General features: G+C 44.6%; 9 protein-coding genes across 20 annotated transcripts; 3 read left to right on the top strand and 6 right to left on the bottom strand.

Annotated features, from left to right (window-relative positions):
* Positions 1-8,282: 8,282 nt before the first annotated feature.
* On the bottom strand, positions 8,283-10,767 carry LOC106564360 (H-2 class II histocompatibility antigen, A-Q alpha chain). 2 transcript variants are annotated; one of them, XM_014130418.2, is made up of 4 exons: positions 10,618-10,767; positions 10,006-10,245; positions 9,288-9,569; positions 8,283-9,193 (listed from the first exon to the last, which is right to left on the bottom strand). In XM_014130418.2, exons 1-4 carry the CDS (start codon positions 10,676-10,678, stop codon positions 9,069-9,071), a joined length of 708 nt encoding a protein of 235 aa, XP_013985893.1. In that variant the 5' UTR covers positions 10,679-10,767; the 3' UTR covers positions 8,283-9,068. The 2 variants fall into 2 exon arrangements, with proteins under 2 accessions (XP_013985893.1, XP_045546861.1); XM_045690905.1 differs by having other exon boundaries at positions 9,288-9,467.
* Positions 10,768-25,502: 14,735 nt separating this feature from the next.
* Positions 25,503-42,854, top strand: LOC106564355 (peroxisome proliferator-activated receptor gamma coactivator-related protein 1). Its single transcript, XM_014130414.2, has 13 exons — positions 25,503-25,632; positions 29,564-29,668; positions 30,304-30,456; positions 30,702-30,809; positions 33,661-35,638; positions 36,276-36,329; positions 36,578-36,661; positions 36,942-37,788; positions 39,091-39,309; positions 39,496-39,568; positions 40,194-40,315; positions 41,595-41,746; positions 42,204-42,854. The coding sequence occupies exons 1-13, from the start codon at positions 25,552-25,554 to the stop codon at positions 42,305-42,307; spliced, it is 4,080 nt and encodes a 1,359-aa protein (XP_013985889.2). The 5' UTR covers positions 25,503-25,551; the 3' UTR covers positions 42,308-42,854.
* Positions 42,855-43,246: 392 nt separating this feature from the next.
* LOC106564358 (protein O-GlcNAcase) lies at positions 43,247-56,559 on the top strand. Of its 2 annotated transcripts, none has more exons than XM_045690901.1 (17): positions 43,247-43,675; positions 45,724-45,775; positions 45,916-46,013; positions 46,593-46,723; positions 46,921-47,092; positions 47,410-47,508; positions 47,688-47,827; positions 48,456-48,606; positions 48,885-48,992; positions 49,159-49,427; positions 50,205-50,379; positions 50,496-50,581; positions 51,044-51,136; positions 52,135-52,220; positions 52,607-52,727; positions 52,921-53,038; positions 56,037-56,559. In XM_045690901.1, the coding sequence occupies exons 1-17, from the start codon at positions 43,600-43,602 to the stop codon at positions 56,171-56,173; spliced, it is 2,112 nt and encodes a 703-aa protein (XP_045546857.1). In that variant the 5' UTR covers positions 43,247-43,599; the 3' UTR covers positions 56,174-56,559. The 2 variants fall into 2 exon arrangements, with proteins under 2 accessions (XP_045546857.1, XP_045546856.1); XM_045690900.1 differs by having other exon boundaries at positions 43,248-43,675; positions 48,882-48,992.
* Positions 56,560-77,472, bottom strand: LOC106564354 (soluble calcium-activated nucleotidase 1). Of its 3 annotated transcripts, XM_045690902.1 has the most exons (7): positions 77,252-77,472; positions 76,509-76,665; positions 68,368-68,843; positions 62,603-62,729; positions 58,340-58,480; positions 57,947-58,150; positions 56,560-57,704 (listed from the first exon to the last, which is right to left on the bottom strand). In XM_045690902.1, exons 2-7 carry the CDS (start codon positions 76,531-76,533, stop codon positions 57,334-57,336), a joined length of 1,344 nt encoding a protein of 447 aa, XP_045546858.1. In that variant the 5' UTR covers positions 76,534-76,665; positions 77,252-77,472; the 3' UTR covers positions 56,560-57,333. The 3 variants fall into 3 exon arrangements, with proteins under 3 accessions (XP_045546858.1, XP_045546859.1, XP_045546860.1); XM_045690903.1 differs by lacking the exon at positions 76,509-76,665 and having other exon boundaries at positions 77,252-77,424; XM_045690904.1 differs by lacking the exons at positions 76,509-76,665; positions 77,252-77,472 and adding an exon at positions 74,073-74,091.
* Positions 77,473-80,916: 3,444 nt separating this feature from the next.
* Positions 80,917-89,271, bottom strand: LOC106564332 (kynurenine formamidase-like). Its single transcript, XM_045692063.1, has 7 exons — positions 89,152-89,271; positions 88,327-88,417; positions 87,891-88,006; positions 87,419-87,729; positions 83,878-84,013; positions 83,471-83,578; positions 80,917-83,139 (listed from the first exon to the last, which is right to left on the bottom strand). The coding sequence occupies exons 1-7, from the start codon at positions 89,269-89,271 to the stop codon at positions 83,110-83,112; spliced, it is 912 nt and encodes a 303-aa protein (XP_045548019.1). The 3' UTR covers positions 80,917-83,109.
* LOC106564352 (thymidine kinase, cytosolic) lies at positions 89,246-93,410 on the top strand. Of its 2 annotated transcripts, XM_045690899.1 has the most exons (7): positions 89,895-90,097; positions 90,286-90,317; positions 90,718-90,822; positions 91,373-91,466; positions 91,918-92,007; positions 92,237-92,356; positions 92,735-93,410. In XM_045690899.1, the coding sequence occupies exons 1-7, from the start codon at positions 90,002-90,004 to the stop codon at positions 92,918-92,920; spliced, it is 723 nt and encodes a 240-aa protein (XP_045546855.1). In that variant the 5' UTR covers positions 89,895-90,001; the 3' UTR covers positions 92,921-93,410. The 2 variants fall into 2 exon arrangements, with proteins under 2 accessions (XP_013985887.2, XP_045546855.1); XM_014130412.2 differs by lacking the exons at positions 89,895-90,097; positions 90,286-90,317 and adding an exon at positions 89,246-89,340.
* A 717-nt stretch (positions 93,411-94,127) lies between these two features.
* LOC106564351 (synaptogyrin-2) lies at positions 94,128-109,246 on the bottom strand. The gene is made up of 5 exons (XM_014130411.2): positions 108,945-109,246; positions 99,670-99,802; positions 99,005-99,109; positions 98,587-98,723; positions 94,128-98,414 (listed from the first exon to the last, which is right to left on the bottom strand). The coding sequence occupies exons 1-5, from the start codon at positions 109,062-109,064 to the stop codon at positions 98,163-98,165; spliced, it is 747 nt and encodes a 248-aa protein (XP_013985886.1). The 5' UTR covers positions 109,065-109,246; the 3' UTR covers positions 94,128-98,162.
* A 1,459-nt stretch (positions 109,247-110,705) lies between these two features.
* LOC106564359 (Fc receptor-like protein 5) lies at positions 110,706-122,932 on the bottom strand. 6 transcript variants are annotated; one of them, XM_045690895.1, is made up of 12 exons: positions 122,596-122,932; positions 122,229-122,400; positions 121,282-121,457; positions 118,875-119,058; positions 118,533-118,639; positions 114,408-114,680; positions 113,634-113,930; positions 112,983-113,084; positions 112,375-112,405; positions 112,146-112,254; positions 111,864-111,929; positions 110,706-111,701 (listed from the first exon to the last, which is right to left on the bottom strand). In XM_045690895.1, exons 1-12 carry the CDS (start codon positions 122,702-122,704, stop codon positions 111,612-111,614), a joined length of 1,716 nt encoding a protein of 571 aa, XP_045546851.1. In that variant the 5' UTR covers positions 122,705-122,932; the 3' UTR covers positions 110,706-111,611. The 6 variants fall into 6 exon arrangements, with proteins under 6 accessions (XP_045546851.1, XP_045546854.1, XP_045546849.1 ...); XM_045690898.1 differs by having other exon boundaries at positions 113,634-113,936; positions 122,229-122,432; positions 122,596-122,927; XM_045690893.1 differs by having other exon boundaries at positions 113,634-113,936; positions 122,596-122,927.
* Positions 122,933-132,598: 9,666 nt separating this feature from the next.
* On the bottom strand, positions 132,599-138,001 carry LOC106595779 (Fc receptor-like protein 5). Of its 2 annotated transcripts, none has more exons than XM_045690891.1 (10): positions 137,760-138,001; positions 137,528-137,554; positions 136,897-137,178; positions 136,355-136,666; positions 135,785-136,057; positions 134,696-134,992; positions 134,350-134,460; positions 134,181-134,226; positions 133,739-133,807; positions 132,599-132,792 (listed from the first exon to the last, which is right to left on the bottom strand). In XM_045690891.1, exons 1-10 carry the CDS (start codon positions 137,797-137,799, stop codon positions 132,705-132,707), a joined length of 1,545 nt encoding a protein of 514 aa, XP_045546847.1. In that variant the 5' UTR covers positions 137,800-138,001; the 3' UTR covers positions 132,599-132,704. The 2 variants fall into 2 exon arrangements, with proteins under 2 accessions (XP_045546847.1, XP_045546848.1); XM_045690892.1 differs by having other exon boundaries at positions 133,684-133,807; positions 137,760-137,998.
* Between the last annotated feature and the right edge of the window lie 4,358 nt (positions 138,002-142,359).

Here is a 142,359-nt window from a genome sequence, read left to right as displayed (position 1 = left end):
GGTTACTACATGTGTTATTTCATAGTTTTGATGTCTTCACTATTATTCTACAATGTAGAAAATAGTAAAAAAATGAAAAATAATTGAATGAGTAGTGGTGTCCAAACTTTTGACTGGTACTGTATAGTGTACGTAGCCTAAGAAATTAGGTTAATGAAATCGATGACTTGCTAGTAACAGCTGACATGTGTAGTTAGCTAGTGATTATGTGACGATTGATTGTATTTTATAAGATAAGTTTAATGCTGGCTAGCAACTTACCTTGGCTCCTTGCAGCCACAAGATCCTTTTGACGCTGCACTCGCGTAACAGGTGGTCAGCCTGCAACGCAGTTTCCTCGTGGATTGCAATGTAATCGGCCATAATCGGCATCCAAAAAGGCAGATTACCGATTGTTATGAAAACTTGAAATCGGCCCTAATTAATCGGCCATGCCGACCTCTAGTACGTACGGTCATGTCAGGGTAGGTTCCTTGTTCCTTGTCAATCATTGGCTTATTGGTGAAATCAGCAGTCAGACACTATCTCCTTTAAGTAAATCAATTAAACCTTTATTAATGCAATTGCAGACAGAAGTTGACAATGGAAACACAGCATGTATGTTTCAGAGTAAGTTCCCACCAAAGGGCGCAGCTGATTTTATACATGTGATCATTCCCTAGTTGTATGATCACCTACGTCAATGAATGAAGGCAGAAATAAGCTGAGGTTACCTTATAAAGTACCCTAGTACAGTAGCTTCTCTGAATTCATTAGCATTGTCCACTGTCACACAAGATCAAAATGTCTAAACCAGACAGTGGTTACTTCTCTTTATCTAGTTTCGGTTTGACTGAGACCTAGCCTGCAAGCACACTCTTGCAACAGCCAGGGCTTAACCATAAAGACCAATATAGATGGCTTGTGCAACGCATAGTGGCAGAGTTTTAGACACATAGCAACAGTATCTATTAAAAGGCCTGCAGCAAAACATATGAATCTTAAGGTCCCTCCCTTAATAATGGGGAGGGTCTTTGGGACTACCCCCTACAGTCACTGTGGGGACGACGTCATCGATGCACTTATTGATGAAGCCAATGACTGATGTGGTGTACTCCTCAATGCCATCGGAGGAATCCCGGAACATATTCCATTCTGTGCTAGCAAAACCGTCCTGTAGCTTAGGATCTGTTTGCTCTGAGCAATTTTTTTATTGATCTAGTCACTGGTGCTTCCTGCTTTAACTTTTACTTGTAAGCAGGAATCAGGAGGATAGAATTGTGGTCAGATTTGCCGAAAGGAGTTCGAGGGAGAACTTTGTATGCGTCTCTGTGTATGGAGTATAGGTGGTCCAGTTATTTTTCCTCTGGTTGCACATTTAACATGCTGATAGAAATTTGGTAAAACGAATTTAAGTTTCCCTGCATTAAAGTCCCCTGCTACTAGGAGTGCCGCCTCTGGGTGAGAGTTTTCTTGCTGTCTTAGTGCCAGCCTCTGACTATGGTGGTATGTAAATCGTTACAAAGAATACAGGTGAAAACTGTCTCGGTAGGTAGTGTGGTCTACAGCTTATCATAAGATACCCTACCTCAGGCGAGCAATAGCTCGAGACGTCCTTAGATATCATGCACCAACTGTTGTTTACAAAAATACATAGTCCGCCGCCCCTTGTCTTACCAGACGCCGCTGTTCTATCCTGCCGGTACATCATATAACCAGCCAACTGTATGTTGATGTTGTCGTCGTTCAGCCACGACTCCGTGAAGCATAAGATGTTACAGTTTTTAATGTCCTGTTGGTAGTTTAATCTTCCGCGTAACTCGTCAATTTTATTGTCCAAAGATTGCACGTTTGCTAGCAGAATGCAGGGAAGTGGGGGTTTATTCGATCGCCTGTGAATTCTCAGAAGGCAGCCCGACCTTCGGCCCCTCTTTCTTCGCCTCCTCTTCAAGCAGATCACGGGGATCGGGGTCTGTTCCCGAGGAAGCAGTGTATCCTTCGTGTTGGCCTCGTCAGAGTCATGAAAGGAAAAAGAGGATTCTGATAATCCGTGGTGAGTAATCACAGTCCTGATGTCCAGAAGTTATTTTCGGTCATAAGAGACGGTAACGGCAACATTATGTACAAAATAAGTGAAAAAATAAGTTACAAATAAACGAACAACAAAACACAATCGCAAACACATCTTACTTACACCATAACATACAAGTGTATTGATACATAACATTAGTGATGGTCTCTTTTTGCATCTCCATCTCCTGACCTAGTCAGGCATTATAATTATGCTTTAAAATGTTGGTATTATTAGCTGAGACATAAACAATATCCAGATCTGTATGGAGCCTTGGTTATCCAAAATTAAGATAGTGTTTGTGTTTTTGATATTGGGAAAATAGTTGCAATTGGTGTTAGTTGCAATTAAGTTAGTTAGTTGCAGTTAAGATCAGCTGCGCAGGGGAATCTTTCTCATATTTTTATTTTATTTTTACCAAGTGATCAGATGACGATAATAGTGGTCAATTTTCATTACAACTATGTTGTCATTAAGCTGGACAAGTGTTTTTTTTTCACCATCAATGTTGCTGTCTTAGAGACTAGTTTATGTTACAATGTGGTCAGTGTTATGATGTGGCTCTGTTAAAATGGCTTGTTGTAATCTGCAAGTCATGTTTCTATTTTGTCTTTACAAGACTCATTTGGGCAACAATCATTTGAGATGTGAGCTTGTTTTAAAACAATGTGTGTAACAGTGTTAGCTGTGTTGCCACTGCAGAACATGGATGTCATGTATCAATGCACTTCTGGGATTGAGTAAACTAGCATGCATTAACTAGACTTTAGTTAGAGTACAGTGTACATTACTGTATTCTAATTTAATGTGCTTTATTGTGCTAACTGTACTGTACTATACAAATTAAAAGACAATTTCTGTATTTAGGACCCTAATCATATATATGCAATGTTATAGAAGGGTGAAGACACTTTTAAAAATATCACTAGGTTTTGAGTAACTTACCCGCAGCAGTAGTTGTCTTCCTGAGATGGAAATAGTTCAAAGGCTACAAAAACACACAAATACGTACTTTTACAAGCTGCAAAGTTCTCGTTATCATGGTGCAGGTCTGTAGATGTAGAAATAAACATTTTGTAATTCGAAACTTTATCCGCAATGATCTGTGGCGGTAAGTTTTGCAGTCTTGAGACAATATCTGACATGCATGTGCAAAGTTTCAAATTTCACCATTTTTGTTTGTACAACATCTACAGACCTGCACCATGATAACAAGATCTTTGCAGCTGTAAAATGACGTGTTTTTTTTTTAAATTTTACCCTAACTAGTCAAAAGTTTGGACACACCCACTCATTCAATGGTTTGTCTTTATTTGTACTTTTTTCTACATTGTAGAATAATAGTAAAGACATCAAAACTATGAGAACACATGGAATCATGCAGTAAACAAAGTGTTAAACAAATAAAAAAATACTATATATTTTAGATTCTTCAAAGTAGCCACCCTTTGTCTTTGGTTACTACATGATTCCATATGTGTTATTTCATAGTTTTGATGTCTTCACTATTATTATACAATGTAGAAAATAGTAAAAATAAAGAAAAACCCTTGAATGAGTAGGTGTGTCCAAACTTTTGACTGGTACTGTATATATATATCTTTTAACAAAATATTTTACCCTGAGCTTACCACTTAATTGGAGTGAACTAATGAACAACACCACTTCGGCTTCTACTTACTTTTACATACTATATACATTTTACAGAAACTATTTATTTTACTATTATTATTTATTTATTTTACTCCTATCCTCTCCCATTTATTTCTGAAGCCCATCTAATTTTATTTATATTTGCCATATTTATAACTGCGCTGTTTCACAAGTTCTGATTCTATATTCGTTTTACGGACACAGTATATCTTACATGAGTTATCTTGTTATTAGTTCCACCCTTCAGTTCTACTCAACCCCTCCCATTTCTCTTAAACACCATCCATATTGGAATTCTATTGGCCATATATTTTTCAGCTGTGCTGTGACGTTTCACAATAGTTCAGAACATTTCTATTCTCATAGTTTCGACAGATTGTAAATTAAAGAAACGTTTTTGCTAAAAGTATTATTATATTATTGATCGATTGACTATGACTTTTCAAATCACCCAGTAGTGCTCTCTTCAGAGATATCTCCAGGTAAATGTTGCAATTCTTCAGCCATTCCTGGACCGGTGACCAAAAACAAGCTACATATGGACAGTACCAAAACAAATGATCTAATGATTGTCTCTTCACAGCAAAATCTGCAGAGCTGGGATGGTTGTATCCCCAATATATAATATTTAAATATAAACTCAGCAAAAAAAGAAACGTCCTCTCACTGTCAGCTGCGCTGATTTTCAGCAAACTTAACGTGTAAATATTTGTATGAACATAAGATTCAACAACTGAGACATAAACTGAACAAATTCCACAGACGTGACCAACAGGAATGGAATAATGTGTCCCTGAACATAGGGGGTGTCAAAATCAAAAGTAACAGTCAGTATCTTATGTGGCCACCAGCTGCATTAAGTACTGCAGTGCATCTCCTTCTCATGAACTGCACCAGATTTGCCAGTTCTTGCTGTGAGATGTTACCCCACTCTTCCACCAAGGCACCTGCAAGTTCCGGGACATTTCTAGAGGGAATGGCCCTAGCCCTCACCCTCCGATCCAACAGGTCCCAAAGGTGCTCAATGGGATTGAGATCCGAGCTCGTCGCTGGCCATGCCAGAAAACTGATATTCCTGTCTTGCAGGAAATCATGCACAGAACGAGCAGTATGGCTGGTGGCATTGTCATGCTGGAAGGTCATGTCAGGATGAGCCTGCAGGAAGGGTACCACATGAGGGAGGAGGATGTCTTCCCTGTAATGCACAGCCTTGATATTGCCTGCAATGACAACAAGCTCAGTCTGATGATGCTGTGACACACCGCCCCAGACCATGACGGACCCTCCACCTCCAAATCGATCCCGCTCCAGAGTACAGACCTCGGTGTAACTCTCATTCCTTCGACGATAAACGCGAATCCGACCATCACCCCGGTGAGACAAAACAGCGACTCGTCAGTGAAGAGCACTTTTTGCCAGTCCTGTCTGGTCCAGCGATGGTGGGTTTGTGCCCATAGGCAACGTTGTTGCCGGTGATGTCTGGTGAGGACCTGCCTTACAACAGGCCTACAAGCCCTCAGTCCAGCCTCTCTCAGCCTATTGTGGACAGTCTGAGCACTGATGGAGGGATTGTGCATTCCTGGTGTAACTCGGGCAGTCGTTGTTGCCATCCTGTACCTGTCCCGCAGGTGTGATGTTCGGATGTACCGATCCTGTGCAGGTGTTGCTACACGTGGTCTGCCACTGCGAGGACGATCAGCTGTCCGTCCTGTAGCGCTGTCTTAAGCGTCTCACAGTACGGATATTGCAATTTATTGCCCTTGCCACATCTGCAGTCCTCATGCCTCCTTGCAGCATGCCTAAGGCACGTTCACGCAGATGAGCAGGGACCCTGGGCATCTTTCTTTTGGTGTTTTTCAGAGTCAGTAGAAAGGCCTCTTTAGTGTCCTAAGTTTTCATAACTGTGACCTTAATTGCCTACCGTCTGTAAGCTTTTAGTGTCTTAATGACCGTTCCACAGGTGCATGTTCATTAATTGTTTATGGTTCATAGAACAAGTATGGAGAACAGTGTTTAAACCCTTTACAATGAAGATCTGTGAAGTTATTTGGATTTTTACGAGTCATCTTTGAAAGACAGGGTCCTGAAAAAGGGTCGCCACTGATCCTAGGTAGGATACATTTCCTGTCCCTAACAAACTGAAACAATAGAGTAGGTTTTAGAGCTGCATACCCGGGGACTGGGAGGGAGCGCATTCTGCGACAGCACTGCATCATGAGTGCACATATAATGTATGTTACTATGATTTTGTTCTCTGATCAACTGTATTTTCTTTCGCTGTGTAAATTGATTGGATACATTCACTGCAATATGAAGCCTAACATTGAGCTTATAAATTCTTGGTTAATATGCATAGACTTCTAACTGGCTTTCTGTCTTCATTCTGTTGAGCAATTATGCACCTGACCTTTCCGGTGTCACGGCTATTCCTTTTAAACCTTGTGGTTTCCCAAGAAAAGCCAGACCACAAAAGCTTGGTGGACACTTATTTCAACTTATTTTCTTTAGCCTACTAATAGCCTTTTGGAGTAGAGATGCACTCTTGCTTTGCTTGCTAAATGTAAAATAGGCTACAGCATTAACGGTCGGGGAGTTGTAAAGGAGAAGCACATATTTCCCTACTCTTGACAAAATAGGCCTGCAAAATAGGCCTGCTAATGTACCTTTCTGGACTGTCGAGAATAGACAAACAGATCTAAAAAAACTACAGGCTAATGGCCTATACAGTTATTTAGGCATGAAACATAACAGGACGTGTGAGCAGCTTACATCACTGCAGTTTACAGCCTTATGGACAGTGATTGTGTATTGATTTGATAACAATAATACATTCCTCATCCCACTGTGGTGTTGTAGCCCAGGTATAAGAATGTTCTGGTCTAAAAACCTAGGCCTAGGCCTAACCAATAGTGGAGCTTTGCGTGCCCGGGGACTACAGACCGCAGCCTGGATGAACGCACTACAGATCTGCAATTTCATAACCTGTTCATTTATTTTTCTTCCACTTTGACAGGTAAATATTTAGCCTATAACCCTAATATTTTAGCTAATGAATGGCCTAATATCTAGCCAATATTTAGCTTTCTACTTCAGCTACACATCACTAGCCTCTCTTCCAGCTGTTCCCGTGTTCAACAGACTAAAGGCTATGCAAGCCTCTACGCAATAGGCCATTCCTCTTCTCCTGAAATTCCAGGACAAGCTATAGGCTACAAAATCTATAGAACATGTATTTTTATAGTAGGTCGAATAGCCTATTCGTGTGATCACTTTTGGCATGTTATGATAAGATTGCTGCTCTGATGCATTGTAAATAGTTGCACAGGTGTAACGCCCTGGCCATAGAGAGGGGTTTTTGTTCTTTATTTTGGTTAGGCCAGGGTGTTACTTTGGGTGGGCGTTCTATGTTCATTTTTCTATGTTTTTGTATTTCTTTGTTTTGGGCCGTATGTGGCTCCCAATCAGGCACAGCTGTAGTTCGTTGTTGCTGATTGGGAGTCACACATAAGTAGCCTGTTTTTCCTTTGGGTATTTGTGGGGGATTGTTTCTGTTTAGTGCTTCCGTTTCGTTGTTAGTACCTGACAGAACTGTCGGCTGTCATTTTGTTTATTTTGTCAAGTGTTCTCTTTTCAATTAAAATTGTAATGATGAACACATCCTCCGCTGCACCTTGGTCTAATTCTGACGACGGCCGTTACAACAGGACAGACAGAGATGAGCACATTGAAAAAGAATAACCAAAGGAATTGACAAGCATTGTGGAAATCACTTCAAACCACTTGAGCAACGAGGCAATGACATTTTGTAAAGATGCTCAGGCTAAACGGAGATTGACGTTGAATTGCTACATTTAAATACAAGTTACTATATTATTTTTCATTTGGCCTCCATGTACAGTGCCTTCGGAAAGTATTCAGACACCCTGACTTTTTCCACATTTTGTTAGGTTACAGCCTTATTCTAAAATTGATTAGATCGCTATTTTTGTTCTCATCAATCTACACACAATACCCCATAATGACAAAGCAAAAGCAGGTTTTCAGAAATTTTTGCAAATGTATAGAAAAATAAAAAAACATCACATTTACATAAGTAATCAGACCCTTTACTCAATACTTTGTTGAAGCACCGTTGGCAGCAGTTACAGCCTCAAGTCTTCTTGGGTATGACGCTACAAGTTTGGCACACCTGTATTTGGGGAGTTTTTCCCCATTCTTCTCTGCAGATTCTCTCAAGCTCTGTCAGGTTGGATGGGGAGCGTTGCTACACAGCTATTTTCAGGTCTCTCCAGAGATGTTAGATCGGGTTCAAGTTCGGGCTCATATAGAGATTATACTGTGTATTATCACCCAGAGACATATAGGAGATTATACTGTGTATTATCACCCAGAGACATATAGGAGATTATACTGTGTATTATCACCCAGAGACAGAGATTAGACATATAGAGATTATACTGTGTATATCACCCAGAGATTATACTGTGTATTATCACCCAGAGACATATAGGAAATGATGCTGTGTATTATCACCCAGAGACGTATAGGAGATTATACTGTGTATTATCACCCAGAGACATATTGAGATTATACAGTGTATTATCACCCAGCGACATAGACATATAGGAAATTATGCTGTGTATTATCACCCAGAGACATATAGGAAATTATGCTGTGTATTATCACCCAGAGACATATAGGAGATTATGCTGTGTATTATCACCCAGAGACAGAGATTAGACATATAGAGATTATACTGTGTATATCACCCAGAGATTATACTGTGTATTATCACCCAGAGACACATAGAGATTATACAGTGTATTATCACCCAGCGACATAGACATATAGGAAATTATGCTGTGTATTATCACCCAGAGACATATAGGAGATTATGCTGTGTATTATCACCCAGAGACGTATAGGAGATTATACTGTGTATTATCACCCAGAGACAGAGATTATACAGTGTATTATCACCCAGAGACATATAGGAAATTATGCTGTGTATTATCACCCAGAGACGTATAGGAGATTATACTGTGTATTATCACCCAGAGACACATTGAGATTATACAGTGTATTATCACCCAGCGACATAGACATTTAGGAAATTATGCTGTGTATTATCACCCAGAGACATGTAGGAGATTATGCTGTGTATTGTCACCCAGAGACATAGAGATTACACTGTGTATTATCACCCAGAGACATATAGGAGATTATACTGTGTATTATCACCCAGAGATTATACTGTGGATTATCACCCAGTGACATAGAGATTATACTGTGGATTATCACCCAGTGACATAGAGATTATACTGTGTATTATCACCCAGAGACATAGAGAGTATACTGGGTATTATCATTGACATTGGGTTCCTTTGACGAGGAAGAATGTTCCGGTAGCGACTCCCAGCAGCCCCAGAGTCAGACCCAGTCCACAGAAAACAGCAGGACCAACACTGGCACGGGGGGGCACCTCGAACTCTGTGGGAAGATGTTTCTCTCTTTAAACATGTTTTACTACAAAGATTTCAGTAAAATGTAAGTGTAACACAATGTTACACAAATATTTAATCACCCCATGTCCTGGTTAGAGGTTCATCTAGGGCCGTGTGATCCACAATACAGGTGTAGATGTCTCCCTCTTGTGGTTCAAAGGTCAGAGTGGAGAAACGGTAGAAAGTGTAATCACTGTTGGTTGCATATTGACCCACTTTAACCCCCTTGGGGACGTTCTCATCATTCTTGGTCCATTTCACTTGGACAGGCGGAGGAAAGAAATTATTGACGAAGCAGACGAGAGAATTGTTTATTCCCAGTTTCACTTCATCCTTGGCATACAATTTGATCTCAGGAGGAACTGTGGTTGAAAAATAAAAAAAATACTATTAAGGGTTCTAACTAACTAGCTATCTCCAAAAGTGGTCATTAGCTATGACTGCTGTTGGCTTGGCAGTCCATTCAGACCAGCAGCTAGCCACAAGATTCATTTGACCAGGTTCCCTTATAGTGATTGTATTGACTATCCACCACAACATACCTGAGGGTCTTACTAGCAAGAGGTGGATGGCATTTAGTTTCAAGTAGTAAAATCTGACAAGTCTTTTCCATTCATTATAATCATTAAATTATTTTAGCTGGAAAAATTTGTCGGAATACAATTTGAAATGATTTTGAAATACTCCCAAAGTCCCAAATGTTTAAACTCTGCCCACCTCGTACCAGGCAAGCTAAAGCAATTTCAAAAAGAATTTGAACCCAGGTCTAGAAAAAAAATATAAACAAAAATACTGTACCTTTAGCTTCGGGGGTTTCAAGGTTGAAGAGTTTAATGTCATTGTTAAGATCTGCTCTTCGGCTCTCTGCAACTCTGACGCAAATAGGACAATCTACATAATTTCCCCATTCTGGCAACGTTACCACGCCTTCTTTGTTGTTTAAATATACATGGAGATATTCATTATCGTCCACTACAATGGTCATGTTAAATTCCTCAGTTTCAGAACGTGTGTTTATGACATTGAATACATGTTGCTCTGTGAAGGAAGAGGGTAGAATTCATCAACATTAATTCTGTTCAAATATAACCAACCATAGTATCATTGTAATGCAACAAATAAAGCAAATGTTATATTTTAGCTTGGAAGTTGTTTTTCTTATAATAAATCTTAAAACAACAAAAATAGTTTTATCAAAACATGTTCTACACACAAGTATTTCAATTACACAGCGTAATGGTGAAGTTTTTATGACATGTATTGTGTTGGACTACATTACATTATAAATAGCTGAGGAACGTGCAACTCTGTAAGATAACAGTTGAACATTCCTCAGTTACTGTACCTTGTAAGGAACCATGTGCGATCTCAGGTTAGTGCCTCATGGCTTGCCTGTCAATCTGTTCTTACCTTGTCCTTGTGTAGAACTCAACATGAAAAGCAGAATCATAAACACAAGAGCCATCATCATACCATCAATTCACGATGACTGCTGTGTTTGAGTGTTCAATCTAAAAGGGAAATCCAACTAAATCATAACTTCCTCCTCACTCCTCTAGCTTCTCTCATATGTTGCACCAATTAAAAATCTGTATGCTGTTTCTAGGCAGACAAGTTGGTGTAAAAATTGTTTTCCACCCAGGTTTTGACTGTGGTCAAAAACCAAATTGGAATTAGAGTCAGCATATTCAACATACAGTCATTATTATTTGCCCTAAAAATACACTGCTCAAAAAAATAAAGGGAACACTTAAACAACACATCTAGATCTGAATGAAATAAATAATCTTATTAAGTACTTTTTTCTTTACATAGTTGAATGTGCTGACAACAAAATCACACAAAAATAATAAATGGAAATCCAATTTAGCGGTCCTGCTGCTGGGTTGTTGCCCTCCTACGGCCTCCTCCACGTCTCCTGATGTACTGGCCTGTCTCCTGGTAGCGCCTCCATGCTCTGGACACTACGCTGACAGACACAGCAAACCTTCTTGCCACAGCTCGCATTGATGTGCCATCCTGGATGAGCTGCACTACCTGAGCCACTTGTGTGGGTTGTAGACTCCGTCTCATGCTACCACTAGAGTGAAAGCATCGCCAGCATTCAAAAGTGACCAAAACATCAGCCAGGAAGCATAGGAACTGAGAAGTGGTCTGTGGTCTCCACCTGCAGAACCACTCCTTTATTGGGGGTGTCTTGCTTATTGCCTATAATTTCCACCTGTTGTCTATTCCATTTGCACAACAGCATGTGAAATGTATTGTCAATCAGTGTTGCTTCCTAAGTGGACTGTTTGATTTCACAGAAGTGTGATTGACTTGGATTTACATTGTGTTGTTTAAGTGTTCCCTTTATTTTTTTGAGCAGTATATATACTGTGAATACAATGAGTGTACAAAACATTAAGAACACCTGCTCTTTCCATGAAATAGACTGACCAAGTTAATCCAGGTGAAAGTTATGATCCCTTATTGATGTCACTTGTTAAATCCACTTCAATCAGTGTAGATGAAGGGGAGGAGACAGGTTAAAGAAGGATTTCTAAGTTTTGAGACAATTGAGACATGGATTGTGTATGTGTGCCATTCAGAGGGTGAATGGACAAGACAACATATTTAAATGCCTTTGAACAGGGTATGGTAGTAGGTGCCAGGCGCACCGGTTTGTGTCAAGAACTGCAACACTGCTGGGTTTTTCACGCTCAACAGTTTCCTGTGTGTATCAAGAATGGGGGGCGGAGGGGGTCATACCATGGATCATTTAGCTATTTCATTTAGAATTTTAGGACCCCTTTAGGTATAAAAAAAAATGCATACACTAAAACAAAGTTTTAGAACACCTACTAATTCAAGGGTTTTTATTTTTACTATGTTCTACATTGTAGAATAATAGTGACGACATCAAAACTATGAAATAACACATATGGAATCATGTTGTAACCAAAAAAGTGTTAAACAAATCAACATATATTTTATATTTGAGATTCTTCAAATAGCCGCCCTTTGCCTTGATGGCAGCTTTAAACCTGGCCTCTTCCATTTTTGCAGTAATGCTGCAATTAGTTGGTTGTAATTTTGGGAAGAGCAGACATTTCCATATATTTTTGTTAGCGGCATGTATTACAACTCCACCAGTCCTATTTATGATAGAATTTACAAAGAATATACATTTTGTTTGTAATTTGTTTTTGAAATGAGTATATTTAAGTTTTTTTTTTTTTTCCCCTTTTTCTCCCCAATTTCATGGTATCCAATTTGTAGTTAGTCTTGTCTCATCGCTGCAACTCCCGTACGAAGGTCGAGAGCTAGGTGTCCTCCTGAAATTTGAGATCCCACTTACTAGTTTCTGTCACGCCCTGATCTGTTTCACTTGTGCTTGTCTCCACCCCCTCCAGCTGTTGCCCATCTTCCCCACTTGTCCTTTGGGTATTTATACCTGTGTTTTCTGTCGGTCTGTAGCCAGTTTGTCATGTTTGTTCAAGCCTACCAGCGGTTTGGGTCTCAGCTCCTGCTTTTTCCAGTTTCTCGGCCGCCTGGTTTTTGACCCTTGCCTGTCCTGACCCTGTATCCGCCCGCCTGACCACTCTGCCTGTCCCTGAGCCTGCCTGCCGTCCTGTACCTTGGCCTCTACTCTGGATTATCGACCCCTGCCTTGACCTGTTGTTTTCCTGCCCCTGTTACAATAACATTGTTACTTCAGTCTGCACTTGGGTCTTAACTTGATTCCTGATATTATCAGTGGCAAAGCTGCATGATGGGTCTGGAACTGAAGTTGATTGGGATGCGTTTGAGGTAGTGAAACGGACAGATCTTGGTGTTTTCAAGATCACACTGAACAATGATGCTAAAGGTATGTGCTGGTTTTCAAGTCTTGGTTACTTGTGGCCTCACTTTCAATATAACCAAACATTTGACATGGCTGTATTGTCATCTTTGTATTTCAGAATCTTCCCTGATGAGTCCTGTCTCTGCCAGTTCTGTGATTGGTGGTTCAGACCATGAGTCGGATGACAATCATTTTGAGCCAGGATGGAAGCCCCTCACGAAGGCGTCAGATCTGATGACGAAGCATAACATGTACGTTTGTAATTCATTCTTCAATTCACTTGCCATCACATGGTTTTTTCACTGCTGTTTTTTTTTTTACAGCTAATAGAGAGCGTACTGAAGATCAAATCTGGTGGCGAGGTTGTCATCAAGGAATACTCAAACTAAAAGCCTGACTGACTGCACCAGATGAAAGATGATCAACATTCTTGTTTCGACAATGAGACTCTCGGGTAAGTTAATGGAAAGATTGATAATGAAAATTGTTGCGCATTACTTGCTCCCATATCTGCTTAATGTTAAAAATGACTTCTGTATCAGTATCTCAGTCACATAATTGGTTAGGCTACTGCTGCCCATCCACTGCTATTGGTAGAAGATTTATCTTGTATCAAACTCGCGGGGCATGATACTGCTTCAACAATCACTCCTGATATTTAGCTGACTGGGGACCAATGCTGCTTGTGGAGATTCTGAATGCTGCCTAAACATATTATATTATCGTCAGAACATCACCACCGCGCAGTGTGAGAAGTGTTTGCACAAGGCATCATCTCCTTGTTCCCATACCTGAAGGATCCCTACACCACAAATGGATATGTAAGTGTACATTACAACTGATAAAGGGCATCTGCATTTAATTAGTATGGTATCTGAGCAAATGGGACTTGGTTATTTGTTTTTTTCTTTCAATATTAGTAACATGTTCATTTACTTATTAAGGAACATTATTACGACCCTAATAGTGGAGAGGGGTACCTCTCGTATATAATCAAAACCGTTCAGAGGAATTTGGCTTCATCTGAGAAACGGCCCACTCAACTATACTCTGAACGGGCAACTGTGAGGGAGTCCAGTCCATCCACTTTGGTTACCCTTAGTGAAGACCAGTGCAGAGAGGCCATTTCTCTTATCAAGTGTTCTTCTAATGAAGAAACAGCCACACATAAGATGAAATAGACCTTTGAGTAAAAGATGACCCACGACCCGAGTAAATGACCCACGACCCGAGTAAATGACCCACAACCCGAGTAAATGACCCACAACCCGAGTAAATGACAAACCATCCTACCTGAATTTCCACTCTTTCTGGATGTGAAGGGCTTGGTAATACTTTTTTAAAGAACAGCTTCTGTAATAGTAGTTCAATTATTGTGTAGGCTGGTGATTTACTCACTCTGTTTTGGAGGTTAAAGTGGAATGTTTTGTGAGAAAGAAATTGACTTGCACGAAACGAATGTTTTGTTCTTTGTCTTGTTTCAGACTGAACTGGATTTTGTGCTGCTGTTTGGAGCGGGAACATCAGACAAGTTTTTGGAGAGGTGGCCAACAACTCAAGCAAAAGATCAAGCTAAGCAAAACCCTAAGGAAGCTGAACTTCAGGAGCTGATCCAGATGGCAGAATCCGCTGTTGATGAGGGAGCTGACACGAATGCTGACGGTTAGATCATAATTTATCATTTATTTTTCAAATAACTCTGAAATGATAATGTCACTGATGGAACGTACCATTTTAATCAGGATCTCTTTTTTCGGATGGGATGGTGACCTTTCCTCCATCCTTCTCCTGCCCCATTTTTGATTCCTCCATCACAAGGCCGCAAAAGTCCAGGCAAGATGTCTGCATCCCAAGCTGAACAGCATCTTGTGATATTCCAAAAGGCTTGTATTGGCATTCTTATTCTTGGACATTGCTGCAGCCATTATGATGAACTGAGGGTGTTAATGTTTGTCGTCTTCAGGCAGGAACCAGTATCCAGGAGCACCTTGACGCAATTGACCAGAGCCGACAACCATGTCTTCTTGCAGTCAGGACCAGGAAGAGCAGCATCCATGCTTATTCATCATTCTGAACAAGCTAGCCTTGCCGTGCACATCAACGAGTTCTCTTGTTGCCTTCAATGAGCTTTTCAAGATTCACTTTGTTTTTGGTATTGCCTACAATACAATGCTGCGCAACGTGTACACCTTCATACAGACAACTGTGTACAACATAGACATTGGGAAGGTTAAGGAGACTCCAAGGGTTGCTGAGCTCAGAGCTAGACTCCTGCACTAATGCCAATTAAGTTATGATGATTTGTTTTGTTTGCCATGCTAGTCATGGAGGTACCAACTTGCTCGTGAGGCATCTCAAGTTGATGCATGGAATGTGCCCTGGCAGAACTCTTAGACTAAAATGTGGTCAAGTAGTTTGTGTTAGGCGGAGCAGCACAGGGGAACCGAAGAGCAGACAAGGAAACAGGGTTGAATGAACCAAGGTATTTATTGTAACACAGGGAAAGATGGAGTGCAGACCTGGGGACGCTCGGATGGGTTGTAGGAAACCAGATGTGAAGGCTGATGGCGTGAGCTGGGTTGGGACAGGGTGAACAGGTCTGGAATCAAAAAGAGTGGTAGTGTGCTGAATCCAGAACAGGGTAGCAGGATGGTGAGATGTGGAACAGGAACCAGAGTCAGAGCGGCAAAACTGCAGTGAGAGGATAAACCGCATCAGGCAGGGAAACAGGCACCGCAGGATACAGGATCTTAAATTACAACAAATAGCTAGAAGCATGACTGACTGAACAGAGATTACGATCTGGCAGAGTGGAAGTGGCAGGACTGAGTATTTGTAGAGGTCTTGATTATGGAACGGGTTGCAGCTGGTGGGGATCTGCTCTGACTCCAGCACACCTGTCTCCAATCACACACAGAGTGTGTACTGGGGGAATGACTGCAGGTCAAGGAGACACCGGATTACCACTAGAGGGTGTGGCAGGAGCAGATGTGACAATTTCCCCCCCCCCCAACCCTTTCGCTCTACGGGCGCCACTTGGCGCACGACCCGGCTTGTCAGGGTGTGAGGTATGGAAATCCTGTAAGACGGGTCCAGAATGTGACGACGGGGCACCCAGCAGCGCTCCTCAGGCCCGTATCCCTCCCAGTCCACAAGATACTGCCAACCGCGACCCCCGATGGCGCACATCCAAAAGCCGCTGGATGGTATAGGCAGGATGGTCATCGAGGGGGTGGAGGAGCAGCTGCGGCAGAGTCTGGAGCAGACTGGTTTAATCAAGGAGACATGGAAGGTGGGGTGGATTTTGAGAGAGTCTGGGAGTTTCAGATGCACAGCAGAGGGGTTAATGACATGATCAATCTCAAATGGACCAATGAATCGGAGGCAAGTTTCCTGGAAGCCACTTTCAAGGGCAAGTCCTTAGACAAAAGTCATACCTTTTGGCCTGGAGTGTAGACTGGGGCTGAAGCACGGCGACGGTTAGCTTGGGATTGGGTCCTGGCGGAGGCACGGTGAAGAGCAGTCTGGGCCCTCCTCCAGGTGCGACGACTACGGCGCATGTGGTCCTGGACTGAGGGCACCGCTACCTCGACCTCTTGGGAAGGGAACAAGGGGTGTTGGTAACCCAGAGCACACTCAAAGGGTGACATACCAGACGAAGCGTTGATGAGGGTGTTGTGGGCATATTCCACCCAGGGTAGCTGAGCACTCCAGGAGGAAGGGTTAGCCGAAGTCACACAGCGTAGGGCAGTCTCCAACTCCTGGTTGGCCCGCTCGGTCTGGCCGTTAGTCTGGGGGTGATATCCAGATGAAAGGCTAACATTAATGCCAAGTGCTGAACAGAAGGCTCTCCATACCTGAGATGTAAACTGGGGTCCGCTGTCAGAAATGATCTCAATAGGGATCCCATGCAGCTGAAACACATGGGATACCAGCAGGTCCGAAGTCTCCCTGGAGGAAGGAAGCTTGGAGAGGGGAATGAAGTGAGCCGCTTTGGAAAATCTGTCGATAATAGTGAGGATGACTGAGTTACCGTTAGATGGAGGAAGGCCAGTGATGAAGTGGAAGCGAGATTGACTTCATCATTACTTGTTTTTGTAAGAGGTGTTGACAAGCTGAATGTACCAAGCTGTCTGTTTTAAAATACTAGCACACAGCTCGGACACCAATGCATGCCTTAGTAGCGGCTAATGGGGATCCCTAATAAATACAAAGTTTGAGACAACTTCCAGAACTCATCATCTAGTGAGTTTATTTTTTTAGTTTTTTTTATCCTATCGCCACACTGGTAGTAGTCGCAGAAAACACCAATTCTGGGCTGCGTGGACCCCACGTTTTTCTCCCTTTAGTTTGATCTCACATGGCTTGTTATGTGCATCGCTCCCTGTATGTCTGAGCTGTGACATGCATCTATTTAACTGGACATACGTGAAATGTTTATCTAGATGCTTAATGAAAAGGGCCAAGTCATAGGACAGTGTTCTTTCAAATAAATCATGGCCTAGACAAGGAGGAAGCCTTTTACACAGATGGAAGTGGTTCAGTGTTGAACACAGAATTGAACTTGTCACTAGTGGACAGCTCCTCAATACTGTCTTGATAGTTACTGATTATTCTCTTTGGGCCAAGCTTGTGAGGTGCTCTTTAAAAGGTCTCTGTCAACTAAGGCAGAAATATTTACTACAGCTAAAGTTCTGTAAACCCACCAATATAGGGGGACCCAAGATTGTCACAATGGCAATCAATGACCATTTAAAAGTTTCCCCATCCCCTGTCTCAAAGCCTGAATCCTCAATATCCCTAAGATCTGAAATCAGATTGGAAAACACTTTCTCATGCCCAAAACATTTGAAATCATTCTCCTTACAGAGCAATTCGGAAAGTATTCAGAACCTTTGACTTCTTCCAAATGTTCTTACCTTACAGCCTTATTCTAAAATTGAGAATCATTTTTTCCCCCTTCATCAATCTACACACAATACCCCATAATGACAAAGCAGAAACAGGTTTTTAGAAATGTTTGAAAATGTGTGTGTATGTGTGTATATATATATATATATGTGTGTGTGTGTGTGTGTGTGTGTGTGTGTGTGTGTGTGTGTATATATGTATATATGTATATATATATATAACGGAAATCACATTTACATAAGTATTCAGACACTTTACTCAGTACTTTGCTGAAGCACCGTTGGCAGCAGTTACAGCCTTAAGTCTTCTTGGGTATGACGCTACAAGCTTTTCACAGCTGTATTTGGGAATTTCTCCCATTCTTCTCTGCAGATCCTCTCAAGCTCTGTCAGGTTGGATGGGAGCGTTGCTGCACAGCTATTTTTCATCAAGGATCTCTCTGTGCTTTGCTCAGTTCATCTTTCCCTCGATCCTGACTAGTCTCCCAGTCCCTGCCGCTGAAAAACATCCCCACAGCATGGTGCTGCCACCACAGTGCTTCACCATAGGGATGGTGCCAGGTTTCCTCCAGACGTGATGCTTGGCATTCAGGCCAAAGAGTTCAATCTTGGTTTCATCAGACCAGAGAATCTGGTTTCTCATGGTCTGAGAGTCCTTGAGATGCCTTTTGGCAAACTCCATGCAGGCTGTCATGTGCCTATTACTGAGGAGTGGCTTCCGTCTGGCGACTCTACCATAAAGGCCTGATGGTTGTAGTGCTGCAGAGATGGTTGTCCTTCTGGAAGGTTCTCCCATCTCCACATAGAAACTCTGGAGCTCTGTGAGATGTTAAGGAGAGACGCTGCAGACATTTTTTTGGAACCCTTCCCCAGATCTGTGCTGTGGACAATCCTGTCTCGGAGCTCTACGGACAATTCCTTCGACCTCATGCTTGGTTTTTGCTCTGACATTTTTTTGCATTGTCAACTGTGTGACCTTATATAGACAGATGTGTGCCTTTCCAAATCAATTGCATTTACCACAGGTGGACTTCAAGTTGTAAAAACATCTCAAGGATGATCAATGGGAACAGGATGCACCTGAGCTCAATTTCAAGTCTCATAGGAAAGGGTCTGAATACTTATGTAAATAAGATATTTCTGGGGGTTTTTTGTTTATACATTTACAAAAATGTCTAAAAAACGTTTTTTTGCTTTGTCATTATGGGGTATTGTGTGAAGATTGATGGGGGGGGGACTATTCAATACACTTTAGAAAAGCCTGTAACATAACAACCGTGTCAAGGGGTCTGAATACTTTCCAAATGCACTGTATCTCCACTTTGCACCATTTTTTAAATCTCCACTGCTATTTTAGTTACCAGTTAATCTGACTATTCTCTCGTCATTGATTTAATTGACTTATTTCAGCATTTTTTTTTTTTTTTTTTTTATTGTAGTCTAATGTTGGTGGGGCATATTATTCTGTTTTAATGTTACCCCTGAATCACTATGATAAATATAATAGTTATTCTTGAATGTATTATACTAAGCTGTAGGAATATAGGTCAAATCAGTCATTGACACAGACATGGTGTTGTAGCAGGAAGATAGCCTTACCATAAACCAAGAGGTTGGAGTTCAAATCCCAGATGAGGACATGTTGAATAATAATTACTGTATAAATATACAGTACATACACTATGTAATCATTTATGTCAAATGTACATTGAAAACGCTGACGCTATTTCGTGATGTTCTGGGGACATCCTTATTTTTGTTTGATGGGCGGCATCATTTGAAAATGTGAATGCACATGTGCAAAGTTATGTGAATTGTCATCACATGTGGTTTCACTATTTCACATGAAATTTCACATGTGAAATATGCGCAAATCATGTGAAATCATGTGTTTTTTTTATAAGGGTAACTGCACATTCTTGTATGATAACAATCAATATGTGGCGGTGCAAGTATACAGGTGAATTCCATGTTTTTTTCTCACCAGATGGACACTTTGTCACCACCCTCGAACTTTGTTATTACAGAGGGGAAGATCCACAACATGTTCATCATCAGAATCTATTCAGACATGGTGACGGTTGCGGAATACAACAGTGCTTTCAATAGATACACTGGCTATATAGTTGGAATATATCATGCTGAGATACAGAACAAAGATCTGTTTTTCTACTGCAAAAATGATGAACTTGTCTACAAAGCTGGATTTAATAAAACTGGTAAGCATCCATAGAGGACAGTAGTGAAAATAAAATGATGGTGAACTTGTCTACAAAGCTGGATTTAATAAAACTGGTAAGCATCCATAGAGGACAGTAGTGAAAATAAAATTATGGTGAACTTGTCTACAAAGCTGGATTTAATAAAATTGGTAAGCATCCATAGAGGACAGTAGTGAAAATAAAATGGACTTCAGGCTAAATGTATTTTACATCATGTGTGTTTTATGGCATATAAAATATTCTGCTAAACACTATTTGGTTGACTCTAACATGAGTGAGGTTTGTATTTGACAAGTCAGGGAACTTCCAGAAAGAAACCTTTCTGTGCTGTTCTTATTTAACCCACACCATGACAGGGTGGAATCTTGCTGAGTTTGTTTTGAGGAAATGAAAGAGAACTAGCTTGGGTATCAGTCTGACACAACACAAGCCACCTCAATTGACCCTGTCTAAAAGTACACTTACTAAAGCTTAATGGTGAAATTCATTGAAATCCAAGAGACCTGGCCAGTATGAATCTGTCCAACCTTATTGGACATTTACAGTACCACTCAAAAGTTAGGACACACCTACTCATTCAAGGGTTTTTCTTTATTTTCACTATTTTCTACATTGTAGAATAATAGTGAAGACATCAAAACTATGAAATAACACATGGAATTGGTGCAGTTGGTCTCATCTACTACTACAACAGGAGGAAGACCACTTGTGGTGATACTCTATAATCTATCAAAAATATAATAGTTCACTGGTGGTGAGACATACAACAATCTATCGGAGATATTACATTCAGAGGCCTACCTTTTGACCCACAATTGCCTCACAATGACCACGGCACTAAGTTTACCTGTGATAAGTGTGTAACTTTTTACAATGCCTTCGTTAAGCTAAGCCCAGACCAAGTGGACAGGTTGACGTATGAAACACAGACGCAGAACGCCTCCCAGCTGTGGCACAATGCAAGGATGCTGCGCATCACTGCCAGCACAGCACAGAAAGTTCCCAGACGCAGCACAACAAACCCAGGAAAATTCTTAAATGAACACTTGCTCCTGGCTTTTAGAGGGAATACTGCCACTTGGTACCGCAACAAGGACAAAGGCACACAAATGATGGAAGGCAGAGGATTTGCTGTGGAGAGAAAAGGCCTGGTGGTGCATCCTGGCCATCCCTGGTCGGCAGCTGGGATTCTGGATCCTGGAGGTGAAATGTGACCTGAGGCTCCAAATCAAATTTTATTGGTCACATACACGTGTTTAGCAGATGTCATTGCGGGTGTATCGAAATGCTTGTGCTTCTAGTTCCGACAGTGCAGCAATATCTAACAAGTAATATCTAACAATTTCACAACATATACCTAATACACACAAATCTAGTAAAGGAATGGAATTAAGAATATATAAATACTTGGACGAGCAATGTCAGAGCGGCATACACTAAGATACAGCAGAATAGTATAGAATACAGTATATACATATGAGATGAGTAATGCAAGGTATGTAAACATTATTAAAGTGACATTATTAAAGTTACCACATCACTTAAGGAGTTTTTGACCCAGTCACGTGGTGACATCAAGTCACATGGTGACAACAAACAGTTTCTCATCCTTCCAAATGGGCCGAGTGGATATTACCTCCAGGTCCAGTTGTCCATGTTCTGTTTGGTCATCTGGACACCTACAGAAGACCTGGACATCCCATTAATGCAGACTATACACAGGGTCATGTGACACAGTTACATCATTTTTACTTTCTGCACATGCTCCCCAGTATTGTAGATGACTTTGTGGCCAGTAAACTTAAGGTCTGCAGCAAGTACAGCGAGTTAGTAAAGATGCCAGTGAACTAGATAAAGAGGAGATGGGGAGGGGCATAAACTAGATAAAGAGGAGATGGGGGAGGGGCATAAACTAGATAAAGAGGAGATGGGGGAGGGGCATAAACTAGATAAAGAATAGATGGGGAGGGGCATAAACTAGATAAAGAGGAGATGGGGAGGGGCATAAACTAGATAAAGAGGAGATGGGGAGGGGCATAAACTAGATAAAGAGGAGATGGGGAGGGGCATAAACCAGATAAAGAGTAGATGGGGAGGAGCATAAACTAGATAAAGAGGAGATGGGGGAGGGGCATAAACCAGATAAAGAGGAGATGGGGAGGGGCATAAACTAGATAAAGAGATGGGGGAGGGGCATAAACTTCTCAGCCCTCTCCTGTACACCCATGACTGCGTGGCCATGCACACCTCCAACTCAATCATCAAGTTTGCAGACGACACTAGTGGTAGGCTTGATTACCAACAACGACGAGACAGCCTACAGGAAGGAGGTGAGGGCCCTTGGAGTGTGCCACCATAGACTGCCACCATAGACATCTGAAATGAACAGGAGGAGCCACTAAATACTTTACAGTGTTGCTGGCATAATAATGGCCGTAAGATTCACTCTGTGAGTCTAAATGTTTCAGACTGTGTGACACCAAAGCGCTGTGTTAAATCAGTAATGACCAAGTTGAGTCTAAGTTTCCTGAGGGTCATCAGTGTCTAGTCCACTACATGCACTGAAATTGATGTAGGAGCAAAAGGCTGTAAACATGATACATGGGTATAAAAGGCAAGCGATGGTAGTCCTGTATATAATACAGCATCTGCAGGTTTGGCAACCAGACTGTCGGCAAACGTTCTCGATCCCTCATTGGATACCTGGGTCATCTCTATGGCACTGCTGATCTGTATAGTTGACTGCAATAGTTGTGGTCCTCCAGGATAGGATCCATCCATTGTGTTTGAGCATCAGAGAAGCCCTGGGGTGCAGGAGGTGACCCACTCGCCCCTGCTTGACTACAGTCACCTTCAAGGTTAAGCATAAAGTAATAGTTGTCATTGTAAGCTTGGACAGGCAATGGCACTGGAATATCTGATCAATAACATCGACATTTTGGGAGTCAACTAATAAAAACTGTGTGCCTGGTCAGTGAGCTGAAAACACCAACCTTCTGTCGTAATGTTGTCAGTAACTCTTTGCAACTGTCGTTGCCGTTTCTTCTCTGGAGCTCTATCGTAGCCTAGTCATAGCGTTGGGTAAGGGTTCTCGACTTTGTCAACAAAGTGGAACGAGTCTTCAGTGGTTTCTTTAATTTGAAATTTCGCAATCACAATTGCTTGTCTTCTTTCGCAGTTGGTAGACGATGGAATGTGTACCATGGTGGACATGTGCATTCTGACCTTTTTAATGGTGTATATGATAAAAGCATTGTTGACTTTGCCATAGGTTAAATTCGACTGGTTGTAGTTGTAGCCTCGAACAGCGAAGGTGGTCCCAGAACTCCTTAGCAACATAACGTTGACAGTACTTTTGAGCGACACTTTGTGATAACGTTATTAGCATTAACCACAAAAAAAAACAATGTTAACAACGGAGGTCAAATGTAGTATTCAACTAGCGATTAAGTTAGCTAGCTAACTCCGGGAGAAAACATCTGCAATAAGAAGTCTACTTCAAACTGGAAGTTGTTCAGAATATTGTGGATTGAGATTTCTGCACATTCTGGAGCATACATTATTTTTGATTGTGCATCCTCGTGCCACTAGATGGCACTTTTGTAATAATGAAGAATAACAATCGATGGGTTAGTTTACCACGGGCAGAAGGCCGTGTGTTGTGATTCTGGATGGCCAGATAGCTAGCAACAATGACAAGAAGCTGCCTTGTGGGGAATCGTATGTGGCTCTTTTCAGCTAGTTATCTAACCAGCAACTGTAATGATGTATTTGAGAGACAAGTGCTCATTGTGCAAATGCATTTATCTTTTCAATAAACATTGGAGATGAAATCTAGTTTCCATGTTGTCAACAATCTAAGCCAACCCAGTGTGTTTTGCCCCATAGTTGCGCACGCATCAGTTTTGTTGCTAAACAACCAACCTTGTAATTTGAGGCGTAAAACAGAGGTATACTGGACCCCCTAAAAACATACCACTTCGATACAGCTACGACTGGAAGTGACTTTTGGTAACAGGTGCAGACATAGCTGGGGGAAGTAGTTTGGGGGCGTCATATTTCCGTTAGGGAACACCTACTCTGTAAAGTGCACCTGTGCAATAACTCAATTCGCCTTCGCACTCCTTCTAAACAATGCAATTTTTGGAAACTTTGACAATGTTAAAGTCTACAAAACTTAGTCCACTCTGTTTGTAACAGTTTATAGTATTGGGAACAGAAAACTGTATTGAGATCAAATGTTTAATCGATGAGAAGATTTGCAGAATGTCTGCCAAAATCCATCTCGTTCCATCTTCTCCCATTGCCGGCCACTGGGCTTTAGTGAGTGGAAACGGCAAACGGATGCTTCACATTTATACACCCGGTGAAATATCTGTTCCTTAATGCTCAAATGTGTTCAGACTGACATGGCTACTCTAGTTGTCATGGTAATGGCAGGTGTGTGCAGGGGCATAGGCTGATTGGTGGTGGTGCCCATTCTTCCTCTCAATCAGAAGTTGTTTTGTAGCATGCAAAGTCTACCCCAGATGCTTTTAATGTTCGATATGAAAGTCTCCCCCAGTTGCTTTGAATGTTTGAAATCTTAGTGTAAGAACACTTTTAAAGCCTCAAAGGATAAGATGATCCAACTTTCAAAATGAGTCCTTTTTGGCTAGCCACAGCATTCAACTAGCTAGCTATGTAGCTGTTTAGCTTGCTAGCACATTCAAACAATTAACAAACTTGTGAGCTACCAGATGTTCTTGTCAAACTGTCAACAGAGTAGCTAGCAAGCAACAATATATGCTAAATCAGTCTGGAAACCACTTAAGGGCATTTGACCTTTCAGACAAGTCACATGGCCAGGAATCAGATTTATGTGATTTCAAATATGGCTTGAAATATCTGATTCCATGTGCTTTTTGTCTGTGCAGACTGCAGGAAAAATATCAGATTTGACTCAGCTATATACATTATTTTTTGTATTTGAGTCAAACGTCAAACTGCCACTCTGGCGTTGCAGTTGGGTTGGGCATAAAACTAGAAAATATTTATTTGACAGGAATAAAATCCGTTCTTCGTTTCAGGCAATATGGCACGTGTTGACTTGACATGATTAAGATAACTACTGTGCAGGTGCATGACAGCAACAGCATTTGACATATCAAAGATATTTAATTTGGGGCTTTCTGCAGAGGCCAAAGCGAATCGGATGACGATCTGATTTCCGGTCAGTTTTGCGCTTACTTGCCAAACAGTACTTGGTTATGATTTGAGCAAGATACATTGATCCCAGATCTGCGTTTACCGGCAACTTCCGTGTACTGGCGACCACGTGTCTATGCGCTGACCAATGGCAACGCTCCTAGTTATAGCTGAACGAAGCCATGTGAGGATCTGTAAAATGGCGGCGCAGTGGCGTAGAAAAGATGAGCATATAATCACCGGCAACACGGACTTTCTGACCGCAAACACATTCAATGAGGTACGGCTTTGATACATACTTTTTCTGCATACATGTGGCCAAATAAAAATTACTTGTACCACTTGTCTTTGGCCTTTTTCATACACGAAAAATAGCAAACCAGCACGCGGTGCCTACACGTGGATGTGAATGTCTAGTAGTAGCTAACTTTAGCTGCGAATCGCATGGTGGAATGGGAAAATAACTGCTGGTGACACAAGTAGCTAACTATGTTGTCTCCGTTATTTCACGATTTAGTTCGGCATTATTTTATTGGCTTTCTGCGAAGTAATACCTGTCTAAGTTGCAGTGACAGTAAATTGAATGTGCTATAATTAATTAAGGAGTCAGCCAAGTTTCTCCTCTACTCGGAAAAAGCGATGTTCTGTCTGCTGCTAACGTTCATAGTTGCTGGACTCGCACACCTTATAAAGACTGGTCGTGTTGGATATGCGGAAGCTGGCAACAATCAATGTCGGTTGGCGTCAATCAAAAGCAAATGATTACATTTACGTCATTTAGCAGACGCTCTTATCCAGAGCGACTTACAACTTAAATAAGATTCAATTGTTGAGTTTATTCTTTCGAATATTCCTCATTCACGTGGCTGTCGATATGCATATTTAGCAACGTGCTGGAACGTACACACTCACTGTCCCATACATATTCAGACAGGGACACATTACTTTTTGTTACATTTACATTTACATTTAAGTCATTTAGCAGACGCTCTTATCCAGAGCGACTTACAAATTGGTGCATTCACCTTATGATATCCAGTGGAACAACCACTTTACAATAGTGCATCTAAATCTTTTAAGGGGGGGTTAGAAGGATTACTTTATCCTATCCTAGGTATTCCTTAAAGAGGTGGGGTTTCAGGTGTCTCCGGAAGGTGGTGATTGACTCCGCTGTCCTGGCGTCGTGAGGGAGCTTGTTCCACCATTGGGGTGCCAGAGCAGCGAACAGTTTTGACTGGGCTGAGCGGGAACTGTGCTTCCTCAGAGGTAGGGGGGCCAGCAGGCCAGAGGTGGATGAACGCAGTGCCCTTGTTTGGGTGTAGGGCCTGATCAGAGCCTGAAGGTATGGAGGTGCCGTTCCCTTCACAGCTCCGTAGGCAATCACCATGGTCTTGTAGCGGATGCGAGCTTCAACTGGAAGCCAGTGGAGAGAGCGGAGGAGCGGGGTGACGTGAGAGAACTTGGGAAGGTTGAACACCAGACGGGCTGCGGCGTTCTGGATGAGTTGTAGGGGTTTAATGGCACAGGCAGGGAGCCCAGCCAACAGCGAGTTGCAGTAATCTAGATGGGAGATGACAAGTGCCTGGATTAGGACCTGCACCGCTTCCTGTGTGAGGCAGGGTCGTACTCTGCGAATGTTGTAGAGCATGAACCTACAGGATCGGGTCACCGCCTTGATGTTAGTGGAGAACGACAGGGTGTTGTCCAGGATCACGCCAAGGTTCTTAGCACTCTGGGAGGAGGACACAAGGGAGTTGTCAACCGTGATGGCGAGATCATGGAACGGGCAGTCCTTCCCCGGGAGGAAGAGCAGCTCCGTCTTGCCGAGGTTCAGCTTGAGCTGGTGATCCGTCATCCACACTGATATGTCTGACAGACATGCAGAGATGCGATTCGCCGCCTGGTTATCAGAAGGGGGAAAGGAGAAGATTAATTGTGTGTCGTCTGCATAGCAATGATAGGAGAGACCATGTGAGGATATGACAGAGCCAAGTGACTTGGTGTATAGCGAGAATAGGAGAGGGCCTAGAACAGAGCCCTGGGGGACACCAGTGGTGAGAGCGCATGGTGCGGAGACAGATTCTCGCCACGCCACCTGGTAGGAGCGACCTGTCAGGTAGGACGCAATCCAAGCGTGGGCCGCGCCGGAGATGCCCAACTCAGAGAGGGTGGAGAGGAGGATCTGATGGTTCACAGTATCAAAGGCAGCAGATAGGTCTAGAAGGATGAGAGCAGAGGAGAGAGAGTTAGCTTTAGCAGTGCGGAGAGCCTCCGTGACACAGAGAAGAGCAGTCTCAGTTGAATGCCCAGTCTTGAAACCTGACTGATTTGGATCAAGAAGGTCATTCTGAGAGAGATAGCAGGAGAGCTGGCCAAGGACGGCACGTTCAAGAGTTTTGGAGAGAAAAGAAAGAAGGGATACTGGTCTGTAGTTGTTGACATCGGAGGGATCGAGTGTAGGTTTTTTCAGAAGGGGTGCAACTCTCGCTCTCTTGAAGACGGAAGGGACGTAGCCAGCGGTCAAGGATGAGTTGATGAGTTGAGTTGATTTTGTAATGTTGGAACTGTTACGGTCCAAGTGTTGGGCATGCTACCTATGTCAACCATGGGCTCATACAGAAGTACATTAATTCCGCTACAATGCACCCTTATTTTACTCGTTTTTATATCATTGCATTTCAATTGCCTTTGCGTACCACCCATTTCAGTAAACATTCTCCATATATAATTCATACCTGTCAACACTGGCCTCACACCCAGGGTCTTGTTTTGCTGAACTAGCTATAGCCGCTCTACTCTTGTGGGAAACATTCATGATAAACAGAGTTGTAGCTAGTGTGATTGTATAGGCCTTACATTGATGTTAATAGGAGTGAGTGTCAGGCACCTAGTAGCCGACAATGGCCTATTTCAACGCTGTCCACGTCTTTGTAGTACTGTACTATCCCGCTCAATTAAAATAATGTATATTTCCTGAGAGGTAATGAGGGATTAGTAGATAGGGACCATATGGGCTCTGGTCCAAAGTAGTGTACTATATAAGGAATAGGGTGCCAGTTGGAACGGGCTCAATAATAAATAAAGGCAAAATAAAAAAATATCGTTACGCCACGCTTTTCTGTTTTCCCCAGTCTGAACATTTTACAATGCTCCCATTGTTACTGTTCGCTGTCGGATCGCATCTCCCACACACTTATTGGTTGGGTGACACTGAGAAAAGAACACTGACTGGAAACTCTCACAAATGGCACCCTACTCCCTATAGTGCACTACTTTTAACCAGAGACCTATGGGCCTTGGTCAAAAGTAGTGCACTGCACTTCATATGTAATAGGATGCCATATGGGATGCAGCTTGTGACTATCACGTTTCTCAAGAAAGATCCATTTGGATCTATAAGCCCTGGTCATAAGTAGTGCACTGCATTTGGGAATAGGGTGTCTTTTGGGACGTAGCACCATAATCATATTATAGACAGACAGTGTCCCAGCAACAACCACCACCACCCCCAGGGAGGGGCCAGTTGTTGTCAAGAAGTGAGCGTGAGGACTAGTGTGCTATGGGCTAACTGTCACTTTTTATGACAAGACAACGCATGTCCTTATGATGCGAGACACTTTGTGCTGCTGTTTTTACACCTCGTTGGATAAATCAAACTGAAGTGTGGTAATGACTGTCTGAACATTTCCCTCCTCCGCCCCTGCCACAGGGCTCTGCTCTTCAACAGTCTGAAAACATGGCATGCACACACACTCATTCTGATGGGAGGAAGCATACAAACGCAGCCTCAACAAACACTGATGACTAGCAGCTTGTTTTATTGTATTCAGACTGCCCTTTGAGTTATGTTGCTCAAGTGTCTTTTAGTAGAAATGTGTTAACTTTCTCAATCTTTCCTTAATTCCCCCCATCCTTCCTCTTTGCCACTTTCTGTAAATACATTAAAGAAGAATGTCAGAAGGGAGGGACTTGACCTTCTCCTCCACTACGGTTGGGAAAGAGACGAGGAGATGGGATGCGGGGAATCACAAAAAGACTTATGATCGAGCAACTGTTTCTGTAGGCTGCGTTTACACAGGAGGCCCAATTCAGATATTTTTGCTTGCTCTTTTGACCAATCAGATCAGATCTTTTTCCAAAAATTGGCCAGCCTATTTGCCTGACTCGTGATTGAACTTGTTCTCCCTTTCTGATCTTGTTGCTTGTTACAGGCTGTCCTGGGTAAAGGGGAAGTCAGTGATCTGGAAATGGACACTCACTCCTGCCTGGACCCTTCCATCCTGGCTATGTTTGAAGACTCCGCCGTAGCTGCAGAGGTCAGTATCAGGACACAATGTTGGCCAACATTTAGATTTACTGGGGCGTATTCATTACGCTGATTCTGTTGTAAAACGTTTCTTAAAAGAAGGCAAACGAAACGGGGAGGGAACTACCTGAATTTGTCCAATAGAAACTCTAATTTTGTTGTTTGCTATCGTTTGGGTCTTAAACGGTTTCCGTAATGAATACGCCCCTGATGTAGACCCTGTTCCCATCCGAGACAGGTTCTACATCAGTGGTTCCCAAACTTCAGGTCGGGCCCCAATCTGGGGTCCCCTGAGAAAATGTGGGATCTTATCAAACAAATGAAGATTTTTTTGAATCTTCAAATGGGTACAGAGTACAACCTTTTAGTGTCAACTAAGGGCCTTTTACACTATTAGAATGCTCTTTCATGTCATTATTATGAGTTGGGACAGCCTGCGGGACCTAAAGCTGAGTAAATATCAACACACAGCGTTAACTAGGGAATATCATGTTTCCAAGTGGTGTCCCCTGCATTTTCTACTGTCAAAGAAAAACTCCTGGTTTACATTAACTTGTCCAATTAGAAACAGAAATGAGAGATGCCATTTGTATTATTTTTAATTCATTCAATTTATTTCAGAAATGAATGCCATTTGTTTTTCAGACTAGGAGCAGACTGGATGAGGAGAGTGAGGCCACGTTGTTGACAGCTCTAACAGAGATACTGGACAGTGTTGACGATGAGACCCTGTCTCCCTTTGACACCCTGCCTGACACTGGGCTCTTCTCTGACCAGAGGCTACGGGACAACTCCCCGGTGGGTAAAACCAAGTCTGGGTCTGTGTGTGTGATTCAGAATCAGTTGAGAATTAAGAGTAACCAGCTGTCCTACTCTGAGACGCTGTGTGAATACAGTCCCAGGTGTTCTTGATTTGATGAGAATCAGGGTTATTGCTTTTATTTTGGTTTTATCTGGAAGTCATGGTGAAAATGGTGTCAGTGGGAGGACGTGATTGTTGTTTTGTAATTACTGTATTTCTCCTGTTTGGTGTGTTTCTCCAGTTGAGGCGGCTGCTGAGTTTAACACGGTCTCCACCTGATAAAGAAGCACTCTTTCGTTCCATAAAGACCCCCTCTTCATCTTCATCCCCCTCTTCCTCTGTTGGAAAGGTAGAAACCTCATCCCTTTCTGTTTTATGGAAGTCCGTGTGTGTGTGTCAGATTAAGATTAGCCGTACTACTACTGGTAATCCCACCCGTTAATCTAGGTTTACAGAGGTAATTTCAATGATAAAAGAACCACCAGAAGAGTGCTCTCCAACCATGTTCCTGGAAGCTATCCTCCTGTAGGTTTTCACTTCAACCCTGTTCCTGGAAGCTATCCTCCTGTAGGTTTTCACTTCAACCATGTTCCTGGAAGCTATCCTCCTGTAGGTTTTCACTTCAACCATGTTCCTGGAAGCTATCCTCCTGTAGGTTTTCACTTCAACCCTGTTCCTGGAAGCTATCCTCCTGTAGGTTTTCACTTCAACCATGTTCCTGGAAGCTATCCTCCTGTAGGTTTTCACTCCAACCATGTTCCTGGAAGCTATCCTCCTGTAGGTTTTCACTTCAACCATGTTCCTGGAAGCTATCCTCCTGTAGGTTTTCACTTCAACCATGTTCCTGGAAGCTATCCTCCTGTAGGTTTTCACTCCAACCATGTTCCTGGAAGCTATCCTCCTGTAGGTTTTCACTTCAACCCTGTTCCTGGAAGCTATCCTCCTGTAGGTTTTCACTTCAACCATGTTCCTGGAAGCTATCCTCCTGTAGGTTTTCACTTCAACCATGTTCCTGGAAGCTATCCTCCTGTAGGTTTTCACTCCAACCATGTTCCTGGAAGCTATCCTCCTGTAGGTTTTCACTTCAACCCTGTTCCTGGAAGCTATCCTCCTGTAGGTTTTCACTTCAACCATGTTCCTGGAAGCTATCCTCCTGTAGGTTTTCACTTCAACCCTGTTCCTGGAAGCTATCCTCCTGTAGGTTTTCACTCCAACCATGTTCCTGGAAGCTATCCTCCTGTAGGTTTTCACTTCAACCCTGTTCCTGGAAGCTATCCTCCTGTAGGTTTTCACTCCAACCATGTTCCTGGAAGCTATCCTCCTGTAGGTTTTCACTCTAACCTTATTTGTAACTAACCTGGGGTGTATTAAGTCTTGCAACGGAAACCGTTTACTGTTTAAGAAGCAAACATAATGAAACTGGGAGGGTCCTACTTGAATTTGTCCAATAGAAGCTCGATGTTATTGCAAAACATTTTTCCATTTGGAGTAAACTGTTTCTGTTGCAGAACAGTCATTTAGCTGTGGCGCTTCGCTTTTTTCCGTCACTGAGTACATTTCAGGTCTGCTGACTGCAAACTTAAACATTGTGAAAATTCTGTGCAACTTCCGGCGCGCGTTTATTGTGGCCACTGAGGCTGTACCAGTGTTACGTTAGTTAGTAGGCTACTGTGGCTATTTGATCATCATGTAGGCCTACCATCAAAAACAATGGAGAAAATGCATCCCATAACATTTGAACATGGAAATAGCTGTTCAGACATTCAGCCTACAGCCAATGTGTGGTGTTCAATATAGGCCTACATCCATGAGACTTTTGGGGGGAAAAACATGTAGGGCTTGACATGAACCTGTTGATCCACTTGTCCTTCATACAAGGAGGTGATTGAAAAATGTTGTTGTTCAATGCAAGAAACCACTTTACAAAATAAAATGCATTGTTATTCCCATACCATTATTACAGAGAATCAGACAAATGATGCTACCCTCTGCCTATTGGCTACTTAGCTTATTCAAGGCCTTCTCAAAATACAACACAAATACAACACTGCCCCTTTAAGACATGCAAATGCTTTTTACCTGACTGGCTTTTCAAAGATGTCTAGAAATACAAACGTTTTGTGCTCTTGTAGGAAGCAACCACTCCCCCCATTGGTAACTACAAATGATCTATAACTGGGCTAATAACTCACTAACTAGCAAAGGATATGAACAAATGTGCACAGGTGGCTACATGCAGCTCTCACTTTGATCTCAAAACAAGCGCATGCTGTCCAGTGGCCATATAGGATCCATATGTGGCAATGGCTATTTTCATATAGGCCTACTGCGGCTCTGATTGGTTATGGTGCACTGGTCTGTGTAGTGGTGCATGTCAATGCAATAGAATCCTACTCCGATGCGTTCTGCCTACAATAAAATCTCTTGCACAGTTAGTTTTGCATACGAAGTCTTGCGTAGTTGGTTTTGTTTCTGTATGTTCACATTGAAAGTAGCTAATGTTGCGTTGATTCTAACACAATTCCCACAGTAGAGGGAAACGTTGATGTGTTAACTAACGGGGAAAACTCTAGAAAGTCAAGTGAAGTTCAATCTCGTGCTTCTCTGCGCGGGCTGATATTTAATCTGTGTGGCAGTGGCGAGCTGGGCCCCCACGCACGCGCGCACCTTAGAGGGAACATTGGCCGTCACGCAAAAAAAATATTTCTGTTGAGGCGCACTTTGAAGATGCTGGAACAGTCAACATTTACTTTTCCTCTGCAAACAAAACGAGTTACGAATCGAAAAATCTGACAACCCCATTGTAGAATTATCTATTTCTATGCAAGATAAATATTCCTCTCGAGGCACATTCAAGTTATGAGTACCATAGGAAGAGCCCTGCACTGGAGTAACTTGTTTGGTTTCAAATAAGAAAAACTGTTAAAAATGTACATTGGTTTTAATGTACTAAATAATAATAAATAAAATGCCTAGCATAATGAATTTGGCATTTGTATGGGATTGGGTTGTGTCATAGTTTGGAAATCATATACAAAGAATATTAGTGTACTACACTATGGGATTGAGTTTGTCATGAAAAATAATATAGAGAATTATATCTTTATTAAAAATAAATAAAAATCGAGAAATAGCCAGCACGATTATGAGCATAGCTAGCTCTGCTGGAGTAACAGTCTTGACGTCATTCTTCTTTACAGGTTGAGACAGTCATTACTGACAGACCCAGGAGGGCTAGGCTAACTCCCAGAGCCCAGGGCTCTTCCACATCCATACAGAGGAGCGATGGAGAGGAGGAGGAAAGGAGTGATACAGAAGAGGAGGAGGGCGGCAAGGTCCACATTCACAGTCCGCCTCGGGGCTTCAATCTGACCAATCAGGACTCGGGAGAACTCTCCCTCGACCAATCAGAAGTGAGAGCGCTGAACTCTGTAGAGAAGGACCATGGCTACTCCTCTACAGTGTCCCTGGTGGACCTGGTGAAACTCATGCACCCCTACTGCCTGAGGGTGTGCCTGGATGAGGAGGGGAAGGACTGGATCGGCACATCCAGGCAGGAGGCCTCCTCCCTGGGGGAATGGAGCGCGGACCAGAGAGTACCCCTTGAGGGCGAGGTGTGGAGGTATACGAAGCCTGGTTCGGAAGAGAGCGACGAGGAAATTGATGTGGACGGATCAGATGACGAGTGTCCCTCGGGAGGAGGGATGAAGAATGAGAAAGGGGGGGATGGAGAACAGGGAAGTAAAGGTGAAGAAGTGAAGCAACTAAAAAGTCTACTTGTGAAGTGGGATGGGCCCAAAGAAGGCCAGAAGACCAAGAACAAAAAAAGAGTGAGCTTCGGACCTGTCCTGGTGACATCCTACGAGCTACCAGAAACAGACGAACTTGACTTAAACGTGCTCCCGGACTTGAGCGAGCTCACCAGCCAAATCCCCATTTTTGACTTCAACACCAAAACAATGACCATTTCCCTCACAACATCCTCTCCAGAGTCTTCAGCAGCATCTTCAAAGGACAACCAACATCCGGTTGAAACTGGCTTACCTGAAAGGACCGGAGATAAGTCGTCGGAGCCTCCACCACAGCAAGGCGAGTCCAAGCCCAGACCGGCCCTCAGTCTTCAGCAGTACCGCCTGCTGCGCCAGCAGAAAAGACTACCCCTGGTGGTGAAACCTGAGAATTACACCACCAAATGGCCCTCTCTACCTGAAACCCCCAAGGAGTTGCCTCCTATACCCTATTTGCAAGGACCTAAATATAATGTTTGGGGACCAACAACCACACATCATTACATAGGAAGTAAAACAGGGGATGATGTCAGTGGATTCAAGCCTATATCTAAGACTAGGACAAAGATTGTCTCTCCTGCTTGTCCCAGTAAACCTGGTAAAGGCATTGGCATCAATGGATCAAAGCCTGTAAGAAGTGGGACTAAGACTTCTCCTGCCAGCTCAGCTTTAAAGCCCAAATGCAGCTCAATGGAAGCTAAATCTGCTAATTATGTTGGTGTATTAAAGCCTATTTGGACTGAGACCATCTCTCCTGCTAGTCCCTTACCAAGTCCCAACCTGAACTCCAACTCAGTGGCGGGTCTGGGCCAGAACAGGACTAGCCCAGAAAAGAGTGCTGTTGCGATCAGTAGCGACCCCCCAAACCCTGTCCTGGTCCCACTACCAGGAACCCGTCCATCTTTGGATGGATTTGATAGGAGCCATGGGACCAACCAAGAGAAGCAGGAACAATCTCTACCTCTGTCCACCACCCAGGAGTCTCCGGCGCCCAAGCCCAAAATGGTGTTCTGCAACCGGGATCCAAGCCTGAAGAGCACCAGTCTCCTCCTTGAGATCCAGCGGAGGTTCTCCACCAAACAACCATTGCGGAAAGCACTTCACACCCAAAACACTGCAGAGACCATGAAACAAGGGCATCAGCCTCGCTCTCTCAGCCCAAGGAAAGGGATTGAGACCGTACCAGAAGGGTCCAAGTTTTCCCCAAGTGCACCAGTAATGGCAAGTCCGTCCTCCAGACCCTCAGTCCATCCACCCACCAATGCTGTTGTTGCTCCTTACCCAGAGATGGAGAGGGCAAAGCGGGTAGCCCTTGGGAACCTCCCCCATGTCCAACTGTCCACCTCTCCAGAGAGTAACACCTGCATACAGACCCCTACCTGCGGCACAGGTAAGCCAGATGAGCCATAACACACACATAAACAATATATTTTGGTGTAGGGTGAAGTTGACTCTGATTTTGGGTCAGTTTATAATTTCACTTACTACAGGTTAAGGTTAGGATTGGGGGAGTGGAATCTGATCCTAGATCTGTACCTAGGGGAAACTACCCTGAGTATGTATTTCTTCAGATAAAGCTAATTAAGCTAGAGCTAAAAGTGGATGATTTGTGATTTAGTTAGATCTGATGTGAAATTAACAAAAATGTATAATTTGTGATTACTTTGATATCCTGTGTCATTCTTTCTAAGACCCATTCAGAAAGAGATTGTCTCCATGTCCAGCGACGGAATCAAAGCTTTAAACATATACTAGATTGACGACTGCTTTTCAGAACGTTTATATATTTTTGTATTTATTTTGTAAGGAGTGGGGCAGTCCCACTCATATTTTTCAGATAGGAAAGATGGAGAGGAAAAAGTGAGGAGAGTTGCTGAAATAGCAGGGGTCTGGACCGGAACCCATGCTGCAGCGGTATATGTGTTCCAGAGGAAGCAGCTTAGAACACTAGACCAGCAGAAAGTTCACCTTGATGAACTGCTACTGTCCCTGCATTCAGAAACTGATTTCTCTTGGTCACGTTGCAGGAATCGAAGCCACAGATCTGACCAGCCTTCTGGAGCGGTTTGAGGAGACACAAGGTGAGTGAGTGATCAGTGGGGTTTTGTTAACTCTCTCCCGTGCTTCTTCCAGCTATACTACGTCCCATCCATTCTGGGATTTGCATTAAGATGTATTGATTTGGTTGATGCATACATCCCAGCTACCCCTGTCCTTGTCATCTTAAACATGGTGATGGAAAAAGGCACAACAGATCCTAAATCAGCACTCCTACTCTAAGATTCAACCCCTGACCTTTCCTCCCTCATGGCTGTGTCTCTTCCCACAGCCAAAGAGGAGACTGAGAGTGAACCTGAAGGCAGTCCAGATAGGAGCCCTGTTAGAGATGAAGAGCTGAGCAACAACACTCAAGGTGAGTTAAAGGAAGGTCCTTTCTATTATGCAGAAGGACTCAGCCTGGAGACTTGCACCCTATTACCTCCTTAGTGCACTACTTTTGTCCAGAGCCATATATGGGCACTGGTCAAAAGTAGTGCACTATAAAGGGAATAGGGCGCCAGTTGGGATGAACCTGTTCTTCGACTTAATTTCTAGTTTAGTCCACACAGTTGCTCAGAGGACTTTGCTGTGGTTATTCTAATGCTTTAGAACAGAACTTCAGTTCATTATCTGGTTTGTTGCTTTCTTTCCAGGGATGCTGACACTGCTGGGTGCCTATCTCCTCAGCACCCAAGAAAAACTCTGTGTTCCAGAACCCGCTAGCTTTCCAGAACTTGTCAACACACTTGAACCCCTCAGAACTCCGGAACCCCTCAGAGCTCCGGAACGTTGCGATACTCAGGAACCTCTCAGCACCCAGAATGTTCTCAGCACTCAGGAACAGGCCCCTGCACAGCCGCGCTGGAAACCGCTTACCCCTGTCGCACCTCAGAGGAAGCAACCGGCAACCCCCAAACCTCTCCCTCCCAAGGCCATCCAAATCATCGACCCCCGTCCTCTACCACCCAAAAAGGCCCACCCCCTCCCCCCAAAGCCCCCTGTCACCCCCCCTGAGTTCCAGACACCAGTATCTTTCTCCTCGGACCATGACTACTGTCTATCTCAGGATCAACCAGGGAGTAATACTACTACGCTATGCAGCAAAAGACAAACGATACTCACCGACCACCAACCAATCACCAACCCCTCCTTAGTGCCTGGCACGCAGAACTCTGGGAAATATTTGCGCCAGCAGCAACCAATGGACTCCAGGACTGTTCCAGAGACAGAACTTCCCTCAGACTCTGCTCCGCCATCTACAGATAGCTCCCCCTTTAGGACGGATGCCATTACTGCAGGGGAGACACAGGAAGAGAGAACCAGCCCCTGCATCCCTTCCCCTCCTTCACCCAGTCCCCCTGCAAGAGGTAGGAGGTCGTCCCGGCGCTATCGGACAAGGTCTTCATGCTCGGACTCTAGCTCTAGGTCCCCTTCTTCATCATCATCTTCCTCATCCTCCTCCTACTCTCGATCCAGGTCTCGCTCTCCACCCCGAAAGAGGTAGGTTAAAGTTCTGTGTGGTGACTGTTATTGCTTTTGAATTGAAGTTGAGGGGAAGGGGGGGGCATGTTAGTGGGTGTGGCCAATGGTAAGGTACTTTTTTTTGCTGTTTTAAACCTAATTTCTGACAGAATAAAAAAATACATTTTTAAAGATAATTTTTTGCAGTTTTACACATTTTGCCATAGCATAAAAACACTTTATAAGGCACCAATCAATGACATGAGATGTTTTGAATTTTAACCTCTCCCTGACTGTACTTTTTATTTTGGTGATTGTTAGTTCTCAAAGATGATCTTCAAAATCTCCATTATATCTTCTACATACTTTACATCTGGTTTTAGTCATTTAAGTTTACAACTTTTTACCACCACAAAATTGATTTTCTTGCTTTAACCCACGTCCTCTCCTTCCTCTTTCTCCAATCCCTCTCCCTCCCCTCCCCATCCCATCCCTCTCCTCCCCATCCCCATACTCTCCTCCCCATCCCTCTCCTCCCCATCCTCCCCATCCCCATCCCTCTCCTCCCCATCCCTCTCCTCCCCATCCTCCCCATCCCTCTCATCCCCATCCCTCTCCCTCCCCATCCCTCCCCATCCCTCTCCTCCCCATCCCCATACTCTCCTCCCCATCCCTCTCCTCCCCATCCCCATACTCTCCTCCCCATCCCTCTCCTCCCCATCCTCCCCATCCCTCTCATCCCCATCCCTCTCATCCCCATCCCTCTCCCTCCCCATCCCTCCCCATCCCTCTCCTCCCCATCCCCATACTCTCCTCCCCATCCCTCTCCTCCCCATCCTCCCCATCCCCATCCCTCTCCTCCCCATCCCTCTCCTCCCCATCCCCGTCCCTCTCCTCCCCATCCCTCTCCTCCCCATCCCCGTCCCTCTCCTCCCCATCCCACATCACTCTCCTCCCCATCCCTCTCCTCCCCATCCCTCTCCTCCCCATCCCTCTCCTCCCTCCCCATCCCTCTCCCTCCTCCCCATCCCTCTCCTCCTCCCCATCCCTCTCCTCCCCATCCCTCTCCTCCCCATCCCTCTCCCTCCTCCCCATCCCTCTCCCTCATCCCCATCCCTCTCCTCCCCATCCCTCTCCCTCATCCCCATCCCTCTCCTCCCCATCCCTCTCCCTCCTCCCCATCCCTCTCCTCCCCATCCCTCTCCCTCATCCCCATCCCTCTCCTCCCCATCCCCCTCCCTCCTCCCCATCCCTCTCCTCCCCATCCCTCTCCCTCATCCCCATCCCTCTCCTCCCCATCCCTCTCCCTCATCCCCATCCCTCTCCCTCCTCCCCCAACAGGTTCTGTCCCAGGCGTTCTGAAAGCAGCTCCTCATCCTCTTGCTCCAGCTCCGTCTCCCGTTCCCCGGTTCCCTGCCGGTACCGGCTCCCCTACCCACAGTCCTGGAACCGCTCTCGGTCCACATCAAAGTCCTGGACTCAGTCTGGTTCCAGATCTAGGTCCAGGTCCCCCACCACACTGGCCTACAGCAGGGCCCAGAGGTGGAGGGACTGCTACAGGTCAGTGATGGCATTAATAAATTTTTTAAATAACTTTTAAAAAAGTATTTTGTAAAAGTTTTTAGGGGTGTGTATTATTAAAGGAGTTCTGAATGATTGTATTAGACTCTGATTAAACTATAGCCACACTGGTCTTCCGTAGTCCATCTCACCTCGCTGTCTCCTCTCCTCTTCCCCAACCTTCAGCTCCAACAACGTCAGGGACTCCAGGAAGCGAAAGAGACAACAAGATATGAGGAATCAAAAACTAAAAGCCATAGTGAGTACTGAGTGGTACATTTACAAACCGTGGTACACCTTGTGTTTTTGCTGTTAACATTTTAGAAATATATTTTTTATACTTTTTAAGATGTTAAATGTAAACGTGCCATTACTTCCTGATTGATTTGGAGACCAAATTGTCGCCTACTGTACTCTTCGGTTCCCACCAGATGGCCAAGCTGCAAATTGAAGATTGGCTATGTCATAAACATTTTTGGAAACCAAAATGAGCTTTTTGGTCTTCAATTTAGGTCAGGAATAAGGTTAGCAGTGTGGTTAGGGTGAAAGTTGGATGAGTTGCGGTGTAACTGCCACGTCCGTTTGCGATATTACAATAACAAAGCTGTTTCAAACAACAAGCACTTTTATTCCCTGATATCACTGCATGTGTGATATAACAGCATGTACTACAATGTATTTCAATTACATTGCTGGAGGCTCATCTCCTGGTCTAAAACAAAACCATAACAGATGGCCTGGGAGAGACCTATGGCACCGTTTCCCCTTTCGCAGATCTCAGCTTTAATGTTTGGGTTTAAAATCGGATTTTAAGAAGATCATTTGTAGAAATTTACAGGGCTTGTGATAGTGACAACCCTTGGTGCGTTGTTTTGTTTGGCCAGGACGAGCGCAGGGTGGTGTACGTGGGCCGCATCCAGAGGACCATGATGCACACGGAGCTGAGAGAACGCTTCTCTCTGTTTGGAGAGGTGGAGGAATGCACCCTGCACTTTAGAGACAGGGGGTGAGTGTTGCTTTCTCTCTGCATCAAAAGAGATGGTCAAAAATCATTAGCATCAGTGTCTTTAAACTTTTTCTTCTCTAGACTTTCTCTGTCCTCTTTCCCCTTCTAGCCCCTTCTGTCCCCCTCACCGCTCCCTCTCTGTCCCCCTCACCGCTCCCTCTCTGTCCCCCTCACATCTCCCTCTCTGTCCCCCTCACCGCTCCCTCTCTGTCCCCCTCACCGCTCCCTCTCTGTCCCCCTCACCGCTCCCTCTCTGTCCCCCTCACATCTCCCTCTCTGTCCCCCTCACATCTCCCTCTCTGTCCCCCTCACATCTCCCTCTCTGTCCCCCTCACATCTCCCTCTCTGTCCCCCTCACATCTCCCTCTCTGTCCCCCTCACATCTCCCTCTCTGTCCCCCTCACATCTCCCTCTCTGTCCCCCTCACATCTCCCTCTCTGTCCCCCTCACCTCTTTCTTTCTCTCCCTCTCTGTCCCCCTCACCTCTCCCTCTCTGTCCCCCTCACATCTCCCTCTCTGTCCCCCTCACCGCTCCCTCTCTGTCCCCCTCACCGCTCCCTCTCTGTCCCCCTCACCGCTCCCTCTCTGTCCCCCTCACATCTCCCTCTCTGTCCCCCTCACATCTCCCTCTCTGTCCCCCTCACATCTCCCTCTCTGTCCCCCTCACATCTCCCTCTCTGTCCCCCTCACATCTCCCTCTCTGTCCCCCTCACATCTCCCTCTCTGTCCCCCTCACCTCTTTCTTTCTCTCCCTCTCTGTCCCCCTCACCTCTTTCTTTCTCTCCCTCTCTGTCCCCCTCACCTCTCCCTCTCTGTCCCCCTCACCTCTCCCTCTCTGTCCCCCTCACCTCTCCCTCTCTGTCCCCCCTCACCTCTCCCTCTCTGTCCCCCCTCACCTCTCCCTCTCTGTCCCCCTCACCTCTCCCTCTCTGTCCCCCTCACCTCTCCCTCTCTGTCCCCCTCACCGCTCCCTCTCTGTCCCCCTCACCTCTCCCTCTCTGTCCCCCTCACCTCTCCCTCTCTGTCCCCCTCACCTCTTTCTTTCTCTCCCTCTCTGTCCCCCTCACCTCTCCCTCTCTGTCCCCCTCACCGCTCCCTCTCTGTCCCCCTCACCTCTCTCTCTGTCCCCCTTCACCTCTCTCTCTCTCCCCCTTAGATATAATCATACTTCATTTCATTTATTGAACACTTATTTCACCAGGTAACTTATTAACTTACCTTTGTCCATGTCAAGTGGTTAGGAAATAACACTTTCTTAACCTGTGTTCTGTTTCCATAGCGACCACTACGGCTTTGTGACGTTCTACAACATGAAAGATGCGTTCGCAGCCATCGAGAACGGCTACAAGCTGAGGAGACCTGATGAGCTGCCCTTTGACCTCTGCTTCGGGGGCAGGCGTCAGTTCTGCAAATCTACGTACGCCGACCTAGGTGAGAACCTTTAAGGGTGGTCCCAAATGGGAAAGAGGGATACCTACTCTGTTGCCTTCAACTGAAATGTGTCTTCCACATTTAACCCAACCCCTCTGAATCAGAGAGGTGTGGGGGGCTGCCTTAATCGACATCCACGTATTCGGCGCCTGGGGAACAGTGGGTTAACTGCCTTGCTCAGTAGCAGAAAAACAGATTTTACCTTGTCAGCTTGGGGATTTGATCCAGCAACCTTTCGGTTACTGGCCCAACGTTCCTAACCACTAGGCTACCTGCCACACAATGGCGCCCTGTGTTTATTATGAATGTATCGGCCTCTCGGACGAAGGCTTTCCCCTTTTGGGAAATAGATGACATGAGTTTATTAAGTCACATGCACAGGGTCGCAGATGTAATTGCAGGGTAAATGTGGTTGAAATCATAGCATATTGGTAACTGAACTGGTTTGTTTCACCAGATTCTAATCGAGAAGAGGAGGACCCCACTCCAGCGAAAAGTAAGGAGGAGGAGCTGGACTTTGACACGCTATTGAAGCAGGCACAGAAAGGCTTGAAGCGGTAGCAGAGTCCTGGAGGAAGAGAGGGAGCCAAGAAAGAAAAAAGGAATGATGGGGAGAAAAGGTCCCAAATGTCGCCCTATTCCCTATAGAGGGCACTAACCTTAGGGCTCTGATCCCAAAGCAGTGCCCTCTATAGAAGGGAATGGGGTGTAATTTGGGACTGAGCCAACAAGTCAGCAAGATTTACCTCAGCTATACACATGTGCATACTTTAACATTATAGAAATGTTGTTTTAACTTGTATTGGTTCACTTTTATCAACTCATCTTATTTTATTTACTGTGCTAGCAAAACTTTGTTGATGCAGTAAAAATATTTTTAAGAAAAAAAATCATATGTTAATTATTAGAATATTGTAAACAAAATATTAAAAAGTTTAAAGGAAGGATCTTTAAATATCTTTGTTTGCACTAATATTGCATTTGCAAGCTTTGCTTTTCTCTCGTCTGTTATAATGTTTAAAAAGTTGAGATTCCCTTAGTCATTTTATTCCCAATTATGAACATGTTCTTTATGAATGAATAAAGACTATTATTGTGTAATACTGAACTAGTGTCCATCCCATTGCCCTGACTGGATGGATCCATGAACTGACAGATGAAGGAATATCTCAAACCCTACACTGTCAGTCTTCTTAAAGTGGAAATGAGTTGCTTAGTAACAGCCAACCTTTGGCTTTGAAGCTCACAATGTAGAAAATAATTAACCTGCCAAACTATACATTTCCAAAACTACATTAACTTCGAAAAGGATGGTACAAGGTAATCACAAGCAAGACTAGTTTAAGATGAAGATGAATTAAGTTGAAGTAGACTTGTGAACTGATGCCTATTTTCGTCCATTTGGCACGTTGAGATAAGATGGAGAGCGGACCCTTTAAAGGAAATTGTGCACTGTCTCTTTAAGCACGCACCAACCAGTAGCCCTACATCGATCTTTTCACGATTGCACACGCGCATGGTTAACTAAAACAATATTTTCTTCACTTTTAATTATGATTCTTCCTGTGATTGGCATTCCACTGTCTAATTGTGTAATACAACTTGTATCGATTTATTTGGCGAGCTACTGAGTCTGCGCACTAGGGAGCAATAAGGAACTCAACTATCATTTAAATAAAATCCCATGCAGAGCTACGTGGTTGACAAACACAGCTAGGCCATTTTCAGTGATCGATTGTCATTGAGTAACTTTACCTAGCTCGATGTGCTACTAAAGGCTTCATCTAACGCCTGATCAAATCATCTCCGGGACAGGTACACAAATTGAAACTACCTAGAACTTGGAGAAAACCATGCCGAAGCCGAGCGCTTCCAAGGCGGCAGCCGAGACGGGGAAGACCCGCAGGTTCATCAGTGGTGTGGTGGAAGGTGAGAGTTCTCCTCGTCATCACGTCAAATGGTCTACTGTAAGATGTCAATCAAATAGCCTGCTGTAGGAAAGGCCTACAAATAGTGTCTGTTTTGATTCAATGTAGTTACATTAAGCCACACATTTCAGTGCATGTATCAGATTATAATAATATGGTATATTTGTATATACCATATAAACTCAGCAAAAAAAGAAACGTCCTCTCACTGTCAACTGCGTTTATTTTCAGCGAACTTAACATGTGTAAATATTTGTATGAACATAAGATTCAACAACTGAGACAAACTGAACAAGTTCCACAGACATGTGACTAACAGAAACAGAATGATGTGTCCCTGAACAAAAGGGGGGGTAGAAATCAAAAGTAACAGTCAGTATCTGGTGTGGCCACCAGCTGCGTTAAGTACTGCAGTGCATCTCCTCCTCATGGACTGCACCAGACTTTCCAGTTCTTGCTGTGAGAAGTTAGCCCACTCTTCCACCAAGGCACCTGCATGTTCCCGGACATTTCTGGGGGGAATGGCCCTAGCCCTCACCCTCCGATCCAACAGGTCCCAGACATACTCAATGGGATTGAGATCCGGGCTCTTCGCTGGCCATGGCAGAATACTGACATTCCGGTCTTGCAGGAAATCACGCACAGAACGAGCAGTATGGCTGGTGGCATTGTCATGCTGGAGGGTCATGTCAGGATGAGCCGGCAGGAAGGGTACCACATGAGGGAGGAGGATGTCTTCCCTGTAACGCACAGCGTTGAGATTGCCTGCAATGACCACAAGCTCAGTCCGATGATGCTGTGACACACCGCCCCAGACCATGATGGACCCTCCACCTCCAAATCAATCCCAATCCAGAGTACAGGCCTCAATGTAACTCTCATTTCTTCGACGATAAACGCGAATCCGACCATCACCCCTGGTAAAACAAAACAGCGACTCGTCAGTGAAGAGCACTTTTTGCCAGTCCTGTCTGGTCCAGCGACGGTGGGTTTGTACCCATAGGCGACGTTGCCAGTGATGTCTGGTGAGGACCTGCCTTACAACAGGCCTACAAGCCTTCAGTCCAGCTTCTCTCAGCCTATTGCGGACAGTCTGAGCACTGATGGAGGGATTATGCGGTCCTGGTACCGATCTTGTGCAGGTGTTGTTACACGCGGTCTGCCACTGCGAGGACGATCAACTGTCCGTCCTGTCTCCCTGTAGCGCTGTCTTAGGCGTCTCACAGTATGGACATCACAATTTATTGCCCTGGCCACATCTGCAGTCCTCATGCCTCCTTGCAGCATGCCTAAGGCACGTTCACGCAGATGAGCAGGGACCCTGGGCATCTTTCTTTTGGTGTTTTTCAGAGTCAGTAGAAAGGCCTCTTTAGTGTCCTAAGTTTTCATAACTGTGACCTTAATTGCCTACCGTCTTGTAAGCTGTTAGTGTCTTAACGACTGTTTCACAGGTGCATGTTCATTAATATTTTATGGGTCATTGAACAAGTATGGGAAATAGTGTTTAAACCCTTTACAAATGAAAGTAATTTGGATTTTTACGAATTATCTTTGAAAGACAGGGTCCTGAAAAAGAAACGTTTCTTTTTTTGCTGAGTTTATATCAGGGATGGGGAAACTCCAATCCTGAGTGGTGTCACGTTTCCCCTGTCTTTAGCAAACACAGCTGATTTAAACTAATTGCGTTCTAAACTGAAGATCATGATTAGTTGATCAAATTAACTGGTGCAAAAAGAGTGACTCCAATCAGGCCCTGGAGGACGGGAGTTACCCATTCCTGATATATATACAGTACCAGTCAAAAGTTTGAACACACCTACTCCTTCCAGGGTTTTTCTTAATTTTTTACTATTTTCTACATTGTAGAATAATAGTGAAGACATAAACTATGAAATAACACATATGGAATCATTTAGTAACCTAAAAAGTGTTCAATAAATCAAAATATATTTTATATTCTTCAAAGTAGCCACCCTTTGCCTTGATGACACTCTGTGCTCCACGTTATGCATGACAACTAAAAGTTTATATGACCTTTGCTTCACTCAGGCTTTTACGGGCGACCATGGACTATGGAACAGAGGACTGAGCTTTTCCAGAGGTAGTAAACCATTTCTAAACACACACTCACCCATACTCTTTCTCTCCCTCTTCTTCACCGTGTTCCTTTCACCTATCCAGTCCTTACAGGAAGTTGTTGCTTTACCGGAAGTGTCTCATACAGTGTGTTTGTTTTTGTAGGGAGCAGAAGTGGGGTCTGAACACGTACCTCTACGCCCCTAAAGATGACTACAAACACAGAATGTACTGGAGGGACCTGTACTCACCTGAGGAGGCAGGTTAGGAGGACACAGCGTCACACACACACAGCGTTGCAAACCCCTGACCCCTACATCAGTACCACCTAGTTACACCCCACCCTTAGTTCAGATAAGAGACATGGTGATTGTGATGTGTGTTGTTGTTGTTGTGGCGTTGCCTAGGAGATGCAGCTCCATATTGTGTCTTGATATGTTGTCATGTCAGATCATCGTTGATGCCCTCACTTTGACCTGAAGATCCACTCCCATTTACCTTTTGATCTACTTTGATTTAATTGATCTACTTAGCAACTATCACATTGTTGTAAAAGCCTCTGTCTCGAATGACACCATTTCCCCCAGATAGTAAAAGTAGATGGTGTATGACTTTAGGCTATAGGTAGTCATTTTGAGACATGGACAAATACAATGTGTTCTTGTCAATCCATTTACCTGGTTAAGTCAAGTTAAAATTGTATTTTTTTTTTACTTTGACGTGGCACCCTCTTCCCTAATCTGTACAGGATATATAATGCACGACCTTTGACCTGGTCAAAAGTAGTGCACTATAAAGGGAATAGGGTGCCATTTGGGGTGAATCTTAATTGTCTGTTCCAGAGAAACTGGTTGCTCTGATAACTGCAGCGAAAAAGAACGGAGTGGACTTCATCTACGCCATCTCCCCTGGTCTGGACATCACATTCTCCAACCCCAAAGAGGTTGCCACCCTGAAGAGGAAACTGGACCAGGTGATGTTCTAGAACCATGGTAACCTAGAACTGGACCAAGTGATGTTCCAGAAGTATGGTAGCCTAGAACTGGACCAGGTGGGGTTCTAGAAGTATGGTAGCCTAGAACTGGACCAGGTGGGGTTCTAGAACTATGTTCAGAGAGAAAGTGTGGCCTGTGAGGAAAAGCTGATTTCTCCTCCCCTCTCTTCTTCCAGGTGAGTGGGTTTGGCTGCAGTTCCTTCTCCCTCCTCTTCGACGACATCGAGACAGAGATGTGTCCGGCGGACAAGCAGGCATTCAGCTCGTTCGCCCACGCCCAGGTAGCTGTCACCAACGAGGTGTTCAAACACCTGGGACAGCCTGACACCTTCCTCTTCTGCCCCACAGGTGAGGTCAGAGGTCAGACCATCACCTCAGAATGATCTAGAATGGACGAACGGTCAGTCAGACCCATAGAAATAGAATCAGAAGGATCTAGACTGGACATTCCAGTTCCATATCAACATTCCAATGTCAGACAACCACACAGTGAGAAGGTCATTGTAATTAAAAGCAGTGTTCCATTACATGTTGTTTGCTGGTAGCCATATTGGACACACCCTGTTTTAAAATTCAATATTAATTATTTATTTTCTCGCAATTTGCTGCTTTTTGCAAGTGTCGTCAAAGACTAGAATGTCTGTGTGTGTTGTGGTTTGTTTCAGATTATTGTGCAGCATTCTGCACTCCTAACGTCTCCCAGTCGGCCTACCTTCACACTGTGGGAGAGAACCTCCTACCTGGGATTGATGTTCTCTGGACAGGTGAGAGCAGACAGGAAGTCACTTTCCTTTGTTTTGTTTTCCAACAACTATAGTACGTTTGCTAAATTTTTCTGCTGGAATGTTTCCTCGGATGAGTGAGTTTTAAGGACATTACAAAGCACAGTGTTCAAACTATCAGGCACCCAATCTAACCCCCGCTATGCTATCCTGTCCTGCAGGTCCTAAGGTGGTGTCCCACCACATCACGGTAGAGTCCATTGTAGAGGTGTCCTCCGTCCTGAAGAGGGCGCCGGTTATCTGGGACAACATCCACGCCAATGACTACGACCCCCAGAGAATCTTCATGGGACCATACAAGGTTTCTATTATTAATACTATGACCCCAGAGGATGAGACCATACAAGGTTTCTATTATTAATACTATGACCCCAGAGGATGAGACCATACAAGGTTTCTATTATTAATACTATGACCCCAGAGGATGAGACCATACAAGGTTTCTATTATTAATACTATGACCCCAGAGGATGAGACCATACAAGGTTTCTATTATTAATACTATGACCCCAGAGGATGAGACCATACAAGGTTTCTATTATTAATAAGTGTTTCTGTTCACCTTCTATTGTGGAAGGTTTAGGATAATTATTGTCTATTCAACCACTATTGCCTATATAATGCACTACTATTGTTCTATAAGCAGTGTTCTATAAACAGTGTGGTAGACAGGGAGTATGTTAATAGTAGATGTAGAATAATAGAGAAGTTTTTCTCCTCCACTACTGTGGTCCTCTTCTAGTGGGATCTTGGGAACAATTTCAGTTCAGGCAAGTTCACAAGGAGGTGAGCCTGAATTGAACCCAACCAACCCTGCTGCCGACAGTGTCTTTCAAACCTTCATCACATATCCTGCTTGTTTCTCCATTAATCCACCTTGGATAGTTTCCCGGTCAGGCTGAACCCCCCCCCCTTCTTCCTCTCCTAAGGATCGTCCCACAGACCTGATCCCCAAGCTGAGAGGGGTGCTGACCAACCCTAACTGCGAGTACTACCCTAACTTCGTGGCGATCCATACCCTGGCGACGTGGTGCCGGTCTGAAGGAGGAAGAGTAGGAGGACGGAGAGACGTGGAGATGAGTGAGTATCTATGAGGTGTTACTGTTTTACACTCCTTTTAATGTCTTATGTGAGGCAGCTTGATGTACAAATAACCCCTGGACAGGACGCTAGTGTATCGCAGGGCCTTGCCCCCAATCCATCCACTGAGTGCCATGCAGAGAGGCATCGACACCCATTTTTTAGAGTCTTTTGGTATGACTCAACCAGGGGGATCGAACCCCCAACCTTCTAATCTTAGGATGGACCACAATGCCACGGAGTTAAACTAACCCTTAACTATGTCGTCGCCCCAGCAGGTGATGATGACGAGGCAGGCTCAGACCCCTGCTACAGCCCAAAGAGAGCCCTCACCCTGGCCCTGACTGACTGGCTACAGGAGTTCCTCAGCACTGACCAGCCTGGAGGTACAGAGGGAAAGATGACCATTCAATACAACTTTATTTATCCCCTAGTGGGCAAACGCATGAAAACGACACATCCTAGTCTCCATGAGGACCGTGATTCCAGATCCACTTTTTAATTACATCTATTCATTGTGAATTAACTCTCTGGCTGTCGTCTTCACCTCAGGCCCTCGACCTCTGAACCCCACCCACCTGAAGAAGGAGTCCTCTGACGAGGAGCCCATGCAGACTGACGTGGGAGACCCCGTGTACGTGCCAGGTTCTGGGGACAACCCCCTGTTCACAGCAGAACCCCTGACCCTGGACGATCTCCAGCTACTCTCAGAACTGTTCTACCTGCCGTATGAACACGGTTCTACTGCTAGAACCATGCTGAGAGAACTGGACTGGCTGAAAGCACACAGAGAAGCAGTGGGAGAGGCAGAGACTGAGATGGTGAGGAGTGTGTGTGTTGGGACTGGACTGAGATGGTGAGGAGTGTGTGTGTGTGTTGGGACTGGACTGAGATGGTGAGAAGTGTGTGTGTGTGTTGGGACTGGACTGAGATGGTGAGGAGTGTGTGTGTGTGTTGGGACTGGACTGAGATGGTGAGAAGTGTGTGTGTGTGTTGGGACTGGACTGAGATGGTGAGAAGTGTGTGTGTGTGTGTTGGGACTGGACTGAGATGGTGAGGAGTGTGTGTGTGTGTGTTGGGACTGGACTGAGATGGTGAGGAGTGTGTGTGTGTGTGTGTTGGGACTGGACTGAGATGGTGAGGAGTGTGTGTTGGGACTGGACTGAGATGGTGAGGAGTGTGTGTGTGTGTTGGGACTGGACTGAGATGGTGAGAAGTGTGTGTGTGTTGGGACTGGACTGAGATGGTGAGAAGTGTGTGTGTGTTGGGACTGGACTGAGATGGTGAGGAGTGTGTGTGTGTGTGTTGGGACTGGACTGAGATGGTGAGGAGTGTGTGTGTTGGGACTGGACTGAGATGGTGAGGAGTGTGTGTGTTGGGACTGGACTGGCTGAAGGTAGTGTGGGATATGGAGACTGAGTGGAACTCAATCAATCAATGTAATAATTTAAGAATCTGTATTGATGTGGAAATTGTAAGAACTTACATTGACAACTCTTTAACACGCTCTCTCTCTCTTTCTCACTAACTCCCTCTCTCTCTCTCTCTCTGTCTCTGTCTGCATGTATCTCTCGGCCCCCCTCTCTCCCTCTCTCCAGACAGCAGAGTGGCGTTCCAGGGCGAAGTGTTTTGACGTGATGTGTGTTGCTGTGTTTACCATGTTTAACCGTCTGTCCAACGCCCCCAACCGGAGCATCCTCTACGACCTCTACAACTACATCTGTGACATCAAGAGTGGTGTCACCCTGGCCCGCGCCTACGTCAAACAATTGGGTACAGCAGGGGTGGGGGAATAGTGTGTGTGCGTGTGTGACACATGAAGCAGCACCGGCAAACAATTACTAAGCATACAGGTTGTCATTCAGGTGTAATATTGTTTGTGTCCACAGGGGGGCAGAGTAGGCCCTCAGCCCAGGTGATGACTGACGACCCAGAGCCCTGGGGGTTTAGAGGGGGTCTCTCCGGGGAGTTCCAGGTACGGCGCTTACCCCCATCACCCCTTTAACGAGATTTTATTTATTTAACTTTTGTATGCCTCTTACCTCTCAATCGGTCGACAGTGTCATTTTATCAACATTGCGTAATAAATTCTGCAGTCAAACTTTTTTGAATGTAATTATGTCATCCAAAATTGTTACTGGGATGTGTGCAACAAAAGTTCAACATTCACTTTTTGCTACTATTTGTGTCAAGTCGACGAGTACAATGTGATGCACAACACAGAGCACACTCCAGCTGTATGTACTTCTGCTGTACCAAAACACAATGACGCCGTCACATTCACATCAACACTCAAACAATGACAAGCCACACACACACAGGGGGATCACAGACAACCACCTAGACAGAGCCATTGATCTCTCAGGCATAACAAAGGGATCATTGACTTGGTACTGACTGGTTGATGACGATAGTATTGCTGTTGTTTATTGTTTAGAGAATGCTGCCTTGCCATGGTAACAGAGATCTGTTCCGTCACCCTCCTATGACATCAGTGTATTCTATACGACCCTTCTGCCCAGAAGACAAGGTTAGTTATTTCAATATATCTAGAACTGACTCGGACATATCTGTTAAAATATACGAGACATGTGGACCGACTGGGAATGGAAACCAGGTCTTCTGAGTGTTTTGCCAGAAGACTGTTAGCCCACTGAGCGAAAGCCTGTAGTATAGAGCACCACAGTCATAATTCCCATAAAACCTAGGAGTCAAACAGGGAAATGGTTCCAAACGTTTTTCCTCCATTCATTTTTCCCATCAGGGATTTTAGAAACACTTAAAATAAGGGCTGGGTTTTGTGTAGGCTTACCCTGGCGTGACGTTTTGATAACCATGTAAATCTCTCTAGGACAAGGCGACTTTTATCAATATATTCGGCACTATTTATTCTGCATCAAAAATGCTAATTAGCATCAAAGTAGACATCATGCAAAACTACAAATCCCTGCAAGCTCCTGCAGTCATCTCTAGTTGACACCTTTGCTAACAGGTATTGTGTCAAGACAGTTCACAGAATTGTCCATATAAAGAACTTTAGTCAATTTATTCATTACTACATCGATTTGTCTGTCATGGCATTTGTAGTTCTGTATGATAGCTACATTAGCATTACATTTTTGGGAGGTAAATACAGGTGAATATATTGATAAGTCACCTTGTCTGATGGGGGGATTTACATAACGTCACGCCAGGGTAAACCTACACAACACAGCCCTTATTTTATGTGTTTCTAAAATCCCTTATGGGAAAAATGAATGATGCTAGGTTTTATGGCTATTCTGACTCATACTGTGGTACTCTATTGTTTTAATAATTATGCTAATATGACTCGCGCGTTTCATTCTCATTAAGAAGCTAGCTGATGCATGAAGAAGCTAACGTGTGTAGTTATAAGCTAGCCCGGGCGTTAGCTAGCCCGGGCGTTTTAGGTTTGGTTCACCAAACCACCTCTGTAATACGTGAGGCATGTATCGGCTAGCTGACATCTTTATTGATTTTGTCTTTATAACATCTCTGTTGTTTCAGACTGAGATACAGAAGATCCACATGGAGATGCAGAGAGGAGAGGCCAAGGCTCCTGCAGCAGCCCTACCTGCTCTGATCAGTGATGGGTGAGGGAGTGTACAGCATGACTCCCCAATGATCCACTCTGGACAGTCTCTGATCAGTGATGGGTGAGGGAGTGTACAGCATGACTCCCCAATGATCCACTCTGGACAGTCTCTGATCAGTGATGGGTGAGGGAGTGTACAGCATGACTCCCCAATGATCCACTCTGGACAGTCTCTGATCAGTGATGGGTGAGGGAGTGTACAGCATGACTCCCCAATGATCCACTCTGGACAGTCTCTGATCAGTGATGGGTGAGGGAGTGTACAGCATGACTCCCCAATGATCCACTCTGGACAGTCTCTGATCAGTGATGGGTGTGCTTGTCCTGACCTTCTGTCTAGACAGCCAGTATGTAATGTCCCAGTGTACCTCACTCTCTCCCCAGGCTAGCAGGAGGGCAGCTGTCCCCCTCCCCAAACTGTGGCCTGGTTCTGGAGGATGAGAGGGGGGTGTGTGGGTATGCCCTGGGCCTTACTGACGCCACAGCAGCTGCACTGAACAACCAGGTAACCGCTAGGTTCCAACGGCACAATCACACACTGGAATATGACTTGGTCTTGTTTGAATCATTGACCCCAACATTATTCTATATGGTTGTAGTTCAGTTCTGTCTCTCTGTATTACTTCAGATGTTTTGTATGGAGTTCCTTGACTCTGAAAATACGATTTGATATTTTCTTCCCCCCGTCTTTCTTGTAGAGGGCGTTGCCAGGGGACTTCCCTTCCTTGGTAACCATGCAGCTCCACCCCCGGGTTACAGACCCCGCCCCCGCCAGGCGTATGATTGGCAGGTTGCTCTCGTTGATGAAGACCAGTGGTGAGTTAACTTGTATATTCAAGTGCCACTACTGTGATTAGGGTGCTGACTCCCTTGTAGTTGTGCACCTGCATGGTGGGTTTCTGGTCACTGTTTGACTGAGCCTAGAGCAGGACTCTCCAACGGTGTTCCTGTAGAGATGCCCTCCTGGAGGTTTTCACTCCAACCCCAGTTGTAATTAACCTGATCAACCAGCTAATTATTAGAATCAGGTGCACTAGATCAGGGTTGGAGTGAACCTACAGGACGGTGGCCTTCCTGGAACAGGGTTGGAGTGAACCTACAGGACGGTGGCCTTCCTGGAACAGGGTTGGAGTGAACCTACAGGACGGTGGCCCTCCAGGAACAGGGTTGGAGTGAACCTACAGGACGGTGGCCTTCCTGGAACAGGGTTGGAGTGAACCTACAGGACGGTGGCCTTCCTGGAACAGGGTTGGAGTGAACCTACAGGACGGTGGCCTTCCTGGAACAGGGTTGGAGTGAACCTACAGGACGGTGGCCTTCCTGGAACAGGGTTGGAGTGAACCTACAGGACGGTGGCCTTCCTGGAACAGGGTTGGAGTGAACCTACAGGACGGTGGCCTTCCTGGAACAGGGTTGGAGTGAACCTACAGGACGGTGGCCTTCCTGGAACAGGGTTGGAGTGAACCAACAGGACGGTGGCCCTCCTGGAACAGGGTTGGAGTGAACCTACAGGACGGTGGCCTTCCTGGAACAGGGTTGGAGTGAACCTACAGGACGGTGGCCTTCCTGGAACAGGGTTGGAGTGAACCTACAGGACGGTGGCCTTCCTGGAACAGGGTTGGAGTGAACCTACAGGACGGTGGCCTTCCTGGAACAGGGTTGGAGTGAACCTACAGGACGGTGGCCTTCCTGGAACAGGGTTGGAGTGAACCAACAGGACGGTGGCCCTCCAGGAACAGGGTTGGAGTGAACCTACAGGACGGTGGCCTTCCTGGAACAGGGTTGGAGTGAACCTACAGGACGGTGGCCTTCCTGGAACAGGGTTGGAGTGAACCTACAGGACGGTGGCCTTCCTGGAACAGGGTTGGAGTGAACCTACAGGACGGTGGCCCTCCAGGAACAGGGTTGGAGTGAACCTACAGGACGGTGGCCCTCCAGGAACAGGGTTGGAGTGAACCTACAGGACGGTGGCCCTCCTGGAACAGGGTTGGAGTGAACCTACAGGACGGTGGCCTTCCTGGAACAGGGTTGGAGTGAACCAACAGGACGGTGGCCTTCCTGGAACAGGGTTGGAGTGAACCAACAGGACGGTGGCCTTCCTGGAACAGGGTTGGAGTGAACCTACAGGACGGTGGCCTTCCAGGAACAGGGTTGGAGTGAACCAACAGGACGGTGGCCTTCCTGGAACAGGGTTGGAGTGAACCTACAGGACGGTGGCCTTCCTGGAACAGGGTTGGAGTGAACCAACAGGACGGTGGCCTTCCTGGAACAGGGGTTGGAGTGAACCTACAGGACGGTGGCCTTCCTGGAACAGGGTTGGAGTGAACCTACAGGACGGTGGCCCTCCAGGAACAGGGTTGGAGTGAACCAACAGGACGGTGGCCTTCCTGGAACAGGGTTGGAGTGAACCTACAGGACGGTGGCCTTCCTGGAACAGGGTTGGAGTGAACCTACAGGACGGTGGCCTTCCTGGAACAGGGTTGGAGTGAACCAACAGGACGGTGGCCTTCCTGGAACAGGGTTGGAGTGAACCTACAGGACGGTGGCCTTCCTGGAACAGGGTTGGAGTGAACCTACAGGACGGTGGCCTTCCTGGAACAGGGTTGGAGTGAACCTACAGGACGGTGGCCCTCCAGGAACAGGGTTGGAGTGAACCAACAGGACGGTGGCCCTCCAGGAACAGGGTTGGAGTGAACCTACAGGACGGTGGCCTTCCTGGAACAGGGTTGGAGTGAACCTACAGGACGGTGGCCTTCCTGGAACAGGGTTGGAGTGAACCTACAGGACGGTGGCCCTCCAGGAACAGGGTTGGAGTGAACCAACAGGACGGTGGCCTTCCTGGAACAGGGTTGGAGTGAACCTACAGGACGGTGGCCTTCCTGGAACAGGGTTGGAGTGAACCTACAGGACGGTGGCCTTCCTGGAACAGGGTTGGAGTGAACCTACAGGACGGTGGCCCTCCAGGAACAGGGTTGGAGTGAACCTACAGGACGGTGGCCTTCCTGGAACAGGGTTGGAGTGAACCTACAGGACGGTGGCCCTCCAGGAACAGGGTTGGAGTGAACCTACAGGACGGTGGCCCTCCAGGAACAGGGTTGGAGTGAACCTACAGGACGGTGGCCCTCCAGGAACAGGGTTGGAGTGAACCTACAGGACGGTGGCCCTCCAGGAACAGGGTTGGAATGAACCTACAGGACGGTGGCCTTCCTGGAACAGGGTTGGAGTGAACCGACAGGACGGTGGCCCTCCAGGAACAGGGTTGGAGTGAACCTACAGGACGGTGGCCCTCCAGGAACAGGGTTGGAATGAACCTACAGGACGGTGGCCTTCCTGGAACAGGGTTGGAGTGAACCTACAGGACGGTGGCCTTCCTGGAACAGGGTTGGAGTGAACCTACAGGACGGTGGCCTTCCTGGAACAGGGTTGGAGTGAACCTACAGGACGGTGGCCTTCCTGGAACAGGGTTGGAGTGAACCCTGGCCTAGTGTGATGGCTGCTATGCAGCGTGATGATGTCAGAGTTCAACAATACCCTTGACCTATTAGTAATCAGACCCGGGGTTCAAGCACTTTCAGCTTTTGCTTTAGAGGTGGGGAATTGAATATTGGCACAATATAAAGTAGGATTCCGTTACTGATCCAGAAATGGGTCAGATGTGTTTATGCCAGATGGTGCTTCTCTCCCAGATGGCATCGGGCTGGATTATCACACGTCTATGTACAGCCCCTCATTCAGTTTGTCTTGTTCCTCACATTCTTTTCCCCTCATCATTTGACTGTAGTTAAAATCTGAATCTACACTGTCTCTCCTGCAGGTTCCAGAGGTGTGTTCTGTGAGCTGAGGCAGGGTGACAGGAGGATGTTTGACTTCTACTCTAAACTGGGCTCCTTCACAACGCTCAAAATGGCGGGGCAGCCTCAGGATGTCATCGCCATGGGAACCAGCTTGTAAATAAAGATGGCTGCCACGGGAACCAGCTTGTAAACTTGTCGCCACCTTGCAATACTACATGGTCAGGTTTTTAAAATGGCCTTTTGGATAAGAGACGAACGTTTGATTAAAAAACATCTTGTTTAATGGCCATGTGTTAATTACTCTAGGATGATGTGTGAAATGTATCTGATCAAGTTTGTCAATGGGATCCACATTGTTTGACAGTATTTGTGGAACGTCTCTTTGTGAATTCCAATCAGTTAATGGTATGTTTTAAATTATGACTTCACTGAACTGGACAATCCCATATTAATGGAATGACTGATGCATTTAAATCAGCCTGTAAGAGGATCTAACTAATGTATCTGTTTTATGTTGATCAATAAAGATTTGACACATTTGAATCTGTATGACCCATGTTTTGTGGTAAGCTGTCCATTATTCAACCAACATTTTAATCTGAGGTGTTCTGTTTTTAAAAGAGAGAAAACAAGTTATTAACATAATAGCTGGTGGAAGAAGATTATTCAGTAGTCTGTTCAACGTCTGGTAAATGTTGACAACCCAACGTCATCTAAGTTCTGCGTTTGAGGCAGTGTTACTTTAAACAAGGGTCCTCTTCAGAAGTCAAACGTTAAAAAAAATATATACATTAACAGAAAACCCCCAAAATTACTGGCCTTACTGGACAACTTCAGGTAATTAATGCTCAGTTTTAAAATGTTTCTTTCCGATTTGTGCCGACTAAATTTGTCAATTTTAGTATTTTTGTTCTTGTGAGCGTCACCGTTGTTTGACCACTGTTCAACTATAGGTCTTCTACGGCTGCGTTTAGATATGCAGCCAATTATTTTGACCAGTCAGATGTGATGGGTAAAAACCTCAGAATTGGGCTGCCTGTTTAAACCCAGACTTAGTGGACTACATTACCCAGACTCCTTTTGGGGGGCAGGAAGTTGCCCATGTGAAGAATCTTAGGGTGTCTGTCAAACACTAGTCGTTTTTCTGGACAACCTTGTTGATGACCGGGACCTTCCTGGAACAGAGTCCTCCTACCTCAGGTGTGTCAGGTCACAGGTAGCTGATGTTTGTAAGTTCTAACAACCTGTCCTGTTGTATTCTGCATCCAACCCTCTCTCCAGTCTCTCCTAAGGATCTCTCCTTCCCATCCCTCCATTTTAAATAAACTCCAGTCCTTCATACTTCAGGTCTCCTATCTTCGTCTCTGGCAGTAACATCCTCCCGTCTAACGTAAATGCCAGGATATACGTCGCTATCTTCCCCGCGTCCTCCTCCGACTTCAACGCGAGTACGATCTGATCGTCGGTGTCCGGTACGAACTTGAACGAGGAGAAACCGTGCGTTGGGTGGAGAGGTCCAGCGCGCCCCACGGTGATGTCGCCGAAATCCGAGGGGCAGGAGAGGAGGAGGTTGGTGGCGCGGCGCTCGTCGGTGATCTCGTCGTAGCGTTCGGAGCTGGCGCGGCGGGGGAGGAAGAACCAGCGCTGGAGGCGGTCGGACCACGCCGCAGACTCATGGATCAGGTAACCTGGACGGGAGAAGGAGAGAAAGTGTGAGATTAACCCAGTTGACAGAGATGGTGAGATGATCGAGGGAGTGTTTTTCTACACAACTGACTTGATGTATCAGGTCGCCTCGGAGAAGAGACAATAGAAAAGGTGACATCTTCAGAGGAACAGAGAGAGTTAGTGTGACACAAACATTAAAGGGTGTGTCATACATTCTTCCAGGAACCAAGAGGATTAAAGACAGGTGTATTAGACTCCTCACCTGGTGGATGAATCCCGGCTGCGCTGCGCAGGGCGTTGTAACGCGGCACCCAGTTCTCGTGTTCCACGTCGCCGCGGTAACCCACCACCTTGATCCATTGGGGGTTGTCGTTGATGAACTCTCCGGTAGTGGTCGTCCACTCTTTACCCAGACCACCCACGTAGAGGCACTCATCCTTCACCGCCAGCCACTCCGCCTTGAACCCTACACAGAGGTCAAGGGTTAGAGGTTATTACAGTATGGCCTTGTGATCCACTCTTTACCTAGACCCCCCCCCCCCCCCACGTACAGACACTCATCCTTCAGAGCCGGCAACTCTGTTTTGAGCCCTACACAGACCCCCCCCCCACACACACACACACACACACACACACACACACACAAAACACTGACCTTTTGAGACAGACCCGTCTCCATCAGTCAGTATAACCCAGGGTACCGCCTGGTTCCCCTCTATCCTGTAGACAACTCCTGTACGGTCGTCCACACTGTACAGGTGACCGTTGAACGCAACTAGCTCCGACAGCTCCATACCTGGGGGTGTAATGATCAGTCAGTCAATATGATGATCAGTCAGACAATATGATGATCAGTCAATATGATGATCAGTCAGTCAATATGATGATCAGTCAGTCAATATGATGATCAGTCAGTCAATATAATGATCAGTCAGACAATAAAATGATCGGTCGGTCAATATAATGATCAGTCAGTCAATATGATGATCAGTCAGACAATATGATGATCAGTCAGACAATATGACAATCAGTCAGACAATATGATGATCAGTCAGACAATATGATGATCAGTCAGTCAATATAATGATCAGTCGGTCAATATGATGATCAGTCAATATGATGATCAGTCAGACAATATGATGATCAGTCAGACAATATGACGATCAGTCAGACAATATGATGATCAGTCAGACAATATGATGATCGGTCGGTCAATATAATGATCAGTCAGTCAATATGATGATCAGTCAGTCAATATGATGATCAGTCAGTCAATATAATGATCAGTCAGACAATAAAATGATCGGTCGGTCAATATAATGATCAGTCAGTCAATATGATGATCAGTCAGACAATATGATGATCAGTCAGACAATATGACAATCAGTCAGACAATATGATGATCAGTCAGACAATATGATGATCAGTCAGTCAATATAATGATCAGTCGGTCAATATGATGATCAGTCAATATGATGATCAGTCAGACAATATGATGATCAGTCAGACAATATGACGATCAGTCAGACAATATGATGATCAGTCAGACAATATGATGATCAGTCAGACAATATGATGATCAGTCAGTCAATATAATGATCAGTCAGTCAATATGATGATCAGTCGGTCAATATGATGATCAGTCAATATGATGATCGGTCAGTCAATATAATGATCAGTCGGTCAATATGATGATCAGTCAATATGATGATCGGTCAGTCAATATAATGATCAGTCGGCCAATATGATGATCAGTCAATATGATAATCGGTCAGTCAATATAATGATCAGTCGGCCAATATGATGATCAGTCAATATGATGATCGGTCAGTCAATATAATGATCAGTCGGTCAATATGATGATCGGTCAGTCAATATAATGATCAGTCGGCCAATATAATGATCAGTCGGTCAATATGATGATCAGTCAATATGATGATCGGTCAGTCAATATAATGATCAGTCGGTCAATATGATGATCAGTCAATATGATGATCGGTCAGTCAATATAATGATCAGTCGGCCAATATGATGATCAGTCAATATGATAATCGGTCAGTCAATATAATGATCAGTCGGCCAATATGATGATCAGTCAATATGATGATCGGTCAGTCAATATAATGATCAGTCGGTCAATATGATGATCGGTCAGTCAATATAATGATCAGTCGGCCAATATAATGATCAGTCGGTCAATATGATGATCAGTCAATATGATGATCGGTCAGTCAATATAATGATCAGTCGGCCAATATGATGATCGACCGGTCAATATGATGCACCCAGCGCAGCCTTCATTAATATTAAGTACAGAAAGTATTCACACTCCTTAACTTTTTCCATATGTTGTTGTGTTACAGCCTGAATTTAAAATTGATTACATTTATGTCACTGGACTACACACAATACCTCAATGTCAAAGTGGAATAATGTTTTAGACATTTTTACTAATTAATTAAAAATGCTAAGCTGAAATGTCTTGAGTCAATAAGTATTCAACCCCTTTGTTATGGCAAGCCTTAAGTTCAGAAATAAAAATATGCTTAACAAGTCACATAAGTTGCATGAACTCACTCTGTGTGCAATAATAGTCTAACATGATTTTTGAATGACTACCTCATCTTTTATTTACATGTTTTTATTTTTATTTAACCTTTATTTAACTAGGCAAGTCAGTTAAGAACAAATTCTTATTTACAATGACGGCCTAGGAATAGTGTTCAGGGGCAGAACGACAGATTTTTACCTTGTCTTCTGGGGATTCGATCTAGCAACCTTTCGGTTACTGGCCCAACGCTCTGACCACTAGGCTACCTGCCGCCCCTCTGTACCCCACACATACAATTATCTTTAAGGTCCCTCAGTCGAGCAGTGGATTTCAAACAGAGATTCAACCACAAAGACCTGGGAGGTTTTCCAATGCCTTACCAAGAAGGGCACCTATTGGTAGATGGGTAAACATAAAAAGCAGACATTGAATATCCCTTTGAGCATGGTAAAGTTATTAGTTACACTTTGGATGGTGTATCAGTACACCCAGTCACTACAAAAATACAGGCATCCTTCCTAACTCAGTTTCCGGGGAGGAAGGAAACCACTCATGGATTTCACAATGAGGCAATGGTGACATTAAAACAGTTACAGAGTTTAATGGCTGTGATAGGAGAAAACTGAGGATGGATCAACAACATTGTAGTTACTCCACAATACTAACCTAATTGACAGAGTGAAAAGGAGGAAGGCTGTACAGAATAAAAAATATTCCAAAACATGCATCCTGTTTGCAACAAGGCACTAAACAAGTAATACTGCAAATAATGTGGCAAAGCAATTAACTTTTTGTCCTGAATACAAAGTGTTGTATTGGATTTGTCCCAAACATATTACAGAGTACCACTGTCCATATTTTTAAGCATAGTGGTGGCTGCGTCATGTTATGGGTATGCTTGTAATTGTTAAGGACTGAGTAAGTTTTCAGGATAAACAAGAAATGGAATGGAGCTAAGCACAGGCAAAATCCTAGAGGAAAACCTGTTTCAGTCTGCTTTCCAACAGACACTGGGAGATAAATTCATCTTTCAGCAGGACAATAACCAAAAACACAAGGTCAAATCTACACTGGAGTTGCTTACCAAGAAGACAGTGAATGTTCCTGAGTGGCCGAGTTACAGTTTTGAATTAAATCTACTTTAAATTTGATGGCAAGACTTGGTTGTCTAGCAATGATCAACAACCAATTTGACAGAGCTTGAATAATTTTAAAATTAATGAGGCAAATATTGTACAATCCAGGTGTGCAAAGCTCTTAGAAACTTACCCAGAAAGACTCACAGCTGTAATCGCTGCCAAAGGTGATTCTAACATGTATTGACTGAAGGGTGTGAATACTTATGTAAATGAGATATTTCTGGATTTCATTTTCAATAAATGTTTTCACTTTGTCATTACGGGGTATTGTGTGTAGACGGATGAGAGGAAAAACATCTATTAAATCTGTTGAATTCAGGCTATAACAATAAAATGTGGAATAAGTCATGGAATATGAATACTTTCTGAAGATTTATACTTCTCATATGACAGAAGAAAGGAGAGCACATTCCAACTACTGTTATGTGATCCTAGCCTGGCTGCCAGTCCGTCTCTGCTCTCTAGCCACTCCTTACACAGCATGATGGTTCCATAAGGAGTTGGCAAGAGAGCAGAATCAGAGTGGTCTGGCAGCCAGGCAGAGAGAACACAACACAGTGGTTTAAACCACTGGCTTTCTAACCTCTCCTCGTGGAACCTCGGACGTTTCACAATTCCATTGTAGAACTAGCACACCTGATTCACCTAGTTGACGGTCTGATGATTAGTTGACAAGTTGAATCAGCGGTGCTAGCTCTGGAATAGATTAAAAACATGGAACGACATGGAACCTGAGGAGAGGTTGAGAACCCCTGGTTTAGACCATTCTCCTCTTCTGCTTAGTCTTTGCGGTCTAGGCCGGGTTACTGTAAAGACGCACTATGCAGAAATCACTCCGCCATTTCCTGGTTGCTACAATTCTAATAGTTCTGACAAAACGCAGGTAATAGTGTAGAGAATCTAAAACTTAAGAACAGGAAGCATAGAAATGGCACACATAGGACAGATCTACCGCTTCTTAGACTTGCTTTCAATGAGAACTACAGATCTATAACACGCATTTCTATGTGAATTTGGTTGGGTCGCCCCAAAAAGTGACATATTGCAGCTTTAAAAGCAGTTTGTGACAAATGCTGATATAAAAAAGCATTGAAGCCATTTGAATAAATGGTACAACACGGTTCGAGTCCCAAATGGCACCCTATTCACTATATACTGCACTACTAAGTGGCGCACTAAATAGGGAAGAGAGTGCCATTTTAGATGGAACCACAGTAATTAAAACCACCTCGTCCCTTCTCAGCCAGGTGGCTCTCCAGGGTCAGGCTGTCTGCGTCCCACTCCACCTCCACTCTGTCCCCACTCTCAGACACCACCAGGTGGCCCCTCCGCATGACGCTGAACCACGTCTGACCCTACAGGACAAAAGATAAATACTTTATTTTAGCATGTAGCTGAACCACGTCTGACCCTACAGGACATGAGATAAATACTTTATTTTAGCATGTAGCTGAACCACGTCTGACCCTACAGGACATGAGATAAATACTTTATTTTAGCATGTAGCTGAACCACGTCTGACCCTACAGGACATGAGATAAATACTTTATTTTAGCATGTAGCTGAACCACGTCTGACCCTACAGGTCATAAGATAAATACTTTATTTTAGCATGTAGCTGAACCACGTCTGACCCTACAGGACATGAGATAAATACTTTATTTTAGCATGTAGATGAACCACGTCTGACCCTACAGGACATAAGATAAATACTTTATTCTACTCCTAAAATAAATTTAAAAAGACTGTATTAATCCCTGATGTAGCTAAACACGTCTGCTCCTTAAAATAAAATAAGCTTGTTGAATTAACATCAAATCCAATCACATTTTATTTTGAGTACACTTAAAATCCCCACACACTTCAGAGTAAAATAGTTAAATGAAAGAAATAAAGCAAACTGATGAATAAAGTAACAAACACATAGGCCTCCCGAGTGGAGCTGTGGCATCGCACTGCTAGCTGTGGTCTAAGGCTCTGCATCGCACTGCTAGCTGTGGTCTAAGGCTCTGCATCACTCTGCATCGCACTGCTAGCTGTGGTCTAAGGCTCTGCATCGCACTGCTAGCTGTGGTCTAAGGCTCTGCATCACACTGCTAGCTGTGGTCTAAGGCTCTGCATTACTCTGCATCGCACTGCTAGCTGTGGTCTAAGGCTCTGCATCGCACTGCTAGCTGTGGTCTAAGGCTCTGCATCGCACTGCTAGCTGTGGTCTAAGGCTCTGCATCGCACTGCTAGCTGTGGTCTAAGGCTCTGCATCGCACTGCTAGCTGTGGTCTAAGGCTCTGCATCGCACTGCTAGCTGTGGTCTAAGGCTCTGCATCGCACTGCTAGCTGTGGTCTAAGGCTCTGCATCGCACCGCTAGCTGTGGTCTAAGGCTCTGCATCACTCTGCATCGCACTGCTAGCTGTGGTCTAAGGCTCTGCATCGCACTGCTAGCTGTGGTCTAAGGCTCTGCATCACTCTGCATCGCACTGCTAGCTGTGGTCTAAGGCTCTGCATCGCACTGCTAGCTGTGGTCGAAGGCTCTGCATCGCACTGCTAGCTGTGGTCTAAGGCTCTGCATCGCACTGCTAGCTGTGGTCTAAGGCTCTGCATCGCACTGCTAGCTGTGGTCTAAGGCTCTGCTAGCTGTGGTCTAAGGCTCTGCTAGCTGTGGTCTAAGGCTCTGCTAGCTGTGGTCTAAGGCTCTGCATCGCACTGCTAGCTGTGGTCTAAGGCTCTGCTAGCTGTGGTCTAAGGCTCTGCATCGCACTGCTAGCTGTGGTCTAAGGCTCTGCATCGCACTGCTAGCTGTGGTCTAAGGCTCTGCATCGCACTGCTAGCTGTGGTCTAAGGCTCTGCATCGCACTGCTAGCTGTGGTCTAAGGCTCTGCATCACTCTGCATCGCACTGCTAGCTGTGGTCTAAGGCTCTGCATCGCACTGCTAGCTGTGGTCTAAGGCTCTGCATCGCACTGCTAGCTGTGGTCTAAGGCTCTGCATCGCACTGCTAGCTGTGGTCTAAGGCTCTGCATCGCACTGCTAGCTGTGGTCTAAGGCTCTGCATCGCACTGCTAGCTGTGGTCTAAGGCTCTGCATCGCACTGCTAGCTGTGGTCTAAGGCTCTGCATCGCACTGCTAGCTGTGGTCTAAGGCTCTGCATCACTCTGCATCGCACTGCTAGCCGTGGTCTAAGGCTCTGCATCACTCTGCATCGCACTGCTAGCTGTGGTCTAAGGCTCTGCATCGCACTGCTAGCTGTGGTCTAAGGCTCTGCATCACACTGCTAGCTGTGGTCTAAGGCTCTGCATCGCACTGCTAGCTGTGGTCTAAGGCTCTGCATCACACTGCTAGCTGTGGTCTAAGGCTCTGCATCACTCTGCATCGCACTGCTAGCTGTGGTCTAAGGCTCTGCATCGCACTGCTAGCTGTGGTCTAAGGCTCTGCATCGCACTGCTAGCTGTGGTCTAAGGCTCTGCATCGCACTGCTAGCTGTGGTCTAAGGCTCTGGTTCACACTGCTAGCTGTGGTCTAAGGCTCTGCATCACTCTGCATCGCACTGCTAGCTGTGGTCTAAGGCTCTGCATCGCACTGCTAGCTGTGGTCTAAGGCTCTGCATCGCACTGCTAGCTGTGGTCTAAGGCTCTGCATCGCACTGCTAGCTGTGGTCTAAGGCTCTGCATCGCACTGCTAGCTGTGGTCTAAGGCTCTGCGTCGCACTGCTAGCTGTGGTCTAAGGCTCTGCATCGCACCGCTAGCTGTGGTCTAAGGCTCTGCATCACTCTGCATCGCACTGCTAGCTGTGGTCTAAGGCTCTGCATCGCACTGCTAGCTGTGGTCTAAGGCTCTGCATCACTCTGCATCGCACTGCTAGCTGTGGTCTAAGGCTCTGCATCGCACTGCTAGCTGTGGTCTAAGGCTCTGCATCGCACTGCTAGCTGTGGTCTAAGGCTCTGCATCGCACTGCTAGCTGCGGTCTAAGGCTCTGCATCGCACTGCTAGCTGCGGTCTAAGGCTCTGCATCGCACTGCTAGCTGCGGTCTAAGGCTCTGCATCGCACTGCTAGCTGCGGTCTAAGGCTCTGCATCGCACTGCTAGCTGCGGTCTAAGGCTCTGCATCGCACTGCTAGCTGTGGTCTAAGGCTCTGCATCGCACTGCTAGCTGTGGTCTAAGGCTCTGCATCACTCTGCATCGCACTGCTAGCTGTGGTCTAAGGCTCTGCATCGCACTGCTAGCTGTGGTCTAAGGCTCTGCATCGCACTGCTAGCTGTGGTCTAAGGCTCTGCATCGCACCGCTAGCTGTGGTCTAAGGCTCTGCATCGCACCGCTAGCTGTGGTCTAAGGCTCTGCATCGCACCGCTAGCTGTGGTCTAAGGCTCTGCATCACTCTGCATCGCACTGCTAGCTGTGGTCTAAGGCTCTGCATCGCACTGCTAGCTGTGGTCGAAGGCTCTGCATCGCACTGCTAGCTGTGGTCTAAGGCTCTGCATCGCACTGCTAGCTGTGGTCTAAGGCTCTGCATCGCACTGCTAGCTGTGGTCTAAGGCTCTGCATCACACTGCTAGCTGTGGTCTAAGGCTCTGCATCACTCTGCATCGCACTGCTAGCTGTGGTCTAAGGCTCTGCATCGCACTGCTAGCTGTGGTCTAAGGCTCTGCATCGCACTGCTAGCTGTGGTCTAAGGCTCTGCATCGCACTGCTAGCTGTGGTCTAAGGCTCTGCATCGCTCTGCATCGCACTGCTAGCTGTGGTCTAAGGCTCTGCATCGCACTGCTAGCTGTGGTCTAAGGCTCTGCATCGCACTGCTAGCTGTGGTCTAAGGCTCTGCATCGCACTGCTAGCTGTGGTCTAAGGCTCTGCATCGCACTGCTAGCTGTGGTCTAAGGCTCTGCATCGCACTGCTAGCTGTGGTCTAAGGCTCTGCATCGCTCTGCATCGCACTGCTAGCTGTGGTCTAAGGCTCTGCATCGCACTGCTAGCTGTGGTCTAAGGCTCTGCATCGCACTGCTAGCTGTGGTCTAAGGCTCTGCATCGCACTGCTAGCTGTGGTCTAAGGCTCTGCATCGCACTGCTAGCTGTGGTCTAAGGCTCTCCATCGCACCGCTAAATGTGGTCTAAGGCTCTGCATCGCACTGCTAGCTGTGGTCTAAGGCTGTGCATCGCACTGCTAGCTGTGGTCTAAGGCTCTGCATCGCACTGCTAGCTGTGGTCTAAGGCTCTGCATCGCACTGCTAGCTGTGGTCTAAGGCTCTGCATCGCACTGCTAGCTGTGGTCTAAGGCTCTGCATCACACTGCTAGCTGTGGTCTAAGGCTCTGCATCGCACTGCTAGCTGTGGTCTAAGGCTCTGCATCACACTGCTAGCTGTGGTCTAAGGCTCTGCATCGCACTGCTAGCTGTGGTCTAAGGCTCTGCATCACTCTGCATCGCACTGCTAGCTGTGGTCTAAGGCTCTGCATCGCACTGCTAGCTGTGGTCTAAGGCTCTGCATCGCACTGCTAGCTGTGGTCTAAGGCTCTGCATCGCACCGCTAGCTGTGGTCTAAGGCTCTGCATCGCACCGCTAGCTGTGGTCTAAGGCTCTGCATCGCACCGCTAGCTGTGGTCTAAGGCTCTGCATCACTCTGCATCGCACTGCTAGCTGTGGTCTAAGGCTCTGCATCGCACTGCTAGCTGTGGTCTAAGGCTCTGCATCGCACTGCTAGCTGTGGTCTAAGGCTCTGCATCGCACTGCTAGCTGTGGTCTAAGGCTCTGCATCGCACTGCTAGCTGTGGTCTAAGGCTCTGCATCACACTGCTAGCTGTGGTCTAAGGCTCTGCATCACTCTGCATCGCACTGCTAGCTGTGGTCTAAGGCTCTGCATCGCACTGCTAGCTGTGGTCTAAGGCTCTGCATCGCACTGCTAGCTGTGGTCTAAGGCTCTGCATCGCTCTGCATCGCACTGCTAGCTGTGGTCTAAGGCTCTGCATCGCACTGCTAGCTGTGGTCTAAGGCTCTGCATCGCACTGCTAGCTGTGGTCTAAGGCTCTGCATCGCACTGCTAGCTGTGGTCTAAGGCTCTGCATCGCTCTGCATCGCACTGCTAGCTGTGGTCTAAGGCTCTGCATCGCACTGCTAGCTGTGGTCTAAGGCTCTGCATCGCACTGCTAGCTGTGGTCTAAGGCTCTGCATCGCACTGCTAGCTGTGGTCTAAGGCTCTGCATCGCACTGCTAGCTGTGGTCTAAGGCTCTCCATCGCACCGCTAAATGTGGTCTAAGGCTCTGCATCGCACTGCTAGCTGTGGTCTAAGGCTCTGCATCGCACTGCTAGCTGTGGTCTAAGGCTCTGCATCGCACTGCTAGCTGTGGTCTAAGGCTCTGCATCGCACTGCTAGCTGTGGTCTAAGGCTCTGCATCACACTGCTAGCTGTGGTCTAAGGCTCTGCATCGCACTGCTAGCTGTGGTCTAAGGCTCTGCATCACACTGCTAGCTGTGGTCTAAGGCTCTGCATCGCACTGCTAGCTGTGCCACTAGAGATCCTGGTTCGAGTCCAGGCTCTGTCGCAGCCGGCCGCGACCAGGAGACGGCGCACAATTGGCCCAGCGTTGTCCGGGTTAGAGGAGGGTTCGGCCGGCAGGATGTCCTTGTTCCATCGTGCACTAGCGACTCCTGTGGCGGGCCGGGAGCAGTGCATGCTGACACGGTTGCCAGGTGTACGGTGTTCCTCCGACACATTGGTGCAGCTGGCTTCCGGGTTAAGCGGGCATTGTGTCAAGAAGCAGTGCGGCTTGGCTGGGTCGTGTTTCGGAGGACACATGGCATCTCGGCCTTCGCCTCTCCCGATTCCGTACGGGAGTTGCAGCGATGAGACAATTGGATTCCACGAAATTGGGGAGATTTATTTAAAAAAAATATATATATAGTTTTTTTTATATAAAATGTAATAAATGAAAAATAAAAAATAAAGAACATAAACACAGTCTAATGACGGATAAAGCTGAAATGTGGGTTTTTACGCATGATTTAAATACCTTGGTGCTCCTTGAGGCCGTGTCCAAGTCGGTGATCACCCCAATACGGTACCGGATGCTCCCGGACGCCGTCCTCTCCGGCGGGCTGAGAGGATATGTGTCGTTGTAGTGTTTATTCTTCGAGTTGACACCGCCGTTGGATCCCACTGCAGCCAGCGGTTGACGGTTACCATTATTGTTTACTTCATTGACATTGTTCGTCCACCAGCTGTGCGCCCCGTTACCGTGGTGATGGAAGCCGCCAAAGACGTCATTGCCGCCAGTTCCGACCCCCGTTGTCTGGTGCAGGTAGAGCAGCAGGGCGAGGGCGAGGAGCGTTGCCACGGTGATGGCCCTCCATTTTAGGCGGAAGCGGGGGTCGGAGGCGGCGTCGGCCATGAAGGCCAGGGCGGGAAGGCCTCGAACGGAGATCCGCAGGGTATTCATGGAACTGGAATCATCAGGACCACCACCACGTTCCAGCTCTGAATTATACCCTGAGATAATGGACATGGGGGAGGGGAAAGAAGGGACGGGTTAGAGAGAGGCAAGAGAGAGAGAGACAGAGAGAGAGATGGACAGAGGGAAAGTAGCCAGAGATGCAGGGGGTAAAAGGGGAAAGAGAATTGGAAAAAGAAAAGGAGTGGAAAAGGGAAGAGGAAGAGAGTAAATGTTAATTTCATTGTTGTTCATTCATTATATTGTCCACTGTTTATTGTTATACTGCAGCCTGGTGCTGAGCACTAGTCAAAATGTCCATTCCACTAACCATGTTTCAATCCACAGTAAAGTCATCCCTTAAAAAAATGAAAAATAAATCACGACAGCTGAGATGGAAACAAGTAGCTTCGGTACAATTTTATTAATTCCGAGAGATAATTTGTTCGTTCGACATGGTGGGATCTTTTTGTGTCTGTAAAATGTATTATGCGAGAGATGGTGGTGGAAATGCCTTTATCAGCAAATATTGGTTTATTATCCATCATATGGAAGTAAACATGGAGTCACGTGATGAGATGGTGTGTGTGTGGTCCTCCCACTACGACTCAGGACAGTATGCAGTTTATCAGGCTACAGATGAAATAAGTTACGATGAACTTCACAGGGTGGGGAAAGTGCACGATGATGAGCTTGATGCTCCTTTCAATAAATATTGAGGGTCTTATTCTGTTGACATAATTATTGATGCTTAACTGCCGCTTGACAAATAAAATCCTCTTGCTCTTATCCATAATAACATCACAATGTAGATATCCTACCCACACTGCATGTGTCAGCTGTTGGCTAGAGAACACGTGGAGGTGAAAATGTGATGGACACACATTGAACTTTAAGTTTTCATGTACCAAATAAAAATGTAAGTTAAAAAGTACATTTTGTTCACCAAGTCATCAAGCACTAACTTTTAACCACAACAAGTCTGTTTGGTGGAAACCCCACTGTTGGGAAAATGCTAAAATGTTTCTTTACGCAGATCTTTTTATATTTGCATGAAAATCTGTCAGCAAATTAGATGGAAACCAGCTAGTGACTGAACAAGGCTCCCCAGGACTGGGTCGTATTCACTAGACACTAAACCAGCTAGTGACTGAACAAGGCTCCCCAGGACTGGGTCGTATTCACTAGACACTAAACCAGCTAGTGACTGAACAAGGCTCCCCAGGACTGGGTCGTATTCACTAGACACTAAACCAGCTAGTGACTGAACAAGGCTCCCCAGGACTGGGTCGTATTCACTAGACACTAAACCAGCTAGTGACTGAACAAGGCTCCCCAGGACTGGGTCGTATTCACTAGACACTAAACCAGCTAGTGACTGAACAAGGCTCCCCAGGACTGGGTCGTATTCACTAGACACTAAACCAGCTAGTGACTGAACAAGGCTCCCCAGGACTGGGTCGTATTCACTAGACACTAAACCAGCTAGTGACTGAACAAGGCTCCCCAGGACTGGGTCGTATTCACTAGACACTAAACCAGCTAGTGACTGAACAAGGCTCCCCAGGACTGGGTCGTATTCACTAGACACTAAACCAGCTAGTGACTGAACAAGGCTCCCCAGGACTGGGTCGTATTCACTAGACACTAAACCAGCTAGTGACTGAACAAGGCTCCCCAGGACTGGGTCGTATTCACTAGACACTAAACCAGCTAGTGACTGAACAAGGCTCCCCAGGACTGGGTCGTATTCACTAGACACTAAACCAGCTAGTGACTGAACAAGGCTCCCCAGGACTGGGTCGTATTCACTAGACACTAAACCAGCTAGTGACTGAACAAGGCTCCCCAGGACTGGGTCGTATTCACTAGACACTAAACCAGCTAGTGACTGAACAAGGCTCCCCAGGACTGGGTCGTATTCACTAGACACTAAACCAGCTAGTGACTGAACAAGGCTCCCCAGGACTGGGTCGTATTCACTAGACACTAAACCAGCTAGTGACTGAACAAGGCTCCCCAGGACTGGGTCGTATTCACTAGACACTAAACCAGCTAGTGACTGAACAAGGCTCCCCAGGACTGGGTCGTATTCACTAGACACTAAACCAGCTAGTGACTGAACAAGGCTCCCCAGGACTGGGTCGTATTCACTAGACACTAAACCAGCTAGTGACTGAACAAGGCTCCCCAGGACTGGGTCGTATTCACTAGACACTAAACCAGCTAGTGACTGAACAAGGCTCCCCAGGACTGGGTCGTATTCACTAGACACTAAACCAGCTAGTGACTGAACAAGGCTCCCCAGGACTGGGTCGTATTCACTAGACACTAAACCAGCTAGTGACTGAACAAGGCTCCCCAGGACTGGGTCGTATTCACTAGACACTAAACCAGCTAGTGACTGAACAAGGCTCCCCAGGACTGGGTCGTATTCACTAGACACTAAACCAGCTAGTGACTGAACAAGGCTCCCCAGGACTGGGTCGTATTCACTAGACACTAAACCAGCTAGTGACTGAACAAGGCTCCCCAGGACTGGGTCGTATTCACTAGACACTAAACCAGCTAGTGACTGAACAAGGCTCCCCAGGACTGGGTCGTATTCACTAGACACTAAACCAGCTAGTGACTGAACAAGGCTCCCCAGGACTGGGTCGTATTCACTAGACACTAAACCAGCTAGTGACTGAACAAGGCTCCCCAGGACTGGGTCGTATTCACTAGACACTAAACCAGCTAGTGACTGAACAAGGCTCCCCAGGACTGGGTCGTATTCACTAGACATTAAACGAAAGAAAACAGACAGAAACTGAACTTATCCAATAGGAAAGAATCTCAGTTTACTTTGCATAACATTTCCTGTTGCAACACATTTGCACTAATGAATATGACCCTGGGCTACCAGCGCTCCTGGGTGTACTTTACCACTAGGTACAGATCTAGAATCAGCTTCACCTACCCCAGTCCCATCTTTAACTAGAAGTAGGGAAAATGCCAAACTGACCCAACAACAGCGTCTAGGGGCAACTTCCCCCTACCTGAACACAGGTGTGGTACCTGAACACCAATTCTGTATGTAGTGTACTACTGTTGACATTGTCCCATAAGGCTCTATGTAGGGAATAGGGTGCCATGGCTGGGTGGAGGAGAGGGAATAGGTGCCTTCCAGTTGAAACTGGAGAGGGCTCTGTGTGTGTGTGCGTGTGTGTGGGTGGTACAGACAAGATGACCCGTTCTCTGCATGTCTTGCATCGTGGTTGCTAGGGGCAACAGACTTAAAAAAGGTAGAGACAGGTAGGTACTAGTTCCGTTGTTCCTCTGTCACAGTTATGCACCCACTCACTTGTACTACTGAGTCACGCAATGCTACAAGACAGGCAAGGGCTAGACACTACAATACTGTAGAATACGTACCAGGGTTCAAATACTATTTGAAATCTTTCAAAGACTTTTAGCGTTTGCTCTCTAGCATGTTGGAGTCCCGGATGGGTGGGGTTTTACTGCTTGCAACTATTCTATTGGTTCAACTGTGCCAGGCAAGCTCAATTAAGCCCAGATAATGTATTTGAAATGATTTTAAATAGTATTTGAACCCAGGGAAACACACATTTGCTCTGTAAGGGGAACCAACGGCTGTGGAGTGGCGTCTCCCTTGATGCTCTCTGCCTCTGGTCAAGGAGAGTCTAAATGATTACTAAACACTGTAGGATGTGTCCAAAACGGCACCATATTTCCTGTTTAAGGCACTTATTTTGACCAGGGGCCTTAGGGTTGAAAAGCAGTGCACTATGTAGGGAATAGGGTGACATTTTGTAAAGAAAAATTGTTACATAAACACTGGTTCTGTTCCACTTCAGTTAGGGCTGCTGAGTGGTGCAGCAGTCTAAGGCACTGCATCTCAGTGCTAGAGGTGTCACTACAGACCCTGGTTCTATTCTAGGCTGTATCACATCCGGCTGTGATTGGGAGTCCCATAGGGCGGCGCACAATTGTCCCAGCGTCGTCAGGGTTTGGCCGGAGTAGGCCGTCATTGTAAATAAGAATTTGTTCTTAACTGACTTGCATGGTTAAATAAAGGTTAAATAAAAGATGTCAACAGGTCAGCTGTGTAGGTAAGGAGAGTAGGATGTATCATCATGAGGTTGTCAGCCAGTCTGTGAAGACTTACTGAGGTAGCCGACCACAAGAGACTAACACTGGTCTCTCCTATCAAAACCATGTGCCTCTAACACAAAACACAAACACAAATACACTCTCACTTTCTCTCACTCAGGCAGTCACTCATCAAATCCCCGCCCACACACTGCATGTAAACCCAAACCTGCCTGCCACAAAAACCAGCTGTGAGGACTATTGATCTCTTCCTCTCTCAGATCCAGCTGTGTTCCGTTATTCACCATTTCTCCTCCTCCTTCCTGAGCGCTCAGCAACAGGCATATTCCTCTCCTTCGCTTGCCCGCATTCCTTTCTCCAGCCCCCATCCTCTCTGCCACCCGCTCATCCAGCAAGTGATTTCCATCTCTTCCTCTCTCTCTCCTTTTATCCCTCTCTCCTTTTATCCCTCTCTCCGGCCCTGTATCCCTCTCTCCGGCCCTGTATCCCTCTCTCCGGCCCTGTATCCCTCTCTCCGGCCCTGTATCCCTCTCTCCGGACCTGTATACCTCTCTCCGGACCTGTATCCCTCTCTCTCTAGCCAGTGAGAGGAAAGGTAGAACTGTGCAATAATGACGGAGTAAAAAAACTCCAAACCAAGTGTGTCCCAAATGGAACCCTATTCCCTATATAGTACACTACTTTACCATAGTGCCCTGCTCAAAAGTAGAGCACTACATAGGGAATAAGGTGCCATTTATGATGCTGCCAAGTGATGAAACCTAATACAGGTAAATGAGGTAACAATGTTTGATTGACTCGAGCACAAAATAACGAACCGCTAACCCATAAGCAAACAACACATAAGAAGCAAAACCACCACTGTTGTTATGGTGATATAATCACTCGCTAATAGGCTGTTATAACACAATGGATATGTCTCAAATGGCACACTATTCCCTGTATAGTGCACTACCAGGTCAAAAGTAGGGCACGGGTCAAACTCATTCCATGGAGGGCCGTGTGTCTGATGGTTTTCACTCCTCCCTTGTATTTGATTTTTTAAATGCTTTTATTTCACCTTTATTTAACCAGGTAGGCTAGTTGAGAACAAGTTCTCATTTACAACTACGACCTGGCCAACTGCGACCTTGATCAATGAAGGCCATTGATTAGTTAGGAACTCCCCTCACCTGGTTGTCAAGGTCTTAACTGGACACAAGTTGAAAGGAGATAACAAAACCAGCCGGCACTGGGCCCTCCATGGAGTGAGTTGGACTCCCCTTCACTAAATCAATCAGATGGTATTAGAGGTCAGCTTGGGATACCTGTGGGATATTGATGACAGTACAGTGGGCTAAAATCAGATAAAAATCTCCTAAATCAGATCAAACTAGCCTCAAACCAGTTTGTGTTGGTTTAAACTGGTTTTCCTAGATTCAAACGGGTTGATGTTAGTTTATACCAGATATACTACCAAGCAGGATCAATGTCCTATCTGCATGACCCCTGTATGTTGAACTGTCTGTCCCCTATACATGTCAATCATGTTAGGGATTCCCCTCACCTGGTCGTCTACGTCTTGAATCGGAAACATTGAAAGGAAACAACAAAACATGCATAAACTCTATTGAAAGAGTTTGACACCCCTGATATAGCTAGGTCCCCTCCAACAAGACATCATGGCCACGAAGACAGGAAGAGAGGTGGAGCCAGAAATCTAGCCAGACTACAAGCGGTGTATTCATTATGGAAACGGTTTAAAACTTCTCTAGGATAGGGGGCAGTATTTTGACGTCCGGATGAAAGGCGTGCCCAAATTAAACTGCCTGCTTCTCGGGCCCAGAAGGTGGGATATGCAAATTATTAGTAGATTCGAATAGAAAACACTCTGACGTTTCTAAAACTGTTTGAATGATGTCTGTGAGTATAACAGAACTCATATGGCAGGCAAAAACCTGAGAAAAAATCCAACCAGGAAGTGACTTGTAGTTTTTCTATCTAATCCCTGTTCAAACTACAGTGTCTGTGGGGTCATTTTGCACTTCCTATGGCTTCCATTGGCTGTCAACAGCCTTTAGAAACTTGTTTCATCCGTCTACTGTTACTGGGCAGAGAATAGGAGCTCAGTCAATCAGTGGACTGCCTGGGAGCAGTGAGTTGTTTACTGCGCGGGCACGCTTGGCGCACCGCTCCTTCTTTTTCCTCTGTAATGAATACGCTATTGTCCGGTTGGAATACTATCGAAGCTTTATGTTAAAAAGACCCTAAGGATTGATTGTAAACATCGTTTGACATGTTTCTACGAACGGTAATGGAACTATTTGACTTTTCGTCTCTGGTTTTGCACTCTCGCGTTATGCCTTTGGATTAGTGATCTGAACGCGCGAACAAAACGGAGGTATTTGGACATAAATATGGAGTATTTCAAACAAAAAGAACATTTATTGTGGAAGTAGGAGTTCTGGGAGTGCATTCCGACGAAGATCAGCAAAGGTAAGGGAATATTTATAATACTAATTCTGAGTTTAGTTGACCCCAGAACTTGGCGGGTATCTGTATAGCTTGCTTTGATGGTTGAGCTATGTACTCAGATTATTGAAAAATGTGCTTTCTCCGTAAAGCTATTTTCAAATCTGACACAGCGGTTGCATTAAGGAGAAGTGTATCTATAATTCTTTCAATAACGGTTGTACATTTTATCAACGTTTATGATGAGTATTTTTGTAAATTGATGTGCTCATTCACCGGAAATTTTGGTGGGAATACATTTTCTGAACATCACGCGCCAATGTAAAATGGGGTTTATGAATATAAATATGAACTTTATCAAACAAAACATACATGTATTTTGTAACATTGAGTCCTGGGAGTGTCATCTGATGAAGATCATCAAAGGTTAGTGATTAATTTTAGCTGTATTTCTGGTTTTTGTGACACCTCTCCTTGCTTGGAAAATGGCTGTGTGGTTTTTCTTGTCTCGGCACTGTCCTAACATAATCTAATTTTATGCTTTCGCCGTAAAGCCTTTTTGAAATCGGACACTGTGGTTGGATTAAGGAGAATCTTATCTTTAAAATGGTGTATAATACTTGTATGTTTGAGAAATTTGAATTATGAGATTTTTGTTGTTTTGAATTTGCCGCCCTGCTATTTCACTGGCTGTTGATAGGGTGTACCGCGGGTGGGACGCTAAGCGTCCCAGATGTCCCAGAGAGGTTTTAAGAACCAAACGGAAGCAAACAGAGAAAAAGGAACTAAACAGGAATGGACCTACCCAAATTTGTCCAATACAAACTCTTGTTTTGCAACAGATTAAAGGTTTTGCTATAGAATCGGTGTAATCATTACACCCCAGTAATCTTGGGGCAAAACTAGTGACTGTCAAACTAGCAGACTGACCAAATGCTTATCTCGCTACTAGTTAGCTTTGATACCTTCACTCCTTAAGGTCCAAGGACCTTATGCTATTTTCAGAGGTAGACCATCTCTGCAGCCAAAACAGCCAAATACTCCATCTAAACGTGCATCGATTCTCAATTGCGATATGGTTCTAGAAACATAAAGCCCTGTACTTTCATATCACAAAATCATTTCACAAATGCAAAATACATACAATATACACTTACTGTACACTGTTTTAACCGGCTTCATCAGTCGCAGCTGACAATATATTTCAGCGACAACATGTTTCTGGCGGCCTTCTGTTACACACAGGTAGGTGTTCGGAGCATGCGAGATAGCCAACTAGCATGTCGCATTCTTCCGTCTGTCTTCCGTAAACAGCTGTAACATGGAGATATGACCTTGTGAGAACACCAACCCTAACCCTATAAAAGGTGTTTCACTTTAACCTTTTGTTTTGAGAAAATTATGTCTCGCTTATATGAAAGATAAGGTTATGCTCCAAAGCCGTACCGCAAGCGATGCGTGTTAATGTTCAGACCGAACGTCTGGGCTCTTATTAACAAACCTCCACTGTAGACCCCTTCGTCCAATTACTCCTATGTGTAAAGTAATGGAACAGAGTCGTGATCAAGGTCTAGCTATGATACATGTAGGAGCTACGTCAAAAGCTAGGTGAATGACTGTCAGTCAATGGAAACTCTGAAAAAGTCAGAGAAGGTCGGAAATAGTTTCGGAAAGTATATTCCACTTTTAGCAAGCGCCTAGCTAGCTTGTGCAAAAACTTTAGCATTAGGGGCTAGCTTATTGGATAGCATTGATAAATCCGCCTCCAGATTGCTTGCCAGTTGAAATTATCCGTTACTTTATTATGCACGGCTTTGTATACTTCGGACAGACCGTACTTACTGGGTATACTTTAGACAGGCCGTACTTACTGGGAATACTTTAGACAGGCCGTACTTACTGGGTGAGAGGGAGGTCTCCGCGTCCCCCCGTAGCGGCTGTTTGGAGGAGGTTATGCGGTGGTTCTCGGTCCCTACTGTTCCATCGCTGGAAGAGAGTTGAGGCAGCCAGCTCTACTTCCGCCTTGTCGCTGCTTCCCTGGCGCGAGCGGAATAAACTCTGGAAAACTCTGTCAATTTGCCAGCCGCGCATGACGACACACAGCCACCGCCGCACCGCCTACCCGACGCATCCCAACGAGCTTCCTCATTGGTCCGTTCCTTTCCGCGTCGCTTGACCCAGCGTTTGCTTAAAATATTCTGTCCGTCGCGCTGAGTTGAACACATTGACCCTGACCTTCTCGGATAACCTGTACAGTCCATACAAGTGGGTACAGTACAGTTCAGACTCAGAGATAAATAATATTTTCCTAAAAACTCCAAACGAAACGAATAGAACTGCTGCTGTGGTAGAATTAACATAACGTTCTAGAACAACGCGTTATTTTCTGGTCGAACACAATATCCCTTATGTTCCCCCAAAACAATGATCCTATTTATAACGTTTCATATGAGGGTTATGAAAAGGCTAGACTCCTTCCCTTGCAACCACAGTTTTCCCTGACAGTTCCGTCTCTGAAACTCACCACTATTTTCTCAAAAAGAAAGCTTTGACAGAATTGGCACACTTCTATGACATACACAATTATTGTGATACTTTACATAATTCTCCCACCAACATTATTACTAGTCATGTTATGTAAACAATAATGTAAACAAGCATTTAGGCTACTAGACCAGGGGCGAAAATCTGATATCAACTTTGGGGGGGACAATTACATGAAATTTTCTCAAGAGCAATTCCTGAGGGGGACACCAAAAGTAGTGCTGTAACACATAGCCTACATTGTAATATGGTAAATGTATATTGAGGAACCAAAGAAATAAGGTGTTTGCCGTACTCCTAACTACCGGTACCCAAAACTACACAACAGCAATACCATTGCCTTTAACAAATCTTAGTACAGTCACCAGTTTAAGTTGAGAGTGGGGGTATCCATGGCATTTTCCAATTATGTTCCTATTTTACAAGTAAAAAAAATTGAGAACCTTTCATAATGTTGCCAAACAAAGACTCAACAAACTTACCTGAGACTCCCTGTCTCTGCCAGTCTGTCCCTGCATATCTGTCCCCAACTCTGCTGTCTGTGTGCCATCTGTTGCCTAATCTGCCTAATGACATCATTGTGAAAAATTTCCATTAGAATTTCATTTCTTTCTTATGAACATTTTATCAACTAGTCTTTGAGATATTAGGCTACTAGGGTTCTTACATTGCGTTTTGGTGTACTGAAAAATACTCTGATGTCCGTCTTTTATTTTTCTGCCATTTTTCTACCTGGCTGGCTGGCTACACACACACACACAGTGTGTAGGCTATTTACAGTAGGAGATGGGCTTCTATCATCTTATCTTTTATCATTCTATTTGGGCTTCGATCTAAAAGGTAGCTAGCAAATGTGAAACGGATTAAAATGACAAGAGTTGACAGCTGTATGAGTTCACCATTTACACAACATATGCTGCAACCTTTTGTAATTTTAATAGTTTGTTTCATATTGGCTGGCTTCCAACAATAGCTGAATTTGCAAAGCTAGCGAGCACCAATTCAGTTTCAGTGGTGTTTGCTATAATCTTTGTTACCCGGGTTAAATAAAATATATAAATAAAAGCTCCCTTGCGACAATTTAGCTTTTGCAATGAGACCATTAAATATATTTAAGACAATGGTAGAAGAGAGTGTAGTTCTGTTCAGTTTGGACTTCAGTTTATCGCTAACCTTATCACAGGGACTTTGAAGCACTAACTTACATCATCTGCATGCTGATCTCGGAATAAATTGACGATAGCAAAGATTCCATCTTTGACGAGGCCACATAAATGGAATAGGTACTAGCTAGCTTAATAGTTCATATTTGCGCGCTAGCTCTGCATATTCAGCTAGTGTGTGTGCGCGATTGACTGGATTAACCTCACGTCAGTTACGTTCATTGAGTGCCTTTCAGACAGTAGATACGACCCCTCTGTTACCTTGCCAGTGGATCAAACCATTGTGAGGAAAAGGGTGGGGGGTCGCAATCTTTTGAAACTTAAAAACGCGCTATTAAGTGTCTATAATCAGCACAATTGCTTTCATTGCGTATTATTAATATTATTTAAATTACATAGTTATGTTTCAGTGATATATTGGGGGGGACAAATCATATTTTTCCCAGGATGGGGGGGTCGTGTGTCCCCCGTCCCCCCCGCGATTTCCGCCCCTGTACTAGACAAAGAAGCATAATGACCCACATAAAACAATTACTACATTTTAGTGTGCAAATCTAGATTATTATTCTACCCTAATATGAAATTGTCAAACAAAATACAGTATTCCTTAGTTCTAGATTGTGAGAGACAAATTCAAGTGTTAAAAGGTTATTTTGGGGTAAATGTTTTAATTAATTCCATGTGTAACACACATCTGACAATTATATAGGTAAACATTGACATATGTCCAAAATGGCAACCTTTTCCCTAATATAGTGCACTACTTTTCACCATTCGAGACGTACCCTATTGAATGCCAACATTCACCTTTCGTCATACTGATTTCAATTCATGTCATGTACTTAATCTTAACACGAGAAGTCCAGACCCTGTTCATGTCCTTTAGAAAATAACCAGGGTTTGAATTACAGGGGGGCGTAGGCCAGACTGAACACCCTCATCGTTCATGCACCCCCAAGAGCCGATGTATAACTTGAACCCTGGTTCTAATGACAGGTGAATAAAGTTATAATAACAGTGAACAACATAGTGGGGAAAGATTCCCAGTCAATATGGTTCAGAGAACAGACATCCTTATTCAAGTCAATGACGCCATAATGGCTGGACTATTTCTATGGTTCCGAGAGGTTTAGAAACAAACACAGGAAGTGATGTAACAATACAAAGAAACAAAAAAGTGCCACTGTCGCTGCGTTACCAACTACACTGTGCCACTAAAACAAGCAATGAAATCGACTGGCATTGGCAAAATTGCCATGAAGACAATATTAATTTGTGCATAGTAATTGGTTAACTGATTAGCTATCTCGCTCGCTCTGGAAACAAGTGTTGCTACTTTATCCTGGCAGGCTATGCTTCAGTCCCAAATGGCACCCTATACCCTACCTAGTGAAATAGACCTGGTTAAAACTACTGAACTATATAAGGATGCAATTTGGGATGCACAATATGTTGTCAAACTTTGGCTGGTCCAGGATCAGTTTGACCATTTCCCTAAAAGATTCCTAAGAGCTGACCCCAAACCAGTTTTTATAGCAGTAACAGAGTGAAGAGGTATAGGTTACATCCAAAATGGCACCTTTAACCAGGGCCCATAGGTACCCATAGGGCTCTAGTCAAAAGTACTGCACTATATAGGGAATAGGGTGCCATTCGGGACAAACCCATAGTGTAGTGTGAGATAGGGTGCATCCTAAATGGTACCATGTTCCCTGTATAGTGCACTACTTTTGACCGGAGCGCTATATATAGGGAATAGGGTGCCATTTGGGATGCAAACTTAGTTTCATCTGGTTGTTACTGTAAGACCGGGTAGGGAGGGGATTTGGGGTTTAAAAAACACTCCAGGACACTCTTGAACAATGTTCCCTCTTATATTTTGGGGCACTGAGCAAATGTTAGGTTTTGTGTGAGTTTACAGTGTACCCTTACAGTTTGACAGTAGCCAATAGGCTGTACCCTTAGTTTTAGACAGTAGCCAATAGGCAGTACGCTTAGTTTTAGACAGTAGCCAATAGGCTGTTGTGACTATTGAAGCATAATGTAGGCCTACCAACAAAACCAATGGAGCAAATCCTATAACATGTTCACATGGAAATAGCTTTTGATTTCTATGATATAGCCTACAGTAGCCTATATGTGGTGTTCAATGCAGGCCTAAATTGCATGACACTTTTATAATACTATTTTCCTTATGAAGGGCTTGACGTTAATTCATGAATGATTTTTTTACTTGGTCTGTAACACCATGGGCCAAATAGGTGACTGTAAATTGTATTGTGTTGTATGATGCAAGAAACCACTTACAAAATACAATTCATTATGATTACCATACAGAGAATTAGATAATGTAGGCTACCCCTCTGCCTATTGGCTTATTTGAATATTCAAACCTGTCTCAAAATACAACACTGCCCCTTTAATTAAGACATAAGCTTTTTACCTGACTGACTTTTCGAAGACAGCTTGAAATGTAGCCTACAGGTTTTGTGCTCTTGTAGGAAACAGTAACTCAACATTGCTGACCTATACTTATCTATAACTAGGCTAATAAGTCGCTAACTAGCAAAGAATATCAAAAAATGTACACAGCGCGGCTCTACGCTCTGATCTGAACTAATCTGAAAAGCGCATTCACTCGTGGGTGATTGAAATACCGCTAGTGGGCTACCCCCACCAATAGAATTCTACTCGGTTGCGCTATGGCTCTGCCTACAATACAATCATAGACTCAATCTTGCAAAGTTAAATTTGTTGCGTTGAAAAGGGCTGATATGTTGATTCCATCACAGAAAAAACGATTATCTATATAGTGCAAACTAATGGGGCGAACTCAGTGAAGTTCAATCTCTACCGTCTCATCACGGCATGGCCTACCGAGTGACGCAGCGGTCTAAGGCACTGCATCGCAGACCCGGGTTCCAACCCGGGCTGTATCACAACCGGCCGTGATTGGGAGTCCCATAGGGCGGCGCACAATTGGCCTAGCGTCATCCGGGTTAGGGGAGGGTTTGGCCGGGGGGGCTTTACAAGGAGGCCATCATTGTAAATTAGAATTTGCTCTTAACTGACTTGCATAGTTAAATAAAGGTTAAATAAAAGATGTCAACAGGTTAGCTGTGTAGGTAAGGAGAGTAGGATGTATCATCATGAGGTTACCAGCCAGTCTGTGAAGACTTACTGAGGTAGCCGACCACAAGAGACTAACACTCCTATCAAAACCATGTGCCTCTAACACAAATACACTCTCAAAAGATCTTCTGCGCAGCAGTCCTGGAGGAAGTCGCAGCTTAGAGGGAACATGGCTCTTGAACGTTTAAAATGAGAAAATATGTAGAGATTATATTGGACCTAAAAGTTAAATAACTTCCCTTTTTCTGGCCCACAAATTGCTTTTGACAAACAAATCATTCCGGGAAAAAAATCTGTGGAATTTAGAAAATCCCGATGCGGCCTTTGAGCCAAAATGATTGCCCACTTTTCTATAAGACATAAAGCAGGGCCTGGAGTATTTCCTGGTCATGACTTGAACCAGGAAGAACTCTAGGCGATAGCTTTTGTAACGGAGCAGGGTGAAGTTGCCCCTATATGCTGATCTTGGGTCAGTTTTGCATTTTTTCCCACTAATAGTTAAAGTTAAGTGGAATCAAAACTGATCCAAGAACTGTAACTAAGGGAATCTTCACCCCGGAGGTTCTGTAACACAAAACATAATACATTACATTTTAGTCATTTAGCAGACGCTCTTATCCAGAGCGACTTACAGTAGTGAATGCATACATTTCATTTCATTTCATGCATCTTTTTTTTTTGTACTTAATACCTGTTACCTAACCACCTTGTTTAGCCAATAGCCATCAGTCCATAATAACTGGTGCGTGGCGCCTCTAGATGTGGTTCAGAACAGAGGTGTTTGTGGTTGATATGTAAATGAATGATTGTCTGGTGTCCCTGTATCTCTTCAATGATTGTCCGGTGTCCCTGTATCGCTTCAATGATTGGCCGGTGTCCCTGTATCTCTTCATTGATTGGCCGGTGTCCCTGTATCTCTTTAGCTCTTCCCCATCATCTTTAACAGCAGCTGTACAAGGAGGAGGTAGACGCATAAAGACAAAGGTCACAAAGGTCAAGTTCATCTTAACCTTTGAGACAGACAAGCTGATACTCATGATGAGTAATGACCATTAGCTCAAGGAGAGTGACTCACAAAAAGCACACCACACTAAGGTCTGGAGGAAATAACACTGTCTAGCCAATAAGAAAAAAATTCTTCAAAGGTTGACTGTGACTTGGAAAGAGATAGGGAGGGAGGGAGGGAGGAGATAGGGAGGGGCGAGCGAGAGAAGGAGAAGAAAAAGGAAGGGATAGATAAGGAGGAAGAGGGAGAAAGAGGTAGGGATGGGGGTACCTACCTGAGTGAGGTGGTAGTCTCTGTCGACTAGCTGCTCGATGATGTTGAAGTGATCTGTGTTTGGAACGTCCTCCAATGTTACCTTCAGTCCTTCTGTTGACTCCAGAGCCTGCAAGAGGGAAGGAGGTGAGGAGGGAGAGAGGAAGGGAAGAGAGGGAGCGCAAAGAGGGAGAAAAAAAAGGGGACAGAAAGTTAGTAATTTTCTAGGCCCTAAAACTCTTCCAAAAATAAGAAGGTGCAGCTGTGTTAAAGGTGAATTGTTTTGTCACTTTCTGAAATCTTGCTACAAGAACAATCTAGATAATGTGTCCCAGACAATGTCTGTTTTTCCATCCATGGAACTCGGACACATTCTATTCATCAGCTCTGATTCCGTGTTCTACTTCTATGTGTTCAGTCTGTACTGACTTTGTAGTAGTCCTCCGACTGCTTCCGGAACTCTGGCGAGTCGTTGTGCGCCACGGCAACCACGATGTCACAGTTGGAGGAAGAGAGTTTGAGCTGCGGAACCAGCTGACTAGGACTGTTCCTCAGAGCCACCTCTCTGTGAGGAGACAGAGATAGTGAACCAGCTGACTAGGACTGTTCCTCAGAGCCACCTCTCTGTGAAGAGACAGAGATAGTGAACCAGCTGACTAGGACTGTTCCTCAGAGCCACCTCTCTGTGAAGAGACAGAGATAGTGAACCAGCTGACTAGGACTGTTCCTCAGAGCCACCTCTCTGTGAAGAGACAGAGATAGTGAACCAGCTGACTAGGACTGTTCCTCAGAGCCACCTCTCTGTGAGGAGACAGAGATAGTGAACCAGCTGACTAGGACTGTTCCTCAGAGCCACCTCTCTGTGAAGAGACAGAGATAGTGAACCAGCTGACTAGGACTGTTCCTCAGAGCCACCTCTCTGTGAAGAGACAGAGATAGTGAACCAGCTGACTAGGACTGTTCCTCAGAGCCACCTCTCTGTGAAGAGACAGAGATAGTGAACCAGCTGACTAGGACTGTTCCTCAGAGCCACCTCTCTGTGAAGAGACAGAGATAGTGAACCAGCTGACTAGGACTGTTCCTCAGAGCCACCTCTCTGTGAGGAGACAGAGATAGTGAACCAGCTGACTAGGACTGTTCCTCAGAGCCACCTCTCTGTGAAGAGACAGAGATAGTGAACCAGCTGACTAGGACTGTTCCTCAGAGCCACCTCTCTGTGAAGAGACAGAGATAGTGAACCAGCTGACTAGGACTGTTCCTCAGAGCCACCTCTCTGTGAAGAGACAGAGATAGTGAACCAGCTGACTAGGACTGTTCCTCAGAGCCACCTCTCTGTGAAGAGACAGAGATAGTGAGACAGAGAGAAAGAGGGGAGCTTCTGGTGATGGCTCTGACTGGCACTGACTGCTACTGGACACCCACAGAGCAAACACACAGACTACATCTCTCTCTAAATATAGGATTCATTTATTCTTCTTCACTCTCTCACATACACAATGCCAAACACACACAAATAATTTGGCCATTGATAAACACCATTACTCACTGACCTTAGATGACCATTAGTAGATAAGGTAGAGCAGTGGTTCCCAAACTTTTTATAGTCCCGTACCCCTTCAAACATTCAACCTCCAGCTGTATCCCCTCTAGCACCAGGGTCAGCGCACTCTCAAATGTTGTTTTTTGCCATCATCGTAAGCTTGCCACACACACAATATACGATACATTTATTAAACATAAGAGTGAGTCTGAGTTTGTCACAACCCGGCTCGTGGGAAGTGACAAAGAGCTATTATAGGACCAGGGCACAAATAATAATAATCAATAATGTTGCTCTTTATTTAACCATTTTACATATAAAACCTATTTGTTCATCAAAAATTGTGAATAACTCACCACAGGTTAATGAGAAGGATGTGCTTGAAAGGATGCCAATAACTCTGCAATGTTGGGTTGTATTGGAGAGTCTCAGTCTTAAATCATTTTCCACACAGTCTGTGCCTTTATTTAGTTTTTCATGCTAGTGAGGGCCGAGAATCCACTCTCACATAGGTACGTGGTTGCATAGGGCATCAGTGTCTTAACAGCGTCATTTGCCAAGGCAAGAAATCTGGCAGTGGCTTCTGATTAAATTCAATTTTCACAGAACCGCTTGTTGCAATTTCAATGAGGCTCTCTTGTTCAGATATCGGTAAGTGGACTGGAGGCAGGGCATGAAAGGGATAACGAATCCAGTTGTTTGTGTCGTCCATTTCGGGAAAGTACCTGCGTAATTGTGCACCCAGCTCACTTGCTATATTTTACATTTTTTACATTTTAGTCATTTAGCAGACGCTCTTATCCAGAGCGATTTACAGTAGTGAATGCATACATTTCATTTCATGCATTTAAAAAAAAAAATGTTTGTACTATATCACGTTTGACATTGTCCATAAGCTTGGGTTCATTTGCACACAAAAAAAATCAAACAATGATGGAAAGACCTGTGTGTTGTCCTTGTTAATGCAGACAGAGAAGAGCTCCAACTTCTTAATCATAGCCTCAATTTTGTCCTGCACATTGAATATAGTTGCAGAGCGTCACTGTAATCCTAGATTCAGATCATTCAGGCGAGAAAAAAAATCACCCAGATAAACCAGTCATGTGAGAAACTCGTCATCATGAAAGCGGTCAGACAAGTGAAAATTATCGTCAGTAAAGAAAACATTAAGCTCATCTCTCAATTAAAAAAAAAAATGTGTCAATACTTTGCCCCTTGATAACCAGCATACTTCTGTATGTTGGAAAAGTGTTACATGGTCGCTGCCCATATCATTGCATAATGCAGAAAATACACGAGAGTTCATGGGCCTTGCTTTAACAAAGTTAACCATTTTCACTGTATTGTCCTAAACGTCTTTCAAGCTGTCAGGCATTCCCTTGGCAGCAAGAGCCTCTCGGTGGATACTGCAATGTACCCAAGTGGCGTCGGGAGCAACTGCTTGCACGCGCGTTACCACTCCACCATGTCTCCCTGTCATGGCTTTAGCGCCTTCAGTACAGATACCAACACATCTTGACCACCAAAGTCCATTTGATGTCACAAACCTGTCCAGTACTTGAAAAATATCCTCATGTTGTCCTGGTTTCCAGTGGTTTGCAGAAGAGGATGTCTTCCTTAATTGACCCCCCATAAACATAACGGACATATACCAGAAGCTGTGCCAGGCCCTGTTGCCTCATCCAGCTGTAACGCATATAATTTACGCAAAACATCTCCTGCCATGTCACTGATGCATCGTGAAACAGTGTTTGATGAAGCCATTGTCTGTATAGTTGTTTTGGCCTTTTCCCCCAGCATTGTCCCAGCCATATCCGCGGCGCAGGAAGAATTAAGTCCTCCACAATAGTATGGGGCTTGCCTGTCCTAGCCACTCGGTAGCTCACCATATAAGACGCTTCTAAGCCCCTTCATATTAATGGTATCTGTTGCTTTTATACATGTCTTACTACTCGAAAGTCATCTTTATTCTCGCTCAAAAACTCCTGTGGCTTATTTTTCAAATTGTCATGTTTCGTTTCTAAATGTCTGCGCAAGAGTGAAGGTTTCCCGCGAGAGAGTAACGGTTAATGTGATTGGACGTTAATTATTTGACTAGGCTACCTGTATTTGACATTGTGTTGTTATTTCGCTGAACACTAGATGGTTTAATTTTATTTTTGGCAGTGAAACGAGGCTACTCAGGCAAGAAAAAAAACCTCACCCAAATGTATAGCCCCATTGGAAAATATTAATGTACTGTTTGAAAATGTGAGAAAAAATTAATTAAATGATATATATATATATAGATATTTTTTTTAATGTGAATCAAATTTTTATTTGGTGTACCCCCGACAGCATTCCGCGTACCCCAGTTTGGGAATACCTGAGGTAGAGCATTCAGTGGTGCATCTTCAGGGGTGGATGGGTGTGGGGGTGTGTGGTACGTACTCTGTCATTTTCAGAGGCTCGTTGACATAGGTGGACAGGATGGGCAGGAGGTCATATATACCACTGACCAGGAACGCACCTGAGGGGTGTCTGTGGAGATGCCTGAGGGGTGTCTGTGGAGATGCCTGAGGGGTGTCTGTGGAGATGCCTGAGGGCTGTCTGTGGTGATGCCTGAGGGCTGTCTGTGGTGATGCCTGAGGGCTGTCTGTGGTGATGGGGGGGGGACTCATTCTGATTTCCAGGCCCACCCATGGCTGCGCCCCTGCCCAGTCATGTGAAATCCATAGATTAGGGCCTAATGAATTTATTTCAATTGACGGATTTCCTTATAGTAACTGTAACTCAGCAAAATCTTTGAAATTGTTGCATGTTGCGTTTATATGTGTGTCACTTGATTATCCTGTTATTCTATCGTCATCTTCTAGTTGAAGACAATATCAGGGAGGGTGTGTTGTTGACAAACAGGCTATACCACACACACACCTAGAGAAGTGGTGATGGGAACATAGACGTCGAGTTTCTCCCCCTCTCCTTCTCCATAGGGAACGTTGAGGAGGGTCTGGGCCAGGCCACGGGCACGCTCCGTACCTGCACACGCACCAAAAACATGCACACGGAGAAATATACAGAGACACACCCCTTTGTTGACTTTGCAAAAATATATTTTGACTAAACTGTAGTGTAACCTACGGATACAGAAATACTTGTTAAACATACGGGGCACAACAACAATAGAAATCAAACCAACGACATACAGTTGGTTACTTTCCAATCGTTCATTTCATTATTCGGACTGCGGGCACCACCCATATGGCATGGCTAGCCTAAAGATCCCTATTGCTCTTTCCTGAACCCACACTCTTGTCAATAATCAACTTTATCGGCTAGTTAATCAATCATCGACAGACCTTCTTTGAGCGCCGTCACGTGGGATTTGATAACGTCGTCTGCCGACATTCTGTGCGACCACTGGCTGGGCGAGAACTGCCTCTCTAGCTCCTGTCAAAGCAACCACACACAAGTGTGTTGTGAATCGGGGCGGCCATAAGTACGAGCCGGTTGGAGTGGGAACGTTAGCTCATAAAGATCAGGCAGACAGCGAGGGCGCAGTCCAACAGCGCCCTCAGTCGGTAGTCATTCAGAACTTTCCATTCACAGCAGAAGTCAACAGACAGGTTTCTGTTTATACTTTTGTTGTTGTTTCAACAGGTGATGTGAGCAGTGAACTAAAGTATTTATAATCGATATTTAGATATGAGAAACGGTGCTTTATTTTATAGTAATAATGGCAAATGGATAGGCAAAGTTTAGAAATGAAGAGAGTAGGTTATGAAAAAGACGAACTAGGCTACTTGCAGACATTATTATATATTTCTAAGTTGTTAAAATTCTTTGTTATATAAAGGTTACATTTTTTTAAATTAATATTTTTTTTTAAATTACACCAGGTTCATATGTTAATATAGCATGTTGATTTGTTATTATGCATGCCTGCATCCTGGGGAATAGGAGAACGCGTACTTACATGAGACGCACATATTTGTGCTCTACAAATGTTGTGTATTTTCTTTTGGATGCAAGAGAGAAGTGTAATACCTTAAACAACCTGATATCCGAGGTCCACGTCTTTAGTCTCTATCAATCACACACAACGCAGAGCTACAGCTGCACCGGTTACATATTTACAGTACAATGTCTACTGTATGAACAGACATCATCTTAACATCACTTACATCCTTATTCATATCCTTCCAACGTGACATTGTTGCTCTTGAATGTAACAACAGCAGATAGGCACAACACAGAGAACCTTTGGAATTGGACAAAAGATAAGCAGGGGAAAAAACGACCATCGAGGACAGTGGGTCAACGGGTCTGCGGGACGGGTGTCTGCGGGGTGTCCCAATGTTCTCAGGCAAAAGGTTTCAGTTGGCTAATTCTACAAACAGCTGTTCATTTGTTAACGACAAGGGTTAAGATTTTGTACTAACAGTCAGTGAACCAACGTAACTTGATGACACAACAATAACAGCTTCGTTAGAATTGCAGCCCGCCAAATGTAACAGTGCATTAGTACACGGTGTACTGTACCTTGTGCTGGAGGACATTACATCCTGTGTTGGGCGGAGTAAAAACGGTTTCACTAACTAAACGGACAATACATGCAACACAGTAAAACAGAACGCACTCCATTGCTAGCCTAGGCCTACTACAGTAGTGCCTTCAGAGTATTATGATGAATTGTCTAGATAAACGTTAAATACTGCGGAGCTCAGTACAATCACAAATGAGTTGTGTCCAAGCTAAATGAAAGTCCAACTTTAAAATGAGTCTAATTAACAAAGAGCTCAGTACAATCACAAATGATTTGTGTCCAAACTAAATGAAAGTCCAACTTTAAAATGAGTCTCATTAACAAAGTCTCCCGCCTGAAGAAGGAACTTCGCGTTTGTCACGTGATTATTCTGCGAGCTGATTGGTTCTTTCAGTGACGTAGTTCTGTGCGCTTGATCAAGCTTATAAAGAAACCGTCGGTGCGGGATATTCGGTAACTTCTCAGCAGAGTTATTTCTCATAGTTATTATGGATATTGTGAAACAGAAGGTTAACTTAATGGAGTGTTTGAATGTTCCAAGAATCCTGCCAAATTCTCCACGAAAATCAATAGGACAGATCCAGGTACGTTCACCATTTCTTTGATTAAAAACAGACAACCTCTCTTTCGAAGATGCCCAACGTTACCCGAAACCTTTTTATAATCATCTTATAACAAAACAAATAACTCAATCATATGCAATGCACTGACTACGTTTATATTTCTATGTCGATCGTACACATCAAACTCATTGTCTCTCATTTGTTTGCAGGTAATCTTTGGCCCAATGTTCTCAGGCAAAAGGTTTCAGTTGGCTAATTCTACATAAACAGCTGTTTATTTGTTAACGACAAGGTCTATGATGTTGTACTAACAGTCAGTGAACCAACGTAACTTTATGGCACAACAATAACAGCTGGTTAGAATTACAGCCCGCCAAATGTAACTGCATTAGTACACGGTGTACTGTAATCAGCATCTCAAGCACTAGCTCGTAACAAGCTACTGTAGTGTGTACTTTACATAGTATTCCAAATGAGAACATATCAGTAATTTAATAGCATCTTTGACTTTGCATTTATCCTATAAAAACTGTAACCATCTACTCCACGTCATTGTTTTAGAGAGCGCTTCATAGCAGTATTACTAGTTTGTGATTTAAAAAAATGCTATAACTGACTGAAATCTATTTTCTTATTAACAGCACGAGGCGAGTGCGTCGTTTCCAGATCGCTCAGTACAACTGTTTGGTGGTCAAATATGCCAAAGATACACGCTACTCCGAGAAGGGCGTGGCCACGCATGACAAGTAATGTCAAATACATTACCTCCTGATTTGTATAGATAACGTTACGTTGAACCGCACCCCCATGAACTAATGAATACCCTGTTTGACCTGATTCTCATTGTTGCCACCCAGGACAAGTTGTTTCCCCGGTTTTGTGAGTTTGAATAGAAGAATACACAAGGTGCCATTTTGAAATGTGGCAGTGCATTAGCAGTTTCTCTTGTGTGTCTCACTGACAGACAATCAAATAGCCCATGTCGGCTAACATTCTTTAGATTGCTAAATTGGTTTAGCGGCCAGCTATTTAAACTTGTTATCATGGTCAAATTACCAGCCGGGGGCGATTGATTTTGTTAGTCAGTCTCACTCAGATATATTAAAAACTTTCAACATTTCTCTCCACCCTGTTGCAAAATGTGTAGAATTGCATGAAATTAGCTGTATAGCAGTTCATTTTCCTCTCCGCCCCATGGCAAAATGTACAGAATTGCAGCATCACTAATGTATTTAGTAGGATGGTCTCGTTTTATAGATGTGTGTGTATATTTATTTATTTCTACACAAACACCAGAAACACAATGGAAGCCGTACCAGCCAACTGCCTGAGCGACGTGCGTTCTCTAGTTCTGCAGGCTTGCGTCATCGGAATCGACGAAGGACAGTTTGTAAGTATAGTACATTTAGTCTGTTACCCTCTCACTGTGTCCAACAGAGTGATCCTCTTTGTTCCTCACTAGATCATTACCTGTATGTCCTCTACAGCTGAATAACCTGCCATTGATATTCATCTGTTAAGCACATGGCATCATCAGCACCATATTCCTTAGTGTTATTATGACCTAGGCCCACCTTTTTTCAAACGTCTCCCCCAGACGCTCCACGTATTTAAACTATTCCAGAGCGAGCACACCTGATTCAACTGGTCAACTAATCATCAAGCCCTTGATTAGTTGAATCAGGTGTGCTAGTTCAGGGCTACAACAGAGTGGTGAAACATCTCTGAGGAGATCACTGACCTAGGCTACATTACCAATGAGAACCAACCATGTCCTAACTGTTATACCCGTATGCTTATGAATCCATGCCATGTTCTTCTTATTGTTGTGTGTTTGTCAGTTCCCAGACACAGTGGAGTTCTGTGAGGAGATGGCCAACATGGGGAAGACTATAATTGTAGCGGCCCTGGACGGAACCTTCCAGAGAAAGGTAGGCATGGATGATGAGTCATATCCAACGTTTGCTGCCTGCCTCCTGGTTGTCTAGCGTCGTAATCGGTAACAGTTGTCTCAGGTAATAGAATATTTGACATGTAGAGTTTCAGTCAGTTTAGTTTGAAATAATAACTGTGTATGAATGGTGTGTCTGTCTGTACAGCCAGTACACTAGCCAGAGAAATGTCATATCTGACCGAACTCTCTGCCCTGTCTGTCTGCAGCCCTTTGGAAACATCCTGAACCTGGTTCCCCTGGCTGAGAGCGTTGTGAAGCTGAACGCTGTCTGTATGCAGTGTTACAAGGAGGCAGCATACACCAAGAGACTGGGGGCAGAGAAAGAGGTGTGGGAGAGGGGATATGATTTATATTAGAGCTGATACAGTAGAAACATCACATGCCTTTCAGACTTAAAGGTTGTATTCCCTTGAACTTCTGGAGTGAAATGAGACTGGTGGTTTTTCATATCCTCTTTGTCGTCACAACCAATCACTATTGCTTCTCTCCCTTTCTGAAATCCCCTCTTGATCTCTATCATCCCTGTTTTATTAGTCAACCTGCAGGAATCACAATTATCACTGTGTCCCATTTCACCGTTTTATTACCCATCCGATCCTTTCGCATCTGCCCTAAGGAGTAAGGGTTAGGAGGTTGATTTTAGGACTGTGCCTATATTTGGACATGACCTCACTTCCTGTTTCTTGTCTGTGCCCCGCCCCCAGGTGGAGGTGATTGGTGGAGCCGATATGTACCATGCACGGTGCAGGAAGTGTTACGGTGGCTTGATGGATGTGATGAAGGATAATAGCGCCCCCCACAGGGACGAGACACCACCGCATGTGATGACAGAGAAACTGCTTGACAACACTACATCGCCACGGAAACTCTTCGCCACCCTGCAACTCTGATCATTACCAGTAGACTATTCTTAAAGGGATAGTTCACTCACATGACTTTAAAGGGAGAGTTGACTTGAATTGGAACTTTGAATGAGATGGTGAACAATCCCTTTCAATTTTAGGTTTGGTAATTTGACTGGAGATGAGTTAAAAGGGATAGTTGTCGACTTCATTTTCTAATTGGAGTAATGAACTATCCCTTTAAGTTTTGCACTTGGGATGAGCGGGGACAGTAAATGAATCTCCATCAACCCACTGAACGGTATTGTATCTGTGTAGTAACTGTCATTTTATAGGGCTTCATATACTTCAATGTAAATATTTCTAAAACATTGACCAAATTAGTACATATATTTTGTAAGACTTGGATACACCTGCTAAAACATACATACTGCCATGCAATGAGTCCAGTGTACACAACTTAATATTCAACTGTTACTTTTTGTAGTGCTGGTCTGATTTGCCTCCTATAATAATACAAATATATTTTTGAAATGTTCATTTATGGTTTGTGTTCAGTCATTTTCCAGATTTTACAAAATGTTAAGTCGAACCCATAACTCGGTGTTCCAGGTATTATATTTTTTTGCCAATCACCCCAAAAAAACATACCGGGGAGGGGCTCGGTTGTGCCACTACATCATGCCAATTGCACGCTCCCTCAACATGAGACGTCTGGCATGACAACTGCACCTTTTAGTGGCCTTTATTTATCCCTGACACAAGGTGCACCTGTGTAATCAGCTTCTTGATATGCCACACCTGTCAGGTGGATGGATTATCTTGGCAATGGAGAAATGCTCACTAACAGAGATGTAAGCACATTCGTGCACAACATTTGAGAGAAGCTTTTTGTGCGTATAGGAACAATTCTGTTTCTTGAGCTCATGAAACATGCACCCAACACTTAAGATTATAGTTGCCAATCACCCTAGTAACTGAGTGAAAGAAATGGCGTTGGATTGCAATAACCTGTTTAGGTCTTGGCAGTTGGCATGTTGTTGTACTGTACAACTGGCTGCCAATTAAGATTATTTTTATGGTAACACAGAAATCCCAAATGCACATTTTACCAGTACTGTAGCATGGTTACATTAGACAGTCACTTCAATCTGGACTTGTAAACATGTATTTTTTTTAAACCAGTCAAATTATGACCAAATATTGGATTTTCAAGGCAGATTTTATTCTGCCCCACGCAGACACACACACGTCATTTAGACAGAACAGAAATTTAATTAGAACCTCGTGACATCACAAACATGGCTGCTGTTGAAAGGCACTTCCTAATTATTATACAATGGATTCAATAGAACACAACTGAACTAACAGGTTTCTGGTGCATTAAAGCTATAAGGAAGTGTAACACAGAATTTGCAAATAAACTTCATGAATGTAAAATAAGTGAGAAACTCAAATCTACACTATTTCATTTAGATCTGTGGTGGTGGAGATCAAATGGTAAATCAAAATCACATAACCAATGATGTAAAACAATGGACAAAAAGTAAAATATACACATCACCCCTACAACTACAGAAAACAAAAGCAATCGATTAACTCAGTCCCAATACTAAACAGCAAATCACATACAGAACTCTTGGCTATCAATCAATCATAGATACAAAGGTTGCTAACAGGTGAGGTTTAATTTGAACAGTAAGGCTGCATTTACACAGGCAGCCCAATTATTTGCAAAAGATCTGATCTCACTGGTCAAAAGATCAGAATTGGACTGCCTGTGTAGACGCCGCCTTACTAGGCCAAGCTGGACATCTAGGGGGTATGTTCAGGATTGCAAACAAATTGCAACATCACTCATCTCCCATACACATCTGCTAACATTTATGAACACAAGGCAACAGTTTGATAATCCTGAATATGCCCTTCAGTTTTTGCTCTAGTGCGTGCCATCATGACTTTAAATTAATTTCTTCAAGGTTTTATAATGTAAATATATGGACAGTTTGAGAGGTTGATTGGGCAAATAGAGTGTATACACCATCGCGTTTGAGCCTTCTGTAGGAAGGACACTACACAGGCACTAGCGGAAAAGTTGAAATGGTTGGTGACACTATCAGTGGAGGCTGTTGAGGGGAGGACGGCTCATAATATTGTCTGGGATGGAATCAACCATGAGACAACCACGTGTCTGATTCCATTCACTCCATTCCAGCCATTATGAGCCGTCCTCCCCTCAGCAGCCTCCACTGTCCTGTACACATATAAATACCGAGGGAGCGGTTCCACCCTCCCAAAATGTTTCCACTACTAGCCTAGCAAAGTAATATCACTCATATTTAATAAATACACTTCTGTGCCCCAAATGGCACTATAATCCCTATGTAGGGTCCATATAGTGTAGTGCACTATATAGGGAATAGGGTGACATTTTGGACACAAGCCAGTGAGGTCTTCCCTTTGACCAAGTGGACTCCAATGATGTATATAAACAACTTATGTGTGTGTCTACATTTACCTACACACATCTATCTATATGTGAATATGTACATCTATGCTTGTCTATGGTGGACTCAAGGTCACCATGGTGTCAACATTACATACAGTGAGTCTAAGGCACCGTCAACAAAGTATACCAGGGTTCTTGTTAAGGAGAAGTGCATAACATTTACATAGAAGCCATTCTTCAATGGATTCTACGTCTGCTGTTTTCAGTCTTCTCCTTTAATGCGTCAATCAGCAGTTGAAACGATAACAAATCCCGTTTCGGTAGAAAGCTGAGGGACGGGGCTCAAACTCATAGAGTTATGGATACGAGGACTGACCGTCCATGAAATCAAAATGATAGTTCACCATGTTGAGGCTAAATAGGGTTTGTTTACATACATTGGAGTAAAACAAGCTTAGAATTTTGGGTTCTGATGGGGTACAACAGTTGAACTAACCTCATGAGGCATTTCTAAGTTCTATTCTTGAAGAATCAATTGGTACATATCATTAATACATCCAAAAATGTATCTGCAGATTGCCACTTTAAAGAAGCAATTGATGAAATCCCAAGTATTGTATTGTTATCAAGTGCTTAAGTTAGTCCTGTATGATTTACATTTAAAGTCAGTCAGATGGTTTGAAGTAGTAATCTACGAAGTGCCAAAGCACACTTGGACCTTGGTGGACCGGAGCTATACAGCCGCAGCCCTTGGTTGTGTTCATTGGTGCACACCACAGCAAAACTTTTTGCAATGGAAAAACAAATTGATGAAAACCTTCCAACTGTTTTACTTGTTTTGAAAGCAGTAACTCCCCTCAATGTACTCTGAACATTTAATGACTCTAGGACCAAGAAAATGTATTCAAAATAGCTTCTGAAGTTCAGTAATTGTGTGCTTGTTAATGTTCATATATAGCCGTTTTTTCTTCCATTTGGTGCCTAATGAACATGACCCAGCTGCTGCACTGAGGTTCCTGAAGTCAGTCTTGGCAGTAAGAGTAATTTATTCATGAATTACTATACTTTTACCTTTAGTAGTACAAAGCAGGGAGTGGTCTCAGACTCAGAAAGACTGATAGTGGGTTTCCTAAGTAATACAAACCATAGATGGCTTTATCTAGCGGCAGTGGAAGACTTATGTTCCCATTCTCCACCCTTTTCCAGTGCACATGGTTCTAAAAGCATAGCACTGGTGTAAGGATTGGCTGGAGGGAGTTTCCACCATTGTCAAAGCCATAGGGGAAAAAAGTAGGCCAGTACAGTGCATGCTTTGGGAGAAGGATGGAGAATTGGGACTAATTTATCTCCTGGTTACAGCCTGGTTTCCACCCATCCAGTTGCTATAGTTTTTCTGGACAGTAGACATATGAAAGATGACTGACAACTCAATCAATACATAATGACTAGATAGGAACATACAGATCAGTTGAGCAAACAAGCCTTGTGTTTTCAACGGGCGGTTTAACGTGTTTTTTTCTTTAGGCTTTTTATGGCTTTATCTTGACTGTTATCAGATAGACAGGGTTAAAGAGTTATGAAAAAGGACTTGTATACTGCATCCTAAATGACACCCTATATATAGTGCACTACTTTTAACCAGAGCCTTATGGGTCCTGGTCAAAAGTAGTCCACTATAAAGGGAATTGGGTGCCATTTGGGACACAGACAACGTCTGTCTACGGCTCCTGAAGTGGGACAGAAACCCAGCAGTTTACATAGGACATTAATAATAAGGCTTTCTTGGGCATTTGGCTTATAGTTGGCTTATCCTGTAGAATTCAGTAGTCTCATGATACACTGGTCAATTAAATAAACATACTTTTTTGACATTGAATAAAACATTATGCTTGCATGTCATCATCAATATAATTGTGCAAATTGAAAACAAAAAGATAAAATGTTTAAAAAAAAGACACTACAGCCATTCAAAGAATTGACGCTTCGACTATGAATATCTAGTATGTACAGACACCAGAGGCGGCTGGTGGGAGAAAGCTATAGGAGGACTGGCTCACTAATGGCTGGAATGAAATTAACTGAACCGAGTCAAGCATGTGGTTTCCATGTTTGATAGCGTTCCATTTATTCCATTCCAGCCATTACAATAAGGAGGTCCTCCTATAGCTCATCCCACCATCCTCCTCTGACAGATACACATTCTCCTTCCTTCTGGAACACAGAAGCAGGGGACTAGAGTTCTGAACAGAGAGGGGGGGGGGGGGGAAGACAAGCACACTGATTAGCTAAAGCAAGCACTTGCCCCTCCCACGAGAGCTCTCATTGGCCGTTTTTCGCATATCCCAAATCATGTGAGCTCCAGTGTCATGTGACCAAGCTCTGACTTTTGCCCCTCCCCCTCAGCTGCGCCCCTGTCTCAGGGTAGAAGTCTCCCTTTAACCACATCATCCACTGAATTAGTAGTAAGCAGACCTGTGTTCAAACACTATTTAAAACCATTTCAAATACTTTATCGGTCTGTGCTTTCATCCAGTTTCCCTGTTGCAAATTAAACCAATATAAAAGTTGACAGAGTGCAAACTCCACCCACCTTGCACTGCAGACAGACAAAAGCAAAACAAATATTTCAAATAGTATTTGAACCCAGGTCTGGTGATAAGGAGCTTCCACCTCCTTTCTCCATACTTCTATCCCAGTAATAGTATGGTGAAATTGCCCCTTGGCCTAGATGCTGATCTTGGGTCAGTTTTGCATTTCCCCCACTAATGGTTAAGGTTAGGAATGGGGGAAGTGAAGCTGATCCTAGATCTGTACCTAGGGGAAACTTCACCGCGGAGCCCCTCAGTAGTTGGGGGGTTGGTAGTCCCCCTGGGGTTGAGTGGAGGTGATGGTGCTGGGGGTGAAGGGGGTTTGTTGGAAGTCGTCTGGCGCACTGGAAGGGTACGGGGAGTAGGTGGTGGGGGTGTAGGCCGAGGGGGCGTAGGTCGGAGGGTAAGGGGTGTGCTGCTCCGGCGGAGGCTCGGTGTAGATGCTCTGGGTGACATCAGCAACGCCACGGCGATATCTCCCCAAAGCGAAGTAGGTTAGGATTCCCTGTTGTAGACACAAAGAGGAGTCAATTCATGAATCAATTAATGAATTAATCATTCAGTCAGTCAATGGATCAATGAATAAGTCAGTCAGTGTGGTGAAGCTATGACCAGGCCATAGTGTAGCTGTAGTAAAGGAGAGGTAGTAAGGCAGCTGTAGTGACAGTCCTCCTCACCCAGGTGGCAATAGAGAAGAAAGAGAAGGCGATAGTGGCGCGGGCGGCGTCCTGGGGGATTCCTCTGACATCAAGCGTATGACTCCATTGGCTAGCCAGGAGGCAGAAACACACGAACCACAGGAACGTCCACACACCTGATACAAACAGACAAGAAACAAGGAATATACTTATTTACACTACAACTACCTACAGGGTCACATTCATTAGGAAACACAACTGAGAATGTTATGAAACCTTTAATCAATGGGGAAAAAATATATAAGCGTTTCTTATTGTACGTTCCAGGCAGTCCCTCCCCGTTTCAGTCCGTTTTCTTCCATGTGGTGCTATGATGAACAAGACCCAGGTGACTGGAAGCTCTCTCCTCACACCACAACCCTAGGTTTACACACACCTCCCCTTACCCCCTCCTCACCTGAGAATCCCAGGTCGGCCATGACAGCGTACTTCCTCTCTTTTGCGTTGCTCATCAGCGGCATGTAGGCGTCCAATAAGAGGAAGAAAAAACAGGCCAGGAAGGCTAGAGAAATAAAGAGATACTTTATAAATATATATTTTAACAATTTATTGAGACTAAGGAAATGAGGTGGGGAGTCAGGCAAGTGGGAGAAACAGTAAGAAGGACTCAGGGTTTGAACCCCAGTCTCCTGCGGGGAGTCGTATTATGAGACAAGGAATCAACCCCAGTCTCCTGCGGGGAGTCGTATTATGAGACGTGCCGGGAGTGTTACCACTACACCATAGCTCTGCATAGAGAGATACTTTCTATTGTCGATTGTCACAGAGACACAAAATTATTTTTCTGTTATCTGAACCCAGGGCACAACGGCGGGAGATGCCATCTCTGATCCCGTTTGCTGCCCGGCCCCGACCAGATTTTTCCCACTCAAGGGTTGTTTCCCCTAGGTACAGATCTAGGATCTGCTTCCCCTCCCCAATCCTATCTATTACTTAGTGAGGGATGGAGGGGGAAATGCTTAACTGTCCCAAGATCAGCATCTTGGGGAGACTTCACTCAACACCATTTTTACATCAGCCCTGGGATTAGAACCTGTAACCCAGCACCACTAGACTACTTACCTATGACACCGATGCCCACAGCGTAGTGACACGCCGAGTCATTCTGGTTGAAGACGCAATGCGCCTCGGGTTTGTGTGGCTTGTTGACAAATCCCTCCGCCGTGATGCAGGAGAAGACCACGATGGAAAAAATCTAAGAAGGGGAAGAGAGGAAAGTTTCAATTTGACTGTTTTGACTGTGACCTGCATGTTCATTTATCCATCTAGTCGTCTATCAACGACGGGGCCTTGTTTCTCCATCCCTCAACGACGGGGGCCTTGTTTCTCCATCCCTCAACGACGGGGGCCTTGTTTCTCCATCCCTCAACGACGGGGGCCTTGTTTCTCCATCCCTCAACGACGGGGGCCTTGTTTCTCCATCCCTCAACGACGGGGGCCTTGTTTCTCCATCCCTCAACGACGGGGGCCTTGTTTCTCCATCCCTCAACGACGGGGGCCTTGTTTCTCCATCCCTCAACGACGGGGGCCTTGTTTCTCCATCCCTCAACGACGGGGCCTTGTTTCTCCATCCCTCAACGACGGGGGCCTTGTTTCTCCATCCCTCAACGACGGGGGCCTTGTTTCTCCATCCCTCAACGACGGGGGCCTTGTTTCTCCATCCCTCAACGACGGGGGCCTTATTTCTCCATCCCTCAACGACGGGGGCCTTGTTTCTCCATCCCTCAACGACGGGGCCTTGTTTCTCCATCCCTCAACGACGGGGCCTTGTTTCTCCATCCCTCAACGACGGGGCCTTGTTTCTCCATCCCTCAACGACGGGGGCCTTGTTTCTCCATCCCTCAACGACGGGGGCCTTGTTTCTCCATCCCTCAACGACGGGGGCCTTGTTTCTCCATCCCTCAACGACGGGGGCCTTGTTTCTCCATCCCTCAACGACGGGGGCCTTGTTTCTCCATCCCTCAACGACGGGGGCCTTGTTTCTCCATCCCTCAACGACGGGGGCCTTGTTTCTCCATCCCTCAACGACGGGGGCCTTGTTTCTCCATCCCTCAACGACGGGGGCCTTGTTTCTCCATCCCTCAACGACGGGGGCCTTGTTTCTCCATCCCTCAACGACGGGGGCCTTGTTTCTCCATCCCTCAACGACGGGGGCCTTGTTTCTCCATCCCTCAACGACGGGGGCCTTATTTCTCCATCTAGTCATCTATCAATGACGGGGCCAGTAGAAACATAGAATATCTTTCAGAAGACCTCTCATTGTAACAGGCGACACTATCCACTTAGGCTCTCTATTTTTCCATTCCAATGACTGTGAGAACAGAAAAACTAGGGCCTGATGCCAACACCAGGGTCGTGTTCTTTAGGACAACAGAAAACCTTTCAAAACTGTAAACTAAAATGAACACTTCTTATTGGACGAGTCCAGGGAGTCCCTCTCTTTTTTAGTCTAGTTCTCTCTCTCTCCATTTGGTGCTTAATGAACCGGACCCAGGCCTCTGTTGTCAGTTCAGTTCCAGTCTCTGTCTTGTTACTGGTCCACCACCGTCATGTGACCCAGCAGCACTGACATACTTGTGACCAGAGATGCCACCAATTTCCTCTTCAAATATTAGTGAGACAGAGAGAAATGTGTGTTTCCTTTGAGAATGGGATGGAAAAGAAAGAGAGAAAGGAGAAAAATAGTGTCTCTTTCCAGAGAAAGAAAGACAACGGGAGAGAACGGTACAGATAGTTACTGGGGAGTTCCAAAAAGAGAGAACTGAAAAGTGAGAGAAAGAGATATCAAAGCCAGGGAGACAGAGAAACCGAGAGAGACAGAAATAATTCAACAACAGCAGAGAGAGAGTCTGCTGACTGAGGGAAGAGAGAGAGAATTCAACAACAGCAGAGAGAGAGTCTGCTGACTGAGGGAAGAGAGAGAGAATTCAACAACAGTAGAGAGAGAGTCTGCTGACTGAGGGAAGAGAGAGAGAATTCAACAACAGCAGAGAGAGAGTCTGCTGACTGAGGGAAGAGAGAGAGAATTCAACAACAGCAGAGAGAGAGTCTGCTGACTGAGGGAAGAGAGAGAGAATTCAACAACAGCAGAGAGAAAGTCTGCTGACTGAGGGAAGAGAGAGAGAATTCAACAACAGCAGAGAGAAAGTCTGCTGACTGAGGGAAGAGAGAGAGAATTCAACAACAGCAGAGAGAAAGTCTGCTGACTGAGGGAAGAGAGAGAGAATTCAACAACAGTAGAGAGAGTCTGCTGACTGAGGGAAGAGAGAGAGAATTCAACAACAGTAGAGAGAGAGTCTGCTGACTGAGGGAAGAGAGAGAGAATTCAACAACAGTAGAGAGAGTCTGCTGACTGAGGGAAGAGAGAGAGAATTCAACAACAGCAGAGAGAGAGTCTGCTGACTGAGGGAAGAGAGAGAGAATTCAACAACAGCAGAGAGAGTCTGCTGACTGAGGGAAGAGAGAGAGAATTCAACAACAGCAGAGAGTCTGCTGACTGAGGGAAGAGAGAGAGAATTCAACAACAGCAGAGAGAGAGTCTGCTGACTGAGGGAAGAGAGAGAGAATTCAACAACAGTAGAGAGAGAGTCTGCTGACTGAGGGAAGAGAGAGAGAATTCAACAACAGTAGAGAGAGAGTCTGCTGACTGAGGGAAGAGAGAGAGAATTCAACAACAGTAGAGAGAAAGTCTGCTGACTGAGGGAAGAGAGAGAGAATTCAACAACAGTAGAGAGAGAGTCTGCTGACTGAGGGAAGAGAGAGAGAATTCAACAACAGCAGAGAGAGAGTCTGCTGACTGAGGGAAGAGAGAGAGAATTCAACAACAGTAGAGAGAGAGTCTGCTGACTGAGGGAAGAGAGAGAGAATTCAACAACAGCAGAGAGTCTGCTGACTGAGGGAAGAGAGAGAGAATTCAACAACAGCAGAGAGAGAGTCTGCTGACTGAGGGAAGAGAGAGAGAATTCAACAACAGCAGAGAGAGAGTCTGCTGACTGAGGGAAGAGAGAGAGAATTCAACAACAGTAGAGAGAGTCTGCTGACTGAGGGAAGAGAGAGAGAATTCAACAACAGCAGAGAGAGAGTCTGCTGACTGAGGGAAGAGAGAGAGAATTCAACAACAGCAGAGAGTCTGCTGACTGAGGGAAGAGAGAGAGAATTCAACAACAGTAGAGAGAGAGTCTGCTGACTGAGGGAAGAGAGAGAGAATTCAACAACAGCAGAGAGAAAGTCTGCTGACTGAGGGAAGAGAGAGAATTCAACAACAGTAGAGAGAGTCTGCTGACTGAGGGAAGAGAGAGAATTCAACAACAGTAGAGAGAGTCTGCTGACTGAGGGAAGAGAGAGAGAATTCAACAACAGTAGAGAGAGTCTGCTGACTGAGGGAAGAGAGAGAGAATTCAACAACAGCAGAGAGAGAGTCTGCTGACTGAGGAAAGAGAGAGAATTCAACAACAGCAGAGAGAAAGTCTGCTGACTGAGGGAAGAGAGAGAGAATTCAACAACAGCAGAGAGAGAGTCTGCTGACTGAGGGAAGAGAGAGAGAATTCAACAACAGCAGAGAGAGAGTCTGCTGACTGAGGGAAGAGAGAGAGAATTCAACAACAGCAGAGAGAGAGAATGCTGACTGAGGGAAGAGAGAGAGAATTCAACAACAGTAGAGAGAAAGTCTGCTGACTGAGGGAAGAGAGAGAGAATTCAACAACAGCAGAGAGTCTGCTGACTGAGGGAAGAGAGAGAGAATTCAACAACAGTAGAGAGAGAGTCTGCTGACTGAGGGAAGAGAGAGAGAATTCAACAACAGCAGAGAGTCTGCTGACTGAGGGAAGAGAGAGAGAATTCAACAACAGCAGAGAGAGAGTCTGCTGACTGAGGGAAGAGAGAGAGAATTCAACAACAGCAGAGAGAGAGTCTGCTGACTGAGGGAAGAGAGAGAGAATTCAACAACAGTAGAGAGAGTCTGCTGACTGAGGGAAGAGAGAGAGAATTCAACAACAGCAGAGAGAGAGTCTGCTGACTGAGGGAAGAGAGAGAGAATTCAACAACAGCAGAGAGTCTGCTGACTGAGGGAAGAGAGAGAGAATTCAACAACAGTAGAGAGAGAGTCTGCTGACTGAGGGAAGAGAGAGAGAATTCAACAACAGCAGAGAGAAAGTCTGCTGACTGAGGGAAGAGAGAGAATTCAACAACAGTAGAGAGAGTCTGCTGACTGAGGGAAGAGAGAGAATTCAACAACAGTAGAGAGAGTCTGCTGACTGAGGGAAGAGAGAGAGAATTCAACAACAGTAGAGAGAGTCTGCTGACTGAGGGAAGAGAGAGAATTCAACAACAGCAGAGAGAGAGTCTGCTGACTGAGGAAAGAGAGAGAATTCAACAACAGCAGAGAGAAAGTCTGCTGACTGAGGGAAGAGAGAGAGAATTCAACAACAGCAGAGAGAGAGTCTGCTGACTGAGGGAAGAGAGAGAGAATTCAACAACAGCAGAGAGAGAGTCTGCTGACTGAGGGAAGAGAGAGAGAATTCAACAACAGCAGAGAGAGAGAATGCTGACTGAGGGAAGAGAGAGAGAATTCAACAACAGCAGAGAGAGAGAATGCTGACTGAGGGAAGAGAGAGAGAATGCTGACTGAGGGAAAGGAAGAGTGATGGAAGAGAGACAGAAACAAAGGAAACTGTGAGAGAGCACCAACAGACGATAACCCACATGTTATTTCCTTACGCCATGTCATACAACAATGGTGTGTGTGTTTGTGTGAGTGAGTGAGCGTGTGTGCGAGCAAGTGTCTATGCGATGACGAGTGTGTGTTCCACTGGATATGAGAGGGTCCTTGGAAGACACTGCCAGAGAGAGCACTGGATGGAGGGGGGGGGCTAGATGGGGTATCACCTTACCTCCCATCTGCCCCCACCGTTAGGGAGAACTGGTTGTGTCGACAGACAGCACATTCTGTCCAGACCTAGGTAGTGTCCCAAATGGCTACCTATTCACTACATAGGGCACTTCTTTTGATCAGAGGTCCATGGGCCCTGATCAAAAGTAGTGCACTATATAGGCAATCGGATGCCATTTGAGTCACAGACCCTACTGTGTTACACTGTTTACATGTTGGTACGCTACACTGCTCAGGCTTACAGGCTTATAAACCAACTAGACTGACAATTTCCACCGTGTGGCTCTAGTGTTATCTGTTAATGTACGTCTCTGTATGGAGGAGACTGTCTGAGCAACAGACATCTTGGTGGTATGTAGCTACAAGACCTGAGGTTAGATATTACTGAACAGGGCCTAGGGGCATCTGGTCTTGGTCAGATATTACTGAACAGGGCCTAGGGGCATCTGGTCTTGGTTAGATATTACTGAACAGGGCCTAGGGGCATCTGGTCTTGGTCAGATATTACTGAACAGGGCCTAGGGGCATCTGGTCTTGGTCAGATATTATTGAACAGGGCCTAGGGGCATCTGGTCTTGGTTAGATATTATTGAACAGGGCCTAGGGGCATCTGGTCTTGGTTAGATATTATTGAACAGGGCCTAGGGGCATCTGGTCTTGGTTAGATATTATTGAACAGGGCCTAGGGGCATCTGGTCTTGGTTAGATATTACTGAACAGGGCCTAGGGGCATCTGGTCTTGGTTAGATATTACTGAACAGGGCCTAGGGGCATCTGGTCTTGGTTAGATATTACTGAACAGGGCCTAGGGGCATCTGGTCTTGGTCAGATATTACTGAACAGGGCCTAGGGGCATCTGGTCTTGGTTAGATATTACTGAACAGGGCCTAGGGGCATCTGGTCTTGGTTAGATATTATTGAACAGGGCCTAGGGGCATCTGGTCTTGGTTAGATATTACTGAACAGGTCCTAGGGGCATCTGGTCTTGGTTAGATATTACTGAACAGGGCCTAGGGGCATCTGGTCTTGGTTAGATATTACTGAACAGGGCCTAGGGGCATCTGGTCTTGGTTAGATATTACTGAACAGGGCCTAGGGGCATCTGGTCTTGGTTAGATATTACTGAACAGGGCCTAGGGGCATCTGGTCTTGGTTAGATATTACTGAACAGGGCCTAGGGGCATCTGGTCTTGGTCAGATATTACTGAACAGGGCCTAGGGGCATCTGGTCTTGGTTAGATATTACTGAACAGGGCCTAGGGGCATCTGGTCTTGGTTAGATATTACTGAACAGGGCCTAGGGGCATCTGGTCTTGGTTAGATATTACTGAACAGGGCCTAGGGGCATCTGGTCTTGGTTAGATATTATTGAACAGGGCCTAGGGGCATCTGGTCTTGGTTAGATATTATTGAACAGGGCCTAGGGGCATCTGGTCTTGGTTAGATATTACTGAACAGGGCCTAGGGGCATCTGGTCTTGGTTAGATATTACTGAACAGGGCCTAGGGGCATCTGGTCTTGGTTAGATATTACTGAACAGGGCCTAGGGGCATCTGGTCTTGGTTAGATATTACTGAACAGGGCCTAGGGGCATCTGGTCTTGGTTAGATATTATTGAACAGGGCCTAGGGGCATCTGGTCTTGGTTAGATATTACTGAACAGGGCCTAGGGGCATCTGGTCTTGGTTAGATATTACTGAACAGGGCCTAGGGGCATCTGGTCTTGGTCAGATATTAGTGAACAGGGCCTAGGGGCATCTGGTCTTGGTCAGATATTACTGAACAGGGCCTAGGGGCATCTGGTCTTGGTTAGATATTATTGAACAGGGCCTAGGGGCATCTGGTCTTGGTTAGATATTATTGAACAGGGCCTAGGGGCATCTGGTCTTGGTTAGATATTACTGAACAGGGCCTAGGGGCATCTGGTCTTGGTTAGATATTATTGAACAGGGCCTAGGGGCATCTGGTCTTGGTCAGATATTATTGAACAGGGCCTAGGGGCATCTGGTCTTGGTTAGATATTACTGAACAGGGCCTAGGGGCATCTGGTCTTGGTTAGATATTACTGAACAGGGCCTAGGGGCATCTGGTCTTGGTCAGATATTATTGAACAGGGCCTAGGGGCATCTGGTCTTGGTTAGATATTACTGAACAGGGCCTAGGGGCATCTGGTCTTGGTTAGATATTACTGAACAGGGCCTAGGGGCATCTGGTCTTGGTTAGATATTATTGAACAGGGCCTAGGGGCATCTGGTCTTGGTCAGATATTATTGAACAGGGCCTAGGGGCATCTGGTCTTGGTCAGATATTATTGAACAGGGCCTAGGGGCATCTGGTCTTGGTTAGATATTACTGAACAGGGCCTAGGGGCATCTGGTCTTGGTTAGATATTACTGAACAGGGCCTAGGGGCATCTGGTCTTGGTTAGATATTATTGAACAGGGCCTAGGGGCATCTGGTCTTGGTCAGATATTATTGAACAGGGCCTAGGGGCATCTGGTCTTGGTTAGATATTACTGAACAGGGCCTAGGGGCATCTGGTCTTGGTTAGATATTACTGAACAGGGCCTAGGGGCATCTGGTCTTGGTCAGATATTATTGAACAGGGCCTAGGGGCATCTGGTCTTGGTTAGATATTACTGAACAGGTCCTAGGGGCATCTGGTCTTGGTTAGATATTACTGAACAGGGCCTAGGGGCATCTGGTCTTGGTCAGATATTACTGAACAGGGCCTAGGGGCATCTGGTCTTGGTTAGATATTACTGAACAGGGCCTAGGGGCATCTGGTCTTGGTTAGATATTACTGAACAGGGCCTAGGGGCATCTGGTCTTGGTTAGATATTACTGAACAGGGCCTAGGGGCATCTGGTCTTGGTTAGATATTATTGAACAGGGCCTAGGGGCATCTGGTCTTGGTTAGATATTACTGAACAGGGCCTAGGGGCATCTGGTCTTGGTTAGATATTATTGAACAGGGCCTAGGGGCATCTGGTCTTGGTCAGATATTATTGAACAGGGCCTAGGGGCATCTGGTCTTGGTTAGATATTACTGAACAGGGCCTAGGGGCATCTGGTCTTGGTTAGATATTACTGAACAGGGCCTAGGGGCATCTGGTCTTGGTTAGATATTATTGAACAGGGCCTAGGGGCATCTGGTCTTGGTTAGATATTATTGAACAGGGCCTAGGGGCATCTGGTCTTGGTTAGATATTACTGAACAGGGCCTAGGGGCATCTGGTCTTGGTTAGATATTACTGAACAGGGCCTAGGGGCATCTGAAAAGTAGATGCATATGCGCGCATCGACATTAACACACACCCACACAACATTTTTTGGAGTTCCTCAAACCTAATGGACCAATCAAACCAGGAATATCCCTAAAATTACAATCTCTACCATTAGGCATATCAGACCACAGACTGACTAACTGGGCCTCTCTCTCCCTCTTTGGAAAGTCCCTCTCACTGCCTTCTGGTGGAGCAACATGACATTACAACATGCCTGTTGATGACCAACCAAAATGGGCTGGCAGTGGGTGCTGCTACCACTCACGTCTATATGACACGTCTTTTGCTATGTCAAAGAATAGGCCTAATGTCGAGGGAAAACGATTTTTCCTCAGAGTTTAATTTGTGTGCGTGATTGTCATTATTGGACAAACAGGCCCTGGTATCTCAGAAGGCAGAAGTGTCCATGTGTTCAGACCACTTTAGGCTGTTGTCCCATTACGTCCTTTTAACCTCACCTGTATCAGACAATGGAAACACACAGTGTTCACTAAGTTTCACTTCAACTAGCCTAGTTCAAGCTGTGTGAATCCTTTAAGTCTTATATGTACACTTCTGCGTTGTGTTTCTAAACAATAACAGCAGCAGCTGCTGCCACAGGCATCACATGGGGGTTAGTTCCCCTCAGTCTGTGTGTTGATAACATCTTCAATACACTGTCAGTCCATACGTATGACATTACACAATGAAGCTCCATGTAAGCCTAGTTAGAAGTGTAGCCTAGGCACATAGCTAGGCCGAATCAATTTATCATGATAAAAATGCAATGAATTGGAAATAACTCCCGCCCCCACCCACTTCAATAGTATCCTGATTGTTGTTGTCAACAGTTGCACGTCCGCAGCTGTACTTTGCAGTGTCGTGACATCAACTGTAACATTATACATCTATCAAGAGGAATACGAGTCGACAATAACACATTGGCTAATATGCAATTAAAGGGCTATCTGTGGTGAAAATATATATTCGGGATGATCAGATCAACATTTAACACAAACGGCATAGTTCGCTCAGTTGCGTTTGAAATTATACAAAGACAAAGTGGCAGGTAACGTTAGACAATGTGTTAACGTTAAGCCTCTGTGCTCAACTTCCTTGAAACATTTTAGTCAATAAGTAACTCAAGTTATTACTCTCTGTGTTGCTTGCTTTGTCAAACTCACCCAACTCAAGAAGCGCACGATAGTGTACGGTTGTTTAGCAAACTTCTGAAAGTCGAAGCTACCGCCTGCGAGCGAAGCTCCGTACGCACTAGCGCCACCAACTCCCCCGGTCTCCTCCATTTCTGTTGCTCAAGTTCAGCACAAGTCACAAGACAAGCAACCGTTGATTTAGACACGAATCTTCCTTGTAACACAGATAGCTAGACTACCAACCGCCTTCTTGTTTTTTCGCGACGAGTTTCCTGAAAGTAGAAGGACGCCTACACATACGCACGTAGTGTGCTATCTCCCAAGGGACCGTCGTGAAAATGTAATTTCACACAAAAGTTAACTATATTGATACGATGTGGCTCACTTGGTCATAAACATGGTCATATGGTTCTCTTTGTGAAAACGTATCAGACAGAAGAAGTCATAATTGGCTATCCACTTTTATTCGACAAAAATATATTTAATTTGTCTGTCTTGTAGCAATGGACATCTCCCTAATAGTAAATTGTATTCAGTTGTCTATCTCTCTCAGCGTATCCCCCCAATACCCATATCTCTCTCTCTCTCTCTCTCTCTCTCTCTCTCTCTCAATTTTCAATTCAATTCAATTTGCAAAGCTTACTTTGGATATTTACAATATGAAAATAATAAGAATCAAAATTGTCAATGGGACAACGGTAACAACAATAACCAAGGGTCAAAATAACCACACATTCAACAATAACAATAAGCATACAGTAGAGGACATGTGCAGGTTGATTGGTCTGTCAGACACTGTCCCTCAACTTCTGGCAGGCAGCAATGTAGTGCGCTGCCAACCCACAGCTCTCTGCGTCCTCCCCCAACAGGACGGGTAGCCTACTCTCATCAGAGAGGTCTTGGAAACCTTGAATAAGGGTTTCAAATTTGGGGAAATGACACTCTCTAATTGTTTAATATTTTTTACATTTTGTCAGGAAATGCAGCTCCGTCTTAGGTTCTGCTGTTGTGCAGTGGTTGCACAGCCTTTCCTCTACAGGGAGCCAGGTTTTCAAGTGTCTACCCTTCTCAATGGCAAGGCTGTGCTCACTGAGGAGCCTGTACTTTGGTTTTGATCAGTAACCATGGTCAAATAGTTAGCCACGATGTACTGTTGATTTAGGGCCAGATAGCACTGCATTTTGCTCTGTGCTTGTGCTTGTGTTTCCCAATATGCAAGGTAGTTTTGTTTTGACTGTGTTGTAATTTGGTTTATTCTGATTGATTGGATGTTCTGGTCCTGAGGCTTTAGTGTGTTAGTAGAACAAGTTTGTGAACTCAGCCCCAGGACCCATGGCACAATTACCTCTCTGTAGCCGTTGGGACAGTGAGTGACAATGTCAGCCTTACACCATGTCTCCTGCAGAATGATGACGTCAACATCTTTAAGATGTGTGTTGAACTCCAGTGTTAAACTCTTCAGTCTGAAGGTTGATGAGTTTAGGCCCTGAATGTTCCACATGCTAACTGATAGCGATTTCATGTTGCAAAAAGAACGAATAGCAGTCAGAAACACAGTAACTACTAACTAATAAGTTGTTAAGAGTGAGATAAACAGGATAACAGCTAACATTTTTTATGTTATATATTTATATAAATATTCCTATTAATTGAACAAGTAAACTTTTAGTACAATAGTGTGTGTGTGCGTGTGTTTAGTGCAGGTGTATTGGAGGAGCTGTTTAATCTCACTTAATCCTACAGGGTTCTCTTGTTCTCTGACGACCTCTACGTAGCCTCTCTCTCTCTCTCTCTCTATTCAAATGGGTTTTATTTGCATGGAATACATGTGTTTACATTGCCAAAGCAACTGATATAAACAACAAACAAAAGCGAGAAGACAAAACATTATTAACAAAAAACTATTAGAAGTGAACAGTAAACATTGCAGTGACAAAGGATTGAAAAATGCATTTCAAGTGTTATATTATCATCTATGTACAATGTTTTAGCGACGTGCAAATAGTTGTAGTACAAATAGTAGGGGAAGATAAATAAACATAAGTATTGGTAGTATTTACAATTGTGTTTGTTCTTCACTGGTTGCCCTTTTCTAATGGCAACAGGCCACACATCTTGCTGCTGTGATGGCACACTGGTATTTCACCTAGAAGATATGGGAGTTCATCAATGTTTAAATTGTTTTCAAATTCTTTGTGGGTCTGTGTAATCTGAGGGAAATATGTGACTCTAATATGGTCATACATTTGACAGGAGGTTAATAAGTGCAGCTCAGTTTCCACCAAATTTTGAGGGCAGTGTTCACATAGCCTGTCTTCTCTTGAGAGCCAGGTCTGCCTACAGCGGCCTTTCTCAATAGCAAGGCTATGCTCACTGAGTCTGTACATCATTTTGGGTCAGTCACAGTGGTCAGGTATTCTGCCACTGTGTACTCTCTGTTTAGGGCCAGATAGCATTCTAATTTGCTCTGTTTTTTGGGGTGATTATTTCCAGTATGTCAAGTAATTATCTTTTTGCTTCCTCATAACTTGGTTGAGTCTAATTGTGTTGCTGTCCTGGGGCTCTGTGGGGTCTGTTTGTGAACAGAGCCCCAGGACCAGCGTGCTGAGGGGACTCTTCTATAGGTTCATCTCTCTGTAGGTGAGGGCTTTGTGATGGAATGTGTAGACAGCGCTTCTTTTTAGATGGTTGTAGAATTTAAAAGCTCTTTTCTGGAATTTCATCCTCCAAGGTCTTCTTCAGTTCCTGTTGTAGCTGCAGCCACTCGTCTGTCGATTCTACTTCCTCCTGTGGATCAGTGACATCAGTCTGATTGATTGGGTCATTTATTGATTGATAATTGGTTAACTGATTCATGGTGGGTGGATGGATGAATGGATTGATTGGTTGATTGATCGGTTAGTTGATTCATTGATTGATTGATTGATTGATTGATCTAGGCTACTTTACCTGATCTGAGTCAATGATTCTGGCTGCTCTTACCATTCCCTCATCCTCCATGTATTCCTCTTCATCCTTCATTGGGAGAAAATGGGAATATGTTACACTCTGTGGGGATGTTCGAAATGAACTTGAATGTGAAGTATGTACTTATTATCTTTCCACACACACACACGCGCGCACACACACACACACACACACACACACACACACGCACACGCGCACACACACACACACACACACACACACACACACACACACACACACACACACACACACACACACACACACAACTTCATTATCATCCTCGGCCACCATAATGCACGGGTGACCCAGGAACCCTTCATCCTCATCAGACACCATTATGTTGTGCATCTCCAGACCCAACTTGAGATCCAGCCTGTAGGAGATGGAGGAATACGGGGATAAATATCTGGCCACTGAAGTGGTTGGAAATACAGCCTGGTGAAACAGGTGGGATCTCAGGGCTGAGATTGTTAGGGGAAGTAAATTCACTTACGTAGACTTTTCAACAAGACACTGTCTTTTCCCTGTGGGAAAAACAGGCAACAGGGTTAGAGTTAAGATATTCATTTGTGACACGTAAAAGTAATTTTAATTAAGGAGTGGTACAGAGAGAGAGCGAGAGAGAGAGAGAGACAGAGAGAGAAGTGGAGAAAGAGAGAGGAGCGAGAGAGACAGACAAACTGAAAAGAGAGAAGAGTGTGAGAGACAGAGACACAAACTGAAAAGAGAGACAGAGAGAAACTGAAAAGAGAGAAGAGTGTGAGAGACAGAGACACAAACTGAAAAGAGAGACAGAGAGAAACTGAAAAGAGAGAGAGGAGCGTGAGAGACACACTGAAAAGAGAGAGAAAGAGAGGAGTGAGAGAGAAATAACAGACACCAACTGAAAAGGGAGAGAGGAGAAAGCGAGACAGAGAGACAAACTGAAAGAGAGAGAGGAGTGTGAGAGAGAGACAAACTGAAAAGAGAGAGAAATGTGAGAAACAGAGAGACAAACTGAAAAGAGAGAGAGGAGTGACAGAGACAGAGAGACAAACTGAAAAGAGAGAGAGGAGTGAGAGAGACGAGATAGAGGAGAAAAAGAAAAGAGTGTACACTCACGGTACAGCAGACCAATGAAACAACAGGTGGTCACCAAGGTAACCAGGAAGAGGAAACAGCCGAACACAACAGCCACCACCATGGTAGGGAGGTGGTTCAACACTGGCAGAGGAAGAAGAAGAGGTAAACAAACAAAAACAACTTCAAACATCTGAATACAGGCTTTGATTGAACTACATACAACCCCTTGACCTTATGTAGAGCCATGTGTCTGTAAGATTCACACACACACACAAACACACACACACACACACACACACACACACACACACACACACACACACACACACACACACACACACACACACACACACACACACACACACACACACACACACACACACACACACTCAATTCCAGTCAAGCAAAGACTCTCATGCCTGGGATGGTCCAGTGGTCTAAGCTTCTGTGTCTGGAGCATTTGTACAATGTACCGCTGCCAGCATGGGTTTGAATCTGGCCTCAATGTACCGCTGCCAGCATGGGTTTGAATCTGGCCTCAATGTACCGCTGCCAGCATGGGTTTGAATCTGGCCTCAATGTACCGCTGCCAGCATGGGTTTTAATCCGGCCCACTGCTCTTTCAGCTATCTCTCTCTATCCAATAAAAATATATTTAAGAAAAAAGAAAAGACTCATCTCAGGCCAAACCTTCTTTATCGATGTACCTCTCCTCACTGCTGATCACCGTAGTGCCATCAAAGCTGTTGGACACATCACAATGGTACGTTCCGGCACTGCTCCTCCCCACGGATAACAACAAAATGGATTGCTCCGGCTGGTTCTCCACCCAGTAGAAGTCTCCACGGCCTTCTAGAACAGTTCCATTGAGGAACCAGCGGTACTGGGGAAAGGTTCCCCTCTCCACGGAACAGTAGAACCTCAGGCCCACAATGGAGAAGTTTTCTCCCACGTCGGTGTCGTAGTGCATCGTCACAGCTCCACCTACTGAAACTGGGGGGTAGATATACTCAGCGAAACAAATGGCACCCTATTCCCCACATAGTGCACTACTTTTGACCAGAGCAAAAACATTTTCACTCTGTAGGGAAAAAGGATGCCATTTGGGATGCAAACATGAAATGATGAGTTTCAATGTATGAGAATTGATAAGTCTAGTGGGTCTTGAGTGCTGAGAACAGAACTATAGGTCAAATCCTTTCCTTGAAACAGACTGTCGGACAGACCAGACCAGACCAGACCAGACCAGACCAGACCAGACCAGACCAGACCAGACAGACAGACAGACAGACAGACAGACAGACAGACAGACAGACAGACAGACAGACAGACAGACAGACAGACAGACAGACAGACAGACAGACAGACAGACAGACAGACAGACAGACAGACAGACAGACAGACAGACAGACAGACAGACAGACAGACAGACAGACAGACAGACAGACAGACAGACAGACTTACCAACGTGCATGGCCGTCCACTGACCGTACACCACCCGGTCTCCGTTCTCCGCCTGACACTGTAGAAAGCCCATGTGGAGATCTAGAACCACTGGAATAGAGAACCTGGCGAATCGCTCGTCAACCGTCTCCGTGCTGATGAACTCTGACCTGCTGTAGAGGGAGAAGGTGATGGGCGGAGTCCCCTTGAGTGATTGACACGTGACGAGGGCAAAGTAGGTCCCGTCTCTTTCCTTCAGTACCAGGAAGAGGAGGTCCGGTTCAGACACAAGCTCTGAAAGAGAGGAGAGGATGGATGGAGACAGTTTTGAACAAGATATCATCTGAATACAGGGTTTGATTAAATACTGACACTGACTTCACCAAAAATAATTTAAAAAATACAAATATGTGACAGACATGACAGAATCCATTTTAGCTGTCAGGAGCTTTGAGAAATACGCAGGGTGGGGTTTCCCTGACTGCAGGACCTGACCAGGGAAAACTCCTGCCCTAGACAGGAGAGATAGGGCAACTTGGAGGAAAACAACCCCCTTCATGCAAACGTCTCTTTTCTAAAAGAAAAAAGCACCGTGTGGTAAGACTTAGATATGTGCATACTGGCTATCATTTTACCAGACATTCTTATCCAGAGCAACTAACAGGAGCAGTTAGGGTTAAGTGCCTTGCTCAAGGACACAGACAGATTTTTGACCTAGTCGGCTCAGAGATTGAAACCAGCGACCTTCCGGTTACTGGCCCAACACTCTAACCACTAGGCTACCTGTCGCTATACTTAGGCAAACACATTCTGAAGGGAAATAAGAGGGCAGATTTTTTTTGCGTCTGTGTTCTTCAATAAAAACAGAAACTTTAGAAAGGGGGTGTTTAACCTGTCTCCTCCCCTTCATCTACACTGATGTAAGTGGATTTAACAGGTGACATTGATAAGGGATCATAACTTTCACCTGGATTCACCTGGTCAGTCTATGTTTACATGTTTTGTGGTTTAACAGAGGCTCTTATCCAGAGCAACTTACAGTAGTGAGTGGTTACTTTTTTGTACTGGTCACCCCTGGAAATCAAATCCACAACCCTGGCGTTGCAAGCGCCAAGCTCTACTAGCTGAGCCACACAGGAAAATGTACAACTTATTTAATGGAAAGAACAGGTGTTCCTAGTGTTTTGTATGCTCAGTGTGTATATAGAATGTTTATAGATCTAATTCATTAGATTTAATAAATAATTTTTTCTAAATGAGGAAAATATTACCTCAAAATTGTTTTAGTGGATTGACTTAAACAGTTGTGGTTAGACAGATGACATTTTTATTTGAGCAAGACTAATGATATCCAGGGAAAGACTAGCGATATCCAGGGAAAGACTAGTGATATCCAGGGAAAGACTAGCGATATCCAGGGAAAGACTAGTGATATCCAGGGAAAGACTAGTGATATCCAGGGAAAGACTAGCGATATCCAGGGAAAGACTAGCAATATCCAGGGAAAGACTAGTGATATCCAGGGAAAGACTAGCGATATCCAGGGAAAGACTAATGATATCCAGGGAAAGACTAGCGATATCCAGGGAAAGACTAGTGATATCCAGGGAAAGACTAGCGATATCCAGGGAAAGACTGGTGATATCCAGGGAAAGACTAATGATATCCAGGAAAAGACTAGCGATATCCAGGGAAAGACTAGCGATATCCAGGGAAAGACTAGTGATATCCAGGGAAAGACTAGCGATATCCAGGGAAAGACTAATGATATCCAGGAAAAGACTAGCGATATCCAGTGAAAGACTAGCGATATCCAGGGAAAGACTAATGATATCCAGGGAAAGACTAGCGATATCCAGGGAAGACTAGTGATATCCAGGGAAAGACTAGCGATATCCAGGGAAAGACTAATGATATCCAGGAAAAGACTAGCGATATCCAGGGAAAGACTAGTGATATCCAGGGAAAGACTAGCGATATCCAGGGAAAGACTAATGATATCCAGGGAAAGACTAGCAATATCCAGGGAAAGACTAGCGATATCCAGGGAAAGACTAGCGATATCCAGGGAAAGACTAGCGATATCCAGGGAAAGACTAGTGATATCCAGGGAAAGACTAACGATATCCAGGGAAAGACTAGCGATATCCAGGGAAAGACTAGCGATATCCAGGGAAAGACTAGTGATATCCAGGGAAAGACTAGTGGAATCCAGGGAAAGACTAGTGATATCCAGGGAAAGACTAGCGATATCCAGGGAAAGACTAGTGATATCCAGGGAAAGACTAGTGACATCTAGGGAAAGACTAATGATATCTAGGGAAAGACGAGTGATATCCAGGGAAAGACTAGTGATATCCAGGGAAAGACTAGTGACATCTAGGGAAAGACTAATGATATCTAGGGAAAGACGAGTGATATCCAGGGAAAGACTAGCGATATCCAGGGAAAGACTAGCGATATCCAGGGAAAGACTAGCGATATCCAGGGAAAGTGTTAAAAAATGTTGGTGACATCAAGTGGTTTCTGTGAGAATTACAGGAGGGGGGTTGTTTAACCCCATCAAATAAAATCAAATAAAATGATATTTGTCACATGCGCTGAATACAACAGGGGTAGACCTTACAGTGAAATGCTTACTGACAAGTCCTTAACCAACAATGCAGTTGGGAGAAAATAGAGTTAATAAAATATTTACTAAATAAACTAAAGTAAAAAATAAAAACAAAAGTAACACAATAAAATAACAATAACAAGGCCATTTACAGGTGGTACCGGTATAGAGTCAATGTGCAGGGGTTGCAGGGGTAAAGGTTAGTCGAGGTCATTTGACCATATAGGCAGGGGTAAAGTGACTATGCATAGTGATGTGGACAGAAAGGAACTTGAAACTCTCAACCCGCTCCACTACAGCCCCGTCGATGTGAATGAGGGTGTGCTCGGTCCTTCTCTTCCTGTAGTCCACAATCATCTCCTTTGTCTTGCTCATGTTGATGGAGAGGTTGTTGTCCTGGCACCACACGGCCAGGTCTCTGACCTCCTCCCTATAGGCTGTCTCAACGTTGTCGAGGTGGGAAAGCACAGTGTTGGGTGCGATGGAGATTGTGTCATCTGTGGATCTGTTGGGGCGGTATGCAAATTGGAGTGGGTCTAGGTTTTCCAGGATGATGGTGTTGATGTGAGCCATTACCAGCCTTTCAAAGCACTTCATGGCTACCAACATGAGTGCTACGGGGCGGTAGTCATTTAGGAAGGTTACCTTCGCTTTCTTGGGCACAGGGACTATGGTGGTCTGCTTGAAACATGTAGGTAATACAGACTAGGTCAGGGAGAGGTTGAAAATGTCAGTGAGGACACTTGCCAGTTGGCCCGCGCATGCCACCCTGATTCTAGCTCCGGGGTGAAGTTCCCCCATAGAACAGTGGTTCCCAACCAGGGGTACTAGGACCTCTGGGGGTACTTGGCAAGACTGATGAGACCGCAGGCCTGCTGGTAAAATGCACATGAGTGGTACTACGGGCAGAGCAAAATTCAGTTGGTGGTACAGTAACCAAAAAGGTTGAGAACCACTGCCATAAAGAATAATTGAGGACTCTTCTTTGTATCTGTCCCATTATGACATCTGTGAAAGCACGGGCAGCACCATTGAGGCCATCTCCATTTTAAAGTAGTCAATTTTCTTCTTATACTACTCCTATGACTTGGTAAACAAGCTGAAAGGGTACATCCTGCCACCTGGAGTGTGTTGTTTGAACAGGTATAAAGCCAAGGTTGGTGATATACTGTCAGCTGCAGTTATGGAATGTTTGTTCATGAGCATAATTCATTGGCTGATCCCTCCTGATGACCCGGATGGAATTATGTGATCCTTCGTTAACCCATAGGAAGTCCCACCCAGTTGACTAATCCAAAATGGTGAAATCCCTCTATGTTGCTGCCCATGCTAAAAAGTTTTTGGGGGCACTAGAGCCCTCTATCTATCTCTATGAGTATCCCCTAGGTACAGATTTAGGATCAGCTTCCCCTCCCCCAAGCCTAACCTTAAGCATTAGTGTGGAAAATGCAAAACTGACTCAAGATCAGCATCTAGGGGCAACTTCACCCTACTCCATAATTATGTGATACAAATGACCCCTGACCTCTGACCTTTGACCTTGATGACCTTGGCAGTGCTCCTGGAGGAGTAGATCTTGGTAAAGTTGAGTTGGTTGGTAGCAACACAGGTGTACTCCCCACTGTCCTGGGGCACCATACTGTAGTAGTGCATACAAATACAGATGTTGTCAACAATATTTCCAGTGAGTTTTCACATATTTTCAAGAAGCTAAATAATAAAACATTGACGAAGATCTATGTGACTGGAATGGTGTATTTGTCAATAAACATATCAGTTCATCTTCAGGTGTGCAAAAGTGAACCTCTGAAAGACAAACACAAGACAGACAGACCAGACAGCCCAGTAATAACAGACCATCCACAATACAGTACCTGTCGATGAAGAGTTCCTGTGTCTGATTGTGTAAAGGAGACAGGGGGAGGGGCTTCCCATCCACCAGCCACTGGTAGGAGACGTGGTTCCCTTTGGTGATGTTACAACGTAGGGACAGTGGCTTCCCTTCGTAGAACTCCACAGACCCTGATTGGACTACAACCTCTGCACCGTTGACTGGGTCTGTAGGAGAACACATGGAACCATACAGTAGAACCATTCTTAGCACCATAGAATCTGATAATGTTGTGTTCTAATTCTAGGAGGGCATTTTAGATCTGTGAAAACATTTTAGTTCTATTAAGACCTTGTAATTGTATAAAGACATTCAAATTCTATGAGGACATCGTAGTTCTATGAAGACATTTGAATTATCTGAGGACATTCAAGTTCTATGAGTACATTTTAGTTCTATGAGTACATTCAAGTTCTATGAGTACATTCTAGTTCTATGAGTACATTCTAATTCTATGAGTACATTCTAGTTCTATGAGTACATTCTAGTTCTATGAGTACATTCTAGTTGTATGAGGAAATTGTAGTTCTATGAGGAAATTGTAGTTCTATGAAGACTGTAAATGCAGCAAAAAAAGAAATGTCCTCTCACTGTCAGCTGCGCTTATTTTCAGCAAACTTAACATGTGTAAATATTTGTATGAACATAAGATTCAACAACTGAGACATAAACTGAACAAGTTACACAGACATGTGACTAACAGAAATGGAATAATATGTCCCTGAACGAAGGGGGGGTCAAAATCAAAAGTAACAGTCAGTATCTCGTGTGGCCACCAGCTGCGTTAAGTACTGCAGTGCATCTCCTCCTCATGGACTGCACCAGATTTGCCAGGTCTTGCTGTGAGATGTTCCCCACTCTTCCACCAAGGCACCTGCTAGTTCCCGGACATTTCTGGGGGGAATGGCCCTAGCCCTCACCCTCCGATCCAATAGGTGCTCAATGAGATTGAGAACCGGGCTCTTCGCTGGCCATGGCAGAACACTGACATTCCTGTCTTGCAGGAAATCATGCACAGAACGAGCAGTATGGCTGGTGGCATTGTCATGCTGGAGGGTCATGTCAGGATGAGCCTGCAGGAAGGGTACCACATGAGGGAGGAGGATGTCTTCCCTGTAACGCATAGCGTTGAGATTGCCTGCAATGAAAACAAGCTCAGTCCGATGATGCTGTGACACACCGCCCCAGACCATGACGGACCCTCCACCTCCAAATCGCTCCCGCTCCAGAGTACAGGCCTCGCTGTAACGCTCATTCCTTCGACGAATCCGACCATCACCCTTGGTGAGACAAAACTGCGACTCGTCAGTGAAGAGCACTTTTTGCCAGTCCTGTCTGGTCCAGCAATGGTGGGTTTGTGCCCATAGGCGACGTTGTTGCTGGTGATGTCTGGTGAGGACCTGCCTTACAACAGGCCAACAAGCCCTCCGTCCAGCCTATCTCAACCTATTACGGACAGTCTGTGGTCTAGTTTTTTTCCTCTGGTTGCACATGTGACATGCTGGTAGAAATGATGTAAAACGGATTTAAGTTTGTCTGTTAAAGTCCCCAGCCACTAGGAGCGCCACTTCTGGATGAGCATTTTGTTCTTTGCTTATGGACTTATACAGCTCGTTGAGTGTGGTCTTAGTGCCAGAGTCAGTTTGTGGTGGTAAATAGACGGCTATGAAAAATATAGCTGAAAACTCTCTTGGTAGATGGTGTGGTCTACAGCTTATCATAAGGTACTCTACTTCAGCAATACCTTAAGCAATACCTTGAGATTACCTTAATATTAGACATCGCGCCCCAGCTGTTACTGACAAATAGACACACACCCCCACCCCTCGTCTTACCGGACGTAGCTGTTCTGTCCTGCCGATGCACGGAAAACCAAGCTAACTGTATATTATCCGTGTCGTCATTCTTGGTGAAACATAAGATATTACAGTTTTTAATGTCCCATTGGTAGGATAGTCTCAAACTAAGCTTTTCCAGTTTATTCTCCAGTGATTGCACGTTGTCTAATAGAATGGATTGTAGAGGCGGGTTACCCACTCACCGACGAATTCTCACAAGGCACCCTGATCTCCGCCCCCTGTATTTCCTTATTTTCTTCATGTGAATGAAGGGGATTTGAGCCTTGTCTGGGAGAAACATTATATCTTTCACTTCAGACTCATTAAAGAAAATGATCTTTGTCCAGTTTGAGGTGAGTAATCACTGTTCTTATATCCAGGAGCTATTTTCGGTCATAAGAGACAGTAGCATCAAACATTATGTACAAAATAAGTTACAAACAATGTGAAAAACACACAACTGGTTAGGTGCCTGTAAAATGGCAGCCATTCCCTCCGACGCTAATTCTTCCAGAACAAAACAAAAGTATTAATACAGGGCCTACGACTCACCGACTACTCTGAGGTGGTGTCTTTCACTGACGGTGGGTTGTATTACTGTGTTGTTCTGGACGCTGGCTACACACACCATGTAGCCCTCATAGGAAGCAGTGATGAACAGAGGGAAATTGGCCATCTCACCAGACAGAGCGCTGTAGAAGCCTAAGGTCTTGGACCGGTCACCTTCCCTGAGGACAGATTACAGTAATGGATTGGATACATAACAGTGGTAAAATGTATATTTTATTGTGTTGTTTACATGGCATTATATTGACAGGGCTCTGTAGAACCTTAAAGCTGCAATATGTAACTTTTTGGGGGCGACCCAACCAAATTCACATAGAAATGTGAGTTATAGATCTGTAATCCTCATTAAAAGCCAGTCTCAGAAGCGGTAGATCTGTTCTATGTATGCTATTTCTATGCTTCCTGTTCTTAAGTTTTGTTTTTGCATCTTTTACTTTCAATTTTGTACACCAGCTTCAAACAGCTGAAAATACTATATTGGTTATGGAAAAGATATTTCACAGCGGTTTAGATGGTACAAGAGTTCTCAACACTATACATGCTTGTTTTGTCACATAAACTGAAATTAGGCGAACTATTCAAATTTTAACAACCAGGAAATGGCGGAGCGATTTCTGCATAGTGCATCTTTAAGGTCTTGTCTCATGTGATTTTCAAATTGACCCCTAGAACCCCACCCCCTAGGCACTGCATTTGATTGATTAGCCTACTTGCCTACTGATATATTCATATTGACAACAGCTCCTGTCAGATCTCCAGTACTTAGGGTCTTGAGGTAGATATTGCAGCGATCTTAACCAAACACTTAGCAAGCTGGTCAAGAGGTTCGGGAAAAGGATCTTTTGGCGTAACAACTAAGGTTTTGGGTTGACAGTCGTTTGAGTCTCGGTCAGGGCTACCCCCTGAATTCCCTACAATACAGCAACACCCACCTGAATAGCTGGTAGAGGATGGACACTTCTTTACTGGAGGATTCCACTTCACACTGGAATTCTTCTACAGTCTTCTGTAGGGCTGTTGAGGGGCCATACAGCAACGGTCTGCCTAGGACTGAGGCTCCTGGGACTGAGGCTCCTTGGACTGAGGCTGCTAGGACTGAGGCTCCTGGGACGGGGTATCCAACACAGTCAGACACACTCAGAAACACACACACACACAACTTAGACAATGGTACAAAACATACTTGTCTTCTGGCAGAAGGTGTACAAACCTTCAGAGAAGAAGAAAAAGAAGACAGACTGTTGGTGTTCTATAAAATAATAATCTGAAAGCCATGATAACAAGTACAGCACAACTCACCCAGTAAAACTACTACTGTTGTTCTGAGAGTAGTCATCTTCTCTCCTTCCTCCTTATCCAGAAAACCCCATTTGACTGGAAGTTTGTTTTTGACTGAAGAAGCAGACATGGAATTTTTATCCGTGTGCGTGTAAAGGTTTGAATGTGTTTATATTTGTTGTGTGTGTGTGTATGTACTGCAGATAAATTGGTTATGGAGGGTGGTGAGTGTGAATGAATGGTGGAGACAGAGAGATAGAGAGAGAGAGAGCAGGATGTGTGGACCGATAAAAATAACAGAAAAAAGGTTAGGACCTAGTAACCTACACTCCCCACTACACACACACACACACACACACACACACACACACACACACACACACACACACACACACACACACACACACACACACACACACACACACACACACACACACACACACACACACACACACACACACACACACACACACACACACACACACACACACACACACACACACACACACACACCAGAACCACTCCAGACACACACACACATGTGCACAGAACTGATAGTACTTGACACCGTCCCCCTCCCTTATATCCCCTCTCTCTAACTGCAGTTCCACGAAAACACAACATGATTCAAATGTCACAACTTTATTAACACACACGAGATGTAGCATTACATTTTTTAGCGTTTCAGTATTGATAACAATTCTTCCATAAAAACTCTTAAAACATTTGAAAAGACAATTTACAGTCTTCATTTTTTTCACTTTGGTGCAATTTTCACAAGTATGTGGTACATTTTCACAACTCTAAGTACAAAACTCTAAACAGATAATCAAAATGTCACGTGGTCAAAACTCTAAGCACATTTTCAATTGACTGAGTACTACAAACAGATTCACAAAGTAATTTGTTCACTGCCCCAAATCACTCTTTCAATTGGCACACATATTCAAGTATTCAAGTATCTGCCTTTGAAAATGCAATATTCACTTTACTTTTGATATGATTTTCTTGTAATTTGATAACAATACATTTGTCTATCACTTAATCAAACGGCTCAAAACAGATAACTGCTGAACCAAAATGGAGTAGTGCTTACCTATATAGTTTCATAACTGTAATAACTGTATATTACAATATATTTATACCTAAATTGTATAACAATATATTTATACCTGAGTTGTATAACAATATATTTATATCTGATTTGTATATAACAATATATTTATACCTGATTTGTATATTACAATATATTTATACCTGGGTTGTATGTAACAATATATTTATACCTGAGTTGTATATAACAATATATTCTACTCTTTATCCAAATTTCATTGATACACTGTAAACTGATGAATTTCAAGCAGAGAGACAGGCGATACTGTATCAGTTGACAAGTCACACAGAAAAAGTGTTCCTGAACAGTGTTGCATGGAGCAGAAATAGCTACACCAGGCTACACCAGGACATTTCAACTGTAGCCTACTGCATTACAATACCTACTGTTACGGCTGTCGTAGAGAGGGGACCAAAGCGCAGCGTGGTAAGTGTTCATTATATTTATTAAACAACGAAACACTAGAACAAAGAAACAAACCGAAAAGCCAAACAGTTCCGTCAGGTAACGAAATACAAAACAGAAAATAACTACCCACAAAACACAGGTGGGAAAAGGCTGCCTAAGTATGATTCCTAATCAGAGACAACGATAGACAGCTGCCTCTGATTAGGAACCATACTTGGCCCAACACAAAGAAATACAAAACATAGAATGCCCACCCCACACCCTGCCCTAACAAAATAGAGAAATAAACCGTCTCTCTCAGGTCAGGGCGTGACACCTACACAATACCCCATATATTTGATCATTTGTTCTACACATGTACTGTATAAGGATAATGAAACTGTAAGACTGACATATGTACTGTATATGTCACGACCGTCGTATGAATAATTGGACCAAGGCACAGCGTGAGTAGAGTTCCACATTTTAATGATAGTGAAGCTTCCAAAATAACAAAGATATAACGATCGTGAAATACGTAGCGCACATAGGCACTCATACAAAACAAAACAATATCCCACATTGCAGGTGGGAAAAAGGACACACTAAGTATGATCCCCAATTAGAGGCAACGATTATCAGCTGCCTCTAATTGGGAACCATATACACACACCAACATAGAAATATAATACCTAGAAACCCCCCTAATCACGCCCTGACCTAAAACACAGAGGGCTCTCTATGGCCAGGGTGTGACAGTACCCCCCCCCAAAGGTGCGTACTTCGACCGCAAAACCTGAAACTAGATGGGGAGGGTTAGGGTGGGCAACTAGCGTCGGTGACGGCTCCGGTGTGGGACGTAGAACCCACTCAGACTGCAGATCCGGCCATAGAGCCGGGCTGAATACCGTGCCTGGACTGAGCACCTGCGCAGAGGAACGCTCCGGCCATGGAGCAGGACTGGACGCCGTGCCTGGACTGGGCACCGGAGCAGAGGAAGGCTCCGGCCATGGAGCGGGACTGGACGCCGTGCCTGGACTGAGCACCGGCGCAGAGGAAGGCTCCGGCTATGGAGCGGGACTGGACGCCGTGCCTGGACTGAGCACCTGCGCAGAGGAAGGATCCGGCCATGGAGCAGGACTGGACGCCGTGCCTGGACTGAGCACTGGCGCAGTGGAAGGCTCCGGCCATGGCACCGGCGCAGGAAGCTCCGGGCCGTGGACCGTCACTGGAGTCTCCGGACTGTGGACCGTCACTGGAGGCTCTGGACTGTGAACCGTCGCTGGAAGCTCTGGACTGTGAACCGTCACTGGAGGTTCTGGGCTGTAGACCGTCACTGGAGTCTCCGGACCGTGGACCGTCAATGGAGGCTCTGGACTGAACCGTCGCTGGAAGCTCTGGACTGTGAAGCATCGCTGGAAGCTCTGGACTGTGACCCGTCGCTGGAAGCTCTAGGCTGTAGACCATCGCTGGAGGTTCCGGGCTGTAGACCGTCGCTGGAGACACCGGACTGTACACACGCACTGGTGGATGAGTGCGGAGAGCCGTCACAGGACATACCGGGCTAGGAAGGCGCACTGGAGGCCTGGTGCGTGGAGCCGGCACAGGTTGCACCGGACTGATGACACGCTCTTCAGCGCACCTGTGCTGCAGTATACTCCTAACCAACATCTCTCTCCGATTTCCCTCCTCAAACTGCTCCATCGACTCCCAGACGGTCTCTGGCTCTCTCCTCGGCTCGGCTGACCGCCCCTTGTGCCCCCCCCAAAAAAAATCATGGGGTTGCCCTTGGGTTGTTTGTGGCCGCGGACCCCGGCGTCATCGCTGTCCTTCTTTACTCCTCTGTAACTCCCGCCAAGGAAGGGTCTCGCATCCACCTAGTATCTCTTCCGATGACCAACTCTCCTTCACCTCCTGGGCACGTTGCTTGGTCCATGCTTGGTTGGATATTCTGTCACGGCCGTCGTATGAATAATTGGACCAAGGCGCAGCGTGAGTAGAGTTCCACATTTTAATGATAGTGAAGCTTCCAAAATAACAAAGATATAATGATCGTGAAATACGTAGCGCACATAGGCACTCATACAAAACAAAACAATATCCCACATTGCAGGTGGGAAAAAGGACACATTAAGTATGATCCCCAATTAGAGGTAACTATTATCAGCTGCCTCTAATTGGGAACCATACACACACACCAACATAGAAATATAATACCTAGAAACCCCCCTAATCACGCCCTGACCTAAAACACCATAGAGAACCCCGAGGGCTCTCTATGGCCGGGGCATGACAGTATAAGGATAATGAAACTGTAAGACTGACACATGTACTGTATAAGGATAATGAAACCGTAAGACTGACATATGTACTGTATAAATCAAATCAACTTTTATTGGTCACATATACATGGTTAGCAGATGTTAATGCGAGTGTAGTGAAATGCTTGTGCTTCTAGTTCCGACAATGCAGTAATATCTAACAAGTAATCTAACAATTCCCCAACAACTACCAAATACACACAACTCTAAAGGGGTGAATGAGAATATGTACATATAAATATATGGATGAGCGATGGCCGAGCGGCATAGGCAAGGTGCAATAGATTGTATAAAATACAGTGTATACATATGTCGTGTCTTTGGCTATGCCGGATTAAGTGATATGACATGCTAACTTATAAAATGATTTCTCTGTAATTAATATTACCTGATTAAGCTAATCATGTAAATGTAATTAACTAGAAAGTCGGGGCACCACGGAAGAACGTTTATAGAGCCGTTATCTTCCGAATAAACTCTTAAAATACTTTGTAATATTTTACATCGATAGCAGTCAATATTAACCCTTGTTTTATTTTCAGTCTCATAATGAAAGTTGTAAATTCTTGTTTATCTTCACGAACCCTGGCTAACAAGTTGAATCAGCAATACAAAATTGGGTTTAATTATTTATTTACTAAATACCTAACTAATCACACAGAATTACAAATACACAGAATACAATGATGTCATACAGAAAATGTCCCTGGTGAACGGAACCTGTATGAAAGCTGGTTACACAAAGGAAAGGGGGTTGGGCTTGAATGAAAGAGCGGGAAGATTTAGGAACAGAGAAACAGCAGCTATGCTATCGTAAATATATCTTATGCATTCTAAATTACCGCCCATTTGTAAAAGGAAAATGCAATAAATATTTACTCTGAGCTGCGCTTCGGTAGATTGGTCGTAGATGCTGGCCGGGTTGGCCAACAGATCTTCCTGTAAACTCTTAAGAATGTCTCTGGTGGTAAATTGGATAAGTGGTGGTATCTTCGTCCGTCTGTTAGACTGGATCCGTCGTCCGTCCTTTCCTAGCCCACGTAAGCAGCGGCCGCTGCTAACTCAACGGCTAGGAAGTAGCACTTCTGTAGTGAATAAGCTCAAAGTTCATACCAGTTCATACCATAGCTCACGCCGAGGTTGGCTTAGTTCTGTCCTTGACATGTGTGTCCTTCTAACGTAGAGGCTGCAGACCTCACGTACTGGAACAACGTGGTTATCTTTTCGTCAAAGGATTATATAGTGGAGAGGGGGAGGGAGGTGTTTCATCGTTTATAACCCCTGTCTCTTCACAGGGTTGGGCCACTGATCGAGCAGGGCACTTTCCTTATGAAAACCCAAATCTCTCATTCAGAAGCTAAAATTACATTTCATCTCCTAACAAACATTTTCAATATCAAACATTTCAATTGCATAACAATTCCATGTGACTCTGATAACTAGAGAGCGAATACTTTCTCAGATACAGTTTATGTCGTCCTGTCATCAGTCATAATGTCTCAGATGACAACCGAACTGACATACATACTCATTACGTTCCCAAGCATATTTCCAACTGGTTTTATTAACAAAATATGTGGTACCTTTCCCCATTTGTTTGATGTTCCCATACTCTCTATATTTAACACAGGCTATTCAAGTCCTTCAGTAGATTCAGAGAGGGGAAGTGGTAAAAGGTATTTATGGGGGGGGGGTCATAAACCTTACCCACAGGCCAACGTCATGACACATATTATATGAGTAATGTAAGATATGTAAACATTATTAAACTGGCATTATTTAAAGTGGCATTGTTTAAAGTGACTAGTGAACCATTGTTAAAGTGGCCAGTGATTGGGTCTCAATGTAGGCAGCAGCCTCTCTGAGTTAGTGATTGCTGTTTAGCAGTCTGATGGCCTTGAGATAGAAGCTGTTTTTCAGTCTCTCGGTCCCAGCTTTGATGCACCTGTGCTGACCTCACCTTCTGGATGGTAGCAGTGTGAACAGGCAGTGGCTCAGGTGGTTGATGTCCTTGATGATCTTTTTGGCTTTCCTGTGACATCGAATGCTGTAGGTGTCATGGAGGGCAGGTAGTTTGCCCCGGTGATGAGTTGTACACCCTCTGGAGAGCCTTGCGGTTGAGGGCGGCGCAGTTGCTGTACCAGGATGTGATACAGCCCGACAGGATGCTCTCGATTGTGCATCTGTAAAAGTTTGTCAGGGTGTTGGATGACAAGTCAAATTTCTTCAGCCTCCTGAGGTTGAAGAGGCGCTGTTGCACCTTTTTCACCACACTGTCTGTGTGGGTGGACCATTTCAGTTTGTCTGTGATGTGTACACCGAGGAACTTAAAACTTTCCACCTTCTCCACTGCTGTCCTTTCGATGTGGATTGGGGGATGCTCCCTCTGCTGTTTCCTGAAGCCCATGATCATCTCGTTTGTTTTGTTGATGTTGAGTGAGAAGTTGTTTTCCTGACACTACACTCCGAGTGCCCTCACCCCCTCCCTGTAGGCCGTCTCATTGTTGTTGGTAATCAAGCCCACGACGGTTGTGTCATCTGCAAACTTGATGATTGAGTTGGATGCGTGCATAGCCACGCAGTCATGGGTGAACAGGGAGTACAGGAGAGGGCTGAGCAAACACCCTTGTGGGGCCCCAGTGTTGACGGTCAGCGAAGTGGAGATGTTGTTTCCTACCTTCACTACCTGGGGGCGGCCCGTCAGAAAGTCCAGGACCCAATTGCACAGGGGTTGAGACCCAGGGCCTCCAGCTTGATGATGAGCTTGGAGGGTACTATGGTGTTGAATGCTGAGCTGTAGTAAGTGAACAGCATTCTTTCATAGGTATTCCCCTTGTTCAGATGGGATAGGGCAGTGTGCAGTGTGATGGCAATTGCATTGTCTGTGGACCTGTTGGGGCGGTATGGAAACTGAATTGGGTCTAGGGTGGCCGGTAAGGTGGAGGTGATATGATCCTTGACTAGTCTCTCAGCACGTCATGATGACAGAATTGAGTGCTATGTGGCAGTAGTCATTTTGTTCAGTTATCTTTGCCTTCTTGGGTACAGGAACAATGGTGGCCATCTTGAAGCATGTGGGGACAGCAGACTGGGACAGGGAGCAATTGAATATGTCCGTAAACACACCAGCCAGCTGGTCTGCGCATGCTCTGAGGACGTGGCTAAGGATGCCGTCTGGGCCAGCAGCCTTGCGAGGGTTAACACGTTTAAATGTTTTACTCACGTCGGCCACTTAAAAGGAAAGGGGGGGCACTGTCCTTGATAGCGGGCCTCAACGGTGGCACTGTATATCCTCAAAGCGGGCAAAGAAGGTGTTTAGTTTGTCTGGAAGTGTGACGTCGGTGTCCGTGACGTGGCTGGTTTTCTTTTTGTAGTCCATGATTTCCTGTAGACCCTGCCACATACGTCTTATGTCTGAGCCGTTGAATTGCAACTCAACTTTGTCCCTGTACTGGCATTTCGCTTGTTTGATTGCCTTGCGGAGGGAATAACTACACTGTTTATATTCAGCCATATTCACAGACCTCTTTCTATGGTTAACCTGTCTGGGATAGGGGGCAGTATTTTCACGGCCAGATAAAAAACGTACCCGATTTAATCTGGTTACTACTCTTGCCCAGAAACTAGAATATGCATATAATTAGTAGATTTGGATAGAAAACACTCTAAAGTTTCTAAAACTGTTTGAATGGTGTCTGTGAGTATAACAGAACTCATATGGCAGGCAAAAACCTGAGAAGATTCCATGCAGGAAGTGGCCTGTCTGACAATTTGTAGTCCTTCTGTTGCATCTCTATCGAAATTACAGCATCTGTGCTGTTACGTGACACTTTCTAAGGCTTCCATTGGCTCTCTAAAGCCTTCAGAAAGCGGAATGACGCGTCTCCTGTCTCTGGGCAAAGTACAGCAGCAGAGTTTGTAAGTGGACTGCCTGGGGACAGTGAGACTGGAGATGCACGTTCACGAGACCTCATCATTTTTTTCTTTTCCGCTTTGAATGAATACAACGTTGTCCGGTTGGAATATTATCGTTATTTTACGAGAAAAATAGCATTAAAAATTAATTTTAAACAAGTACGGTAATGGAATATTTTGACATTTTTTGTCACAAAATGCGCTCGCGCGTTACCCAAACAAAACGGCGGTATTTGGATATAACTATGGATTATTTGGAACCAAAACAACATTTGTTGTTGAAGTAGAAGTCCTGGGAGTGCATTCTGACGAAGAACAGCAAAGGTAATCCAATTTTTCTAGTAGTAATTCTGAGTTTAGGTTGCCCCAAACTTGGTGGGTGTCAAATTAGCTAGCCGTGATGGCTGAGTTATGTACTCAGAATATTGCAAAATGTGCTTTCGCCGAAAAGCTATTTTAAAATCTGACATAGCGTTTGCATAAAGGAGTTCTGTATCTATAATTCTTAAAAGAATTGTTATGTATTTTGTCAACGTTTATCATGAGTAATTTTGTAAATTCACCAGAGGTTTTCGGTGGGTATGCTAGTTCTGAACATCACATGCTAATGTAAAAAGCTGGTTTTTGATATAAATATGAACTTGATTGAACAAAACATGCATGTATTGTATAACATAATGTCCTAGAAGTGTCATCTGATGAAGATCATCAAAGGTTAGTGCTGCATTTAGCTGTGGTTTGGGTTTTTGTGACATATATGCTTGCTTTGAAAATGGCTGTGGGATTATTTTTGGCTGGGTACTCTCCTGACATAATCTAATGTTTTGCTTTCGCTGTAAAGCCTTTTTGAAATCGGACAACGTGGTTGGATTAACGAGAGTCTTATCTTTCAAATGGTGTAAAATAGTCATATGTTTGAGAAATTGAAGTTATAGCATTTTTGAGGTATTTGCATTTTGCGCCACGCGATTCCACTGGCTGTTGAATAGAGTGGAACGCTAACGTCCCACCTAGCCCAGAGAGGTTAAAGGCGGTGGTTCACGCTTTCAGTTTTGCACGAATGCCGCCATCCATCCACGGTTTCTGGTTAGGGTAGATTTTAATAGTCACAGTGGGTACAACATCTCCAATGCACTTCCTTATAAACTCACTCACAAAGTCAGCGTATAGATCGATGTTGTTCTCTGAGGCTGACCGGAACATATCCTAGTCCGCGTGATCAAACAATCTTGAAGCATGGATTCCGATTGGTCAGACCAGCGTTGAATGGTTCTAGTCACTGGTACATCCTGTTTGAGTTTCTACCTATAAGACGGTAGTTGCAAGATGGCGTCGTGGTCGGATTTGCCGAAGGGATGGCGGGGTAGGGCTTTGTGTGCATCGCGGAAGTTAGAGTAGCAGTGGTCGAGTGTATTACCCCCGCGAGTACTGCAATCAATATGCTGGAAGAATTTAGGTAGCTTGTTGTCAAATTTGCTTTGTTAAAATCCCCAGCTAAAATAAATGCAGCATCAGGATATATGGTTTCCAGTTTCCAGTCCAGTGAAGTTCCTTGAGGGCCGTCGTAGTGTCTGCTTGAGGGGGAATGTACACAGCTGTGATGATAACTGACGAGAATTCTCTTGGGAGGTAATATGGCCGGCATTTGATTGTAAGGAATTGTAGGTCAGGTGAGCAGAAGGACTTGAGTTGCTGTATGTTGTTATGATTACATCATGAGTTGTTAATCATGAAGCATACACCCCCGCCCTTCCTCTTCCCAGAGAGGAGTTTTTCTGTCGGCGCGATGCATGAAGAAGCCCGGTGGCTGAACCAATTCCGACAACATATCCCAAGAGAGCCATGTTTCCGTGAAACAGAGAATGTTACAATCTCTGGTGTATTTCTGGAAGGCAACCCTTGCTTGAATTTCGTCAGTTCATTATCGTAAGGATGATGAAACTGTAAGACTGACATACGTCTCAACATGCTCACAATTGGATACAACAAAATAGGGTTTTCAAAAACAATTGTGCATGTCAAGTTATGGCCCAATACTGTACGGAAAATGATATTTACCATATACTCTTCTATCTATTCAGCACTTCAAAAAGGACAGTTTGTATGTATCTTGTATTTTTTGCTATTGGATTAAACGGTAGTTAAAATGACTAACTGGTGAGCCTGTCGTTATCTGATTGATTGGTAACTAAACAAAGTGTTGTCATGGTATGACTCGGGTGAAAGATGTGTTCAGCACAAATGAATGTTAAAACAAAGGTTCTGAACATAAGACAGGGGACATTACAAGTGTTCTGAGTTTTGTTGTAAGAGTTTTGAAAATATAACACTTCAATCTGAAAAATGGGCTGAAGTGTTTGAAAAAAAAGGTTATAATAGTTTGTTGGATAAAATTACATTGAAGGATTATTTTGTGAGGAACCCGTCGGTCTAAAGTTGGGTTTTATTTCATCACGTCGGTTATATTGTGATCTCAAGGGTCTGAAAAGAGAAAGAACAGTTATGATAAAAGGTTGTATTTTCCCAAAATATATATCATAAAAAAGTGATATACTCTATGGACATTTGTAGGTGCAACATTAAAATCTCCTTTTTGTACATTGGATTATTCTGGAGTCTAGATTCAAAATCATGCAGCTAATATCAGTGGTATATTGGCTGTACTATTGCTGCGTTCAAAACAACTGGGAACCCTGAAAAATACAAGGTCAAATCATGACATCAGTGATCTTCAGGTCAGAAAGTTGGAGCTCAAGAAAGAGGCCAGAGTTCCCAAGATGGAATTTCGTGTTGGATGACCTTTCAAAATGATCACTGCACCTGTACATAGCCCATCTATAATTTAGCCCAAACAACTACCTCTTCCCCTACTTTATTTATTGATTTATTTATTTTGCTCCTTTGCACCCCATTATTTCTATTTCTACTTTGCACTTTCTTCCACTACAAATCTACCATTCCAGTGTTTTACTTGCTATATTGTATTTACTTTGCCACCATGGCCTTTTTTGCCTTTACCTCCCTTATCTCACCTCATTTGCTCACATTGTATATAGACTTATTTTTCTACTGTATTATTGACTGTATGTTTGTTTTACTCCATGTGTAACTCTGTGTTGTTGTATGTGTTGAACTGCTTTGCTTTATCTTGGCCAGGTCGCAATTGTAAATGAGAACTTGTTCTCAACTTGCCTATCTGGTTAAATAAAGGTGAAATAAAAATAAATAAATAAATAAAATGGACTTTTCCCAGTCGGAGCTCGTTTTCTTCCGAGTTCCCAGTTGTTTTGAATGCAATGAAGTCGGAAGTTGGAGATTCCCGAGTTCTGAGTTCCGAGCTCTCAGTTGTTTTAAATGCGTCATCAACTCTACCTGATTCTCAACATCACTGTCAACACAGGAAGTGTCCACTTGCTTGACCCCTGACCTGGTAGTGATGTCAGACAGAGGAAGTGGATCTGGAATGATGCAGAAATGTTCGCTGAATCGTCTTTCACTGAAGGGAGAGACATTAAAGAGACAGAGAGCGAGAGAGAGAGAGACAGACAGACAGACAGACAGACAGACAGACAGACAGACAGACAGACAGACAGACAGACAGACAGACAGACAGACAGACAGACAGACAGAAAGACAGAGACAAACAGAAAAAGAGAGAGAGAGAGAGAGAGAGAAAGACAGAAAGACGGAGACAGACAGACAGATAAAGAGAGAGAAAGAGAGAGAGAGGGAGATGTTTGTAAGGGCAATGACACTAATCTGAGACAGTACAAGGAGGTTTTGGAAGGGATCATAGTTGGGTTGAATTAAACTGGATAGTTTCAAAACACTGTAGGCCTACAATTGACTTAAAGAAATACAGGACTCACTTTGCCGCTCTCGCTCTCGCTCTCTGCTCGCTGCTTGCAACAATGTCTGAGAGAGAGGGGGAGGAAGAGAGAAAGAGAGAGAGAGAGAGAGAGAGAGAGAGAGAGTGAACGAAAGACTGAGAGTGACACATTTAAGAACAGTGACCATATTCTGAACACACACACACACCTCGTTGGCGGTTGAGCATCCTCATCACACAGGCCACACCCCCTGCCAGGGTCAGCATGAGGAAACAGCAGAACACTATGGCCATGACCTCTATGGTTGTCGTGGCAACTTCTGTATGGACAGAGATGAGAGGGGAGAGAGAGGTCACCACAACCAATTCACCTGTAAAGTTTCAACCTAACTCACCTGTCAACTCGCCAACATGCATAAAGTTAATACAGTTAAATAAATTGTTGTCATTTAGGGTGCTTCCCAAATGGAACCCTATTCCCCATTTGGTGCACTACTTTTGACTATGGCCTATGGGTGACTAATTCTTCCTCATTTGGGACACATCCTAACTCACCTGTGACCTGCACAAGGACAGGTTGGCTTTCCACCCAGGCGGACGTTACGTCATAACTGTCCCTTGCCCTGCACCGATAATACCCAGAGTCCTCTAGAGTGATCTCGGTGAGGAATAGGGTGCGCCCTCCATCCGCCAGGGCGTGAGAGGCGTGAAGGAGGAGGGAGCCGTTGAGGGACCAGGAGAAGAAAGGGAACGTCCCGAGGCTCAGGAGGCATTGAAGACGAGCGGCGACCATCTTGGAATCAACCCTGTAAAGGTACTCCACATCCACCTTTGGTGAGCCTCCTACTGGGACTGGAGGGAGGGAGGAGGGAGGGAGGGAGGGAGGGAGGGAGGGAGGGAGGGAGGGAGGGAGGGAGGGAGGGAGGGAGGGAGGGAGGGGGGAGGGAGGGAGGGAAGGGAGGGAGGGAGGGAGGGAGGGAGGGAGGGAGGGAGGGAGGGAGGGAGGGAGGAAGGGAGGGAGGGAGGGAGGGAGGAAGGGAGGGAGGGAGGGAGGGAGGGAGGAAGGAAGGGAGGGAGGGAGGGAGGGAGGAGGGAGGGAGGGAGGGAGGGAGGGGGAGGGAGGGAGGGAGGGAGGGAGGGAGGGAGGAGGGAGGGAGGGAGGGAGGGAGGGAGGGAGGGAGGGAGGGAGGGAGGGAGGGAGGGAGGGAGGGAGGAGGGAGGGAGGGAGGGAGGGAGGGAGGGAGGGAGGGAGGGAGGGAGGGAGGGGGAGGGAGGGAGGGAGGGAGGGAGGGAGGGAGGGGAAGGAGGAAGTGATGGGAAGGGAAGGGGAGGGAGGGATGGGAAGGAGAAGGAGGGAGGGAGGGATAGGAAGGAGGAAGGGATGGGAAGGGGGAGAGGGGGAGGGAGGGCGGAAGGAAGGAATGAGAAGGAGGAAGGGATGGGAAGGGGGAGAGCGAGGGAGCGATGGCCACAGTCGACACTCATACAGCTATCATGACATAAAAACAGTCAACATTCATACAGCTACCATGACATAAACACAGTCAATACTCATACAGCTATCATGACATAAACACATGCAGGAAACACATGGAATACTACAATACACACACACACACACACACACATAGGTTTAGCCCGTACCCACTACCAGAGTCAGGGGTCTGCTGGTCAGTCTCTGTGCATCACTCTCCACTGTACACCGCACCGCGCCCATGTCACGCCCGGGAACCATGGCAATGGGGAACCAGGCAACCAGCGACTCCGTTGCCACGTCGGAACCCACCTCCTTGTCGTCAAGGAAGAGGTAGAAGGTCACGGGAGGGGTTCCCCTTGACGACCTGCAGGTCACATTGCCGTGGTAACTCGAACCCTCTTTGGAGATGGTGAAGGATATTTGGGGTACGGAGAGGTAGGCTGAGGGAGAGAGAGAGATAAAGAGAGAGATCGAGAGAGAGAGAGAGAGAGAGAGAGAGAGAGATAGGAGGGCAGAGAGAAAGGAGGAAAGAGACAGAGGGGGACAGAAAAAGGGGGGAGAGAAAGGAGGGCGAGAAAGGGAAAGGAAGAGAGAGAGATAAAAGAGAGCAAAACGTTTGACACGGTTAACATTTTATATGTTCTCTGTGTAAATAGTCTCTGTGATCGCCATTCCCCAGGTCCAGTATGGTTGTGGTTGTGACATTAACTTTCGACTTTTAAACTCTGCAGTTGTACCTTTGACCCTGACCGTGACCTCTCTGCTGCTGGAGAACCTGCTGTTGGTCTGCATCCTGGTCCCGGCAATGCACGAATAATTCCCAGCATGCTTTGTTGTGACCCTCTCCACCACCAGCGTGTTCCCCACCGGCCAGAGCAGAAGCGGGGTCAAAGGTGAGGTTGGAGATGATGGCACTTCCTGTCTGTTGTAGAACCAGGTGTAGGATAGGTGGGAGCCCTTGGTGACATCACAGGTGAGAGTGAGCCGCAACCCCTCGTAGAGAATGGGAGGATCGGGGTCAGAGGTCACCATAGTGCCTGAGACAGGGACTGAGGTGGGGTGGAGGAGAGGGGGATAGAGGAGAGGGGATGGAGGACAGGAGGATGGGGATGGGTGAAAGCATTTAGCTGTGAAATTATCGATTCCACTGAAACAGCTCTACCACTTACTTGTAAGCACACACAAGTCTAGTTAACACACACACAGTCCATCCCCCTCTTTACACACACACACACACACACACACACACACACACACACACACACACCCTTCTACTCACTAACTACTTGCAGGCGGACTGTTCCACTGAGGCCCATGTTTCCACCTGCTGTCACCCTGCAGTGGTACGATCCTTCTGACGTCACAGAGATCTTCAGGAAGAACGTAGCCGATTGGTCGTCTTGGAGGCCGTTGCTCGTGGCAACCAGGTGGTTACCGTCCTTCAGGAGCTCGTATGTGTTTGGTGGAGGAGACCCAGGTGACCTACATTGGAACACTACCTTGGAGTTTAGGTAGGCCTTGTCTGGACCAATCAGAATAGGGCTAGGGAGAGGTGAACCACCTGCAGAGAGGGAGTAGGTTGAAGTAGCCTCAAGATGCTGATCTCGGGTCAGTTTTGCATTTCCTTAATGGCTAAGGTTAGGGTTGGGGAAGCAGATCCTAGATCTGTACCTAGAGGAAACTTCAGCCCAGAGCTAGGAAGTGGGCCACAGAGCTCAGAAACATGGTTTTAGATTTGTTTAGGTTCTTTAGAACGGTGCTGTCAAGCAGTTGGAGAGTTTAGTATGGATGTGAAACTCATTGAATCATATGGAGGAATATAATAGACTGTGAAAAGAGTCATATGTGAGATACAACTTTTAATTGAATGTAATTGGAAAACAGAAAAATGGAACAATTTGAATACATACCCATTATGGACACTAGACAGTCCACAACTGGAAGAGAACAAACCAACAGAAATACTTTAGTACTGGACACTTGTCAACTGTACTATGTTAGCCTGGGTCCTAGTCTCCTTATGGCATTGCCATGTTTGGCTTGACAGTAACAGCAATGGAGTCGGTAAGAGCCACAAGCAGATCTAGGGCCAGGGTATAACTTTGTTTAAAAAATGAATACAAAATTGTTTCACTGACTCACCTAAAACAGGCAATAAACATAATTCTTGTTTTTTCTTCATACCCAAGTTCGGTCTTCATCCGAAGCATGTAGTCTGTATACGTGTCATGTGTGTGTGTGTGTGTTTCAGGGTGTTGCACGGTCCACCACATGCTAGAGAGAGATAACGTGAGTATGTGCGTCTCTCATCAAAAAGTTTCAACTACACTGTCTAGACAACACACTATGACTACTAACCTACTACAACTACAACTATACTGTCTATCTAGACAACACACTATGACTACTAACCTACTACAACTATACTGTCCATCTAGACAACACACTATGACTACTAACCTACTACAACTATACTGTCCATCTAGACAACACACTATGACTACTAACCTACTACAACTACAACTATACTGTCTATCTAGACAACACACTATGACTACTAACCTACTACAACTATACTGTCCATCTAGACAACACACTATGACTACTAACCTACTACAACTATACTGTCCATCTAGACAACACACTATGACTACTAACCTACTACAACTATACTGTCTATCTAGACAACACACTGTGACTACTAACCTACTACAACTATACTGTCCATCTAGACAACACACTATGACTACTAACCTACTACAACTATACTGTCTATCTAGACAACACACTATGACTACTAACCTACTACAACTATACTGTCCATCTAGACAACACACTATGACTACAACTAATACAACTATACTGTCTATCTAGACAACACACTATGACTACTAACCTACTATAACTACAACTATACTGTCCATCTAGACAACACACTATGACTACTAATCTACTACAACTATACTGTCCATCTAGACAACACACTATGACTACTAACCTACTACAACTATACTGTCCATCTAGACAACACACTGTGACTACTAACCTACTACAACTACAACTATACTGTCTATCTAGACAACACACTATGACTACTAACCTACTACAACTATACTGTCCATCTAGACAACACACTATGACTACTAACCTACTACAACTACAACTATACTGTCCATCTAGACAACACACTATGACTACTAACCTACTACAACTATACTGTCCATCTAGACAACAGACTATGACTACTAACCTACTACAACTATACTGTCTATCTAGACAACACACTATGACTACTAACCTACTACAACTACAACTATACTGTCTATCTAGACAACACACTATGACTACTAACCTACTACAACTATACTGTCTATCTAGACAACACACTATGACTACTAACCTACTACAACTACAACTATACTGTCTATCTAGACAACACACTATGACTACTAACCTACTACAACTATACTGTCTATCTAGACAACACACTATGACTACTAACCTACTACAACTACAACTATACTGTCTATCTAGACAACACACTATGACTACTAACCTACTACAACTACAACTATACTGTCTATCTAGACAACACACTGACTACTAACCTACTACAACTATACTGTCCATCTAGACAACACACTATGACTACTAACCTACTACAACTACAACTATACTGTCTATCTAGACAACACACTATGACTACTAACCTACTACAACTATACTGTCCATCTAGACAACACACTATGACTACTAACCTACTACAACTATACTGTCCATCTAGACAACACACTATGACTACTAACCTACTACAACTATACTGTCCATCTAGACAACACACTATGACTACTAACCTACTACAACTATACTGTCTATCTAGACAACACACTATGACTACTAACCTACTACAACTACAACTATACTGTCTATCTAGACAACACACTATGACTACTAACCTACTACAACTATACTGTCCATCTAGACAACACACTATGACTACTAACCTACTACAACTATACTGTCCATCTAGACAACACACTGTGACTACTAACCTACTACAACTATACTGTCCATCTAGACAACACACTATGACTACTAACCTACTACAACTACAACTATACTGTCTATCTAGACAACACACTATGACTACTAACCTACTACAACTACAACTATACTGTCTATCTAGACAACACACTATGACTACTAACCTACTACAACTATACTGTCCATCTAGACAACACACTATGACTACAAATAATACAACTATACTGTCTATCTAGACAACACACTATGACTACTAACCTACTACAACTATACTGTCCATCTAGACAACACACTATGACTACTAACCTACTACAACTATACTGTCCATCTAGACAACACACTATGACTACTAACCTACAACTATACTGTCTATCTAGACAACACACTATGACTACTAACCTACTACAACTATACTGTCTATCTAGACAACACACTATGACTACTAACCTACTACAACTACAACTATACTGTCTATCTAGACAACACACTATGACTACTAACCTACTACAACTACAACTATACTGTCTATCTAGACAACACACTATGACTACTAACCTACTACAACTATACTGTCCATCTAGACAACACACTATGACTACTAACCTACTACAACTACAACTATACTGTCCATCTAGACAACACACTATGACTACTAACCTACTACAACTATACTGTCTATCTAGACAACACACTATGACTACTAACCTACTACAACTACAACTATACTGTCTATCTAGACAACACACTATGACTACTAACCTACTACATCTATACTGTCTATCTAGACAACACACTATGACTACTAACCTACTACAACTACAACTATACTGTCTATCTAGACAACACACTATGACTACTAACCTACTACAACTACAACTATACTGTCTATCTAGACAACACACTATGACTACTAACCTACTACAACTATACTGTCCATCTTGACAACACACTATGACTACAACTAATGCAACTATACTGTCTATCTAGACAACACACTATGACTACTAACCTACTACAACTACAACTATACTGTCTATCTAGACAACACACTATGACTACTAACCTACTACAACTATACTGTCCATCTAGACAACACACTATGACTACTAACCTACTACAACTATACTGTCCATCTTGACAACACACTATGACTACTAACCTACTACAACTATACTGTCCATCTAGACAACACACTATGACTACTAACCTACTACAACTATACTGTCTATCTAGACAACACACTATGACTACTAACCTACTACAACTATACTGTCCATCTAGACAACACACTATGACTACTAACCTACTACAACTATACTGTCCATCTAGACAACACACTATGACTACTAACCTACTACAACTATACTGTCCATCTAGACAACACACTGTGACTACTAACCTACTACAACTACAACTATACTGTCTATCTAGACAACACACTATGACTACTAACCTACTACAACTATACTGTCTATCTAGACAACACACTGTGACTACTAACCTACTACAACTATACTGTCCATCTAGACAACACACTATGACTACTAACCTACTACAACTACAACTATACTGTCTATCTAGACAAAACACTATGACTACTAACCTACTACAACTACAACTATACTGTCTATCTAGACAACACACTATGACTACTAACCTACTACAACTATACTGTCTATCTAGACAACACACTATGACTACAACTAATACAACTATACTGTCTATCTAGACAACACACTATGACTACTAACCTACTACAACTATACTGTCTATCTAGACAACACACTATGACTACTAACCTACTACAACTACAACTATACTGTCTATCTAGACAACACACTATGACTACTAACCTACTACAACTATACTGTCCATCTAGACAACACACTATGACTACTAACCTACTACAACTATACTGTCTATCTAGACAACACACTATGACTACAACTAATAGAACTATACTGTCTATCTAGACAACACACTATGACTACTAACCTACTACAACTATACTGTCTAACTAGACAACACACTATGACTACTAACCTACTACAACTACAACTATACTGTCTATCTAGACAACACACTATGACTACTAACCTACTACAACTACAACTATACTGTCTATCTAGACAACACACTATGACTACTAACCTACTACAACTACAACTATACTGTCTATCTAGACAACACACTATGACTACTAACCTACTACAACTATACTGTCCATCTAGACAACACACTGTGACTACTAACCTACTACAACTATACTGTCCATCTAGACAACACACTATGACTACTAACCTACTACAACTATACTGTCTATCTAGACAACACACTGTGACTACTAACCTACTACAACTATACTGTCCATCTAGACAACACACTATGACTACTAACCTACTACAACTATACTGTCTATCTAGACAACACACTATGACTACTAACCTACTACAACTATACTGTCTATCTAGACAACACACTATGACTACTAACCTACTACAACTACAACTATACTGTCTATCTAGACAACACCCTATGACTACTAACCTACTACAACTACAACTATACTGTCTATCTAGACAACACACTATGACTACTAACCTACTACAACTACAACTATACTGTCTATCTAGACAACACACTATGACTACTAACCTACTACAACTACAACTATACTGTCTATCTAGACAACACACTA

This window comes from Salmo salar, chromosome ssa12 (assembly GCF_905237065.1).
Source record: "Salmo salar chromosome ssa12, Ssal_v3.1, whole genome shotgun sequence".
Lineage (NCBI taxonomy): Eukaryota > Metazoa > Chordata > Actinopteri > Salmoniformes > Salmonidae > Salmo > Salmo salar.
This window is presented reverse-complemented; position numbering and strand designations above follow the sequence as displayed.

Bases quoted from the DNA above. Each gene is read 5' to 3' on its own strand.
- LOC106564360 (XM_014130418.2), bottom strand. From the start codon at position 10,678: ATGATGATGGCTCTTGTGTTTATGATTCTGCTTTTCATGTTGAGTTCT. The intron at 10,246-10,617 runs GTAAGAACAGAT...CTTCCTTCACAG, and splicing joins GAGTTCTACACAAGGACAAG to AGCAACATGTATTCAATGTC. The intron at 9,194-9,287 runs GTGATTAAATAT...ATCTTCCCACAG, and splicing joins ACCTCTAACCAGGACATGGG to AGTTCGAGGTGCCCCCCCGT.
- LOC106564355 (XM_014130414.2), top strand. From the start codon at position 25,552: ATGGCGGCGCAGTGGCGTAGAAAAGATGAGCATATAATCACCGGCAAC. The intron at 25,633-29,563 runs GTACGGCTTTGA...TGCTTGTTACAG, and splicing joins CCGCAAACACATTCAATGAG to GCTGTCCTGGGTAAAGGGGA. The intron at 37,789-39,090 runs GTAGGTTAAAGT...CTCCCCCAACAG, and splicing joins CGCTCTCCACCCCGAAAGAG to GTTCTGTCCCAGGCGTTCTG.
- LOC106564358 (XM_045690900.1), top strand. From the start codon at position 43,600: ATGCCGAAGCCGAGCGCTTCCAAGGCGGCAGCCGAGACGGGGAAGACC. The intron at 47,509-47,687 runs GTGAGAGCAGAC...CCTGTCCTGCAG, and splicing joins GATTGATGTTCTCTGGACAG to GTCCTAAGGTGGTGTCCCAC. The intron at 52,728-52,920 runs GTAACCGCTAGG...TCTTTCTTGTAG, and splicing joins CAGCTGCACTGAACAACCAG to AGGGCGTTGCCAGGGGACTT.
- LOC106564354 (XM_045690902.1), bottom strand. From the start codon at position 76,533: ATGAAGCCGGTTAAAACAGTGTACA. The intron at 68,844-76,508 runs GTAAGTGTATAT...CCATTATCTCAG, and splicing joins GCCGGTTAAAACAGTGTACA to GGTATAATTCAGAGCTGGAA. The intron at 57,705-57,946 runs GTGAGGAGTCTA...TCTCCCGTCCAG, and splicing joins AGCCGGGATTCATCCACCAG to GTTACCTGATCCATGAGTCT.
- LOC106564332 (XM_045692063.1), bottom strand. From the start codon at position 89,271: ATGGTCGTTTTTTCCCCTGCTTATCTTTTGTCCAATTCCAAAGGTTCT. The intron at 87,730-87,890 runs GTATAGCCTGTT...AATCCGTCAATT, and splicing joins CTTCTCTAGGTGTGTGTGTG to GAAATAAATTCATTAGGCCC. The intron at 84,014-87,418 runs GTACGTACCACA...GTCTCCTCACAG, and splicing joins GAGCCTCTGAAAATGACAGA to AGAGGTGGCTCTGAGGAACA.
- LOC106564352 (XM_045690899.1), top strand. From the start codon at position 90,002: ATGGATATTGTGAAACAGAAGGTTAACTTAATGGAGTGTTTGAATGTT. The intron at 90,823-91,372 runs GTAATGTCAAAT...CACAAACACCAG, and splicing joins GGCGTGGCCACGCATGACAA to AAACACAATGGAAGCCGTAC. The intron at 92,008-92,236 runs GTAGGCATGGAT...GTCTGTCTGCAG, and splicing joins ACGGAACCTTCCAGAGAAAG to CCCTTTGGAAACATCCTGAA.
- LOC106564351 (XM_014130411.2), bottom strand. From the start codon at position 109,064: ATGGAGGAGACCGGGGGAGTTGGTGGCGCTAGTGCGTACGGAGCTTCG. The intron at 98,724-99,004 runs GTGAGGAGGGGG...TGTTTGTATCAG, and splicing joins GGCCGACCTGGGATTCTCAG to GTGTGTGGACGTTCCTGTGG. The intron at 98,415-98,586 runs GTGAGGAGGACT...TGTCTACAACAG, and splicing joins TCTTCTCTATTGCCACCTGG to GGAATCCTAACCTACTTCGC.
- LOC106564359 (XM_045690893.1), bottom strand. From the start codon at position 122,704: ATGTCTGCTTCTTCAGTCAAAAACAAACTTCCAGTCAAATGGGGTTTT. The intron at 122,401-122,595 runs GTGAGTTGTGCT...ACCCCGTCCCAG, and splicing joins AACAGTAGTAGTTTTACTGG to GAGCCTCAGTCCTAGCAGCC. The intron at 114,681-118,532 runs GTCAGAGGTCAG...CCTCTCTTTCAG, and splicing joins CAAGGTCATCAAGGTCAAAG to AGCTTGTGTCTGAACCGGAC.
- LOC106595779 (XM_045690891.1), bottom strand. From the start codon at position 137,799: ATGAAGAAAAAACAAGAATTATGTTTATTGCCTGTTTTAG. The intron at 136,667-136,896 runs GTGAGTAGAAGG...ACCCCACCTCAG, and splicing joins AGTCCGCCTGCAAGTAGTTA to TCCCTGTCTCAGGCACTATG. The intron at 136,058-136,354 runs GTACAACTGCAG...TCTCTCCCTCAG, and splicing joins GGTCACGGTCAGGGTCAAAG to CCTACCTCTCCGTACCCCAA.